The 144,179-nt window shown below is 32.0% G+C and overlaps 8 protein-coding genes and 1 long non-coding RNA gene across 10 annotated transcripts; 5 read left to right on the top strand and 4 right to left on the bottom strand.

Moving 5' to 3' along the window:
* Positions 1-26,546: 26,546 nt before the first annotated feature.
* LOC139500274 (uncharacterized) lies at positions 26,547-28,217 on the bottom strand. The gene has a single exon (XM_071289016.1). The coding sequence runs from the start codon at positions 28,215-28,217 to the stop codon at positions 26,547-26,549; it is 1,671 nt and encodes a 556-aa protein (XP_071145117.1).
* Positions 28,218-45,063: 16,846 nt separating this feature from the next.
* On the bottom strand, positions 45,064-51,915 carry LOC139500678 (uncharacterized). Of its 2 annotated transcripts, XM_071289476.1 has the most exons (3): positions 51,853-51,915; positions 48,144-49,819; positions 45,064-45,508 (listed from the first exon to the last, which is right to left on the bottom strand). In XM_071289476.1, exons 2-3 carry the CDS (start codon positions 49,808-49,810, stop codon positions 45,424-45,426), a joined length of 1,752 nt encoding a protein of 583 aa, XP_071145577.1. In that variant the 5' UTR covers positions 49,811-49,819; positions 51,853-51,915; the 3' UTR covers positions 45,064-45,423. The 2 variants fall into 2 exon arrangements, with proteins under 2 accessions (XP_071145577.1, XP_071145576.1); XM_071289475.1 differs by lacking the exon at positions 51,853-51,915 and having other exon boundaries at positions 48,144-49,830.
* A 7,046-nt stretch (positions 51,916-58,961) lies between these two features.
* On the top strand, positions 58,962-87,973 carry LOC139500273 (uncharacterized). Its single transcript, XM_071289015.1, has 4 exons — positions 58,962-59,096; positions 73,262-73,589; positions 83,123-86,010; positions 87,595-87,973. The coding sequence occupies exons 1-3, from the start codon at positions 58,962-58,964 to the stop codon at positions 85,348-85,350; spliced, it is 2,691 nt and encodes an 896-aa protein (XP_071145116.1). The 3' UTR covers positions 85,351-86,010; positions 87,595-87,973.
* Positions 85,366-86,043, top strand: LOC139500272 (ankyrin repeat domain-containing protein 29-like; the record flags this gene model as incomplete). Its single annotated transcript, XM_071289014.1, has 1 exon — positions 85,366-86,043. A coding segment is annotated over one exon (678 nt), but the record flags the coding sequence as incomplete, so codon positions are not given.
* On the top strand, positions 86,983-87,594 carry LOC139500271 (ankyrin repeat domain-containing protein 29-like). The gene has a single exon (XM_071289012.1). The coding sequence runs from the start codon at positions 86,983-86,985 to the stop codon at positions 87,592-87,594; it is 612 nt and encodes a 203-aa protein (XP_071145113.1).
* Positions 87,974-99,315: 11,342 nt separating the features above from the next.
* LOC139500270 (centrosomal protein of 162 kDa-like) lies at positions 99,316-103,869 on the bottom strand. The gene is made up of 5 exons (XM_071289011.1): positions 103,673-103,869; positions 102,982-103,105; positions 101,690-101,806; positions 101,310-101,459; positions 99,316-99,821 (listed from the first exon to the last, which is right to left on the bottom strand). The coding sequence occupies exons 1-5, from the start codon at positions 103,867-103,869 to the stop codon at positions 99,663-99,665; spliced, it is 747 nt and encodes a 248-aa protein (XP_071145112.1). The 3' UTR covers positions 99,316-99,662.
* Positions 103,870-109,020: 5,151 nt separating this feature from the next.
* Positions 109,021-117,470, top strand: LOC139501761 (uncharacterized). Its single transcript, XM_071290905.1, has 4 exons — positions 109,021-109,311; positions 111,229-111,458; positions 112,305-112,632; positions 115,158-117,470. The coding sequence occupies exons 2-4, from the start codon at positions 111,264-111,266 to the stop codon at positions 117,359-117,361; spliced, it is 2,727 nt and encodes a 908-aa protein (XP_071147006.1). The 5' UTR covers positions 109,021-109,311; positions 111,229-111,263; the 3' UTR covers positions 117,362-117,470.
* Positions 117,471-119,450: 1,980 nt separating this feature from the next.
* LOC139500269 (centrosomal protein of 162 kDa-like) lies at positions 119,451-124,050 on the bottom strand. The gene is made up of 3 exons (XM_071289010.1): positions 124,036-124,050; positions 123,310-123,459; positions 119,451-121,289 (listed from the first exon to the last, which is right to left on the bottom strand). The coding sequence occupies exons 1-3, from the start codon at positions 124,048-124,050 to the stop codon at positions 121,017-121,019; spliced, it is 438 nt and encodes a 145-aa protein (XP_071145111.1). The 3' UTR covers positions 119,451-121,016.
* Positions 124,051-126,681: 2,631 nt separating this feature from the next.
* On the top strand, positions 126,682-137,112 carry LOC139500681 (uncharacterized). The gene is made up of 3 exons (XR_011658331.1): positions 126,682-126,801; positions 134,859-134,954; positions 136,689-137,112. It is a non-coding gene; the product is annotated as an uncharacterized lncRNA (long non-coding RNA).
* Positions 137,113-144,179: the final 7,067 nt, after the last annotated feature.

Below are 144,179 nucleotides of genomic sequence, written 5' to 3'. Positions count from 1 at the left end.
CTCTTTTAAAAACTTACAAGAGTTTCAATTCTTTCAAATCCTCGAACAAACCGGATATATCATTCAAGCTATTGAAGTCCATCGTTCTGCATATCAGAATATAAAAAAAATGTTTCATTAATGTTTTATAACGCCTCTTTTAATTTGTCTCTGACATGTCTGAAATAGTGAGTTTTGAATTTTGCCAAAAATTGAGGCAAAACGCAATAAAACAGATGTCTTAAGGGTATATCCGAAGTAACTTTGTGATATGAAAAACCCATCTCAAATTCGGACAAACTGGGCGTAAAGTGACTAAACTATAGTTTTATAGACTAACGTCTCAATTTTGTATATTCTGTTTTGATTCCTAATAACTTGCTCGTTTTTCTCTGAATATCTCTCTGACGGTTTTCTATTTGAAACTCAAGAGTTTTAATTCCATCAATGTGATTATGATTTTCTCAGAACTTTACCTGTAAAATTGAGATACATGTAACATAAAAAAAGGTTTCTGTTAGAATTGGACCGATAGGAAATCGAGATATGTATAAAAGATGGGAAAGTTATCAAAGAAACACTTATATAAGTAGCCATGTACTGCGAGAGGAATACTGGAATGCGATACACGAATGATTCTAATATTGAAAATAATAAGCTTGGCACTGTGCAAATATTGTCACTGTATGAGGCACTTATCTTACGGATTTTACTAACAAATATATCAGTGTTGGAATTGAAAATTTTTGTACTAAACTTTAAAGTTTGGCACCTGATAGCTTTGGAAGTGTAATTTGATAAACATGTAATAAAGATCAAAACGGTGAAAAAGAGGCAGACAAAATGTACGATGATGAACATAATCAGGATATTTATCAAGGCCCAACGAACAGAAACTGTTATACAAGTTAATGGAAAATATAACTACACACAGAACTTTGTATGTATCCTTCACATAGGATTATGATATACAATTAGTTAAATTCGAAAAGTACTCACAATTCTTCCAATTCATAAAGTCCTTGAAACACACCCTTTTCTGCCAGGTTAATTTGATTTCGTGGTAGTTGTCTGCAAGGAAAATAATACAAAATGATTAAAACATGTAAAAGGTGAAAATGAAAATGTATACAACAAAACAAAAGGTTTATCAAAAAGTGTTGTTTCAATGGTAAATTTCATGATGCAATGTTTTCAAATCGTGATAATAAGCGTGTCTTATAGCTGTTACTGTTTTGTGTCATTTTGTCTCGCGGAGAATTTTCGTCTAATTGGCCATCATACTTCTATTCATTTATATTTTGAGTAATTATGAGAACCAACCAATCCATGAAATATAATAAATCTATTATGCATAGACTCATAGTCCACAAAAGGTACCGTTTGATAAATGTGGAACATAAAAGAGGCGGAAAATACCAAAATGATATTCAAACTCATCAATTGAAATAGAAACAGTGAAGCCAGACAAAAACTTAAAAACAAGCGACGGACAAAAGAACGATATAAAAACACCAAGACTGAACAACACGGCTCAGGTGTGATCTTCGTTGTCTCGAATGGTTATCTAAGCCTGCTCCGCAATTTTACGACTATTGTAGTAAACCCAAAAAATTTAATACCGTCAAACAAAGAATTTGGGCTTTAAATATAGTATATAATGGATAACTCAACAATTACCATAGAAACCCGTATGAGAAAATATCCGCTCTTCTATCAAACTCCTAAATGGAATAGACAATCATAAGTGTTCAACCATCTCGTGATGTTGTCCACAAAAATTTCTTACCAGGACTACATTATAACCTCTAGACTTGGTTAAATGTCATCTTAATGAGAGGAAGCCTCTATCAATTGTGATAAGAAACAAATATCATATTGGACTCCATAGGCATTCGTAGGATACCGATTTTCAAATTCCACGAATCCGTGTTTAAGATATAAATTAAGTGCATATGCAATCTGAATTGAGGGAGATGGTTACCTGTAGAGGTGTACATTCTTGTGTAGTGACCTAAGAACGGAAGTCGGCACATTGACAATCACATCTCCTTTAACAAATAAACAAATAAAATAAGGATTTGAAAATTCACTTTTCGTCAATGTGAAAGGAATTTGATTTCTAGTATTTTATTTGTTCATACAAAAAAAAAACAAAAAAAAAACTGACGTTTAATTTTATTATTATATTTGGTTTCGGTCTCGTAAGTGCCTTTCAAATGATACCAAGTAAAGCTACTTACATGATCTTTATATGCAACATTCCTCCAAAAGTTCCATTTCTCAAAATATGAATCCGATTCAATTTCAGTCGTCTACAATTTTGCAACAAAATAAAAATATTCAATAATGAGTTCGAAATGTGATCCGAACATTATTTTGTTTCAATATTAAAATCTATACGAATCGAATCCAGATGATTGTTTTAAATAGACTTGGAGAAAAAAGGAAACTTTATTTGTTATTTGAAATACATGTATATGAACCGTTAGACGTTTATTTTCACAGGGTTAACATTGGTTTTAAACATTTTGCTGATTTAATCTGATGTACAAGAGTATATCTGTTTACAAGGAAATGGAAAAATGAAAATGTGGGAAATCTAAACTTTTTCAGGGAAAACAATTAATGTTCCTGTCTAAATATAACATAAAGTATACTTACATATCAATCATATCAAACTGATTGTTGAATACTCCTTCACCCAAATCTGTTATATCATTGTTTTGTAAGTTGCTAAAAGTAAATAAGTATTTGGATGATGTTCGTTTATAAAACAGTTAAAAAGAAACAACAGTAGATAAACGTACTGCATTGCTGATCCAGTCCACTACATCAGCTGTCGCTAGAGAATGTTTTTGTATGAGCAACACCACAGGTGCCACTTGTGAAGCATAATATGTTACCCTTCCAGAGCTCCGGAGAACATCCCTATTTTGTGGTGGCGTTCGTGTTGCTTAGTCCTAATTTTCTTGTGTACTATTATTTTTCTGTTTGTATTTTCTTTTTGAGACATGGCATTGTTAGTTAGTTTTTGATCTATGAGTTTGAATGTCCCTCTGGTATCTTTCGCTTCTCTTTTATTCTAACTCGTGTCTTGATTAATGCGGTAAAGTTCAATACTCATACATGCAATACTTGTTATATGTTTAGGTTTTCATAGTCCAAACAGCCTTTTGTTCTATTTAATGCTTAGTATACTCAGTTGTGTTGAATACTTAACAAGTTAAATTTTAAAATAGAATATTTATTCGATTGTGTACTATGTACAATGATGTACGTTCTCTTTTTTCGGTCGATTGCCGCTATTTAAAAAAACAACAGACAATGTGAATGTAGGGAAATGTGCATTATGAAGAATAAAGTATACTCTTTTTGGTAAATGTAAGTAGCAAATAACTGTACATAAGTACTGTTACATTTGGACAATGGTACTTCGTTTTTGTGTTATAAAAAATTACATACTATATACCTTACAAGAAGGGTGCAAACCACGTTTTTTCTGATTATTCATTTCATATTTTAAATGTTCATTTTTTACTTTCCTGTGTGAATGTTTCATCAAAATAGTCATTATACGGTACGAAAAGTATTTTTTCTATCACTTCTGACTGAAGCAAAAATCGTGACATTGAAAAAGAGTGACAAAATATAATAGAATAGGGTTCAATTACTTTTAATTAATTGATAATTAATCAAAAGTAACTGGATTTATATTTAAGTAGCAGACCTACAAACTATTCTTTGAAATTTAGAATCAATATATGGGATGTGTCAAAGAAACAACACCATGATCAAAGAGCAGAAAACAGAACAAGCCTGATAAAATAATATGTTTAAATAGTAATGTAACTTTAAAGAAAATATCATTCATATTATATTAAATGTTTCAACGGAAGATCCTATCAAACTGACTAAAACAGAAAAAAAAATTTGTGAAGCCACCTCCAGAAAAGCATTATTCCCCTTCTTTACATTTGCTCTCAGCCGAAACAAAAATAGCGATGCATATAAAACTGTAAATATAAACTACAAATTGTCATAACACCGATAACGAGGAAAACTGAATGTTTACTATACTAATGCATAACAAAAACGAAATGTACAATGACGGTTAAATAAACTTACAGTTTTTCCAGGTTTGCCAAATCTTCAAATGTCCCGTTTTGTATATACTGCAATTGGTTTTTCTGACAATCTCTATACATCAATAAGGAAAATAAATGAATAATATTTGTAGTCAATAAGGGTTATTTCTCTGTATGTTTAATGATTCTGACTAGCAGCTCAGTAAAATATAGTTTGCCCTTAGTTTTTTTTATAGAAAAGTGATGCATATAGTTCATGATACCTGTAGATTCACATAATGTTGCGATAGCCAATTTAAAAGTCAATATCCGGACAAACAGCAACCTACTGGCAAATACGTGGTTAATAAGTGTTTCACGTTTTTCGTTTTTTTATATAGAATTGTTTCCTGCTTAAATTATTTTACACTAGTCATTTTGGGGCCTTGTATGTATAGCTGTTCATTGATGTACGATGTGGGCCATTTTTTTGTTGTTAGGGGTCTTTCGTTGTTGTTTATTCGTTTGATGTGTTTTGTCATTTGATTAGGGACTTTACGATTAAATTTCTCGGATTTTTTGTGATTTTGTTTTTCTTTGACCTATAATAGGTTAATTTTTTTTTTACATATTTTGACTTGTATCGAGAGTTTTTGTCTCATTGGCACCCAAACCTCATTTTATTAATATATGTGTTTTCAAGTACATTTTGTAGTTTCAGTTGCGCACGCTTTGTAATTTTTTTTAATGGACTGACTTGCTATCGATACGTTCCCCCTCCCATCAAGGAGATGTGATATACTGATGTGATGTTACATTGTGATAGATATAAGAAGATGGGGGTATAAGTGCCAATGAGACAACTCTCCATCCAAGTCATAATTTGTAAAAGTCAACCATTATAGGTCAAAGTGCGGTCTTCAACACAGAGTCTTGGCTACAATCGACCAACAAGCTTTATAGGGTTCAAAAATTAATAGTGTAAAACCATTAAAACGGGACAACTAACGGTCTAATCTTTGAAAATAACGAAAAACGAGACCAATGTATGAACCACACGAACAAACGACAAACGAGTATGAATATCAACTGCATAATCTATTTTATTAAGTTTATTTACGTTATAGATTGTAGTTGTAGTTGTAGATGAAGATAAATGTGTTTATAAACTTTATAATAACATTTACAAAATTTGGACATTCAAGGAATGCCGGTCAAAACAAAACAAAACAATGAAAAAAATATTACTCTCAACAATTTTTCTACAACTTGTGTTATCTAATATTAAGATATGATACAACATCGACGGAAACGAAAGCAAATATACTAACAGTAATAAACTCAATCACACAGATTGTATAATCTGTGAATTTGTTGTATTTGGAGATAAAGACTACAAGACGATAGATTTTTTTTTAATAAGAAGTTTGAATTGGTAGAGTCTTTCCTACTTGTGAAATCTATGAGTGCCTGGTTTTATTATTTAAAGATCTTCCATGATTATTTAACTTGTATTCTTTTGCAGATGATGTTATCTGTTTTTTCAAGGACATATTCGTTTAATCGTTTTTCCTGCAGAGTATATAATCCCAATGTTGGTGTTCAATCAGATTAATAACGTGGTCTCCCAATTTATATTCCATTTTTGGGTTGTTTTTTTTATATATATTAAACGTATTTTATTAACAATCACGTGTTACATCAACCCTTAGTTGCCCAGGGGAGCAACTAAGGGGCCCCATTTTTTACAGTCTCGTTTGTCGGGGGAAAAGCAAATGAGAAAAAATAACTCCCACTATGAATTATTAACATCAACCTTTATAAATATGTTCTATCCTTGTACAAATGTACATGTACCTGCAATCATTATCGATCTATATATCTTTACCTCTCACCGTATATAATTTTTTGAATATCTTTATTTATTTCTCACAAAGGCTACCTGTATTAAGCAGTTTCAATTTTATCGTACATCAAGTCTTTGTTATGTTAATTTCTGGACGAGTGATAATTTACCACGTGCGATTTGTTAAAGGGATGTGTAGTTCATTCATAAAAAAAAATGGATTAATGATTTTGATTTCCAAATAGGATTTATTTCAAAGATTTTCGTATTTGGTTTAAGGAATTTGAGCAAAAATTGCATTTCATGTTTTATCATATTTAAAATTAGCGATTTACTTATCCCTTTCTTTTGATATTTTGCGAGATTTCTAGTTTTCCAGATATCCCATTTCGTGATTAGAAGCACCGTATCTTAAAATTTGGGTATAAGATGCATCTGCATAATGACCCGAAAAATTATACTTGTTACCGATTTTTGTAATTTTTCGATATTCCATTTTGAACAAAATTCCCATATTTTCTCAAAAATTTCCCGCCAAACGTCTTCTACCAGTTTACAATAAATAAAAAGATGAAAAAGTGATTCGTTTTCATTGCAAAAGTGACACTTCCCGTTTGAGCAATTCATTTTTTGTAATTTATCTTCAGTGTAAATTATATTATGTAGAAACTTCCATTAAAGTTTTTTAGTTTTCCTGTTAGCTAAATTTTATATCTATATATTCCATTTAATGTTTTACAATATGCACAAAGCGCAAGTTATCTCATCGCAGTATACGGAACATTATATTAATCAAGTGTAACTACTTACAACAATTGCAGGTTATGCAATCCACGGAAGGTTTCATTATGAATAATTTCGATGTCATTGCCACCCAAGTATCTAATAGCACAGAAAGAAGAAGGTTAATACACAACAATCTTAAAAAGATGATCGACTTTTGTTAATTGCAAATTTTTATGAACAACTGTGGTCTCTTTACCACTGGTTTTGTTAATATACATTATATATGTATTTCAATTTTTTTATGTGTAGTTTGAGATGTCTTAGAAAAGGGGCCCTTGTCTGGTCTTAGTAGTCAAGCTTTTGAATAACTAGCCAGTCCACACTAAGGTTGTGAATTCAAATTCCACATCGGACAAGCGACTTCGACTTCAATCTTTATTGACTAGGATCGTCAGTTTTCATAACGAATGTCTCTGGCTTCTTCACAAAACAAAATACAGCATAGCAATAGCATAATAGTGTTGAAAGTGGCGTTGAAAACAATCAATAAGACAAAAAATGACATTTTGTTATCTGACTGTTTATATGGTACAGTTATAATGTATATATATATATATATATATATATATATATAAAACACAACGTATGTTGAATGACTTTCACATTTGCTATTTCTATCCTATATATCACCAATTAGAGAAATACATATTTACAGGGAATAATATCATGAATAGCACCAATCTGCAAGTTATAGATGTAGACAAACAGTGTTACATGTAGATATAAAGTTTATGCAAATTCAAACTTGAATAAATTTTGTCATTTTTAAGTAATTCACTTAAATAATAAATCAAAACAGTTGCAACTGGTTTTACTACAGCTTTTTTAATCTATTTTGTCGCTTCATTTAATAGATTGAGTTAATAACTATTTCATTGACAAAACTTTATCGACTATAGACTGATTATAAAAGAAAATACACTTACAGATTGTTAAGATTATGCAAACCAAAAAACACTTCCTCTTTAATAGCTTTAATGAAGTTTCCTGCTAAACGTCTTCAAAAAAGGAAAATGGTTTTCATTTTTATACGAAGGCGTCAGTATATAGTAAGCTTTGTTTTCGATAAACATGTAATCACTTAATCTACGCTAACTAGAGGCATTACAGTTTTTCAACAGACTAGGTACATCACAATTTACAGATGCATCAACCTGTACAACATGTACAATATTTTAGCATAGCAATCATTGTTTGACGATGTAGTGGCATCTACTGCAAGTATTTTATATCATAAAGGTTTTGTAGCTAAATTTGTATAACAATCAGATTCAAACAGCAAAACCATGTTTAGTAAAAAGTATAGTTTTGGCATAAATATTGTACGATAACATAATTTTTATATTCTGGCAGGAAAGCATGTATTCTTGTAGATTTTTAGAACATATTGATGGTAAAATATAGATTCTGCCATGGCAACAAATGTGTTACGATATTTCTCCACTCGATACTGTTAAGTTTTAATATTTAAAGCTCGAGGCTTGCCGAGCTTTTTACTGAGTTTAAATGTAACTATTGAGACTGGAGAATTATCATAATACACGGGGTATAGTGGTGCAATCGATTCCATTAATGATTTTTATCCATCATTTTCAAAGAATTGCAGAAAGTTAGAGAAGTTAGAAAAAAACATTTTCAACTCGTTTTACATTTTATCCCATTTCTACAGCATTACTTACAGTACTCTTAGGTTTGTTAGAGATCTAAAGGCGTGTGCTGGCAATTCTCTTATTTTATTCGAGTCCAAATATCTATAAAGATATATTGAATCTTATATACCATCATATGTAACAGTATTAGTCAAGTATTTTTTTTAAAAGAAGAAGAATAATTGATAACAAAAAATGTATGCCATTCCCGGATTTCTATTATTTTGAAGCCTGATCAAATTGTAATTTTTCTTCATTTCTATATTTTCAAATACGTAGTACAAAACCATCAATTCGAAGAGGCAAGACTTAAAGTCATCGTAAATAATAATGTTTGTATAAAAACAAACATTTATACTTAATTGAAAAGAACAAATGATATTGGGATTCAGGGTACCAGTAACATACCAACTACAAAGATACTTACAAGATTAAAAGTGTACCCAAATCATTAAATGTATCATTCCTAATTGTTTCAATTTCATTGTTGTTTAAGATCCTAAAAATATATATTGTCTCTATGTCAAATAAATGAAAGAGATAACATTACCGAATTAGAATATTTACCGGATTTGCAATAACATGAGCAACACGAGCTGTGAAGCAGGATCTACTTATCCTCCAGAGCACTAGAGATCAACCCAAGTTTGGGGTGCGGTAAGTGTTGCTCAGTCTTTGGTTTTAAATGTAGTGTCTTATGTACTATTATTAGTCTATTTATCATTTTGATTTTTAACCATGGCATTGTCAGTTTATTTTCGATTAATGAGTTTGAATGTTCCTCTGGTATCATTCGTCCCCCTTTTTATATTATTTATGTACATTTACCTTTGATATAGTACGTGGATTCTGGTGACTGGCTTTTCTACATATGTGTGTTCACCTTTTTTTACGTAATTATAACTATGTATTGCTCAATTACAAAATGTCAAACAGTATAATACAAATAATTCTCTTTCAATTTTGACATTGGAATAAATAGTGTTCCTAAATATAATAGTTGAATCAACTTAGGATTTGAAGTTTTATGTTTTTTCTGCACAATTTGACCGAATATATAAATCTATTCAATTTCTACAGAAGATCAAATGGTAATGAAATGCATGTATGTAAAAAAAAAAAAAAAAAGAACTCGGAGGAAATTCAAAACGGAAAGTCCGTCATCATATTAACAAAAAGGAAAAACGAGGATAACAAAAAATCCCCAAAGCAGAATATTGGGATATATCTGCACAGAGACACGTCATATGTAACAAAGAAACACAACAATAAAATATGATTGATTCCTAACTTTTTTACTCTTTATTATTAAAAAAAATCATATATTAAATGATTACACTAATTGAAGATTATGATATGGGTTATGTTTTTATTCTTGAATGCATACGTTGATTCTTATGTGTAGACATCGTTTCCCTTCGGTCTTATGTAGAAATCGATATTTTAGATCCTCTTTGGCAATCATATTTTTCTTATACAACATATACCTGAAATTCGGACATTGAGCAAAAAACCGTTCAAGACTATGGAAGAAATATTCTGAATAAATAGTTTTGCTCATATTAGAGAAACGGAAGAAATTGGGTCTGTTCAGTTGTCTATGATATCGGCATCATATATTTAATAAACTCATCATAGATACCAGGAGTGAAATGTTATACTTACACCAGACGCGCGTTGCGTCTACAAAAGACTAATCAGTGACGCCCGATTTAAAACATGTTAAAAAAGACCACAAAGTACGAAGCTAAAAAGCAGTGACGACCAAACATTTCTAAATGTTTTGCCAAATATAGCTAAGGTAATGTATTCTTGAAGTAGAACAGTCTTAGTATTAGCACTGTTTCGGGGCTATTGAACTGTACATTCTTCAATCAATCTTTTGTTACTCAACTCAGAAGTTGTTGTCGACTACTATATTCGAGACAATCAATTTAACATTATATCAAACTAAATTTATTTGAAACAATAATTTTGACAGATTGACATGACTTTTTGTATAATTCATGATTCAATAAGTCGAAAAAGATCTTACAGTAACAAAAACAAACGTGTAACTTTTCAAACAATTTCTGTTTTATAGTATCTTGAAATTTAGAAAGCATTAATTGCTTTCTGTATGTTCACTTTCTCCAAAAATACTGTTTACATACTTACAATTGTTCTAATGTTTGTAATGTAGAAAAGACACCTTGTGGTATATCTTTGATACTATTTGATTCTAAGATCCTATAAGTATAAATTACACACTTACTCATTGTAAGTTTCTGTTTTTCTTGAAAATATTTTGTTCTGATATTAGTACTGTACAAAGAGAACTTTTTCAGAGACTTTGTTTTGTGATTTTTTTTTCGGTTAGACTTCATGCAATAAATGGTAACAACTATACTGTTATATATAGTTTAGGATTGATATCAAAATGTTGTGTGTTGTTTTATTAGGATTGATATCAACTTCTTAATTTTTCTAGGAGTTCAGTATATTTGTGATTTTACTTTTTATTTGAATAAGATTTATATATATATAAGATTTATAAAAAAATTAAATTCGCAAACTACATTTCACATCAAATAATAACAGTTCGTTATATATAATTGTTTCTGGTTGCAATTTGTCTACCATTGGCATTACCATTCTGTCAATGGCGTCACTGTTTCAACACAAAAAACCTAGAAAAAGAACGCCTAGTCAGCGGATCAACAGAAGAAGTACTTTAAACTAGTTTCCAGTAATTGCCTATTTCCTGTGATACTATCTTATTTTTTGTAAATATTCCGAATACTAAGGCTATTGAACCATATAATTTTTGATAAATTGATTTGTGTTGTACTTTCTTTTATGTCGTTTGTGTATTCCACGGTTCTCGTTTGAAATGATAGCATACTTTGGTACACAAAGAAAAACATGTTCCGTTGGCAATTAATGCATGTTGAATTATTTAAAATAAACGAAAATCACATCTGCCACATGACAATATAGTATCGAATAATGAAAACGAACACAAAAAGGAGCATGACTAATTTTTGAATGTTCAATATTGAAAACGAATATTACATAATATGGAAAACGAATTTTGAATATTGATTGTTGAATGATGTAAAACAAATGACAGTTAAATGTGAAATATTGAAAAATCAACTTGACATCTGCCTTAAAATGACATTTTAAGATAAAAAAGATACTTACAATCGTTCGGTTTGTTCGAAAATATCACTAGGAATTGACGACAAATTTCTACTGATACACGATGTTTCTTTAGTTGAACAGAAACACAGATTCGGACACGACTCTTCGCATTCACACTGCCGAATGAATATAACAACTTGGATCACAAAATAGATGAACAACATTATCAAAATTTGTCACTTCAATTATCTGCCTTTATATATTGCTGTTAAGAAATAAAAATAAATTTTAGTACCCTAGGAAAACGAGTACAAACCAAGACGAATATTTCAATTATCGAGCATATTTATTATTGAACTATATAAAAGATGAGAATGGAAATGGAAAATGTGTCAAATATTGCTTGAATGTTTTAGAAAAGATAAATACTTTATGCATGTGAAAAAACTCTAAAACATTATTACTTTCAAAACGGTACTAATATGAGCCAGAAAATACTTTTATTGAATAAACTTTACTGAAGACACTACATTTTCATCATTTAGAAATTGTTGTAAATTATAAAATAGATGTAAATTGCAGAAAACATCAGTCGACTGTTTGGTTTTTTTTTTGTTTCTTTTTTGTCACCGCATCAAGGTGATATTTATTGATATTTTAAGACATAGAGAGTACCGCATCAGATAGAAATGAATCGATCTGTATTGATAATAAAACAGGAAAAAACTTCAAAAAAATCAAACATATATCTTACCTCATTTCTTGCTATCATCTTTTTGCAATTCAGTGGAGGGAAAAATAAGCAGAATTTTATTCTGTATCATCGAAAGAATAACTTCTGTTCTTAAGATTGTCCCTTTTGTCACCGTTTTATAGTCTCATTTATAATAATAAGCATGTAGGCGCGAAAATGAAGCATGTGGCTTATCTCAACTCGTGCAATTATCTTTTCCAAAATGAATAATTAGATAAAATCAGTAGCTATGTATTTTGTATATTGAAAAAAAAATCCTATTATTCTTCCCAGTTCGTTCTAAAACATCAGAGATTGATTCTGATTTCATATTCATGAAATAGTTGCCAAACCCGAGTGATTTGTTTTCTTTTCAAGTATGAAACAAAACTCCTTAATTGGTTTCTGCATCATTCTATTTTGCTATTATGAAAGGTAGATTTCATCATAAACTATCAGTGATCACTTAAGTGGACTAATCTGTGCTGCTGAGAAGATAGACGATGCGACAAAAAAAAAAATACAGCCACAACAAAGAAAAACAATACCCTATTTATTTTGTAAGGACCCTTTTACTTTCAATTATACGAAAACTAATCATTTTTCTTCATCGCTATGAATAGCATTGAGTAGAGGTATAAGAGATTATTTCTTATGCAGCAAAAATACTGCAATCTGATTGGTTGACTACCCCGGTGTAAATAGCACCCCACCCTTGTTCACCCGGGGATAAATAAAATTTTGCCAAAATTTTTAAAAAAATTAAATTTTGCCAAAAAAAAATAAAAAATTTAATTTTCAAAAAATATAGAAAAAAAATAATAAGAAGAAAATGCTAAAAAAAAAAAAAAAATTTTTTTTAAATATTTTTTTTATTTTTTTTTTGTAAACTCAAAAGAACACAAAAATTTTCAGAATTTTTCCAAACATAAAGTAAAAAGTATTTGACAATGTGCAGCAACATGGACATTGAAATAATATTACGCTGGAAGTTTTTCATTACCATTTTTACAATTTTACGTCCTGGTTTCAAAATGACTAAAGGAATTGTTCATAAGAAATACATTCGTTATCTTGGTGTAATGAGGGGTGTACGGAATTTTACACCGTTGTTGAATTTTCAACAACGGTGTAAAATTCTGTACACCCCTGATTACACCAAGATAACTAAATAATGTTTGAGATCTCAACATATGTATAACCCCTTCGCATTATTGTGCTTGTCACAAGTCAGGAACCTCTAGTCTTTGTTAGTCTTGTATGTTGGGTTTTTTATTATTATTTTGGTTTATATATCATTTTGGAGTTGGGTGTCACGTCTATTTTCCTTGAACTTTTTTGTTTAGGGAAAAGCTGGAGACAGCCTTCGGAAGCGAGATTGGCTAGCTTAGTTGAAGACCCATTGGTGGCCTTCTGCTGTTTTCTGCTCTTTAGTTTTGCTGATGCAATTATCTCTTTAACACGTTTGTCGGAATTCTATGTTTATTCTGTATACTGTATATTCCGGGCTAAAAGTTGCTTTCTTAAATATTTGTATCGCAAAGGCTTTGATGTTTTTGCTAAAGTTTCTTTTTAAAATTCGACATTTTGCATTGAATTTTTCTAAAACTGATGTTAAAGACCGTTTTGAACTCGCAGTGAGTTTGTTGTGTTTTCCATTTTTCTCCATGAGGAGCAGCAGTTACAGCACTGTTCCATTGTTTGGTATTCGTTTTTGTTTAGTACAAACATTTAAAAAGTTCTACATCGAACACGTTTAAATACCATATGTTAAGGTATTAACAGTCAAGCTGTACATTAATCAACAAGGTAATATTTCATTTTCAACAATCTCGTGAAGAAAAGTCAATTACGATATAGAAAAAAAAACTGAAAAAAACTAAAAAAATCAGCAACTGGCACGGTTGTTGCCATAAATACATGAATACCAGTCTTTTATGAATTTTGAATATCGATAATTTTCAGGCCGGTTGAATTGACACTTTTTAAAAACTGATACAAAAGTTCATGGATCTCGTTAAACATTTTGTAATACTGCAATCAATATTACAACATTTAAAAAAATTAAAAGTTCAAATTAAATTCAAGGTCATGTTTTTCTGGTACTGTTTTTAAGACGTCTCTATGCTTCATCCACTGAATATGTTCTGATTGATACCCTAGTCTAGTATTTTTGTATGTTTGTTAGTAAAGGTGACTTGTTTCTCGTTTGGTTTTATTTATAAAGACAAATAAAGACAACAGTAGTATACCGCTGTTCAAAACTCATAAATCTATGGACAAAAAACAAAATCGGGGAAACAAACTAAAACTGAGGGAAACGCATTAAATATTAGAGGAGAACAACGACACAACATTAAAATGTAACACACACAAGACAGTTGATTTTCCTGTTTGGGTTGTTTTTCGCAAGTCATTTTGAGCCCTTTATAGCCATCTGTTCCGATTGATGCAGGCTCTGTGTTGAAGGCTGTACTTGTAATTTTAATTGTGTGTTTTTTGCATACATTGTGACTTTTTGCACTCATACCACTTCTCTTCTTATTTGTTTGTTCTATTTCAGGTGTAATACGCCAATTGTTTACCCCCATACGTCTATGCAGAATCTATCTTTGTGTGAAAATTTAAAAAAAAATGAATGGAATGAGTAAAGTTTTATCCTGTCTTATACTGCAATCAAAATTTCACATCACAATTCATAACATATAAGATAATAACAATCACTGGAAATCAACCAATCAAATGTTCACCTCTTTTTTCTGTGTACAAGCTTGAGAAACCATGTAACCGTAAGTTTCCAAAATGCTTGATAGAAACACCCAACAAGAAATAATGGTGCTTTGAACACCCACGATATATATTAATGACTGAGACATTTTATACTGCAATTAAATGTAGGATTAATTAACTAAAACTGTAATATTCAAAGGACCCTTATTCGTAAGCATCTGGACATGACGTACTTTGATTTAGTGGTCTGAGGTAAAATCACAAAAATACCGGACTGAAAGGATTATTCAAACGGTTAGTCCCTAAAAAAAATAGCAAAATTAAAAGCTCAAGCACATTAAACATCAAACGAATGGATAACCACTGTCACATTCCTGACTTGTTACAGTCTTTTTTTGTAGAAAAGGGTGGATTAAACATGATTAATAGCTAGCTGTTATGCATTCAAATTATTTTGAGTCGGGATCTGTTTAGCTGAGTGTACAGTTTTGGTTCTGGGCGTTGTACTTCATGTTTTATTAATTAAATTAACGTTATTTTGACTGTGTTGTATAGTTATTTCATCGGCAACCACTTTTTCTTACGAAAACGTCAGAACAGAAACTTCAATCATTTTCATGTGCATTTATGTTTCAATTCACGTACATCGTGTTATTGAGTTATTGAAGAGTATGCGTCAATATCTTGTGGGCACAAAGGAAATATGAGTTTGGCCTGAAGCAAAATAATAAATATAATAAGCGGTAGTGTTTGTGATTACTGATATTCTTTTTATTTACAACTTATTTAACAAAATATATATTATCAAATCAATAGTTATATATACAGAAAATAATAAAATATAGAACAATTAATTAGTTTGTAAGTTTTCCTTGTATAAAAATGCCTTAGAATTTTTACCATTGCACATTAAAAGATGATGTGTAGCAAAATATACACTTGTCGGATCACTAATACCGTTGTGTTTGTCACAAATTACTTTGACAGTCTTTCCGTTTATGCTAGCGGATACAATATTATTTGATTTGTACCCTGCTATAAAAATGAAATTTTGGTTTGAAGAAATTGACCTTGGGGATCTTAAATTCGAATCCTTGAATGTCCACATAGAACTCCCTTCCATATCATAACACTGTACTGTGTTTTCATCAGAACAATAAAGTCTGTCATTTTTCACGTGGATATTTAATAAACCTTTACCTTCAATCGGCAAAGAAAACATTAACTCCCCACACAAGTCCATTACGAAGATCCCTTTACTCTTGACAATAACAAACAGATTACCATTATTGTATTAGATACCATAACATTTCTTTTTGAAAAGGATTTCATGCACCGATTGATAATTAGTTGTACTGATTATTTCGATTCTTTTGCGAGTACTCAAAGGAAAACTCATGGCAATTTTTTCATTGCCAATCACTGCGATATCAAATGGACTATTGGTCATGTTTATATTGCGATTGTGAGTACCGTCCTCATTAACAATTATCAACTTTTTATTATTTGTATCGACAAAAATCATCTGTTTATTTGGAAGTATAGCACATTTATCCATACGGCATTTCTGTGGTATTTTGATTTCCAAAGCTTTACTAAATTTAGACATGATTTTAGGTTCAATGCCTATGGGGTATTGTCCTTTGATCTTCTGGAAAATACAATAACCGGTATCTAATGCAGTAACTTGAATATCCCCGAATGACTTTATTTTCCCGCATGTAACAAATATGTCTTCATTTTTCTTAATATCAATGTTAACGCTTTTGATTTTCTTTAAAAATGATGTTACCATTACTTGTTCGGAGTTCTCTTGCGCCTATAAACGTTTGTGAATCTGATGCATATTCTTTTAAAGTTCCCATTTTTTTTTTGTATTTCTTTAATCCCATTCAAATGATCGGTTAGGAGCTTAACATTCTTATCGATATCCAAGTTATATTTTTCAAATTGTGCTGTTCAATCCTCAGTAATTTTATTTTCTACCTGGTCAAGCTGAGCATTAATGCATTTTCTAATATCTTTAACAGTATCCAGGATTTCAGTCCTTTGTTTTTCGAGTTGTAGTTTATTGTTTTCTCGATCTTATATAATATCGTGTAATTCTTCCATGACGACAATTACATCGTTTTCTAACACTGACACGAATGATGAACTCTTAGCATTCTTTAGACTTCACGCAAACGGACAGCTGTCTCACAAGTCTGTAAGCATGTCAGACATATAATCTCTTTGTGTGAGGAACAATACAAATCCTTTTCTTTTTCATGATCCTCACAGTATTCAGTAAGAGGTATATGAAGTGATTTTAGCATGTGTTTGCCAACTACTGGTATCACATGATGTTCTTTAAAAGATATGTTTGCGTTGAGATTCTCTTGGCAGGTAGTACAAAGAGTCTCATCATATTCAGTACACCATTTTGTAGCTTCTTTTTGCTTTCCTTTAAATTTACATGGACTGCAAAGATCATTTTCGTCATTAACATCCATATTTCACCTCTATAATAAAGAGCATAAAATAGCTAAAGCTACCGTCATTTTTTAAATGACTTATTGAATTCTTATTTACATTTTTGCCAGACGTAGAAATAAAATATACATGAACACTACAAAACCAGGTGATTCTTCTTCTCCAAAACCTCCAGACGAAAAAAACAATTCATTGTCTATAAGTCATTAAACAATTTCAATTTCGCATCAAATTATCACTCCAATTTTAGTTGAAAAGAAAACGAAAGACGAAAGATACAAACGGACAATCAAACTCATTAAACCCTAAAGCGAACTGACAGTGTCATTGTAAAATACGATAAACGACCCGCAGACAAACAACATTATAAAAACACAAACCCCTTTATTTACCGGTAGTAATATCAGATGCTCTGCATGAGTAAGCAGATCACATGTGGAATCCGTCCTTTTGCCTGATGAAATTTCAAATTAGGCAGGCATAAAGCGTAAAACATTGTGAAAAATGTCAAGGCGGGGCGAATCAAAACAGAATAAAACTGTGTTATTAAAAACATTTTCGATTGGGTGTATAGTGTAGCTAATTTCTTATAGGAAAGAGTACGTATACAGAAATCTAAGTAATCGTTTTGGTTTTTCAAAAACCTGATTCTAGTATGACGTTATTTCAATTCTTTAGTACAATTTTGTTTTGATAAATGTTTTGAAATTTTTCAATTTTGGCGAATCTATCATCAATTGGGTTAAAGTTTTTTACAAAAATATCAACTCTGTTGTCATCCAGGGGGGGGGGGGGACCTTTCAGATTTTTTTACTATTGGAAGAGGTTGTAGACAAGGTGACCCTGTCTCCATATCTTTTTATTTTATGTGTTGAGATTCTGGCATTGAAAATAAGGGGAAATAGTGACATTAGTGGTGTAGAGGACACACGGGTTGAGCATAAATTGTCACAATTTGCTGATGACACCTCTTTGATCTTGGATGGGAGTGAAAAATCTTAACAAGAATCATTATTAGAATTAGACTGGTTTGCAAAAATATCTGGACTGAATATTAACTTCACAAAAACAAAAGTTATTTGGTTTGGGAGCAAAAGATATAGTACAGATACTTTATGCCCTAACAGAAATCTGTCCTGGGGTGAAACTTCTTTTAAATTACTCGGAATCAATTTTGATGTAGATCTTGAAAAAATTGTTAAGATAAATTATTCTGAAAGAATTGTACAGATTCAAAATACTTTAAATCAATGGTCAATAAGGAATCTAACTGTTATAGGTAGAATAACTGTGATTAAAACTCTAGTCTTGCCTATTGTAAACCATCTCATTATCTCTCTGCCAAATCCTTCAGATGGTATTATTAAGAGAATAAATGAACTTATTTATTTATACATATGGAACTCACCTATACATAGAGTAAAGAAGGATATTCTAATCAAAGATTATTTGGAGGGAGGTTTGAAAATACTTGGTTTGAATATGTTCATTACAGCACTTAAATGAACATGGATTAGGAGGATTTTGCAGAGTGATAGTAAATGGCAAAATATTTTCATGTCAAATATAGATAAAAGAAAGTTGTTTAGTCATGTTAGTTGTGGTGTTGATTATATTATACAACTGTATATGACAGTTAACAACCATTTTTGGAAAGATGTACTAATATCCTGGGAAATGATTATTCAAAAAGAAAGAAATTTTACTTATGATTCATTTTTATCAAATCCACTATGGCTGAATAATAATATTAAGATTGGTCATAAATCAGTAATTTATCAAGAATGGTTCAAAAGTGGTATTAGATTTGTAAATGATATAGTTCACCAAAATGAATCGTCTATTTCATTTGACCAATTTAAGCAAAAATATAACATTAACCCAGATTTTCTTGAATTTTACAGTGTTATTTCGGCAGTGAAAGAGGCATTAAAATTTTTCCCTAAAGGATCTTACAAATTAGTTTGTCCTTTTATACCATCATGTTTACAAATATTTATAAAACATTGTAAAGGATCAAAAGATATGTATTCTGTACTGACAAGAACTAATTTTATTCCTACTGGACAGCTTAAGTGGGTTAAAATTTTAGGTGACCAGAATCTGAATTGGAAAAAGATTTTCAGACTGCCTTTTGCTGTTACTAAAAATAGTAAATTACAGTGGTTGCAATATAGGATTAACCATTGCATTATTGCCAAAAATCAGTATTTAGTGAAAATAAAATTGACTGATGATCCTTTATGTACATTTTGTAAATCAGATAATGAGTCTATAGAACAACTATTTAGGAATTGCAATACTGTACAAGATTTTCTACAGGATGTTGATAACTGGTTCCTTTCCGGTGGAATAAAAGAGGAACGAAAGATACCAAAGGGACAGTCAAACTCATAAATCTAAAACAAACTGACAACGCCATGGCAAAAAAGAAAAAGGCAAACAAACAACAGCACACACGACACAACATAGAAAACTAAAGAATAAACAACACGAACCCCACCAAAAAACTAGGGGTGATCTCAGGTGCTCCGGAAGGGTAAGCAGATCCTGCTCCACATGCGGCACCCGTCGTGTTGCTTATGTGATAACAAATCCGGGAAATAGTCTAATTTGGTAGGTCACATTCATGAAAGTTAAGGGGATTGTAGTTACGACGTAAGGAACATATCCGATATCATTTGTGAAACGGTTATTCCATATCGGTCAACCAACTCGTGATGGCGTCCGTAAAATTTACGAAGGGATGATTTCAACTTCACCATTTGGAACTCTTGGTTCAATAGCTTCCTTGTGAGCAGCAACCCTCTATCAAGAAATTCATGATAGGAAATGCAAGCACGGGAATATCGTATCAATTGGGAGACATATACCCCGTAAGCAGGTGCTGCTGGAATGTTGCCACTTAGAAATCATGGAAATGGAAAGTTCACAATTGGAAAGCTGAAATCATATCTTTTGTCGTAAAGTTTTGTTTTCAACCGACCCTCATTGTCGATTTCTAGATGTAAGTCAAGATATGAGGCCGACTTAACTGTATCTGTAGTATCCTTTATCTCTAGCTCAATTGGATAGATGCGTTCCACATAGTCACCAAATTTTGAATTATTTAGTGAAAGAACATCATCTATATAGCGAAAAGTAGAGTTAAAGGATATTGCTAACTTCTTATCTTTCTTCCTAAGAAGTTCCTACATGAAGTCAGCCTCATAATAATAAAGAAACAAGTCGGCAAGTAGAGGGGCACAGTTTGTTCCCATTGGAATGCCGACAGTCTGTTGAAAAACACGTCCTCCGAACGTAACAAATATGTTGTCAATCAAGAAATCAAGCATCTTGATAATATCAGTTTCAGAGGATTTTTTGTTCGAATCAGAGTGATCCTTTACAAAGTAGGATTTATCCCTCCCTAAGACAAGATACCTGTATCTACGTTGGCCATTCTTTTTTACGAAGCAAAGCAATACCAACTCTTTCAATTTGTCTTTTAGTTTGGAATGTGGAATACTAGTGTACAGAGTAGAAAAGTCAAATGTTTTAATACTGTTACAAGATGAAAGAGAGTTAGATTGTATGTACTCTAAAAGATCTTTGGAATTTTTAAGTATCCACATCTGATTCACGCCCCCTTTAGAATAGGCAGTTTCACAATAACTTGGAAGCCCGTCTTTGATTGCTGATAAAATAGATGTTAATAATTTAGAAAGAGGTTTCGTGGAGCACTTGGAAGACCCAGCAATATACCGTTGTTTGTAAGGACACTTATGTAGTTTAGGTATCCAATACAGTGATGGCAGTTCCAGTTCTTCATCTTTGGTTGAAATTCCAAAGGAACACAGAACAGACCTATGATTATCCAGGATTTCCTCTTTGGTAAGTGTCGTGAGGGTATATGTTGAGTTTCCAAGTGAATTGTCAATACCTAATTCGTTTATCAAGCAGTTAATGTAATGAGTTTTACATACAAAAACGATGTTGTTTGGGGCTTTATCTGCGGGGACAACAACATATTTGCCATGGAGGTAGGATAGGTGTTTTGCAACATTTGGGTCTTTAAAGATTGACATAGCATGGACATTGATAGACCCATTCAGTTTCTCAATTCTAATTTGTATCAACGACCTCACTGCCTTAATCCATTCGGAAAGAGTGTCTACGTCTTCCTTCTCGCGCTTAGCCCATTGTCTGGCATAATCCTCAACTGAATCCATCAAAATTTTAAAGTTGTATTTCCAATTGATGGATTTAGGCTCACGATATTTCGGACCTTTCCATAACACATTTCGTAGAGAAGTGTTATTAAAAAACTGTTATTGAATACCAGCTAATTTTTGTTGTTGTTGTTGTTGTTACAATTACTTTAGATTACTAAATAATAATCTTTTTTAAAGAAAATATTATTGTCATGTTATGTACTTGATCGATGTTGATGGCTATTACGAAAGAAATATGTACGTAAATTTTCATTTTTTTTTCAACATTATTATGTGATATTTAAAATATAGATAGGGATGTAACTGGATAATCCTTTTTGTGTTTTGTTTATGTTTTTTTGTTTTTTTGTTGTTTTTTTTATTTCTTTATCTTTTCAATAGAAAATGTAAAATATTTCCAATAAAGATTTATTTATTAAAATGACATTGTATTTATCTTATATGTATCATATTGTATGTATGTCATGTATATGTTGTGATTGTTGGCAATAATAAAATCAAAAGTTTAAAAAAAAAAAAAATAAAAAAAAAAAAAAAATATTTGAATAAGTTTAAAAAAAAAAAACATGTCAAAATCAGACACTGCAGGTTGAACAAATTTGAAATTGATGTTAATAACTAATATTCAACCGCACAATATTTAATGCTGAAATGTCACCTGACTAAAATATCCGTTAGTGAGAATAAGTTGAACGCATCAAGGTGATATTTATTGATATTTTAAGACATAAAGAGTGCTGCATCAGATAGAAACGAATCGATGTGAACTGATAATAAAACAGGAAAAAACTTCTAAATACAAACATATATCTTACCTCATCTCTTGCTATCATCTTCTTGCAGTGGAGAGGAAAATAAGCAGCATTTTATTCTGTATCATCGAATGAATAACTCTTTTTTTCATTTTCGTAAACCTTTTATAGATATCAAAGATTGTCCCTTCAGTATTTAGTTCAAATATAATCTTAAATCAATCCTAATTCTATCTTATTCATTCCAATGTGACGTCTTTTTCATTTTTTGATGATCTGTTTTACAAATTCAAATGAGACGTCATTTTGTTTTTGTTGTCATTTTTTACAATTTCTAATATGACGTCACTTGGCGATGAGGTTTAAACTTATTTGGATGTGCTGCATTTTGTCGGGTTATGTAATGTATTTCGGTTGCTTCCTGTAATTAGCTAATACTTCAGTTTTATCATGTACATCTTTTGTATAGTCATTTTATAAAATTTACTGTTTGCTAAAGTATAAATTATTCTAAATAATAGGGATGTTCTGGTACCTAAAAGAAAACCCTGGCCGTTTTTGGCACAACTTTTTTGAACTTTTAGTCCTTGATGCTGTTCAACTTTGTACTTGTTTCGGCTGTCAAACTTTTGTATCTTGGCGTCACTAGTAAGTCTTGTGTGGACAAAATGCCCTTCTGGCGTATTAAAATTTTTAAACTTGATGCCTTTTGTTGGCTATTATTCGTGTGTTTCTTTGTCAATTGTGTTCTCCTATTTACTTATATTGTAGTCTTGTAATGTTGTGTTGTCATTTTAATGTTATATTTCACATGGCCATAAAAGAGTTAGGTTTGGCATGCCACAAAAACAGGTTTAACCCACCATTTTTTCCTTAAAAATGTCCTGTACCAAGTCAGGAATATGGCCATTGTTATATTATAGTTCGTTTCTGTGTGTGTTACATTTTAATGTTGTGTTTCCGTTGTGTCGTTTGTTTTCTCTTATTTTTGAGTGTGAATTCACATTACTACAAGAGGTGTCATGGTACTTATCTCTCAAAAATTCATGTATTTGGTTTTGATGTTATAGTTGTTATTCTCATAGGATTTTGTCTAATGCTTAGTCCGTTTCTGTGTGTGTTACATTTTAATGTTGTGTCGTCTTTCTCCTCTTATATTAATGCGTTTTCCTCAGTTTTAGTTTGTTACCCCGATTTTGTTTTTTGTCCATGAATTTATGAATTTTGAACAGCGGTATACTACTGTTGCCTTTATTTGTCACCGTTATATAGTCTCATTTATAACATGCATAATGAAAAGCGTGTAGGCGCGTAAATGAGGTACGTGGCTTATCTCATCTCGTGCAATTATCTTTTTGAAAATGAATAATGAGATAACATCAGCAGCTTTGTATTCTGCATCTTGAAACAAGTGATTCATTTTACTCTTCTTAAATCGTTTTAAAATATAAAAGATTGAAGTTAATTTCATCTTAATGAGATAATTGAAAAAAAGAGTAAAACAATGTCTTTTCACGATGATATTCAACCCCTTGAATAGGTTTATGCATCTGATTGTGTAACTATTGTTGCAAATAGATGATATTGTAAAATAATAATGAGCACTTAATTGGACTGTTAGACTTTTGAAAAGAGTAAAGATGAATGAACCACCCTCTTTTTGAGAGAATCTTATTACTTTAAAATATAATTTGTTATAAATGCTAGATAAATACATACAATTTTGACATGATTGTTTCTTCAAAGCAAGTTCTGGATCATCCAGGATGGGAATTAGATCTGATATATTTTTCAACCCATCAGATTCTATTTGAACAGGTTCCTTTTCATAAGGCTGTTATTTCGTGGCTGTCGTTGTTTTCTATCTGTTGAATGAGGAGGATAGGAAAGGTCCTGATCCCGAAATCCCGGGCTCAAAAACATGAAATCACAAAGTCCCGAATTTAAATAAGTATAATCCCGACATCCCGAAATCCAAAAAAAAAAAAAAGAATTCCCGGATCCCGAAAGGGTCAATTTCGAAATCCCGAGCTTAAAAACACCCGATCCCGGAGTCCCGATAAAGGTCCTATCCCCCTCTTGAATTTCCGGTTTTCTTATTCATGTTATTGTTTTGTCATATATCAGACCGTTAGGGATCTGTTGTTTGAAAGGTTTCATAGTTTGCTTTTAATTGTTTACGATTCGTTATTGGCTTTGCGATATGGGCTTTGCTCATTGTTGAAAGCCGTACGGAGACCTATAGTTGTTAAAATGTCTGTGTCAATTTGGTCTCTTGTGGACAGTTGTCTCATTGGCAATCATACCACATCTTCTTTTTTATATTCATAGCAGTCATCATTGTGTTATAAATTTAATCACTTTAAAAACAACAACATATGTTACAAAGAAGCACAAAAAGGCATACAGACAACGCATATTTGCAAAAATTAAAAATACAGAAATGATATTCATATGATGAAGACATAATCTTTTAATCAGTGTAAGATCTGGAGCTGGCATGTCAGTAACTGATAGTAGACCTTTGATAATTTATGTATCATTGTCATTTTGATTTGTTTCTATTCTTGGTGGCCTTCGGCTGATTTCTGCTCTTTGGTCGGGTTGTTGTCTCTTTGACATATTCCCCATTTCCATTCTCAATTTTATAATGACAAGATGTATAAAATCAGAGCTGCGTCATATGTCTCAAAGAAACACAAAAAGGCATATACAGACAAAGAATATTGGCAAAAATGAAAATCAAGAATACAAAAATTATCATAAAACAATTTAGCAATGGCGGCATGTATAAGTACTCAGCACCGTTATGTGTATCAAACAGTACTAAACAGTGACCTGTAACACGTTATAAAGATGATAAACAACATTATTACCCAGATTCTATACTTCAAGGTTGCATTTCTCTAAATATTGACAATGCAATTTCCCATAGGAACTCCTTTTACGGCTAAAACTGTACCACTTTTACTATGAAGTTTTGAAAAAAATCTTATCCTAGAATTGAAAGTTCATATGCACTACAATTTTTTTCAAAGGTCAAAATATAGGGCTGTGCGGCATATTTCAACGTTTATATGCCCTGAACTTTTCAGAGTTTAAACTAACACTAATTTTCTTAACTACCCCTACCTCGAATGAAGGGTTAACACAGATTTAAATGCAAACAATATGCACATGTATATTTACTGGTAACATTCCCATGTTACTGGGAACCAGTATGTAAACAAAATTATTTTTTTATGAATATTCTAAATCTCCCCAAAAGAGGCGTGGTTTGAGAAACAGCTATATTTACAAAGTGCAACCTCAAGACGCCATTTTGTGCCATTTGTGGAGTTGATAAAGGGAGTATATTGTGGGGTTCGTGTTGCTTATGCTTTGTCATATGTACTATTGTTTGTCTGTTTGTCTTTTTCATTTTTAGCCATGGCGTTGTCAGTTTATTTTCGATTTATTAGTTTGACTGTCCATCTGGTATCTTTCGCCCCTCTTTTATCAAGTAGGTCGTGGTATCTTGAGATAGATGTGTTTAGAAAAAGGACGAGACGTTCCTTGACAAACCCCTTGTTAGAAAAATTCTCTTTTTAACTTTACACAGCCCACAAAATTATCATAAACATGTTTTATACTTAAAAATAGTCCCCCAATGATACCACATTTTGCAAGCGTAACTTTTGAATATTTCTATTAAATGTGAAAGAAAACCTTTTAAGGCCTCGAAAATAAGAACACATTTTTTTTTCTGTAAACCCGAATATTTAGTTATTGATTGTAAAGCAAAAAAAAGCATCAGTTGTACCATGACCGGGCGTAAATGTGAACCAAAGTCGATGAGACAATGTAAGTCAATTTAAAGCCGAGATGAGGTGTAAACGAGGAATAGACAGCTATTAGTTAACCTAATAAATGTGAACTTAAGGTAATTCAATGAACATGAAATATAGGTGTAAACAAAGGTGTGACAGCAATTAGTTGTATAAAAAACGTCTTAACAATACTGTGCGTTCTCCAGCAACGTAACGCTATCTAATTCAAAATTGATCTATAATCAAATCAAGGTATGGTCAATAATATAAGTTACATGCATTTTCATTTTTGCCAAACATATTTTATTAAACATTATTAAACATTAGCATAAGATGAAAAAATGAACTGAAAAAGACTCAAATAATGATGATGAATAAATCTCCTAATTTACTTTGTACAAAAATGCCTGTGCATTTGAAGAATTGCATACTAAAAGATTTTGTGAATCAAAATATATACTTGTTGGATTATTTATCCCGTCGTCCGAGTCACAAATAACTCTGGCCAAACTTCCATCCAAATAAACTGACACAACATTATTTGTCTTGCATCCTGCTATTAAAATAAATTTATCGTCTGCTGAAATTGATCTTGGTGATTCTAAATTGGAATCTTTAAATGTCCAAATAGAACACCCTTCCATATCATAACACTGTACTGTGTCATTGCATTCGTCAGAACAATAAATTCTGTCATTTTTTACGTGAACATAGAATATTTCCTGTCCTTCAATCGGTAAACATGCGCTTACCTGTCCACACAAGTCCATTATCAAAATCCCTTCAGTCTTGACGACGACAAACAATCTCTCTTTATCGTATGAAATACCATAACATTTGTTTTTTAACAAAATGTCGGGATCCAATTTTGAATTGCTCATATTTATTATTCCTATTCTTTTGCGAGCACTCCATGGAAAACTCAGGGCAATTTTGTTATCATCAATCACAGCGATATCAAATGGTTTACTGGTCAAGTTGATATTGCGATCATGACTTCCATCCTCATTAAAAGCTATCAATCGTTTATTACGAGCATGTGAGTCTACACAAATCATCTGTTTGTTCGGAAGTATGACGCAACTTAGTATGATACTTCTAAAAAAAGATTCCTGGGGTATCTTGATTTCTAATGCTTTGGATAGTTTTAATTGACGGTTAATAGGGTATTGTCCTCTGTTTTTCAGGAAATTAAAATAACCGGTATCTAATGTTTGCACTCGAATATCACCGAATGACCTGATATCCGCGCACGCAACAAATATATCTTTATTCACCTCAAACTCAATGTTGAGGTTTTGGATTAACTCTAAAAATGATGTAAGCCTAACCTCTTTGTAATGAAATACTTTTTCGAGAGCTCTTACACCTATAAAAGTTTGCGTATCTGACGCATTATCCTTTAATATATCAATCTTTTTTCGTATTTCATCAAACTCATTTAGGTGATCGTTAAGAAAATGAACATTGTTGTCGATTTGCAGGTTAAGTTTTTCCAAGTTTGCATTTAAATCTTCAAGTATAACATTTTCTACCTGGTCTAGCTTATCGTTTATACATTTTCTAAAATGTTTAACTGTTTCGAATATTTGAGTTTTTTGTTTTTCAATTTTTGCTTTGTTAGTTTCTCTTTCTCTTATGATTACACTTAATTTATCGACAACCTCAACTAAACTCGTTTCTAACATTGAGACGAACGTCGACGTTTTGGCGCTCTTACTGACTTCACTCAAACGGACAGCTGGTACACATTTCCCGTGAGTAGTCTGTGTGCATGTCAGACATATAATCTCGTTATGGAAGGAACAGTACAAGTCTTTTTCTTGATCATGTGCTTCACAATACTCATTTAGAGGTATCTTTAAGGACTGTAGCATTTTGTTGCTTTCTATTGATATTACATGATGGTTCCTTGAATATCTGTGTGCATTGTGGTTCCCGTAGCAGCTAACACAAAGAGGCTCTTTACAGTCGATGCACCATTGTGTAGCTAGTGTTGTCTTGCTTTGGTATTCACATGGACTGCAAAGATCTTGTTTGTCATTAATATCCATATTTCAACTCTATGATAAAAAAAGAAAAGGATTTATTTACTGTCATAATTAGATCCATTGAATCTAATTGTATGTACATTTTGACAGATATAGAAATAAACACTTCTATTTAAGACCAGTTGTGTTTGGCTGCGTTGATGCAGAGCACAAATAATTTAACTGGTATACAATGCTACTGGTACATAAGATGTAAGCAATATACACAGTTGTCTGTATACGAGCCTTCAAAATGATTACGATCTGGGTTTTAATACACATAGTGGCAACACATTATAGCAACTGAATGTATTGAAATGTAGTGGTTTATAACTTATAATTACACCTTAAAAAAAGGAATGATTTTGATTGGTTGGTAGCAAGTTTTTTTTTTTTGCATATTCTAAAAAACATTTCCTAATTTTAACGAATTTGCCTGCTTTTCACCACTGCCAGTGAATATGCCTAAAAACCATGATATTTGCCATTTAGGATATTCCTATACTCTTGCAAGCATATTCCCGCTATTTTCGAATATGACGTTAGATTAAGAAAGCCATGTGGAGCTTGCGCGTTTAAGTGTATGTATAATTACTGTGGTTTTATGATAATATCCACCTATTTATCCTCAAAATTATGCATAAACATAATACATGTACAGAGATTTTCAATCTATATCAATTGGTGTAATTAAACAGATACATCATGTAATTGAAGGGTATTTGCGAAAAATTCCAGTTTTGGGACAGTATTTCCCTCGCCTAGCGGCCCGGGAAATTTCACAGTCTCTTGAATGGTATTTTTTGCAAATATTCCTGAATTAAATGATACAATTTTGCAATAGACCTAGCTAACTTATTTGCCCACATTAATACAGTGTTATTAATAAAATGAAATTAAAACAGATGGAAAAGACCAAATAAAGTAACTAATAATGTATGCTTCTAATGCTTTTTTAACTACCGAAAATTTGAATACATTGTTTGCCTGGTTTTAATAACATTTGTTCTGTATTGTATATGTTCAGATAAAAACCTAATATAAAAGAGGGACGAAAGATACCAAAGGGCAGTCAAACTCATAAATAAACTAATATAAACTTCAAATCAAAAGAATCTTTTGTTGTATTATTTGAAAGCCTCTGGCGTTTATTAGTCTTGTTTGATTTTTAATTTTAGTTTTCTTGTGTATAATTCGGAGTTTAGTATGACGTCCATTATCACTGTACTAGTATACATATTTTTAAGGGGACAGCTGAAGGCCACCCACGGGTGCGGGAGTTTCTCGCTACATTGAAGACCCATTGGTGGCCTTCGGCTGTAGTCGGCTCTATGGTAGGGTTGTTGTCGCTTTGACACATTCCCCATTTTTTGGTATGATTGCCAATGAGACAACTGTCCACAAGAGACCAAAATGTTACAGACATTAACAACTATAGGTCACCGTACGGCCTTCAACAATGAGCAAAGCCCATACCGCATAGTCAGCTATAAAAGGTCCCGATAAGACAATGTAAAATAATTCAAACAAGAAAATATCGGCCTTATTTATATAAAAAAAATGAACGACAAAACAAATATGTAACACTTAAACAAACGACAACCACTGAATTACAGGCTAGTCATCGTCAGCTATATTTTTTTCACATCCTCCTTCATTGGTTAGGCGCAAAAAGGGTGCAAATATCCAACAATAAAGCCCAAACGCCTCGTTCAAAATGCTATACATACCATATGAAAATGTGAAAGGGGTTAGGTGCAACCTTATGTCTCCTGTGATTGTTGCTGTCATCGTAAAATTTTAATGTTGACTTAAAAAGATATTTTTTGGGTACATTACAGAATAAAACAATTATTTTGAAACTATTTCATGGTATTGACGATTAGCTTCTGTTCAAGTTTCATAACATTCATTGGATGTTTACAAATGTATCATGTGAAAACTGTGTAATCCAAGATTGTCTGTAAAAATCTATATCCCGCAATCAGAAAAAAAGACTGAAAATGAGAACATGTATTTTCAAAAGTTTACTTCAGACATTATCTCTTAATCTCAATAGCTTCTGCAAAAACTTCATAAGTTCTAGGAAAGTTTGATAAAGTGTTTGTATCATATTTATTAAAGTTGAATATATATATATATATCGATTCAAGTTTGTTGTGTTTTACGGTACACGTGTTTATCCAAGGCCGTGTTAACACCAAACGCTATGTACAGTAAACATGTATACAATTAGTTTAATGTAATGTACACTGGTTTCATATTGAATTTGTTCACATCTAAACACCTGGTTCAGTTACCTGTGCATAAGTTTTGTTCACACTTATAAACTATATGTCATTTAAATGTTCATTACATACAATCGAATTAGAATTTCTTGGACAACTTTTCTAGCAGTGATGAAAGCCATGTTGAGGATTTGCACCTATTTTAAAGATACTAAAGATGTTTCCATTACCAAAGACGGATAAAGGCATTTTTAGAATGCATGGCGTTCCAAACATTGATCGTCCAGAAAAGGGGGTTTCAACTCCCAGAACCCGCCCCCATCTGAATCCGCAACAATTACACAATACATAACGTAAGCTGTAGCAGTGTGTTCACAAACGAAGAAAAAGGTTTGTGATGTTTGGGTTGTTTAAGTAAATATTTCTGAGTACGTCCAGTCAATTCGGGAAGACATTTTCTGATGAAATTTGTGTTTGGCAATGATGATGCTTTGAGTCTGGATTAGGAGTTAAGGGAATGACCATTCAACTTAAAAAAAAGAGGGGGGTCCATAAAAAATATTCTGTTCAATGAAGGGAAAATATCTGAATCCAGATTTTCCCTTTATCTTATAGTGTTAAATTTTGAACAAAAATATTTGATTGAAAGCTTTGAAAAAATAAATAAAATTGTTCGTGTTATGCGCGAAACAAAAAAATTCTGTGTCGAACATAAAAACCATGACCCCCTTACCGGAAGTGGTTAAATGGTTGCTCCCTTATAAGGGTACTTAAAGTTTTTTTTATATAACAAACCAATTAATATATCAAGTTTACACAAATAATTCGGTAAACCAAATACATGTACATAAATAATTGTTATAAATATCAATTTTATCAAAAAAAGTTTCTTCTTTAAATATACATGGTAAAATGCATGTTTTAAATACCTTGTTTTGTGTACACTTAATCTACACAAGGACTACATTGACTATCGACTGCATGTAGACAAACCATGATTTAAAGTACATGTAAACATTGAGTTTTATCAATGGGAACGTAATTTTGTTTAGTTTACGTGTGAATTACACTTACACAACACCGAGTTTAGGTCAATGAGAACACGGCCCTATTTATAGATAGGTCTGATTGTATATATAAATAATTAAAGATTAATTTTAGAAATTAATATACATATTTGGAAAAACAAAGTAAAATTTGAAGATTGGAGGGTAGCGTTTTGAGAAAATTATCTTAACTTTAATTAAATTTTAAGTCTGGTTATCATCATTTTGATATCACAAACCTACCTAAGTTTTTCATGGGAAGAAAAATTTTGCATGTTTACAATATTACCATTCGACTTGTCTTCTAGTTTATATGTGTTCACAAAATGTCTACTGCCGTAAGTTAAGTTTAAGTTGAAAATAGTCTCCGTATGATTTTATATTTAGATGATGGTATAGGTTCTAATTTTGATTTCGATTTTTTCTATTTCGATTTTGTTTTCGTGGCACAGACGATAATTGATGCTGGTTTTTTAGTTAATATAGAAAAATCTATAAAGAATTTTATTAATATAAATATTTAATGGATATATAGATAAAGAGGAAAACATTAAAGCAAATGCCATAAGTAAGATTTTCGATTTTGACGATTAAGGTGTCAGTGTTGAGGTTTTTTTTCAATTTAAAGATTATACATGTATATGTATAAACCTTATTCAGTTGATAGATTTGTCGACAGTAAAAAAAAAAAGAAAATTTCATTATTCAATTTTAGATTGTATACACCAGGTTCCTCAGGCGTAGATGGAAGGGTGACAACAATTGGCTGGACCTCCTATACATTCAGTATGCAGAGTTTACTTTTAATACATGTCAGATAATCAGATAGAGAGTTTAAAAAACATGGCAGGGTGGTATGTAAAGAAAAACATTATAACTCAAAATTTGGGAATTTTTAATTAGAAAATGATCAAATACTTGCCCGATCGTTGTTTTTTTCCCCTAAAATGTACTTTACTTTTGCTAGTGGCTACTCCCATGGGATAATTTTGTTTTATATTGATAAATGTTTAATGTACTGTTGAGGTTACGCATAACTATATTTAAAAAAAAATGTATATATATATCGATTCAAGTTTGTTGTGTTTCAAGGAAAACGGGGTTATGCTTTTTGTAGATAGGGTTGTTTGATTGGATAAATAAAGATATACGGGTAGAATTTTATGCACGGATATTTGATAGTAGTTTAAATCATTCGATTCCTTGCAGTCAAGTGTGCTACAGGCTTTTTTTCGGAATAAATAATTATGAAAAAGGTTTATTTACATGTTGGTTGATCAAGATTTGTCACAAATACTGATGTTCTATTTAGAGACAAACAATGCTCAGTGATGTAAAATGAAATTACGTGCACTTATTATCTGAATAAAACTGCGCTTGACGTCTGAAAGTGGCTAGTACCATGTGAGAGTTTTGTATTATATCAAAAAATGTTTTATGTTCAATTGAAGTTACGATTAGAACACAAGACTTAGTGTATTACACTTTTACACCAGACTGTGTTTATTTGTTAAATGTAAAAATATGTTCTTATTTGAATACTAACGGCAAAACAAAAAAGCCCTTTTTCAGTAAAATATATTTATGTATTTTGCTTATAACCTAGCTTCTGTTCAAATTTATTTAAATTCCATGAAGGTTTGACACAGAAATTGATGTCTAAAAACTATCTAACCACTGACTGAACCTTAATGTTGACGCATCCAGCGACGGCGGAATCTAGGATTATTTACAAATTGAATACAATGGAATTTTAATTTTGAACCGAAGCATGTTTATGAGCAAAATACAGTTTCCAGATCAAAATTAAAAAAAAATGTGTTTTCATTTTTTTGCATTTTACTGATAAATTGTATGCAATGACAAATAAAAAAAAAGATAACCGAACGTGGCTTCGTTTAAATGCATTCCATTAATGCCAAGTAATAAGGACTCACGACAGGACTTATTGTAGTGTTAAACTGCAACATTGATCACTTTTATAATCCAGGGTCACATCTTGTGATTCTGAGCTCCAAATACACACGGTAATTTTATTTTTTTTACAAAAAATAAATTTTAATATAGAACTATTACATAACATGTATGTGTCTTTATAATACGTTATTCTTATTGGCTACACTGCAATCTCGCGTTATTCCTTAATCAACTACATTACACAATAAAATTTACCATTCATGATGACAGGAGGTCCAAAAATAAAGTGCACAGGTAAATTAAATAAAACTTGATAAAAATCGTGTTCTCATTATCCTAGCTAAAAAAATGTAATTATTAATATTGAATGCTTCCTTTTAAACTTCATAGGGTTGTAAAAGTGTTGACCGTGCGCACATTTGTAGAATGAAGCGCTGCCGCGGTACTTTGTACTTTGGGCAACACTGTTACATCCCAATGAAGTTACAAAAAGAAGCATTCAAGTCTGAAATAAATACACGTATGAAAGATATAAAGATTTATATGTTTTCCTCAGAGTAAGGATAACATAAACAAAAGTGCCTTCTTATCCTCCTCCCCTCAAAACAAATATAATAAAGAGATTTCTGAAAACATATGTTCTGACTAAAATTTTGAAGTTTTGTTTCGGAATAAAAATCAATAAATGAAAAAAATATTGCATTTGTACTAGATAATACGTGTATGTTCTAATCTATGGACACATTATGCATTATGGAGTCTATAAAATAATTCAACGTAAAACGGATTTATATACCATTACTTTTCGGTGCGCGTTGTTATTCAAGAATTACCAAAAAATGTTTGGTATCAAAGCTTCATTTTGCTACAATACATATCTAACAAAAAGTTTTTATGTGTGTGCGTATACATACCTTCCTATCAAATACTTGATGACAGGAAATATTTTCTTTCACGATATCATAAATCTTTACAGGTAGGCCGTTATCAGTTGTTTTATCGAGTATCTTAAACTTGAAATATTTTATGTGTTAACATTCAATCGTGTGTCCTTGTTCTTTATTCAAAATTAATTTACCTGGATTGAACATAAGTCCGAACTAATATCATATGTAGCAATCGAAAACCATGATATAAATTAAGAGATATTTATACAACCGTCAATTTTGGTAACACAAATAAATAATTAAAAATGTGTTGCATTCACAAACAGACAAATGATCTTATGTGTTTTAGTTAACGCATCAATGTAAATATAACGGAATTTGATGAGACTGTCATCAAAGTGAGAGGGTTAGCGCTATAAAACCAGGTTTAATCCACCATTTTCTACATTTGAAAATGCCTGTACCAAGTCAGGAATATGACAGTTATTGTCCATTCGTTTTTGATGTGTTTTGTTATTTGATTTTGCCATGTGATTATGGAATTTCCGAATTTGATTTTCCTCTAAGTTCAGTATTTTTGTGATTTTACTTTTCCCTAATTTAGTTTCTCTTAATACTTGACAAAATGACTCTCATGAAATAAGAGTTAACATCATATTTATTTAGAATAGTATTAAACATATAAAATATGTTGCGTTCCTGTCTTATATCGTCATTCCTTGAGTTCTTTTTTAAAGAATCAAAAAGTATCCATATAAAACCATACTTTACACATTTTTTCCACTATTGTTAATGTTGTTCCTGTTATTGTACATTTTACTCGTATTATTTACAAAAATCATCAGTTTGTCATATTTGTTCTCATATGAAATTTTTTTTTTATTATTATTCATAAAAATGAAACTAGACAAAATATCAGAATTACATTTAGAATGTTCATTCGAGAGTTACGAAATGGAGTTCATCTTGCATTTCTGTGTTACATAACGGGTAAAATCTATTTTATAAGCTGCCGTATACCACACTGTACCATCTATTGAGTTTAATAAATATCGTGCTGTTACCTTTCTTTTTTTTTGGCATAATTTAATACCATTTTCATCTAAATTAAGTAGAAAGTATTATTTACTATACATTTTCTAAACTTATACTCTAATTCGCCGATATTATTTCCGTATGTAGTAACCTTAGTTTCAAGACCTCTTGTTAAAAACGATTCATCGAAGCTTCAAAGTGCTCATCACGACCTGTCAATGTGTTATTTTGAATGGTTTCGTGTTAGTTACGAGTATTTACAAGTCTTACGTTTTCCCCACGCTTGTACCATTTACTAAATCGCAAACAGTCCATAAGAATGTGTAAAGTATACGCATCTTTTTGTAAATTGTTCGTAATTACACGTTATGAATTCATTTATTTTTTCAATCCGTCAAGTCATCCTAACATCACCAGAATGAAATCGTGAACAATATGCAAGCATTTGTGACAATCAATTAATTATCTGTACGAAAAAGGAAACTGACAGAACTACAAATCAAGAAAACAATTGGCATGAATTGGTGATTCCCTCGAGTAGTTTTCGGATGGTAAATTATTGTTGCTTTCGGTTTATGAGCGGTTTTCGATACTAACTTGGAGAAATATTGTTTTTAACATGTCAAAAACTTGCATTCCTATCCAATGATCTTTGAGACTGTCTGCAAGTCGAAAGATATATACGAATGTTTGAGATTTACATCGTATTTTGATCTTTAAGTTCTTGCTAGAAAAAGAACTGTGTATTTGAACTGAGCATTAATAATTGTAAATATTTAGAAAACTACTCTTTACAATTATATACACCATTTAAGCGTTTAACATGTATAAATAATTACCTAATTGTCATTATATTGTACTTCGTGTCTAGGAACATCTATCCATGTAACATATTTGAATATAATAACTCCATAAAAAGCTTTATCATACATTCCTTTACACTTCAGATTATATACGATTTGAAAATCGGTGAAGAGCAGATAAATTATCTTCTTGAAGATGATTACATCCCTGTAAGATTTGGATAGCAATGTAGTTTTGAAGATAAAACTGTTCCGCTAACTTAGATAAGACTATACTGTAAGCGTAACCTATGTGTTTTAAATTCTATCATTAAATTTGGCTGTTTTTTCGTGTGTTCAACAGTTGATGACCGCGTCGATGTTGTAGCTTTAAAAATGATATATGCTAGCATTTAAAAGTTTATCCTCATCATTCAATTGATAAATTATAATATTTACACATTGCAACAAAACTAAATGTTAAAATAGAAAAAAATAAAATCACAAAAATACTGAACTCCGAGGAAAATTCAAGCGGAACGACCATAATCAAATGGCAAAGTCAAATAAGAAAAGGAGAACAACTTTCATATTCCTGACTTGGTACAAGCATTTTCAAATGTAGAAAATTTTCGTTTTATAAGAAAATACAATTTCATTGATTAGTTTAAATTCTTATCATCTATAGTAACAGTGATAAGAACCTTTTTGAACTTTGATATGCTGTCGCTAAAGGCAAGCTAAATGGATGAAGATAAAGATGTAAAAAACCTATATTGAGAACAGATGGACAAATGGCAAATTAAGAGGATATGCGTAACACATAATACTGCCATTTTAAATTGATAAATTAAATAGATTAATGCATTGACTATTATTCAAAGTGAATCGTCATTTCACATTTCATCAATCTTAAAAAAACAGCTATACGTAGAGAAATCTGTAGCACATAAAACAAGAAGTTGCACTCGTTCGCATGCTAAAACAATAGAAGTCTGTTTAACATATTAGACCATTTAAAGTATAAGCAAACAGAATTATCCCTAGAGTAGAAAAATTCGATTTACTGTAAAGTTTTGATCAAATGTGAAGCCATTCAAATCAGCAAAAGTTAACACAAATTTAATAAATAGGCGACAGAACAGACGGACATGAAAAGTGATAAACGATGGAAGTCACACAAAAGTCTTTCAATGCATACTTTAAACAGCAGCAAAAAATAAACAAAACGATTGCCAATTCGAAGACTTTTGTTAACATTTCCACCGAGTCAATTCAGTAGTTTTCGTTTGTTGCTGTATATCATATATATTTATCTTTCAATATTTTGTACACAAATCCAGACGCTAATTTTCTCTTTTGAACTGGTCAACATTTCTCGATGACTTTAATTGGTTTTGCTCACTGTTGTAGATTATACAGTGACCTATAGTTGTTAACTTCTTTTTCAGTTGGTTTTTGGTGGAGAATTATCATTGACAATTATTCTAAATTTTTACCTTTATATACAATACGCTTTGACGCACGATGAAATTTATGGTTTGACAGAACAGAATAAACATAAATAAATTAAACTTATTAGAAGCTCAAGAGGGAGTAATACGGATAACGAATATTTGTGAATATGATACCTCGTAGGATATATACTGAGCTCGCAACCTAGAGTAGTATAAATGTCTCTTCCTCGGTACATTTATATTTATCAATAAACATGCAATAACCCTCTATTCCTATCAATAGTATTACACTTTGAGCTGATGAATATGCAGTGTCTTAACTACCCCTGCAAAGAACTTTTGGAATCAAAAGTTTATTATATTAAGTACGGTGACTGATCCATTATTATTGTACACAGCAACCCTCCATCAAGGTAATCATCTATTACTTTTTATCATATGTTTAGTAGTAAATACAGTAGTTTTGCATATGTGATAAATAGCCTGCTGTTTAATCCATATCGCGCAACTTTGATGCGCACCCTTTATCGCATACCCTTTATCACACCCCTACTTTTTTTTTTTTTTTTTTTTTTTTTTACATAAAGTCAGTTTTGGTTTTTTTTTTGCTTAAGAAAATTTTTCCTCAAAATAGGTAAACTTTTGAATGACGTCATTGTTTGGTATGTGACGTCACGAACGTCGAGTTTTCATATTGTATGTGACGTCACGAACGTCAAGTTTTCATATTTTTTGGCACACTAAATGCAACTATGAAAAACACACAAATTAATACAATAATAAACAAAATATTTTTAAAACAACAGCACGCAAATTGTGGGGGTAACCCAGGTGCGTCGGATATGTAATTGAGCAGTTCTTTTAAGGCCTTTGAAACAAGACAAAAGTAGAATTGAAGGTAACCCAGTGCTATGGATCAGAAAACAGTTCATATAATATAATACTCTTCTGTTGAAATATATGATAAAGTGTATAATACATGGCAAAATCCGTATCACATGCCGTATCACTCTCGACCAATATCATCCCTCGGGCCTAAAGGCCCTTGGGCTGATATTGAAGTCTCGGGGAGATACGACATATGATACGGAGTTTGCCATGTATTATTCTCTGTTAAATATATCACATATCACAATCGAAAATAATAATATGTGTATTTATGTTATTCCCTTTCATACAAATAACACGTAATTAAATTAATTTTAAATTATTTATGTCTGTAAATAGCTATTAACCAGGAGTTCCAAAGTGAGAAGGTGAAGTCACCTTTGGAAAGTTTTACGGACCCCATCAAGAATTGGTGACGACGGTTATGTTCCAACTGTAGTAACCACAATATTTACTCAAATGTTACTTACATAATTAGACTTGATACCACATTCGCAAGAACATTAACAGCACATTGCGTGTAACATACTGAGCAGGACCTGCTTACCCTTCTCGAGCATGTATGTTTTTGGTGGGGTTCGTGTGGCCCAGTCTTAATTAATTTATATAGTGTTTAGTAGACGTTTTTCGTCTGTTTCCGGGTTTTTTTGTCATGGTGTTGTCAATTTGTTGTCGATTTGTGAGGGCGAATATCTCATTCCTGTGAAGTCAATTTCATAAAAAAAAAAAAAACTGCTTGTGGTATTTATAAACTGGTGTTATTTTAGATGTCTAAAAAAGACATGAACTTTATTTTGCATCAATATGTTCATTTGCTATAATAGTGAAAATTAATTTTTGAAGAAGTGTCTTTTGTTGTTTAATCCAATTGCATCTGAATGGGATATAGTTTTTATAGATCATTAAGTAGATTTTTAATTCAAATTGATGAACACTAACAAAAACCAAGAATATGCTTGACATTTTACAACCATCATTTTGTACACTTTCAATAAAATTATGCAAGTGAACTTGAGTTGCTCTAAATCTTGACATTTAACCTTTGCTCGTGTAGTGCGTGTTTAACATGTTTAAAGAGTGCAACAAAAATGTTACCTGTGTCGATGTTTGCTTTTGTATCATTCGGACATGTTCAAAACCTGCATACTTAGTGTTAAAAAATGATACATGCAGACATTCAATAATTGTACATCAGCATTTAATCAATGAACGGTAGCATTCACACTTGGTCACACAATTAAAAGTTCAATAAGGTTTTTTAAAACACATATGGTAACAGTATTTACAATATGCTTGAACTTTTCAATGCTGTTACTAAACTCAAGCTGAATGGGGAAAAGTTTGCAAATAACGAAAGGTAAAACAAACCAATTGTGAGGGGAAAAAAGACGTCGGACAAAGTTTGAAGTGGTCCGCAACACATACCACAACCCTTTCTCAAAGTTATGAATTACATAATACATGTAGTTAATGGATTGGTTATTATGCAAGAAGAATCCCCGTTTAATTTATCCTTGATTTAAAACTGTTAAGAACACAATTGCCAAACGAAACAAGACTGTTCACTCGGTCTAGTGTACCATACAAACCATACTTTTAAGAAATAGGCAGAAAGGGTCTGACAGATCCGAAAAGCAACTGTCGAAGCTGCTGACGAAATATTAAGTCAAATCATGCTTCGGTAGTACTAGAGAAATGTGTCAGAAATAAATGTTGATTCCAAAAACTGACGATTCAACATATTAGCAAAGAGGAATAATTTGTCGAACAGATCCGAAAAGCGAAAAATCGCTTAAACTTCGTCATACCATCCCTGCCAACTGCTGAACTATATATCAAGTCATTTTGATCATTATAGGTAAAAACTGAGAAAACGTGACGGTGATATGTCATTGACGAAAGATCAGACGGAAAAATAGGTGATAAACGATCGCGATGATATGGCACATAACAATCGAACAAATTAATATTTCCGACAACAACAAATGATTTCTTATTTATGGGTGTTGTCTTCTCTTTTTTCAAGACTCACTTTGAAAAGGAGATAACTTATATCTAAAGAATTGTGATGACTGCAATCAAAAGTATTATATTTTCAGGAAGAATCAGTTCGAAACCATTCACTTTGGTAACATTACCAGTCATGACTGAGAACGTTAAAAAAGAGGGAATAAAGATACCAGAGGGATACTCAAACTAATAAATCGAAAATAAACTGACAACGACATGGTGAAAAAAGAAAAAGACAAACAGATATACAATATTACACAAAACACAACATAGAAAACCAAAGACTAATCAACACGAAACCCACCGAAATCAGGGGTTGATCTGAGGTGCTCTGGAAGGGTAACCAAATCCTGCTCCACACGTGGCACCCGTCGTGTTAAGGATATGCTAGGTCTAACTTTCAAAACGAAACCCGAATTTCAGAAATCGTCATTTTTAAAGGAAGTGATATCATTTTGGAAATCAACTTAATAAACTTTTTGAATTATTTAATGTTATTTTTTTTTAGAAAGATAAATACCCCATTGAACATGTGTAAAAAAGCAAGAAAATATACAATAGTCCAAGACACTAAAATTTCGCACATCACTATACATTTAACAAAAAAAACGCAGATAAATAAAGGCAACAGTAGTATACCGCTGTTCGAAATTCATAAATCGATTGAGACAAAAACAAATCCGGGTTACAAACTAAAACTGCGGGAAACACATCAAATATAAGAGGAGAACTACGACACAACAGAAACACAACATTAGAATGTAACAAACACAGACACAAACTATGATATAACAATGGCCATTTTTCTGACTTGGTACAGGACATTTTAAGGAAAAAATGGTGGTCTGAACCTGTTTTTGTGGCATGCCAAACCACCCGCTTTTATGGCAATGTTAAATATAACATTAAAATGACAACATTGCATAACAGGACTACAATACAAATAAATGGGAGAAGATATAGGACAGAGAAACACACGAATAATAGCTAACAAAAGGTACAAGGTTTAAAATTTAATACGCCAGACGCGCGCTTCGTCCACACAAGACTAACCAGTGATGCTCAGATGAAAAAAGTTCGAAAGCCAAAATAAGTACAAGTTGAAGAGCACTGAGGACCAAAAGTTCCGAAAAAGTTGTGCCCAATACGGCCAGGATCCTCTGCCCGGGACAAGAACATCCTTATTATTTAGAACAACTCACGCTTTTGCAAACAGTAAATTTTATAAAATGACTAGATAATAGATATACATGATAAAACCGAAGTGGCGACTAACTACAGAATAAAAACGGACACATCACATAAAACAACCCAAACCAGCACACAAAAATACACAGCCGAGTTAGCCAAAGCCATCAACGCACAAATCGACGTCACATTCGAATTTCTAAAAAAAACTTCCCAAAAAGCAAGATAGAAATAGGACAGAATTCAAGATTAGATTTGCAACACCGATATAACATTTATCAACAACAACAAAAACCACAATACTAATCAATATCAAACTGTGGTAGTAATCAGACAATCAACTGCATCTTCTAGCCATGTTGGTGCTTCTTCCGAATCAAACTGTAAACCAAACCCATCGTATAAATTTCGTTGACCCAAACTAAAATCTAACAAATGAACCGGGTGATTAATTATCTTTACCATAACACACGAATATAACAGAAAATAATAAGATTTACAACTACAAACGTTAAGACATTTGACAAAATCCGATGAGAATAACAAAAATAACATAAAAAAAAAAATACATGAATTTGGGATAGAAAAGTACCGTGACACGTCTTATAGCAATGCGAATTCACACTCAGCAAAACAGTCACAATCGGGAATAAGTCACTTTCGGGAATCAAAAGATCAGACGACGTAATGACAAACCACAATCTAACACGTGGTAAAAATGTCCTTAGTTAGTTTGGACAAAGACACATCGTATGGATCAACCAATTCGTGATGTTGTCCGTAAAATTTACGAGTGTCATTTTTAATCTGTCCTCCTCATAACTGTTTAGAGCAGTTTTTGCGTTAGGAGCACACTCTTGTATATGAAGTACGTATAGTGGGACTATGCACGAGAATAACGTATCAATTTAGATATGTAAACACCATACAAAGGGGCAGAGGGTATGCTACTGCTGAGAAAGGGAAATTGATAATTGGGAAGTTGAAATCGTCCCGTTTATCATAGATTTTCGTGGGAAGTCGTCCATCTGTGTCAATATTGAGGAAACGATCAAGGTATGAAACAGTCCTTCTAGTATCAGTAGTATCCTTAATTTCAAGTTCACTGGAATATATGAGATGTAAGTATTGGCTGAAATATGGGTTATTCAATGATAGGACATCATCAATATATCGGAAAGTAAAATAAATGAATTTCGCAAGGTGCTTTTTCTTTTTGTCTTTTGGAAGGTTCTGAATGAATTCTGTTTCATACGAGTACAAAAACAAATCGGCCAGTAGGAGTGCACAATTAGTACCCATTGGAATACCGACTGTCTGTTGAAATATAAATCCTCCAAACTAAAAAAATATATTGTCGATCAAAAAGTTCGGCATTTTGATAATATCATCTACAGTATATTTTCTGGAAGATTCCGTGTGGTTCTTCACAAAATATGAATTATGTTAACCCAAAACAAGAAATTTGTATCTACGATTCCCATTTTAATAGAATAAGCTCTGTTTAATGAGATGGTGAAGTCGATCTTTCAACTGAGCATGGGGAATAGTAGTGTAAAGCGTAGAAAATCAAAAGTCTTTATGTTGCTGCAAAATTGCAAAGATTGTGATCGAAGATTAAGCAGTAGATCTTTCGAATTTTTGATAATCCACATCTGGTTAACACCACTGGTAGAATATATCTCATCACAATATTTTTGTAGCCCATCTTTAACTGTAGAAAGAATAGTAGTCAGTACTTTAGAAAAATGTTTAGTCTAACATTTTGATGACCCAGCTATGTATCGTTTTCTTTGATATTGATACCAAAAGAAAGAAGGAAAAAAAATGTGATTTTGTAAAATTTCGTCCTTGGTAAATGATGTTAAAGAATATGTAGGATTACCAGTAATTATCTTTATTCCAAGCTCTGTTGTGAGACATTGCAAATAACATGAATAATGGTTTTTACATATGAAGACAATATTATTGGAGGCTTTATCTGCTGGAACAACGACATATTTGTCATGCAAAACGGATAAAGCATCCACAACATCCGGAGTATTGAAAGGGTTAGTAACTCTTGTGCTCATAGTACATCGTAGTTTTTTAATGCGCTTCTGAATGCATGATCGAATAGCTTTGATCCATTCAGACAAAGTGTGCAGTTCTGGTTTGTCTGGTTCGCGCTTTACCCATTTTCTTGCATAGTCCTCAACTGCATCCATCAGTAACTTACAGTTCTTTTTCCAGTTGATGGGCTGGGGAATTCTATATTTTAGTCTTTGGCTAACAACTCTCTTAGCTGTTCATTGATAACGATGCCAAGGTCACCAGTAATAACATGACCAGCTGGACTATAATTGTATTGTGACGATGCACATGAGCAATCCGGAGGTTTGGATTTCACGATCCTTGAGGTTAAAGGCCTCTAAAAACATCTTGTGGTTGAAAATCTTGGATGCAATAGACTTGTTGTAATATAAGAAATAACAGGTGTAGCTTTATTTTTGAAGTTATCGGGTATAGATTTTTGTACAGATTTCTGATGGAAAATATTGCTAATATTTACAGCATCTAAACCTTTATTGGCGAATTGACTAAACGTGCATGTTCGAAATAGATATACAATCAATGTATTTCCTGACGCGCGTAAGAGAAGCTCATGGTCGATGGAACAACACTTACATTAAAAGTAAAATATCGTATCAGAAAACTCATAAAACAAAATCAAAATCAGATGAAACCTCAATCATGTCAAAATATATTCCATAGAAAAATAGACTGTTCCTTAGTTATTAGTGGATCCATAGTGGTGATTATATGAGTAAACCCCAGGTGAATATTCGTATTCAAGTAAAAACCAGGAACAGAGGATGGTATCGTGGCTACAATAGATGGAAAATATCAATCTGAGAAAACAGCTTACTTGTAAATTATCATTTAAAACAACTTAGTGAAAGCTGCTACAAGTAATCTCTTTTCAATAGCTAACTTCTAAGCAGCAACCCTTTATTAGAACAGTTAACTTGTAGAAATAAAAACCCTTATCAAATTAGTTTGCATGTAAGCAACCCTTCAGTTTGCTTCTAAGCAGCAATCTTCTAAATGAGTAAGCTATAGAATTAAGGATTTATTTTGGGGAAACAAAACTATGCTTTATTGTAGGAGATATAATATTACATATGAAACTTCAACCGTTAATGATTAGATATGTCTCGTAAGTGTTTATATAGATATTACAAACGAATCATTTGTGACGCCTTCCATTTATGCATGTTGCTCAAATAAAACAACTATTATCGTCACTTGTCTTTCCTTTATCTGAAGAAGATCTAAAAGGCGGGAAAAGGGACATTCAAAAACTCAGATGCCAACTTGAAAAGAGTGTCGATGAGACAACAATAAAACTATTTAAACATGAAATATGATGTGGACCAAAAGAAATATATATGAAACAACAATAAGTTTATTTAAACATGCGATTTTGTGTTTAATAGTTCATTTCTAACCAGAAGCAATACAGTTGATATGTATATCATTAACATTTACATGTATGTCACAACAAAACATTTAAAATGCAATCGGAGGCAAGACTACAAAGTATAAATCATTCAAGACTACAAAGTATAAATCATTCAAAGGAATGTAATGAAAATTTTATATCTGTGGCGTATATTAAATATTTAACTAAATTAGACAAGTCCTTTACATTCTTTGTTGACAATACCTAAACTAATTTACAAACAGATGTATTTGTATATTAATACCTTTTTTATAAACCAATTTTCTTATATTGTTATATTTTTGACATTATAAAATAATATGAAATTCATCCTCAATATCACTATGGTTACATAAAATACCTGATCTTTCATTTCTTGCTCTTTTTGTGAATCTACAATATTCAATTTTAGCTTGTATGAACAAAGTCTATACTTAATTTAAAATCTAATACAGTGTAGATATACGGGTTTGTTTTTTTTTTTTGTCAAGTAAACTGTAATTTAAAATTATCAACCAGAATCAACAATTGCAGTAGCAGTTCATATCTAAATTTCTAAGCAGTCAAAATATGTTTACAGAATTCTATATGAAGATTTTTTTTTAAATTAGATGCATTATATAACCCCTATATTATATAACAGGTGAAATATAAACTTTCCATTATAATGCAACATAACTCCAAGATATACATAGCTTCAATAATTTGAAAGTTCTTTAACCTCCACTGGCAGACATAAGCTATCAATAAACTCATTTTCAAATCATTTAAAACATTGTAAGTAGTATGAGTGATAATGGTTTGCCTTGTAATACTCCCTTTTCTACAAAGAAAATGTCAAACAATTCTCCTTTTAACTTTACACAGCTCACAGTATTATCATGATTATCATAAACAGATTTTATACTTGAAAATAGTTCACCACTCATACCACATTTTGTAAGTTTAAATATAAAATATTTCTATTCAAGTTGTCAACATGCACTTTTATAATCTATAAAACAACAATACAGTTTTTTTCTTTAAACCAAAATATTTAAAAATAACTGATTGTAATGGGAAAATAGCATCATTTGCACCATGACCTGGATGTAAACATGATTCTCGGTTTTTTTATATAGATTAGACCGTTGGTTTTCCCGTTTGAATGGTTTTACACTAGTAATTATGGGGCCCTTTATAGCTTGCTGTTCGGTGTGAGCCAAGACTCCGTGTTGAAGGCCATACATTGACCTATAATGGTTTACCTTTTTTAATTAATTGTTTTTTGGATGGAGAGTTGCCTCATTGGAACTCACACCACATCTTCCTATATCTATGAGATATAGTGTAAACGTGGACCACACAGTGTCGATGAGACAACAATAAGTGAATGTAAACATGAGATATAGTGTAAACGTGGACCAAACACAGTGTCGATGAGACAACAATAAGTGAATGTAAACATGAGATATAGTGTAAACGTGCACCAAACACAGTGTCGATGAGACAACAATACGTTAATGTAAACATAAGATATAGTGTAAACGTGGACCAAACACAGTGTCGATGAGACAACAATAAGTGAATGTAAACATGAGATATAGTGTAAACGTGGACCAAACACAGTGTCGATGAGACAACAATAAGTGAATGTAAAGATGAGATATAGTGTAAACGTGGACCAAACACAGTGTCGATGAAACAACAATAATTGAATGTAAACATGAGATATAGTGTAAACGTGGACCAAACACAGTGTCGATGAGACAACAATAAGTGAATGTAAACATGAGATATAGTGTAAACGTGGACCAAACACAGTGTCGATGAGACAACAATAAGTTAATGTAAACATAAGATATAGTGTAAACGTGGACCAAACACAGTGTCGATGGGAAGACAACAATAAGTGAATGTAAAGATGAGATATAGTGTAAACGTGGACCAAACACAGTGTCGATGAGACAACAATAAGTTAATGTAAACATGAGATATAGTGTAAACGTGGACCAAACACAGTGTCGATGAAACAACAATACGTTAGTGTAAACACAAGATATAGTGTAAACGTAGACCAAACACAGTGTCGATGAGACAACAATAAGTTAATGTAAACATAAGATATAGTGTAAACGTGGACCAAACACAGTGTCGATGAGACAACAATAAGTGAATGTAAACATGAGATATAGTGTAAACGTGGACCAAACACAGTATCGATGAGACAACAATAAGTGAATGTAAAGATGAGATATAGTGTAAACGTGGACCAAACACAGTGTCGATGAAACAACAATAATTGAATGTAAACATGAGATATAGTGTAAACGTGGACCAAACACAGTGTCGATGAGACAACAATAAGTGAATGTAAACATGAGATATAGTGTAAACGTGGACCAAACACAGTGTCGATGAGACAACAATAAGTGAATGTAAACATAAGATATAGTGTAAACGTGGACCAAACACAGTGTCGATGAGAAGACAACAATAAGTGAATGTAAACATGAGATATAGTGTAAACATGGACCAAACACAGTGTCGATGAGACAACAATAAGTTAATGTAAACATGAGATATAGTGTAAACGTGGACCAAACACAGTGTCGATGAGACAACAATACGTTAATGTAAACATAAGATATAGTGTAAACGTAGACCAAACACAGTGTCGATGAGACAACAATAAGTTAATGTAAACATGAGATATAGTGTTAATGTGGACTAGACAGCGATTAGTTAAACACAATAAATTTGGACATAAGTTAACCAAAATAAACATGAAGTATGGGTGTAAACATAGATGTGAGCGCAATATGTTAACTTATATAAAACGTCTTTACAAGATTTAACACTCTCCAGCGATGTAAAGCTTTTTAATCTGATTTTGTTCAAATAGACTGGCAAAAGGGAGAGAGGGTCGGATATGTGCGTCTTTAAACCTGATTTATGGCGATTAAAGTATCTTATTTTATCCGAAAAATGTTGTAAACAAACGTCGGAGATTATAATAATAAAACAGAATAAATAATAAGAATCTTACCTTTTCTTACATAAAATTGCCATTGCATTTGAACTATTGCATACTAAAAGATTGCCTGAGTCAAAATATATACTTGTTGGATTAATTATACCGTCATCTGTGTCACAAATTACGCTTGCAAAACTTCCATTAAAATAAATGGACACAACATTATTTGTTTTGCATCCTGCTATTAAAATAAAGTTTTCTTCTGATGAAATTGACCTGGGTGATACTAAATTTGAATCTTTATATGTCCAAATAGAATACCCTTCCATATCATAACACTGTACTGTGTCATTGCATTCGTCAGAACAGTAAAGTCTTTCATTTTTAACATGGACATAAAATATTCCCACACCTTCAATCGGTAAGCATGCGCTTACCTTTCCAATTAAGTCCATTATCAAAATTCCTTCAGTCTTGACGACGACAAACAATCTATCTTTATCGTATGAAATACCATAACATTTGTTTTTAAAAACAATGTCGGGCTCCGATTTGTTATTTGTCAAATCGATTATTCCGATTCTATTGCGAGTACACCATGGGAAACTAATTGCAATTTTGTTACTGCAAATCACGGCGATATCAAATGGCCTACCGGTCAATTTAATATTGCGATTAGGAGTTCCATCCTCATTTAGAACTATTAATCGTTTATTACGAGCATGTGAGTCTACAAAAATCATCTGTTTGTTCGGAAGTATGACGCAACTTAATATGATACTTCTAAAAAAAAATTCCTGTGGTATCTTGATTTCTAACGCTTTGGATAGTTTTAATTGGTGGTCAATGGGGCATTGTCCTCTGTTTTTCTGCAAATTACAATAACCGGTATCTAGTGTGTTTACTCGAATATCCCCGAATGACTTTATATCTGCGCAAGTAACGAATATATCTTGATTCACCTCCAAAGTTATGTTAATGTTTTGGATTAACTCTAAAACCGATGTAAGCATAGACTCATTGTAATGCAATGTTTTTCCGAGAGCTTTTGCCCCGATAAAAGTTTGTGTATCTGACGCATATTCCTTCAAAGTATCCATCTGTTTTCGTATTTCATCAAACTTTTTCAGGTGATCGTTAAGAAACATAACAATGTTGTCGATTTTCAGGTTAAATGTTTGGCATTTTCCATTTAAATCTTCAATAATTATACTTTCTACCTGGTCTAGCTTATCGTTAATACATTTTCTATAGCTTCTAACTTCTTCAAGGATTTCATTTTTTTGTTTTTCAATTTCTACCTTATTGTTTTCTCTATCTTTTATAATGTCTCTTAATTGATCTACGACGTCGGCTATATTTGATTCTAACATTGTGACAAATGTTGAAGTTTTAGCGTTCTTACTGACATCACTCAAACGTGCAGCTGGCACACATTTTCCATGAGTATTCTGCGTACATGTCAAACATATAATCTCTCCATGTGAAGAACAGTACAAGTCCTTTTTCTTATCGTGAACTTCACAGTATTCGTTGAGAGGTATCTGTAGTGATGCTAGCAACTGGTTACCTTCTACTGATATCACATGATGGTTCCTGAAATATCTGTTTGCATTGTGGTTCTCAGAACAGGTAATACAAAGGGGCTCTTCACATTCAGTACACCATTTTCTAGCTGTTTCTGTCTTGCTTTTGAATTCGCATGGACTGCAAAGATCTTTTTTATCATTTACGTCCATATTTTAACGCTTCAAAGAGCAGAAAAGAAATAGGATTTACTGTCATTGTATGATATGTCGTAACTAATTAATTGTGCACGTATAAAAGATATGGAAATACACTGTTTCTATCAGTCGAATTAACTAGAAATAGAGTTGGCATTCCAATAATCCCTCCTAAATCACCATGTTTTACTTAAGTATTGATTTGAAACATCATATATTTGGGTTTCGATCACTTCTTGCGAGAAATGTTAAGATGAAAAAAGTGAAAATATACCAGCTGTGGTAGGGGTTTAATCTTTTATATTTTGTTGGTGAGAAATAAGTTCTGACTTGTATTCATTATTGTAATATGATTCAAAGTAAGAGGGCTATGCATCATAGGTGTCATGACTGGTTTCAAGTTTGTGATGTCTTAGTTAAGGTAGCACGGTTGTATTTGCATTCCGGAACATAGGTTGCTCTTTTTTTTGTGTACCCTAATTAAGTCAGTGTATGTGAACAGTGTGATTGGACGAAAAATACAGTACTAACTGAACATACTTTCCGGGATGAACGAAGTGTAGAATCATATGAAATAGTTTTACATACAGGTGAAAGTGATTTATTGAGATTTGTTTATTTTTTGTATTCACTGCATGATAAAAAAAAACATAAAAGCACTAGTCTAAGATTTTGAGAAATAGCAAAAAAAGTAAAAGGCCATGAAACGTATTAAAACTCATTTCTGATTAGTACTAGTATAATGAAAGTACTTCAGTTAACTGTGTGAGTAAATGTTTGCCAGTGTTAGAAAGTGGTGAAAATTCCTTAAATGGCTATCATTATCCCTTATGGGCCAGGAAATACTACCTACCCGCCTATAGTTAACACATAATTAAGGATGTACTTAGGTGAGGTTAGGTAACAATTACGAAATTAAGAAATTAAAATTGATACTATGAGCTGGTAGAGCATCAATTAAGGATAAAGATAAGCTGAAAATATTGACAGGTCATGGACCTCCTTTTCGAGATATTTGAGATTTAAAATATGGCGGAAAAAGGCTGACTCGGACTTTTACCTTATATTTGCATTGGTATTATTTGGATCTCAAAACAAAAGAAAGAAAATTAAGAATCTTCTCAAATTTTGGTAAATGGCCTTTCATGAGCTATTAAGTCTAATATGAAAAACATAAATGGGTTTTATGGGGCAAAATATTTTACATTGTCTTGTATGGAAAAACATCAAGGAGTCTGAAAATTTGACACAAATTCAAAAACCTCACCTAAGTACATCCTTAAACAAAACTGGTGTACATGATTATCTAGGTGAATAGATAATTTAAAAAAGCGCCTTCCGTTTGGCCCCTTCTGTATGAAAAATCAAATAATTACGTCAGTTAGATTTCTTTAAACACATGTAATTAGTTTTGATTCCTTCGGAAATATAATTCCTTAATAACAATCTATGTTTTTTCTTTGTTGTGATGTTATGCTGTTGTTTCAGAAAAAGGGAGAAGGTTTGGATCCATTAAAACGTTTAATCCTGCTGCAAATGTTTGCACCTGTCCTAAGTCAGGAATCTGATGTACAGTAGTTGTCGTTTGTTTATGTAATATATACGTGTTTCTCGTTTCTCGTTTTGTTTATATAGATTAGACCGTTGGTTTTCCCGTTTGAATGGTTTTACACTAGTAATTTTGGGGCCCTTTATAGCTTGTTGTTCGGTGTGAGCCAAGGCTCCGTGTTGAAGGCCGTACTTTAACCTATAATGGTTTACTTTTTAAATTGTTATTTGTATGGAGAGTTGTCTCATTGGCACTCACACCACATCTTCCTATATCTATATACCGAAAGAAATTATTACATATGCATTATGTAGTATGTTTATTTTTTTGTCGACACTTTTTAAAACAATGGCGATCGATAGAATAACTATAGATATGACCGCGGATACTAGAACATTTCGATGAACATTGTTATAAGGATATTAAAAATAAATTTTGCTACAATGCACATACAAACATATGATTCTCTATCTATCTGCTTATATTTACCAATATATGAAATACTTACAATCAAATAGAAGAGACATAAATATTTTGCCTTAACGATACTATAAATCCATTGCTGGTCGACAGTTATCAGTTGTTTGATCTTCTATATGTTATGCGTAAATATTGATTTCCGTGTCCTTTATCTTTGTGTGTTAAATTAAAAGTATTTCATTTCATTTAAAATCAATTTAAATGGACTAGACAACATGTCAAATCTAGTATTTCGTTATTTGATATTCGATATTCGATTTTCAATATCCAACCAGATGCTTACGTCCGGTTTTACATGTATATTCAAATTTAGTTGAAAATCATAAAAAATATAATAATTGATAACTATTTACACCACTGGGTCGATGCCACTGCTGGTGGACGTTTCGTCCCCGAGGGTATCACCAGCCCAGTAGTCAGCACTTCGGTGTTGACATGAATATCAATTATATGGTCATTTTTATAAATTTTCTGTTTACCAAACTTTGAATTTTTCGAAAAACTAAGGATTTTCTTACCCCAGGAGTAGATTGCCTTAGCCGTATTTGGCACAACTTTTTGGAATTTTGGATCCTCAATGCTCTTCAACTTTGTATTTATTTGGCTTTTTAACTATTTTGATCTGAGCGTCACTGATGAGTCTTATGTAGACGAAACGCGCGTCTGGCGTATAAAATTATAATCCTGGTACTTTTGATAACTATTTACACCACTGGGTCGATGCCACTGCTGGTGGACGTTTCGTCCCCGAGGGTATCACCAGCCCAGTAGTCAGCACTTCGGTGTTGACATGAATATCAATTATATGGTCATTTTTATAAATTTTCTGTTTACCAAACTTTGAATTTTTCGAAAAACTAAGGATTTTCTTACCCCAGGAGTAGATTGCCTTAGCCGTATTTGGCACAACTTTTTGGAATTTTGGATCCTCAATGCTCTTCAACTTTGTATTTATTTGGCTTTTTAACTATTTTGATCTGAGCGTCACTGATGAGTCTTATGTAGACGAAACGCGCGTCTGGCGTATAAAATTATAATCCTGGTACTTTTGATAACTATAATCAAAGCATGATTTTCATTGTTGAAAGATACGTGGGAAACCGTTTTATGACCCCTTTAATTGTCTTAAACTTTCGTTGTCCTGAATGTAAACCCTTATCAATGCTTATGTAAGTCGCATATTTGTCTTTATATAAATAGATGTTTATCAATAAAACGTCATCAAACTATGATTTTATATCTTTTATTTCTGAAAACAAAAACAAAATCCGATCACTCTTGAAACATTTAGAAATATAAATAGAAATATATATGGAAGCCCAAAAAAAGAAATGGATAGTGAAAACCTACCTGAGACCGCAAAAATAATTGGAGAACCCCCTGTTCTTTCAATGTCCATAAACTTCGACGAAGTCATAGACTCTATATATATATACAGATTGTATCAAAAGGATTTCCCAGAATAATGTCATCTTCGATATCTACGGACGGCTTAGATTGTATCAATTACATGTCAACTAACTCAATATAAATTATATACGATAAAATGTTTCAGATTTCATAATAGATTGTCTTTAAAAATCTAGCTTTCCACAAGTATGTTTCAGAATATGACATGTTTGATGTTAAATTGAAACTTATGATAGATCACAATCATATGATAGATCACAATCACCTTCTATGAAATGTAGAAATCTTAATCAATTTGATTATTGCATGATTTGAAATGGCAAAACAAGATTCAAATGATTATACCAATCAATTATCTATCAATTTATTTTAAAAAAAAAACCAACAGAATTATGATATATTTATACTTAGTTTGAAGTTACCATTAGTTATAAAAATCTTTTTTAAATGCATGATACTTGTTTTAATAGCATGAATAAATTCGAATTTTAAATGTTACTTATTATTCATTTTGATCTGAGATTCAAATAAATAATAAGAATGTCCTCTGAAAGAATTCATTTCCCAACGAGCCACCAAACTCCTTTTTAACGCTGAAGTAGAATTGTCAATACGATTATTGGTTTTTTTTCTTTGACAAAACAAAGCTATGCATTGTGAAATCTAGGACAAAACCGGGTGGTACACATTGAAAAAACCGGTTTATTCCACTTTGACATGACCAATTTCTTGCATTCCATAAACACAGAATTACAAGTATTGAGGTGATCAAAGTGATTAGTTTTGCAAAAACCATGTCAATATCTTTCTTTCTGTACTTTTTTTCTGTAAAATGGGAATAATATAACAAGAAATTAAACAAATTCGAGGCAAGGTTCGCTCAATTCGTTATTTTGACATGCATTTTTACTGATATCTCCGTAAATCTAGAACGCTTGTAGAAAATATAACATCTCACAATAGAAAATATTTGTATATGCATATACATTCTTCGATATTAAAAAATAAAATAAAGAAATAAGCAGAAACCTACCATTTCTCTGTCTAATGATGTTCCGTCATCCTGCCGGATGTTAGATACCATCGAGTCTAAACATATTTTGTCGGCGTAGTTTAGACATATTGTACATGTTGTAGTTGAGTTCGTTTGTGCATTTTCACCAGATGTAGATGTATATCTGAACACTTCAAAAATTGATAATTCTTCTTCTCCAAAACTTCCATGCGAATAAAACAAAACAACTCATTGTCTATAAGTGATATAACAATTTCAAGTACCATTCCAATTTCAGTTGTGAAGTAAACGAAAGGCGAATAATACAAACGACATTCAAAGTAAAACTCATTATTTGAAACAGAACTGAAAGTGGTAAAATACGATTATGGACCAAAAGATAAACAATAGCATAAAAAGACATGAAAAGCGTTACCAACACGAACCCCTCCATTTACGGGAAGTCGTCTCAGATGCTAAGTAAGAGTAAGCAGATCATGTTCAACATGTAAAATCCGTCGTATTGCCCGAATCAATTTCGAATTTTAGGGAAAATTCGAGTAAAACTTTATGAAAGATTTTGAAACCGAGGCGAATCAAAATTCTCCAAGTAAAGACATTATTTCATTTAAACGTAACGAACAATAAAAACAATTAAGAGTTCATTAGTTAACGGAAAAATTAAAATAGGCATATGTTAGTTTGGTCTTTAACTACTTTATACTGCAATGAGTCAGAGCAAAATCAAGCTAATCTTTTTTCAATGCTATAAGCAGGTTATACGTAAATATTTATATGAAAAAAAATGAATTCCCTGCTACTTAATCAATGATTATGTGTCTATCTAATTTCTACATTTGAAAATACCTGTACCAAGTCAGGAATATGACAGTTGTTGTCTAATCGTTTTATGTGTTTAAACATTTGATTTCCCATTTGATTAGGGATTTTCCGTTTTAGATTTTCATTGGAGTTCAATATTTTTGTAATTTTATTTTTCACACACTTTTGTAGTAATAATTTTCATTTTTGGCTTTCGCATGGCATTTTTGTACAATTGTGTCATATCAGAAAAAGAGAACGATACAATAGTGTCAACAGTCCATACGAAGGAAGATCTTTTGAATATAGCTAACGTGGTTACGTCGCACTTTAACAGAATTAAACTAAGATATTAGAAACATATACGATCATGGTGAATATAGTATAAATAAGTAAAACCTGATTCTAATATGACTTTATTCCTATTTCATGTAAGATGATAGGCAAAGTCAAAATCTGTTTGAGCAGTTCCAATCCTTCTCTCATGTCTTATGACTTTGCTGAAAGATTTACCTCATGTTAGATCGTGTAAAGGACATCAATAAATAATAAGTTATTAGAATATAAGGATTTTAATGGTAAATGCACGAATGGAAAACTGAAAGTCGTCAAAACATGAAAACATTTACAAACGATGTTAAGAATTTGAATTGTATAAAATAAGAATTATGTTATACAGTATGAAAAGTCTATTGAATAGTTAAGATTTAAAACTGTCTTTGAAATACAAGTTTTCAAACAATGTTTTGGGGCTATTTAAATTTAGAGCATAATTCAATAAACACCTTCTGAAAATCCGTGGGAGTTACAGAAGGTTTAAATTGGGAGGAGAGTATTTAAAAACCATTTAAAGTATAACAAAAGACAATCATTGACAAGGTCCCTAGTTTGAACGGGGTCATAAAACTTTGACAGGATTTACAATGATGTGATGCAACATATACATTTGTATGTACAAAAACAAATCGTTGTTTTCGCATATCATTGATTTTTGTACCATAATTATTTTTCTTTAATTCTATTTAAAGTACTCATTTATTTAACTGTTGCGTTAGTGCTTAGCAATTTGACTCAATAGCTCATATTTGATTTATATTATTTCAAATTATAGTCTGCAATAAACAATTAACAAGACTCGATATTACATATTCGCATTGGTAAGTATTTTAGTCTTTACAGCATCTTAGTAGCCATTATGATGATCTTCGAAGACTATTGATGGTCACATTACACGATATAAACATAGACATATCAATTAATAGATAGCGACCTCCTGCAATTGAACCTTTTTAGTTCTGTTTGATTTCATGCTATAGATGGAAAAAGACGTTGAATTTCTTGTTTACTTGTAGAATTATTATTATTGTGTGAATCGAATCAGGCAACAAACTGGTTCACATTTGTTTCACTTCTAAAGTTGACATTTTTTTTAAATTGCTGAACATGATGGATAATACATGCATTACTAGTACCAATCTCTGGTAAATGGGTTAAATTGAAAGCCACATGCATACGATGGTGATGTGTCTTTACCATACTGTTAAACGCGATCTATCATTTCACTATTGCACTTTTACTAATATTCAAACAAAAAACATTCATATTCTACTCAATTATGACCTTAAAGTATGTCATGTTAGACATTTCATAGATCATTAATGAACAAATATGTTCCAAGTTAAAGACACTCATCAGTTTAAAGCAAGGGATAATTCGTATGACAAGTTTGCATAAGTTGCATGCTATAAAATATGAAACTCTAATACTATAAAATTCTTTTATATTTATAATACAAATTGTGAGTAATTTTTCTTTTCTTTTACATTAAACAAGCTGATAACAGTATGAATTCAATGAAAAGTATTTAAAAGGGATTTTATATGTATATAACAAATATCCTTTATATGAAAGTTTTGTAATGAGGGACAAATAGAATTTTACAAAAAGAACAAAACCAAAAGGTAGAGTTCAGAAACAACACGCATTCTCAAAATATAAAAAACAAAACAATATATAATATGCTTGGTTGCCAATTTCATTGCAAAAGCCATTTTTAGACTTATTTCCCTTTTTCATCATGTTTGATGACTTAATATAGTGTTCTCTATACGTGGAACGTATAACATATTCATGAGAATTACATAGTCATATAAAACTTAAAATGTAAGCAGTTAGTTTTGTTATTGTGATAATTTACAAAAAGCATAAAAAACAAGCTTTTAGAAATAACGTGAATGAAAAGTCATCAGCACCATTTAACAGCTGGTAATAATCAACTCGTCTATCAACCATGATTGTACAATTCTATAATCTACCATTTATTTACTCTTTTTTCCTGTGTGTATTTGTGTAAAACTGACAGTCGAAATTCTGTTTCAAAATATGTTTTATGTTTTTCCCGTCATGTATATATGCATGTAATATTTGCCACTGAACTACACCAACAACCGATCAACCATGTAAGCATCCAATCCAATTACCCAATAACTTTATATCCGAGAATGACACGAGTTTCCCACATAATAATCTGTGTATCTAAATATAGTTCAATAGTCGAAGTGAAATCATGTAAAATTTAATATTATTAAACATGTTAAAGGTTGTATCCAACTGTGATGCTGGTTTCAATGTCGATTAAACCATAAGTCTCATGTTAAGCAGTTTGCAATACATGTGTAATAGCACAATATGATTTGTGAGAAATTTGACATTGTAGACTCTGTAATAATCATTTGATTCCCATTATCAATCAATCAGTTACATGTAGTATGAGAATCTTCGCAGGACATCAAACTGTGAAAAATTGTGTGTCGATATGCTCATTAGCTTCACTGTTTTAAACTTTAACATCTGTTAAAAATCTGAGGTCAAATGTGTTAAAAGATTCTGTCTGGTGAATTTTATCTTAGTGTAGTGTCAGTATACTGTAGATTCAATAATAACTTTGTCACGGAACCATTGCTACTAAACGAAACGGTTTTAATGTAATATATTTATTATGAAAATTACACTAAATAAAATGAAAACATATTTCCTGTACTAAACATATAAAACATATCAAATTGTTTGGCCTTGGGAAATCATAAATTATCTTACGAATAATTTTGCTCCAGGACCTTGTCGGGAAGCGATTCTTTCGTGGAAAGTAAACCAGCTGACAAGCCACTACGCTCAACTTTAACAACACAACTGACAAAAGAATGACAAAGCGAAGCTTCATTTGACGGCCCATGCGTGGCAGTGAACCATCCCCCGCTTGACGGTGGGCTAAATGTTTTAAGGTGTTGAGTTGAGGTTGGAGATGTTAAATAAAAAATGCTTGGAAAATGAATGAAAAATATGAATGATAAGTGAAATATTTGAAAAGGTGCCAAGAAACTCTTACGAAATAGTGATAACTTTTGCTACAATGCAGATGCAACCATATAATTCTCTTTCTATTTGCTTATCTTTACCAATATATGAAATACTTACAATTAAATAAAAGTGACATAACTATTTGTCCTTAACGATATATAAATCCATACTGGTCGATCGTTATCAGTTGTTTCATCAGGTATTGCAAAAATATCAATCTTAAATATGTTATGCGTAAATTTTAATTTAAATTTCAAATTATCTTTGTGTGTTAAATCTAAATAGTGTTTCATTCAAAATAGATTTAGTTTGACTATACAACAGGCCAAACCTAGTATGTAAGCCCAAAACAATCCATACTTGTTTATAATAAACTTCGGTCCATGCAAACCAACTTTTCTCTATGCAGAACTTGAACAAGAATCGGAATAATTAATACGATCAATTATCTATCAGAGCACGATTTGTTTTCAAAAACAACTGTTATAAAGGTATTTCATACGATAAAAGTAGATTATTTGTCGTTGTCTAGTCTGAAGGAATTTTGATAAGAAATGGACTTGTTCGGACAGTTATGGACTTCATTACCAATTGAAGTTTTTGGAATATTTTGTGTCCACGTTAAAAATGACAGACTTTTCTTTTCTGATGAATGCAGTGATATGGTACGATGCACGTCAAATACTCAAGTTAGTTGTTGTTTGTTTGATTAGTTTCAGTTAAAACAGTTATCTGCCGATCCTGTTTATAACATTGTAATATGACAATTGGGATAGCATTTATTTATATTCTTTTTTGTAAGTCGTGTACCCTGATTTGATAGTATCAATGCCATCAAATATAATGCATAAAACGAGTGATTGGAAAAGTTGAAAATGTAACGTACACTCAGTAACACCGATCAAATCAACCACCAAGTCCATACTAAAGCAGACATATAAACAGATAACAACAATCAATATATATCCCTTAAAATAACCAAATAAAGGTGGTACCCTACACTTTGACTAATATTAGCTTGGCTCGTATAATTTTCATAAAATTTTGACAGAATATTTACTTTGAACCTTTGAAAAAAATGTATTTTTTGACAAAACTTGAACCAATCACTTTCTCGGAAAAAAATGGTTGGATATATAGCAGTTTGACAAACAATAATTTTGATCATTGAGAAGCTTTATATTTCCTTAACAATACAACGTGATTGAAATGTGTATCTGATTTTAAAGAGTTCTCTCCCTGTAGTGTAAGTTACGCCTTTAAACGTGAATGAGACAACGATTATAGTATGTGATCACATTTTGTGGGGGAGTTATATGTTTGCTATACAACGGTTCATTTGTACCCATTTTATGAAAATACCACAGTATCATTCAGAATGATTTTATTTGCAATGTTTTAAGAAATGATTTTACGTTGTATACATATATTTTTTGAGACACATTAAATGTGTTGAAAGTGCGAATTTTCCTGTTTAAAGTGAATTATTATGTAGACTTTTGAAGCCTAAACTTTCTATTACATTAAATACGGAAATGAAAGATCCGAAAACTATACAAATACAAAACGACAATTTTTGAACTAATAGCAAATTTTCGAAATTATAGCAAACCGTTTGTTTGATGAAATATTATTTGTTATTGCACAACAATGAACTAAAAATAACTCGTTTTCCCTACCCAGTATACCCCTATCACTGTTTATGGTGTGGACCGGTCTTATTGTGTTTTACGCAATTTGATTGAATTCATTTGTTATTAGTTTACCTGAAAACTGTTAATTTATTTAATACATTTTCACTTATTAAATCAGAACGTACACGAATGTGTACAGTTATTCAAATGACATAAAACCGAACACTGGACGTGTTCATATTATTTTGTATCAATGAAACAAAAGATATGAAAGGTAAAAATTGCAACTTCTAATATTTTAATAAAATTTTCTAAATAAAGAGTAGATCAAATATTTATAATAGCCTATTGTGATAATAGTGAAGGTTTGCAAATCAGACGTTTAATTCCACAAATTAAGTCATATTTCGAGGGAAAATGCCAAAATACATTTCACTGCAAAATGAATTATATTTTTACAATGATTTACATGTCTTTTGTATTCATTGGTCAAGCTTCAGCTGTGAAGTTAAATCTGATTTCGCTATTGCGACATTACAAAAATGGAAAACAGTTTCGTAAATATCAGATAGCAAGACCAATTTCTTTATACAGATCAAACACAAAAAGAAACAAAAAGTTTGCTTTTACACAAATATATTATCTGAACATGTGAAATCATTAGTGAAACAAGACTTCATCACGATATCCTGTGCATTAACTCTAGGCATTTAAAATATAATATTTATAATGTTCGATGAGTCACGCATTTAAAATTTGAAAAATTAACTGTCATGCAAGGAGACATAATACGTAAGATATTTATTTATACACGACCTGTATGGCATTGTACCCTGTTTTCAATGTCAATTTGCCTATGTTGGATATTTGTCTCATTGGCATTCATACCACCTCTCCTTTTTTTTAATGACCCTTTTGGCTGAAATTGAACTCAAAGCTTGAAACAGCACATGATACTTATTTTATCATGTTTTCAGCTACATGTTAGCTTCAGCTAACACATTTAACCTTACCACAAAAAATGATAACTACTATGTCATGTGGTCTCTGCTAGAGAGTTGTCTTATTGGCAATTATACCACATCTTCTTATTTTTATATGAAAACAAATTCATATAGTTATATCTGTCAGTGTGCTATAAATAAATGGTATGCATGTACATGTTATAATACATGTACTACAGACAATGCGTACATTTGCTAATTGCAATGCACTGTACCAAAACTTAACAAAATATCCAGACAAAAAAAACCTACTGCAGGAGAACCATTTTTTTTATCCATAACATTTGTAGAAGTAACAGTGAAGGTTATTCAGGGCTAAATACATTACTTTTTGACACTATGCCAAATCAAACTTAATATTTGAAAGTTGCGGAATATTCATATCTTAATATATAATGTTTCATGTACCAAGGGTAGTTGTAGTTGTACTGTGTCAGCAAAGAATACATTTGTTTATTATTTTTGCATATTTGATTTTTTGTTAAAACTTGTTTAACTCTACTACCTGGTAAGTGTCTGATTCATGCTTGACAGCACTGCTTCTTATTTACAAAATGTAAATTCATAGGGGCTTCAATTTTCATTAAAAAAGATATTCTATGTAACAAAATTTGTTTCTTCTGTTTTTATGGTATACTCCGTGACAGAATTTCAAAGAAACATTTGCACTTAAAAATGTTTGCATGAATTACACAGCTATTTAAATCTTACATTTATTGATTTAAACTGTACATCCTTAGTTTCTTCTATTCAAACTCTTTTCTGAAGTAGATTTTATCGTTGTAATAGACTGATAGTCTTTTATAGACGAAACGCGCGTCTTCCGTATTAAATTTGATAACTATTATGTCTGCAGATGAAATTACCTATCAACTGTATTATTTGTTTTTCATTCTCAGGTTAATTTCATGCTAGTAATTGATAAACATTGAATAAACAAAAAGAAATGACTCAATCCAGGTGTTTTTAGAAACAGCTTAAGAAAGATGTATACAATACATTGTATATGTAATTCTTATCAGAGAACTCTTGATATCGCACATTTGTAATGGTATATATACATTCATTAGAAAACGAATTCAAGCAAATTATTTCTATCAGTTGTATAAGAAGAAAGAAAGACCAGCCACTCTGATTTCTCTTATAGAAAATTCATAACCTTTAAAACTTACCTACAATAAAGGAAAGCAATATTTTGCTGATGTAATTTCAGCCTTTTTGATTGATTGGTTTAAAACATCCAGTGTCAATCATAGATTTATTATGAAAATTCAACAAGGGAAATAATCATCAATTCAACCGGTAGGTTCTGCGAGCAAGATGTAGGGCAGGAATAATTGCTGTAAAGACTTTTGATTAAGTGAGTTGTCTCCCATTACACAAGTAAGTATAAAAGTTAAGGAGTCACTCCACTAAATGAACATCCTGTTACAAATTGGTCAATTTTGAACAAGAGGTGGCAGAATGACAGTAAACAGGATTTTTAAACATTTATTTGTGTTCTGACATTCATCAATATAACAAGGACCAAAACTCCTATATGGTAAAACTGAAAATCGTGAATATCAAACTTGACCTCAATAGTTTCATCAGTCACAATATATTAAAATTTGATAAGCATTGGTTGAACGATTCATGAGTAAATGCACAGACACTACTGGAAATACCAATTTCTCAATGTTTCGTGAGTTAAGTCTACAAATAATCACCAGTGACGCTTGAATGAAAAAAAGTTACAAAAGTCAAATAAAGTACTAAGTTAAGTAATCTATTCCTAAAGTAGAAAATCCTTAGCCTTTCCAAAATGTCAAAGTTTATAAAAGGATAGTGGATCAATAAAAAAACAAATAAGAAACAGCTAGAGGTCAGAATACCGTAAATATGATGCTGGTGCTTGAAAGTCAAATGCCAAGCACTTACTACTGTGTCCTGAAATTAGATGAGAAAAGCTAAAATGTGCATTCACGAGTAGAATTTATATTATTGCATGCACGCAGGAAAGTCAAACATTCGACAACTCGTATATACAAAAATTAAGCAAAGACTTATCAATCCATACTAAAGCAGCATAAAATAATTAATACTATGATAATATTTAAATTTTGTTATGATCTTGTTTTAAAGGGGCACTAGCTACGAGATACATAAAAAGTATACAACAGGAATGTTCTTTCATACATTAAGGAAAATGAGAAAGTGAAATAATAATTCGCTTGTATGGTTCAAATTTTTCAAAATAAGCAAAGAAACATTCATGATTAACTTTTCACTTGCAAGTGAATAATTCGACCTCATTGAATCCTATGCATGTGACCTTCAATTTAACGCCTTAGCTAGAGATTTATAACGCATGAATTGTGTGGTTGTTTGATTTTTTAAAGGAAAAGAATGTCAACATTGATTTTTTTTTCTAAAATAATAACTTTATTGCACTTATCTTTTCTGTTCTGACAACTTATTCGACATTGAAAGTTAAACAAAGGTAAATCATTGATTGACTGATTCGATCCCCAAAAAAAAATCATTCTTATACAGGTAAAAATTATGATCATAAGGAATTGAAAAATATGGCCTCAAAATTTACTATGAGTACAGACAAACTGCTATATCTAGTTTTATTGCATGGCAGGAACTAGATAAAAATATTATATAAAAGTTATATGTAGTCTACGTTTCAGAAAAACTATTAATTGTCCCTTTAAATTATTATAACGTGTTTCTTTTTGTGAGATGCAAGGATTTAAAATCCACGTGAATTGAAAACGCGCAAGTATAAACAGTTAACGTTTAACCCTGAAAATGGGACGCGAACCTACAACCCTGGACTAGGCTACCCTCTAATGTGGATACTAGAAAGTGGACGCGAATTCGAATTTTCGAAACGCTAACCCTCGAAACCCGACCACTGGATAATAAGTCTGTGACAATTCTGAAAAGGAATAATTCCCACATCAACAGTGTCTTCGTCCCAGAACAAGCCTTGCATTGAACCAGAGTAGACTACAACGAAAGTTCTACCACTTTAATAAGTTGTTACTAAGATATGCTTATAACAACTGTAAGAATTCTCCAAGATACACTATTTATATTTAATCAATTAATCAGAAAATATGTTACTCAATCTAGTAGGCGGTACTATGAATAGATGCACCTGTAAAGGTGCGGTCCTAACCTTGACAAAAGTTAACTTAGAGCTAACTTGTTGACTGCTTTTTAAGTTAACTTGAGAATTTTTAAGCAGACCAGCAAGTTAACTTCGTCTATGGTGGACCAGACCTACGGTCCGCTTTTTTATGACTGCTGCAGACCTATCGACGGGTCTGTTCCAGACCAGACCTGTGGACAAGTCTGCTTTTGACCAGTCCTGAGGACAGGTCTGCCCCAGACCAGACCTGTGGACAAGTCTGCTCCTGACCAGACCTATGGACAGGTCTGCTTCTGACCAGACCTGTGGACAAGTCTGCTATTGACCAGACCTGGGGACGTGTCTGCTTATGAAATGTTATCGTTTTTGCGACTTTTCATATCAGACTTGAGCTTTATTAAAATATGTATAAACAACATTCGCATTGTTCTTCCCAAGAAGTGGGTCTCATTTGGATCTAAGCGTGACGCGGGATTGCCGATTTTTTCTTAGCGTGACACGTGAAAGTCTAATTATTGTGTCGGGAAAACGGGAAATGAGGCCTAGCAGGACCCGGGAAATGACAAAAAAATGAGAATTGTTTACGTACATAGTGTAAGCGGGATACGGGAATCGGACAAAACAGTAAGCGGGATCCGGGATCGGAACCCCCCCCCCCCCATGAGACCCCCCAAGAAGGCCTCTGATAGCAAATTACTTTACTCGCTATACTCTACTAGACATTATTAATAACAACACAATTCTTTCCTTTTTTATTTTTATATATTCTTCTAAACATTAGTCAATTACATAGAGCTATCATATTTTGTTAATTGGAATAGAAATTAGGGTTATCCAACGCATCGGAAAAACATTCGTATATCATGGGATATCAACATCTTTGTCGACGTTACTTCGTTCCCCGTGTTTTACCTGTCCCTTCATAATTTTTACTTTACGCATTTATACATGCATGGATATTTCATTGTTATTCTACTTATTTGGATTGGATTTCCTGTTCTTTTTCCGCAGAATATTCTAACTAAAATTGTACAGTTGTACAGTGTCCGGATATGTACGATGTGGTAAAACTACCAACAATCCAGATTTGTCGGGAGATTTGTGCACATGAATGAAATAGTTGTCACTTGACGTTTAACTACAAACATAATCAATCAACCGACATAATAGATAAACAGTATTACCAGAAGAGAACCTCAAATACTTTTTTTTTTTATTAAAAATCACAAATGAACTCAGACATGTCAGTGTTGGTCCATGTACTTGGATGATGAGGCCTAATAGTTTCGTTTTCACACCCTAGTGACTGTTCAATATTATGAATACAGAGATGAAACGCTGACATTCTCAATGTATGCGGAAAAAAAAATTGCATTAATTGTTTTCCTTATTGCTTACATTTGCCGTCCTACTAACATGTTCACAGGAGTCATGGAGTGCCAGGAGAAGACATAGTTAGGCGCCATCCAAACAGCGGTCATTTATTTTATACATTGAATCCAGACATAAAAAATATGGCTGATTTACTATGCAGATATATATAGATTTTTAAATTAAAGTGCACATATGCAGGTCAGTTTTTGGTCGATGCAGTCAAATAATTTTGTTGTATAAGTCAGCATGAGGTATCAAATCTACTGAAATTTTGTTACGTATCAATATTTTGAATAAAAGGAGGACATGTTGACATCCAAAATTAATGCGAACAAAAATTTGTTGTTATTATATTGCAATATTACTGTCCATTGTATTATACATTGAATCCTGGCATAAAAAATATAGCTTATTTACTATGCGGGTATACATGGTATATAGATTTACAAATTAAAGTGCACATAAGGTCAGTTTTGGTCAATGCGGTCAAATCATTTTGTTGTACAAGTCAGCATGAGGTATCAAAACTACTGAAATTTTGTTACGTATCAATATTTTGAATAAAAGGAGGACATGCATGACATGCTGGCACCCTAAATTTATGCGAACAAAAATTTGTTGTTCATGTTGTTATTGTATTGCAATATAGCTGTCCGTTGTATTATACATTGAATCGTGACATAAAAAAATATGGCTGATTTACTATGCTGGCATATAGATTTACAAATTAGAGTATACATATGGTCAGTTTTGGTCTTGGTCAATGCGGTCAAATTATTTCATTGTACAAGTCAGCATGAGGTATTAAAACTATTGAAATTTTGTTACGTATCAATATTTTGAATATAAGGAGGACATGCTGGCACCCTAAATTTATGCGAAACAAAAATTTGTTGTTATCAGCTGGTTATTGTATTGCAATATTGCAATCCATTGTATTATACATTGAATCCTGACATAAAAACAAATATGGCTGAATTACTATGCCGGTATATAGATTTACAAATTTAAGTGCACATATGGTCAGTTTTGGTGGAAGCGCTCAAAATATTTTGTTGTTCAAGTCAGCATGAGGTATCAAAACACTGTAATTTTGATACGTATCAATATTTTGAATAAAAGGAGGACATTCTAGCACCCTAAATGTATACGAACACAAATTTGTTGTTATTGTATTGCAATATTGCTGTCCATTGTATTGTACATTGAATCCTAACACAAAAAATATGGCTGATTTACTATACAGGTATATAACTTTACAAATTAAAGTGTACATATGGTCAGGTTTAGTTGATGCGGTCAAATAATTTTGTTGTACAAGTCAGCATGGTCAGCATGAGGTATCAAAACTACTGAAATTTTGTTACGTATCAATATTTTGAATTAAAGGAGGACATGCTGGCACCCTAATGCGAACACAAATTTGTTGTTATTGTATTGCAATATTGCTGTCCATTGTATTATACATTGAATCCTGACATAAAAAATATGGCTGATTTACTATCACTACAAAAGTCAAAAAGTCTGAAAAGACCAGTTTTTGTCTGAATTTGCATGAATTTTTACTCGACATTCTTAATTTGTCTGAATAATTTTTCAAATTTCTTGACATAGTATTTATTTGTCTAATAAGGTTCTTGATTTTTCTTGACAAGTGTCTTGACAGTATGAACATTGTCTTAAAATTTCTCGACACATCCTGTATCATCTGATAAGAGTCTGGATTAGTCTCGACAAATTCTTGATTGTTTTAAATTTGTCTCGATCTGTCTTGACATATTCTTGACATTCTTAATAATGTCTCGATCTGTCTTGACATATTCGTGACATTCTTAATAATGTCTGAATGTGTCTTGACATATTCTTGACATTCTAAATAATGTCTGAATATGTCTCGACACATTCTTGACAGTCTTAAATATATCTTGACACTATCTCAACAGTATAAATTTCGCCTTAGAATGTGAACAGACTTATTCTGCACTAATTATGACATTCTATTGCTGTTATATACTTATTATGGCTAAACTAAACTTTGAAGAATCAAGGATTAATTTGATATAGTAAAATACCCTTTTGGTGCAACTAAATTGGAATACCCTGAATAGTCCCCCATGTAGTTTAATTTTGATTTGTTTTTATTAAAAGTTGAATTAATTGTTTTTACTTGGAATATATGTTGAAGTTACTGACAAACAACATTTACATTTTTACCGTTCGCAAAACTGCCAGTCAAATTTGCTTTCTTTACTAAAACATGTAACATAGGTGTTGTGTAGGCAGTTTTAAAATGTGACCATGTGTCTCTTTTGGACCCTTCTGTGTGTGTGTTGCTAAAAAAAAAAGAGGGGGGGGGGGCTTTTGTGAAAGTCAAAGAATTTGTTCCCATCATCATCAAATACCTTATTCATTTTTTAGGACAACCAAAACACATTCTTTATTCTAATTTGAGTGCTACACTTTATAATTTTTTAACCGAAACTTAAATATTTGTGATTACTCCTTCCGTAAAAGAAAATATGTTTAGATTTATATTTTGCATGTCTTTTTGAGGCCAATGATTTTTATTGAAAATGGACCAATTATAAATACATTTTTTTAAATTATGCCTGGAGAAGATAATACTATTCTTTGGGAAATATTCATTGTTTTTTTATGTTAAAATAATTAACTTCATAAGTTTGATGAAGAACATCAATTTTAATTCAATTTTTTTTCATCAAAATGATGATTTTCATGTTCATATATGAACAAACTTTTACAATTGTAGTGGCATGGTCGGTCAACTGATAAGTTGTATGGCTAAGTACAGGTAAATCAGTAATTTCTATTTGACAGTTGCGTGTACTCTGGGGTGTGGAATACCTTACTTTTATGGGGAAAATCCTGTCCATGTGCTTAATATATATTCCAACGGATGACATTACAAAAAATTTTCTTCTGTTAAATGAATTATTTGTATATCATCAAAACTTGCTATTCATATAAGCCACATTTTGGTACAATAATTATTTACCATATAAACATTGAATACTATGAATGTAGATTGAAATATGTCTACAGTATGATTGGTTTTAATCATTTTATTTATAAGATTTAGGAATCAAAATTTGTAATTATTTAAAAACTCAATTTTAAATTGTTTTATATCAACACACCCACATTTAAATTATTTTATACATTAGATTTCATAGCCATATATGCATTTGTAAAGATATTTATATACCCAAATTTTCAATTATTTTACATGCCCAACTTTTATTTGTGAAGTGTAACTTGAAACAACTGTATATTATATAAAGAAAAATTAAGATTAAAGTTATATCATGAATATTGGTCATGATTTGTAAAACTCAGAATTGTCGAGTAAATTTAAGACACAATTCAAAATGTTCAGAATATGTCAAGCCATACTGAGAAAAAATAAGAATGTCGAGAACATGTCTAGAAATTTCAAGACAGTATTCAAATGTCAAGAATATGTCAAGAAATTTTAAGACCATATTCAGAATGTCGAGAATATGTCAAGTAAATTTCATACAAATTTGATATAAATGAGAATTTGTCAAGAAAAATTAAGACACAAGTCATACTTTTGGAGAATGTCAAGTAAAAGTTCATGCAAATTAAGACAAAAACTGGTCTTTTCAGACTTTTAGACTTTTGTAGTGTATGCGGGTATATAGATTTACAAATTAAAGTGCACATATGGTCAGTTTAAGTAGATGCAGTCAAATAATTTTGCCGGACAAGTCAGCATGAGGTATCAAAACTACTGTAATTTTGTTACGTATTAATATTTTGAATAAAAGGATGACATGCTGTCACCCTTAATTTATGCGAACAAACATTTGTTGTTATTGTATAACAATATTGCTGTCCATTGTATTATACATTGAATCCTGACATAAAAAATATGGCTGAATAACTATGCTGGTATATAGATTTAGAAATTAAAGTGCACAAATTGTTAGTTTTAGTTGATGCAGTCAAATAATTTTGTCGTACAAGTCAGCATGAGGTATCAAACTACTGAAATTTTGTTACGTATCAAAATTTTGAATAAAAGGAGGTCATGAAGGCACCCTAAATTTATGCAAACAAAAATTTGAAAAAATTTGCTGATTTAGTATGCTGGTATATAGATTTACAAATTAAAGTGCTCACATGGTCAGTTTTGGTCAACACAGTCAAATAATTTTGTTGCACAAGTCAGCAAGAGGTATCAAAACTACTGAAATTTTGTTACGTATCAATATTTTGAATAAAAGGAGGACATATGCTGGCACCCTAAATTTATGCAAACAAAAAATTGTTGTTATTATATAGCAACATTGCTGTCCATTGTAATATACATTGAATCCTGACATAACAAATATGGCTGATTTACTATGCTGGTATATAGATTTACAAATTAAAGTGCACATATGGTCAGTTTAAGGTGATGCAGTCAAATAATTTTGTTGTACAAGTCAGTATGAGGTATCAAAACTACTGAAATTTTGTTACGTATCAAAATTTTTAATAAAAGGAGGACATGCTGGCACCCTAAATTTATGCGAACAAAAATTTGAAAAAATATGGCTGATTTACTATGCGGGTATATAGATTTATAAAAAAAAGTGCACACATGGTCAGTTTTGGTTAACACGGTCAAATAATTTTGTTGCACAAGTCAGCAAGAGGTATCAAAACTACTGAAATTTTGTTACGTACCAATATTTTGAATAAAAGGAGGACATATGCTGGCACCCTAAATTTATGCAAACAAAAAATTGTTGTTATTGTATAGCAACATTGCTGTCCATTGTAATATACATTGAATCCTGACATAACAAATATGGCTGATTTACTATGCTGGTATATATATTTACAAATTAAAGTGCACATATGGTCAGTTTTAGTTGATGCAGTCAAATAATTTTGTTGTACAAGTCAGTATGAGGTATCAAAACTACTGAAATTTTGTTACGTATCAAAATTTTGAATAAAAGGAGGACATGCTGGTACCCTAAATTTATGCGAACAAAAATTTGAAAAAATATGGCTAATTTACTATGCGGGTATATAGATTTATAAAAAAAAGTGCACACATGGTCAGTTTTGGTCAACGCAGTCAAATAATTTTGTTGCACAAGTCAGCAAGAGGTATCAAAACTACTGAAATTTTGTTACGTATCAAAATTTTGAATAAAAGGAGGACATGCTGGTACCCTAAATTTATGCGAACAAAAATTTGAAAAAATATGGCTAATTTACTATGCGGGTATATAGATTTATAACAAAAAGTGCACACATGGTCAGTTTTGGTCAACGCAGTCAAATAATTTTGTTGCACAAGTCAGCAAGAGGTATCAAAACTACTGAAATTTTGTTACGTATCAAAATTTTGAATAAAAGGAGGACATATGCTGGCACCCTAAATTTATGCAAACAAACATTTGTAGTCATGTGTTAAAATAATGCTTTCCTCTAAAATATGTCCTTTCATAGATATACATATAAATAAAGTGCAAATATGGTTGAATTTGATAGGCATTGGACTATATATTCAGTGCCCGTTATCATTGTAACCAAGATCGTTTTTTAATTTATAGATTGGCAGATCACAGATAAATTTGTGTTTCAAGCAACGTTTTATGCGAACTTTATTTTCAAATATTTGTATTAAATCCTGTTTATATAACGGAAGTATTAGTTTTACTTTATTTTCGATGTTTATACTACGAAACAAAGATATTAAAAAATATTTAAAAAAAATCGATGTAGAGCGGTCCTGGTTGCAAGTTAAAAAAAGAGGGACGAAAGACACCAAAGGGACAGTCAAACTCGTAAATCTAAAACAAACTGACAACGCCATGGCTAAAAATGAAAAAGACAAACAGAAAAACAATAGTACACATGACACAACATAGAAAACTAAAGAATAAACAACACGAACCCCACCAAAAACTAGGGGTGATCTCAGGTGCTCCGGAAGGGTAAGCAGATCCTGCTCCACATGCGGCACCCGTCGTGTTGCTTATGTGATTACAAAATTCAATCCGGTAAATAGTCTAATTCGGTAGGTCAAATTCATGAAAGGGAAGGGGATTGTAGTTACGACGTAAGGAACATATCCGATATCATTTGTGAAACGGTTATTCCATAACGGTCAACCAACTCGTGATGGCGTCCGTAAAATTTACGAAGGGATGATTTCAACTTCACCATTTGGAACTCTTGGTTTAATAGCTTCCTTGTGAGCAGTTACCCTCTATCAAGAAAATCATGATAGGAAATGCAAGCACGGGAATATCGTATCAATTGGGAGATATATACCCCGTATGCAGGTGCTGCTGGAATGTTGCTACTTAGAAATGGAAAGTTCACAATTGGAAAGCTGAAATCATCTCTTTTGTCGTAAAGTTTTGTGTTCAACCGACCCTCATTGTCAATTTCTAGATGTAAGTCAAGATATGAAGCCGACTTAACTGTATCTGTAGTATCCTTTATCTCCAATTCGATGGGATAGATGCGATCCACATAGTCACCAAATTTTGAATTGTTTAGTGAAAGAACGTCATCTATATAGCGGAAAGTAGAGTTAAAGGATATTGCTAACTTCTTATCTTTCTTCCTAAGAAGTTCCTGCATGAAGTCAGCCTCATAATAATAAAGAAACAAGTTAGCAAGTAGAGGGGCACAGTTTGTTCCCATTGGGATGCCGACAGTCTGTTGAAAAACACGTCCTCCGAACGTAACAAATATGTTGTCAATCAAGAAATCAAGCATCTTGATAATATCGGTTTCAGAGAATTTTTTGTTTGAATCAGAATGGTTCTTTACAAAGTATGATTTATCCCTCCCTAACTTAGTGTTGAGCAGACCAGTCAAAAGTTAACTTGGGAACAGGTCTGGTTTCGATAGGATTTGTCAAAGCAAAAGTTAACTTTGTGGCAGGAATTGTCTAGAAGTTATCTTATGTTAACTTTATGGCAGGACTGGTTTCGAAGTTAACTTATGTTAACTTTACGGCAGGACTGGTTCGAAGTTAACTTATATCAATAGCGGACCTGTTTCGAAGTTAACTTTTTGGCAGACATAAAAACAGTCCTAGGACCAAGTCCGCTTTGCAAGTTAACTAGATTTTGGTCCTAGGACTGGTCAGAGCAGTCCTAAATTTGGTCACAGGTTAACTTTGACCAGTCCAAATGACTGGTTATCAAGTTAACTTGCTGTACAGGTTAGGACTGCACCCATTTGTAATGTATGTAACTGAATAACATAACATCAAACTTAAAATAAAAATTTAAAATAAGTTGCAAAGGGCTTGCCTCATCAGACAGTCACAACAAAAATCTGGTAAGAGTAAAGAAAAAAAGCACCTATCGAAAAGTACATACAGTTACTGACAAAATTATACTAATAAACTAATACATGAAATATATCGTGCTTCCCAGAATAAGATATCAATCAGTACAAATCATCCAGTAGATTTAGTGCAAAGACATCATCTTATTATAAATTGGTCACAATTGCAATTAATTGACTCAAATGCTGGCATATTTTTTTTATTTCTCATCCTGGGACATATATTTCCTGAGGTTTTTTTCATCATGATATATTTAAAATCTATACCTGACCCAAAATAATTACTACTTATTTATAAGATTGCAGCTCTGTTTATTGTAACTCTTTGAAATATTTATTTACAGGCTGTAAGTCGATTGGGTGATGTGCCAATGAATCAAGAGTGTCAAGAGCTAAAGGTGAAAATTTTAGATCAGTCTAACCAGGAAATTATGCTGGAAATCAAACAATCACAGGAAGAAATGAAGGAACTGAGACGAACAATGGACATTGAAAACTCAACCATCAGGGAAAATCTTAGAGATTTGCAAGATTCCCACAGTACATTGCAAACAGAACACTCAAGCACTACCAAAAGTCTGATAGATCTGAAGGATTCCCATAGAACTTTACAAATGGAACACTCAAAAGTCACAGAGATTTTAAAAGACCCAATACCATGGAACATAAGAGGTATATATTTTAATAGTATTACAAGAAGATATAAGGTAGTACAATAATGGATATTCAGGGGTCCTTATACAAACAGTCGCACATTTTCTCTAAATTTTGAAACTGATATTACTTGAAAAACAAACAGTATTATTTATTTACTCACATGAAACAAACCGGGATGCGGTATTCAGTACGTAGGTGAAACTGGGCGATATTTATCTAAACGCACGCAAGAACACCTGTATCGTTTTAAAAGACCCAATAAATTCAAAAGTATCATTTATCAACATCTTAAGAAGCACAGTCATCCTATTAAATATTTAACAGTTCAACCTTTAGAAGTAGTAAATAAGCAGCCTGGTGAATCTCATTCCAAGTTTGTACGATCACGAAAAATAAATGAATTAAATTGGATTAAAAAATTACAGACAGTCTACCCTCTCGGTCTTAATGATAATATCATGGGAATTGGCAATATATCAAGAACCGATTCTGTTAACATTTTGGATATAGTTTCTAAAACTGTTCGTAAAAATCGTTCTCATGGACGCAGAAAAAATCGCAATCAAAGAAAATTTCGGACCAACCATACAAATATTTCGGACCTAATTTCCATTTCAAAAAACAACGGCAGACATTATCTGTTAACCAAGCTTTGTTCTTTACCTATAAATAAATTAAATAAAATTTTAGAGGATTGCAACACAATTTCATATTACAGTCCTAAGTATGAAATTGTCCAAATTATAATGGCATATTGTTATTCTAAACTGTTTCCAAAAATTGATCGACCTGAAGATCATAAAAAACATTTTATTAAAATAAAGTATGTCAATAAAGGTTTTGATTTTGTAAATATTGCCGGTATTTTTAACGACCATTCTGTTAAAGACCAAATTCCTGGATATTTTGATAATACTGAACTCCCTCTCATTTGTTATATTTACAAGAAATCTACCCGAAAATATGTGTTTAATTATAGCCAATTGTGTAAAGATGTAAATATCACTGAAAATACACCTATGTCGTGTAATTGCAGTAATTCAGAATACACCTATGGACCAATTTCCCATGTTATAACAGGAGACCTTAACATCGTTCGCGACCGAGAGTTAAAATCATTCCTCAGTAAAGGACCTAAATATCGTCCCCCGTCAACTATTAACTGGAATGAGTGTCGTAATATCATCAACGACTCACTCCGCGCCTACTGTTTGAAATGGGTAAAACGGGAAAAAGCTGACAAAAAATCTTTGGACTCTTTTATTAATTCAGTAATGAAGATAGTTGATATTCGAATACAACATTTTAAAGAACATTTTACCCTCAACAAAAACTATAAAAACCCTATTTCGCGTATCAAAAATAAACTAACAGAACTAGCCAAGGAATTTGTTTTTGTCCCGGCTGATAAAGCTGCTAATAATATCATTATTGTTTGACGTAAATTTTATATAGAGGTTCTGCAAAAGGAAATCACGAATTCACCAACATTCCAACTGACTTCATTTTCAGAAAACGACATCTGTAACAAACATAAACTTTTAGCTACTTCTTTACAAGCAGAACCAAACACAATGAAAGTCCCAACTATGTACTGGCTTCCGAAGCTGCACAAAAAACCTTACAAATATAGATTTATTTCATCTTCCAGCCATTGTTCAACTACTAAATTGTCTGTTTTACTTACTAGTACACTTGGTACAATAAAAAACCTGATAATAAATTGTTCAAATAAGGCCTTTGAAAATAGTGGAATTAATTACTTTTGGAGTGTCAAAAACTCGTTGGAAGTACTTGATAAATTGCATGCATATATTGGTGATTTTGAATCTGTTCAAAGTTTTGATTTTTCTACCCTATATACCACTTTGCCTCATATTCTTATTAAGAAAAAATTCACATCCCTAATTAACTGGGCATTTAAAAAGTCGGAATGCGAGTACATATGTTCAAACTCTTTTAGATCATTTTTTAGTAGCAATAAACAAAAGAACTATGTCAATTGGACATGCTTTGATACTATTTATGCACTTGAATTTTTACTTGATAACATTTTTGTTCGCTTTGGAGATTCCGTATATCGTCAAGTTATTGGAATTCCAATGGGGACTAACTGTGCACCACTTATTGCGGACCTGTTTTTGTATTGTTATGAGTTACAATTTATGACTAAAATTAGCAAAGACCCATCAAAACAACATTTGATACAAAAATTTAACAATACTTTTAGATATTTGGATGATATATTGGCTCTAAATAATGACGACTTCAGTATGTATACTAAAGAAATTTATCCTGTAGAACTTACTTTAAATAAAGCTAATGATAACAATGACCACTGCCCTTTCCTCGATCTTGATATCTATATCATAAACGGGAAGCTTAATACAAAAATTTATGATAAAAGAGATGATTTTTCATTTCCTATTGTTAATTATCCATTTTTAGATGGTGACGTTCCCTTGTCACCATCTTATGGTGTTTATATATCTCAACTTGTACGATTCGCTCGTGTATGTAACAATGTATTAGATTTTAGCGAGAGAAATTTATGTATTACTGAAAAATTATTACACCAGGGTTTTCGATATCACAAACTGGTCAAAACATTTACTAAATTTTATCACCGGTATAAGGAAATAATTCGTAAATATAACTCAACATGCAGACATCTTATACGTTCAGGTATTTCACATCCAAAATTTTATGGAAATATTCTTTATAAAGCACAAAAATGTCAGTATTCTCCTCAGAAACTAACAAAACCTTTAAATAGACTTATTAAAAGGGGATATAGTTACGATACTGTTGTCAGGTCATTAAAGATTGCATATTTTGGCTTTAACATTGATTCACTGATAGGGTCTTTGCATCGGAACTAAACACATTTACTTCTAAAAAAACAGTTGTTGGCATGACACGGTTTATGTTCTTCTCATATATTTTATGATAGTATGATACTAAACCCCTAACGGGAGGGATTGTACCTGATATTCATATGATGAAGACATAATCTTTCAATCAGTTTAATTGAGGTCTGGAGCTGGCATGTCAGTTAACTGCTAGTAGTCTGTTGTTATTTATGTATTATTGTCATTTTATTTATTTTCTTTTGTTACATCTTTTGACATCAGACTCGGACTTCTTTTGAACTGAATTTTAATGTGCGTATTGTTATTCTTTTACTTTTCTACATTGGCTAGAGGTATAGGGGGAGGGTTGAGATCTCATAAACATGTTTAACCCCGCCGCAATTTTGCGCCTGTCCCAAGTCAGGAGCCTCTGGCCTTTGTTAGTCTTGTATGATTTTAAATTTTAGTTTCTTGTGTATAATTCGGAGTTTAGTATGACGTCCATTATCACTGTACTATTATGCATATTTTAGGGGCCAGCTGAAGGACACCTACGGGTGCGGGAATTCTCGCTACATTGAAGACCCATTGGTTGCCTTCGGCTGTTGTTTGCTCTATGGTCGGGTGGTTGTCGCTTTGACATATTCACCATTTCCTTTCTCAATTTTATTTTTTACAGAGTTTGTCTTTAGTGCCGTGTGGAGACAGTAGAGTGCCTCCCCGTGCTTAAGGTTTATGCTCTTATATTATACTAGATTATGGAGTGTGTGTCCGAGCGAGAACTTCTCTATGTTCATTACTTTAGGAATATCTATCAAAAAGTAGTATTTTAATATTCAGCCCCATTCATCTATTTAGTCAGACGTCAGTCGCTACCTTGATATACCCTTTCTTTTTTTAAATTTGTCGGGTAACTTATGACAATAAGCATTTGACGTCTTGAGCCGAACAGTTTTATCATTTTTACACAATTTAATCTACTGTGTGATGGTTCATATTCTGGACGCCAGTCTTTGCTCCTTTGTAATAAATCTACATACCAAAAAAACAAATATGAAGCTTAGAAATGGAAAAATATTAAATACTAAACTCGTTCAAAGGGTATCTACACGTCTCAATCTTCAGAATCGCTTATCTAAAAATACTACGATAGCTAACGTTTTTAACAATAAAAATCGTGGTTACCCTTCTATCGATAAGTGTCATGCCAAAAAATGACTTACGTGTCCCCGTCTTTCCACCAACAATACAGTAAGGTCCACATTTAATGGTCGCACATTTTCTCTAAATTTTGAAACTGATATTACTTGAAAAACAAACAGTATTATTTATTTACTCACATGAAACAAACCGGGATGCGGTATTCAGTACGTAGGTGAAACTGGGCGATATTTATCTAAACGCACGCAAGAACACCTGTATCGTTTTAAAAGACCCAATAAATTCAAAAGTATCATTTATCAACATCTTAAGAAGCACAGTCATCCTATTAAATATTTAACAGTTCAACCTTTAGAAGTAGTAAATAAGCAGCCTGGTGAATCTCATTCCAAGTTTGTACGATCACGAAAAATAAATGAATTAAATTGGATTAAAAAATTACAGACAGTCTACCCTCTCGGTCTTAATGATAATATCATGGGAATTGGCAATATATCAAGAACCGATTCTGTTAACATTTTGGATATAGTTTCTAAAACTGTTCGTAAAAATCGTTCTCATGGACGCAGAAAAAATCGCAATCAAAGAAAATTTCGGACCAACCATACAAATATTTCGGACCTAATTTCCATTTCAAAAAACAACGGCAGACATTATCTGTTAACCAAGCTTTGTTCTTTACCTATAAATAAATTAAATAAAATTTTAGAGGATTGCAACACAATTTCATATTACAGTCCTAAGTATGAAATTGTCCAAATTATAATGGCATATTGTTATTCTAAACTGTTTCCAAAAATTGATCGACCTGAAGATCATAAAAAACATTTTATTAAAATAAAGTATGTCAATAAAGGTTTTGATTTTGTAAATATTGCCGGTATTTTTAACGACCATTCTGTTAAAGACCAAATTCCTGGATATTTTGATAATACTGAACTCCCTCTCATTTGTTATATTTACAAGAAATCTACCCGAAAATATGTGTTTAATTATAGCCAATTGTGTAAAGATGTAAATATCACTGAAAATACACCTATGTCGTGTAATTGCAGTAATTCAGAATACACCTATGGACCAATTTCCCATGTTATAACAGGAGACCTTAACATCGTTCGCGACCGAGAGTTAAAATCATTCCTCAGTAAAGGACCTAAATATCGTCCCCCGTCAACTATTAACTGGAATGAGTGTCGTAATATCATCAACGACTCACTCCGCGCCTACTGTTTGAAATGGGTAAAACGGGAAAAAGCTGACAAAAAATCTTTGGACTCTTTTATTAATTCAGTAATGAAGATAGTTGATATTCGAATACAACATTTTAAAGAACATTTTACCCTCAACAAAAACTATAAAAACCCTATTTCGCGTATCAAAAATAAACTAACAGAACTAGCCAAGGAATTTGTTTTTGTCCCGGCTGATAAAGCTGCTAATAATATCATTATTGTTTGACGTAAATTTTATATAGAGGTTCTGCAAAAGGAAATCACGAATTCACCAACATTCCAACTGACTTCATTTTCAGAAAACGACATCTGTAACAAACATAAACTTTTAGCTACTTCTTTACAAGCAGAACCAAACACAATGAAAGTCCCAACTATGTACTGGCTTCCGAAGCTGCACAAAAAACCTTACAAATATAGATTTATTTCATCTTCCAGCCATTGTTCAACTACTAAATTGTCTGTTTTACTTACTAGTACACTTGGTACAATAAAAAACCTGATAATAAATTGTTCAAATAAGGCCTTTGAAAATAGTGGAATTAATTACTTTTGGAGTGTCAAAAACTCGTTGGAAGTACTTGATAAATTGCATGCATATATTGGTGATTTTGAATCTGTTCAAAGTTTTGATTTTTCTACCCTATATACCACTTTGCCTCATATTCTTATTAAGAAAAAATTCACATCCCTAATTAACTGGGCATTTAAAAAGTCGGAATGCGAGTACATATGTTCAAACTCTTTTAGATCATTTTTTAGTAGCAATAAACAAAAGAACTATGTCAATTGGACATGCTTTGATACTATTTATGCACTTGAATTTTTACTTGATAACATTTTTGTTCGCTTTGGAGATTCCGTATATCGTCAAGTTATTGGAATTCCAATGGGGACTAACTGTGCACCACTTATTGCGGACCTGTTTTTGTATTGTTATGAGTTACAATTTATGACTAAAATTAGCAAAGACCCATCAAAACAACATTTGATACAAAAATTTAACAATACTTTTAGATATTTGGATGATATATTGGCTCTAAATAATGACGACTTCAGTATGTATACTAAAGAAATTTATCCTGTAGAACTTACTTTAAATAAAGCTAATGATAACAATGACCACTGCCCTTTCCTCGATCTTGATATCTATATCATAAACGGGAAGCTTAATACAAAAATTTATGATAAAAGAGATGATTTTTCATTTCCTATTGTTAATTATCCATTTTTAGATGGTGACGTTCCCTTGTCACCATCTTATGGTGTTTATATATCTCAACTTGTACGATTCGCTCGTGTATGTAACAATGTATTAGATTTTAGCGAGAGAAATTTATGTATTACTGAAAAATTATTACACCAGGGTTTTCGATATCACAAACTGGTCAAAACATTTACTAAATTTTATCACCGGTATAAGGAAATAATTCGTAAATATAACTCAACATGCAGACATCTTATACGTTCAGGTATTTCACATCCAAAATTTTATGGAAATATTCTTTATAAAGCACAAAAATGTCAGTATTCTCCTCAGAAACTAACAAAACCTTTAAATAGACTTATTAAAAGGGGATATAGTTACGATACTGTTGTCAGGTCATTAAAGATTGCATATTTTGGCTTTAACATTGATTCACTGATAGGGTCTTTGCATCGGAACTAAACACATTTACTTCTAAAAAAACAGTTGTTGGCATGACACGGTTTATGTTCTTCTCATATATTTTATGATAGTATGATACTAAACCCCTAACGGGAGGGATTGTACCTGATATTCATATGATGAAGACATAATCTTTCAATCAGTTTAATTGAGGTCTGGAGCTGGCATGTCAGTTAACTGCTAGTAGTCTGTTGTTATTTATGTATTATTGTCATTTTATTTATTTTCTTTTGTTACATCTTTTGACATCAGACTCGGACTTCTTTTGAACTGAATTTTAATGTGCGTATTGTTATTCTTTTACTTTTCTACATTGGCTAGAGGTATAGGGGGAGGGTTGAGATCTCATAAACATGTTTAACCCCGCCGCAATTTTGCGCCTGTCCCAAGTCAGGAGCCTCTGGCCTTTGTTAGTCTTGTATGATTTTAAATTTTAGTTTCTTGTGTATAATTCGGAGTTTAGTATGACGTCCATTATCACTGTACTATTATGCATATTTTAGGGGCCAGCTGAAGGACACCTACGGGTGCGGGAATTCTCGCTACATTGAAGACCCATTGGTTGCCTTCGGCTGTTGTTTGCTCTATGGTCGGGTGGTTGTCGCTTTGACATATTCACCATTTCCTTTCTCAATTTTATCTTGAAGTTTTTCTATATTTTCCATGTTATCTATTTTTCAATCCAGTAAAATTTTGAAAATTTTACCTGATTAGGTCATTGTATGTTGGATATATCATAAATATTAGGGGGTGAAAATAATACTATGAAATAATATTAGCAATTGAATTTTGTTTTTGCAAGAATAATTCTAGCGTATATACATGTAGTAAAGATAGTTTAGCTGAACATGTTCCAGACATAAATCATAACAGGAAAGACATTTATATATTTAGCAATGCAAACAAGAAAGATAGACTCAACTTAGCTTTTACAAGGATATTAACATGATTAAAGAGCTGAATTATTTTGTTTCTGTAGTAAAGATGCCTTATGCTCTGAAGTTGATGATTCTATGACTGCAAACAAAAACCCTTGATGTTTTTTTTATATTACAAATTAGATCAGCTAAGTGGAGTAATAATGTTAATCGGGTAATTCCATAGTCCTTACCATGTGTCAATTAAAAAGATCATACCATATCATGATATGTTAAATCAATTGTCCATACCTTATGTGAAGTCAATTGTCAATACCATATGTCATGTCAATTGTCATTCCATCTTCCCACGTATCAAATCATTTGTCTTAAACAATATATTATGCCATATACCAAGTCAATTATCTATGACTCATATCAATGCACTTGGCTATACCATTTATCACGCCTCTTTACCATATGTTATGCCATGTACCAAGTCAATTATCTATCACTCATATCAAAGCACTTGGCTATACCATATGTCAAGTCAATTGTCTTACCATCTTACCATACATCAAATCATCTGTCTTTACCATATGTTATGCCATATACCAAGTCAATTATCTATACCTAATATCAATACACTTGGCTATACCATAGGTCACGCCTCTTTACCATATGTTATGCCATATACCAAGTCAATTATCTATACCTAATACCAATACACTTGGCTATACAATAGGTCACGCCTCTTTACCATATGTTATGCCATATACCAAGTCAATTATCTATACCTAATATCAATGCACTTGGCTATACCATATATCACGCCTCTTTACCATATGTTATGCCATATACCAAGTCAATTATCTATACCTCATATCAATGCACTTGGCTATACCATATGTCAAGTCAATTGTCTTACCATCTTACCATACACCAAATCATCTGTCTTTTCCATATGTTATGCCATATACGAAGTCAATTATCTATACCTCATATCAATGTACCTTGCTCTACCATATGTCACGCCTCTTTACCATATGTTATGTCATATACCAAGTCAAGTATCTATACCTCATATCAATGCACTCGGGTATACCATATGTCACGACTCTTAACCATATGTTATGCCATATAGCAGTCAATTATCTATACCTCATATCAATGCACTTGGCTATACTATATGTCACGCCTCTTTACCATATGTTATGTCATATACCAAGTCAATTATCTATACCTCATATCAATGTACTTGGCTATACCATATGTCCCACCTCTTTACCATTTGTTATGTCATATACCAAGTCAATTATCTATACCTCATATCAATGCACTAGCTATACCATATGTCACGCCTCTTTTTCATATGTTATGCCATATACCAAGTCAATTATCTATACATCATATCAATGCACTTGGCTATACCATATGTCACGCCTCTTTACCATATGTTATGCCATATACCAAGTCAAGTATCTATACCTCATACCAAAATTCTTCTTGTCGCTAATTAGTGAGACCGCCTTAATACATATCATTCATAGGTCAAGCCTTTTGTCCATACCATATGTCTAGCCTTTTGTCTATACCATTTGACAAGCAAATTTGCCATACCATATGTCAAGCTGTTTTCCTATACATAGCATGGATAGATCAAGCCTTTTGTTTATACCATATGTCAAGCAATTTTGTTTACCATATATGTCAAACATTCCTTAACTTTTATCTTAAAAAATAAGTATTCAAAGAATTGTCAATTCTTCTTTTTCAGAACAAATTAATGAGGAATTAGAAAATTGGAAAAAAGATGACAAAACATTTATAGAAACAAACGGAGCAAAATGTGTATTAAAGTGCATTAAAGAAAATGGTTGTGTTGTTGTCACAGCAAGTTCTGGTAGCGGAAAATCATCATTGGTGCGTCACGTGGCTTTACAGATGCAAAATGAAGGCTATGAGATTTTACCAGTATCAAATTCTAAGGAAATCATCGAGTGGTACAATCCAATTAAGAAGATACTGTTTGTAGTGGATGATTTTTGTGGAACATATAGTCTAAATCCAATGAAGTTTGAAAACTGGAAAAATCTAATGGAAAAAATTAAAGCATTAGTAGAAAAGAAACAAGTGAAGTTAATTATGTCTTGTAGACTACAGGTTTATAAAGATAGGCAAATGGAATCGTTGTCATTCTTTCAAGCATGTGAATGCAATCTTCAGTCTGCCAATTTGTGTTTATCTAAAACAGAAAAACAATCCATTGCTGAATTTTACCTGAAAACAAACGCTTCTGATATCAGTGATTTGTCTGACATGTTTGGCGGTTTTCCTCTTTTGTGTCAATTGTACAGCAAAAATCCAAAAGTGAACATTGTAAATTTCTTTACAAATCCATTTACAGTTTACAAAAAAGAGATAGATAAATTACAGACAGAGGGAGCACATGTCAAGTACTGTTCTCTTGCTCTATGTGTAATGTTTAACAATCAGTTGAAAGAAGAATGGCTTACTGAACATGTGGATGAAAACATCAAAACAATTATAAAGAACACATATGAAGCTTGTAAAGTGTTGGAAGGAACTTCACGATTGGTTCTACGAGATGAGCTGGATTCACTTACACATACATATATAAGAAAGGATGGTGAAGTGTACAGAACTATTCATGATAAACTGTTTGATTTTCTTGCTTTTTACTTTGGCAGTGTGATGATTTATTGTTTAATTCAAAATGCTAACAGTCGTTTTATTCGTGAAAGGTTTTCATTTGAAAGAAAAAGCAAAAATGATGAATTTACAATTATTGTACCAACGAGATATCAGCAAGGGTATATAAACAGAATGGTAGATGAATGGTCAAGAGGAGAGGTTGTGGATGTTTTCTGTAACATCAATATGGTCAATCATATCTTCAGACAAAGATTCCTTCTACATATAAAAGGCTTAGCAATATCACAACAAAAACAATTGGCCAGTTCATATGACATTGATAACAAAAGTACTCCATTGATACAGTGTTGTTTTAAAGGAGATATTGATTTAGTTAAATGGTGTATACATCATTGTGTCAGTAATGCAAACCACTGTCGTAATACTGATAAAGTATCACCTCTATATATATCATCTGAATATGGATATACTGAAGTAGTTCAGATGTTGATACACAATAAGGCAGACATTAATTGTAACTGTAAAGATACTGGAGCATCACCTCTGTACATTGCTTGTCAGGATGGACATACTGAAATAGTTCAGATGTTAATAAACAATAAGGCAGACATTAATAAGTGTAAAGATACTGGATCATCACCTCTGTACATTGCTTGTTATAATGGACATACTGAAATAGTTCAAATGTTAATAAACAATAAGGCAGATATTAATAAGTGTAGAGATACTGGAGAATCACCTCTGTACATTGCTTGTTATAATGGACATACTGAAGTAGTTACGATGTTAATAAACAATAAGGCAGACATTAATAAGTGTAAAGATACTGGATCATCACCTCTGTACATTGCTTGTTATAATGGACATACTGAAATAGTTCAAATGTTAATAAACAATAAGGCAGATATGAATAAGTGTAGATATACTGGAGAATCACCTCTGTACATTGCTTGTTATAATGGACATACTGAAGTAGTTAAGATGTTAATAAACAATAAGGCAGATATTGATAAGTGTAAAGATACTGGAGCATCACCTCTGTACATTGCTTGTTATGATGGACATACTAAAGTAGTTAAGATGTTAATAAACAATAAGGCAGACATTAATAAGTGTAGTGATACTGGAGTATCACCTCTGCACATTGCTTGTTATAATAGACATACTGAAGTAGTTAAGATGTTAATAAACAATAAGGCAGACATTAATAAGTGTAAAGATACTGGATCATCACCTCTGTACATTGCTTGTTATAATGGACATACTGAAATAGTTCAAATGTTAATAAACAATAAGGCAGATATTAATAAGTGTAGAGATACTGGATAATCACCTCTGTACATTGCTTGTTATAATGGACATACTGAAGTAGTTAAGATGTTAATAAACAATAAGGCAGACATTAATAAGTGTAAAGATTCTGGATCATCACCTCTGTACATTGCTTGTTATAATGGACATACTGAAATAGTTCAAATGTTAATAAACAATAAGGCAGATATTAATAAGTGTAGATATACTGGAGAATCACCTCTGTGCGTTGCTTGTTATAATGGACATACTGAAGTAGTTAAGATGTTAATAAACAATAAGGCAGATATTGATAAGTGTATTGATACTGGAGCATCACCTCTGTACATTGCTTGTTATAATGGACATACTGAAGTAGTTAAGATGTTAATAAACAATAAGGCAGACATTAATAAGTGTAAAGATACTGGATCATCACCTCTGTACATTGCTTGTTATAATGGACATACTGAAATAGTTCAAATGTTAATAAACAATAAGGCAGATATTAATAAGTGTAGAGATACTGGAGAATCACCTCTGTACATTGCTTGTTATAATGGACATACTGAAGTAGTTAAGATGTTAATAAACAATAAGGCAGACATTAATAAGTGTAAAGATACTGGAGAATCACCTCTGTACATTGCTTGTTATAATGGACATACTGAAATAGTTCAAATGTTAATAAACAAGAAGGCAGATATTAATAAGTGTAGAGATACTGGATAATCACCTCTGTACATTGCTTGTTATAATGGACATACTGAAGTAGTTAAGATGTTAATAAACAATAAGGCAGAAATTAATAAGTGTAAAGATACTGGATCATCACCTCTGTACATTGCTTGTTATAATGGACATACTGAAATAGTTCAAATGTTAATAAACAATAAGGCAGATATTAATAAGTGTAGATATACTGGAGAATCACCTCTGTGCATTGCTTGTTATAATGGACATACTGAAGTAGTTAAGATGTTAATAAACAATAAGGCAGATATTGATAAGTGTATTGATACTGGAGCATCACCTCTGTACATTGCTTGTTATAATGGACATACTGAAGTAGTTAAGATGTTAATAAACAATAAGGCAGACATTAATAAGTGTAAAGATACTGGATCATCACCTCTGTACATTGCTTGTTATAATGGACATACTGAAATAGTTCAAATGTTAATAAACAATAAGGCAGATATTAATAAGTGTAGAGATACTGGAGAATCACCTCTGTACATTGCTTGTTTTAATGGACATACTGAAGTAGTTAAGATGTTAATAAACAATAAGGCAGACATTAATAAGTGTAAAGATACTGGAGAATCACCTCCGTACATTGCTTGTTATAATGGACATACTGAAATAGTTCAAATGTTAATAAACAAGAAGGCAGATATTAATAAGTGTAGAGATACTGGAGAATCACCTCTGTACATTGCTTGTTGTAATGGGCATACTGAAGTAGTTAAGATGTTAATAAACAATAAGGCAGACATTAATAAGTGTAAAGATACTGGATCATCACCTCTGTACATTGCTTGTTATAATGGACATACTGAAATAGTTCAAATGTTAATAAACAATAAGGCAGATATTAATAAGTGTAGAGATACTGGAGAATCACCTCTGTACATTGCTTGTTATAATGGACATACTGAAGTAGTTAAGATGTTAATAAACAATAAGGCAGACATTAATAAGTGTAAAGATACTGGGGAATCACCTCCGTACATTGCTTGTTATAATGGACATACTGAAATAGTTCAAATGTTAATAAACAAGAAGGCAGATATTAATAAGTGTAGAGATACTGGAGAATCACCTCTGTACATTGCTTGTTGTAATGGGCATACTGAAGTAGTTAAGATGTTAATAAACAATAAGGCAGACATTAATAAGTGTAAAGATACTGGATCATCACCTTTGTACATTGCTTGTTATAATGGACATACTGAAATAGTTCAAATGTTAATAAACAATAAGGCAGATATTAATAAGTGTAGATATACTGGAGAATTACCTCTGTGTATTGCTTGTTGTAATGGACATACTGAAGTAGTTAAGATGTTAATAAACAATAAAGCAGATATTGATAAGTGTATTGATACTGGAGCATCACCTCTGTACATTGCTTGTTATAATGGACATACTGAAATAGTTCAAATGTTAATAAACAATAAGGCAGATATTAATAAGTGTAGATATACTGGAGAATCACCTCTGTACATTGCTTGTTATAATGGACATACTGAAGTAGTTCAAATGTTAAAAAACAATTAGGCAGATATTAATAAGTGTAGAGATACTGGAGCATCACCTCTGTGCGTTGCTTGTTATAAAGGACATACTGAAGTAGTTAAGATGTTAATAAACAATAAGGCAGATATTAATAAGTGTAGAGATTCTGGAGAATCCCCCATATTTAAAGCATGTTATAAAGGCCATGCAGAGATTGTTGAATTTTTATTGAAACATAAAGCAGACTGTAACCTTAAAGGGGAAGGACTTACACCATTAGGTATTGCTAGAAAAGAAAACCATACAAATATTGTATATTTATTGGAGAGATTGAACAAAAAATCAATATAATTATTATGCTTAGCAGTGGTTTAAAGAGTCATCATTTGTAATCAGAACACTATAAATTGTAAAATACTTGTTTCAAGTTTTTATTTCGCAATATTAAAATAATGCAATGTTAATTAACTTCTTCTCATGTTGATTTATGTCAGCATTGATTTTACAGTTTTGTAAAAGAAAAGTCCTGCCAATTACAACTTGTCACAAGATTAAAGAAGATGTTAGTTATTGCACACGATCAACCAAACGACATAGATTGTCTCTGGTATATTCAGTCTTTTTTCGGGCATCAACATCCTGCATGTTATCTTAAAATTGTATCGTTTTCTTCTTAAACTAGAGGCTCCACAATGCGAGGAATCTGTGTCGCTCACCTGATATTTTTGTTTACAATTGATGCATGAAATAATGCAACCCTTATACTTTGGCTTTAGTTTCAGAGATATAAGCCAAAAACTGCATTTTACACTTATGTTCTATTTTTAGCCATGTCAGCCATGTTGGTTGGCAGGCGGGGTCATCGGACACATTTTTAGCTCACCCTACATGGCTAAAAATAGAACATAGGGGTAAATGTAGTTTTTTGGCTTATATCTCTGAAACTAAAGCATTTAGAGCAAATCTGATAAAAATGTTCATCAGGTTAAGATCTATCTGCCCTGCAATTTGCAAATGAATCGGACAACCCGTTGTTGGGTAGCTGTCGCTGAATTGGTAATTCTAAGAAAATTTTGCAGTTTTTGGTTATCTTGAATGTTATTATAGATAAAGATAAACTGTAAACAGCAATAATGTTCAGCAAAGTAAGATCTACAAATAAGTTAGCATTACAAATATTGTCAGTTGACCCCTTAAGGAGTTACTGCCTATTATAGTCAATTTTTAACAATTTTTCGTAAATTTTTGTAATCTTACAAAAATCTTCTCCTCTGAAACAACTAGGCCAAATTTGACCAAACTTGGCCACAATCATTACTAACTTAAGGTATCTAGTTTTAAAAATGTGTCCGATGACCCTGCCTGCCAACCAACATGACCGACATGGCTAAAAATAGAACATAGGGGTGAAATGCATTTTTTGGCTTATATCTCTGAAACTAAAACATTTAGAGCAAATCTGACATGGGGTAAACATGTTCATCAGGTTAAGATTCCAAAATTGTTTTCCGTTCCCTAATTTGAGTTTGCCTCAACCAAATGTTATGAAACTTATACACAATGTTTATTACCAGATAACACAGATCAAGTTTGAATTTTGGTAGCGTCACTGTAACAGTTCTAGAGTAATACCCCTTTATAAATGGAAAATTACAAAATTTTTAGTTTCCATTCTCTTACAAGTTTGCCTCAGCCAAATGTTTTGAAACTTATACACAATGCTTATTACCACAAAAGACAGATCACGTTCGAATGTAAGTGGTGTCACTTTAACCGTTCTAGAGTTATACCCCTTAATAAATGGAAAAATTGCAAAAAAAAAAGTTTCCGTTCTTTAACTTAAGTTTGTCTCAACCAAATATTATGAAACTTATATACAATGCTTATTACCATAAAATACAGATCAAGTTTGAATTTTGGTAGCGTCATTTTAACCGTTCTAGAGTTATGCTCCTTTATAAATGGAAAAATTACAAAATTTTTAGTTTCCTTTTTCTAACAAGATTGCCTCAGCCAAATGTTATGAAACTTATACACAATGCTTATTAACACAAAACACAGATCAAGTTTGAATTTTAGTGGCGTCACTTTAACCGTTCTAGAATTATGCCCCTTTATAAATGGAAAAATTGCAAAATTTTAGTTTCTGTTCTCTAACTTATGTTGCCTCAACCAAATGATAGAAACTTATACACAATGTTTTTAACCACAAAACACAGATCAAGTTGAGTTTTGGTGGCATCACTTTAATCATTATCGAGTTATGCCCCTTTATTAATCGAAAAATTTCAAAATATTTAGTTTCCGTTCTGTAACTTAAGTTTGCCCCAACCAATCATTATGAAACCTATACACAATACTTATTACCACTCAGATTAAGTACAAATTTGTGTAGCGTCACTTTTATTGTTCTTGAGTTTTGTCCCTTTATAATGTTGTATGCAAGTGGGGGAATCATCTGTGTCCATAGGGACACATTCTCCATCTAAACTGGATACCCTATTATTGATTGTGGCCAAGTTTAGTTAAATTTGGCGTAGTAATTTCAGAGGAGAAGATTTTTGTAAAAGCTAACGGACGATGATGACGGACGCCAAGTGATGAGAAAGCTCACATCTGCATTCTTTTTTGAACATATGAAATCATTTTTAATATCTTTAAAACAACAGGAGTGATTTACCTTGTAGACTTGCTTCTTTATTATTTTGTTCGGCGAGAAAGGTATTGTTGTCAGTATTGCTATGATGTCCTATATCCCCAATATGTCATTCAACTTGTAAAGAGGAAAACAGTACACACTGCTTTACTTATCATAATGTAGAAAGTCATTCAGATAAAGGGTTTACTACCAATGGCAAATAAACTTCATTTTATCTATCATCCATGTTTTTGAAGACAAGGTCAAGATGAACCCTGCCAGAGTGACATGTGTAGCCTATAATAATTCCATACACCAGACACAGCTAACCGATAATTTATTGTATCTGAAAAAAACAGACCAAAGCACAAAACATTGATCAATGAACCATGAAAATAAGTTCAAGGTAAAATGAAACCTGACATTCTGAAATGTACACCTTACAATCATTCCATACATCAAATATAGTTGACCTAGTGCTGATAGTATCTGAGAAACAGACTTTATCATGTAACTTTTGACTTTGATAATTGATCCTTGATCAATAAAATGAGGTCGATGTCATAAGAATCCTGTCTGCCAGACATGAAGACCCTGCAAGGATCCCATATACCAAATTAAAGCATTCTATTACTCATAAGTGATAAATTCAAATGACAAAAACCATTAAATGTTGGTTTTTTTAAACCAGTGACTGAACCTTGAAAATGAGGTCAAGGACAAAGGACATATGACAAATGGAAACTTCATAAATAAAGGCAACAGTAGTATACCGCTGTTCAAAACTCATAAATCCATGGGCAAAAAACAAAATCGGGGTAACAAACTAAAACCGAGGGAAACGCATTAAATATAAGAGGAGAACAACGAAATAACACTAAAATGTAACACACATAGACAAAATCCCACGAGAATAACAAATATAACATATATATATAACATCAAAACCAAATACATGAATTTGGGATAGACAAGTACCGTGACACGTCTTATCGCAATGTCAATTTACACTCAAAAATAAGAGAAAACAAACGACACAACGTTAGAATGTAATACACACAGAAACGAACTATAATATAACAATGGCCATATTCCTGACTTGGTACAGGGCATTTTTAAAGGGAAAAAATGGTGGGTTGAACCTGGTTTTGTGGCATGTCAAACCTCGCACTTTTATGGCCATGTGAAATATAACATCAAAATGACAACACAGGACTACAATATAAATAAATTGGAGAACACAATTGACAAAGAATCACACGAACAACAGCCAACAAAAGGCAACGAGTTCAAAATTTTAATACGCCAGAAGTGGATTTTGTCCACACAAGACCTACGTGTGACGCCCAGATACAAAAGTTTGAAAGCCGAAACGAGTACAAAGTTGAACAGCATCGAGGACCAAAAGATCAAAAAGGTTGTGCCAAAATCGGCAAGGTTTTCTATTAGTTTCCAGAAAATCCCTATCATTTAGAATAATTTATACTTTTGCAAACAGTAAAAATGTTATAAAATGAATACTCAAAAGATGTACATGATAAAACTGAAGTATTAACTAATTACAGGAAACAACTGAAATACATTTACATAACCAGACATTTGAAACACAAAAGTAGACACATCCGAATAAGTGTAAACCTCTACGCCAAGTGACGTCCTATTTGAAACTGAAAAATGACGAAAAAATGACGTCATTTGAATTTGTAAAACAGATCATCAAAAAATGAAAAATGACGTCACATAAGAATGAATAAGATAGAATTAGGATTGATTTAAGATTATATATTTGAACTAAATACTGATATTGCATTTAATAACAAAGCACATTATAATACTTATTAATATCAAACTAAGGTAGCAATTAACTATATTATAAAACTATGTCCGGTTTGTTTTGAATCTAACTTCAAACGTAAAATATCGTACTGATTACGTTGAACGAAATCAAATCTGATAAATAAAGGCGGTGATTAATTTTCTTTACCATAACACATAAATATAATAGAAAAGACGTCAACACATTTGACAAAATCCGATGAGAATTACAAATATAACATTAAACATATAAACTAAATACATGAATTTGGGATAGACAAGTACCGTACCACGTCTGATAGTAATGCGAGTTCACACTCGGCAAAACAGTCACAATCGGGAATAAGTCACGTTTGGTAATTAAAAGATTAGACGACATTATGACAAAACACAATCTACCATGTGGTAAAAATGTCCTTAGCTAGTTTGGTCAACGACACATCGTATGGATCCACCAAATCGTGATGGTGTCCATAAAATTTACGGAGTGTCAATTTTAATCTGTCCTCCTCATAACTTTGTTGGAGCAGTTTCTGCGTAAGGAGCACACTCCTGTTTATGAAGTCCGTATAGTGTGAACAAGCACGAGGATAAGGTATCAATTGTGATATGTAAACACCATACGAAGGGGCAGAGGGTATGTTACTGCTGAGAAATGGGAAATTGATAATTGGGAAGTTGAAATCGTCCCGTTTATCATAGATTTTCGTGTGAAGTCGTCCATCTACGTCAATATTGAGGAAAAGATCAAGGTATGAAGCAGTCCTTCTAGTATCAGTGGTATCCTTAATTTCAAGTTTACTTGGATATATGAGATGTAAGTATTGACTGAAATATGGGTTATTCAATGATAGAACATCATCAATATATCGGAAAGTAAAATTAAAGAATTTCGCAAGGTGCTTTTTCTTTTTGTCTTTTAGAAGGTTCTGAATGAATTCTGCTTCATACGAGTACAAAAACAAATCAGCCAGCAGGGGTGCACAATTAGTACCCATTGGAATACTGACTGTCTGTTGAAATATAAATCCTCCAAACTCAACAAATATATTGTCGATCAAAAAGTCCAGCATTTTGATAATATCATCTTCAGTATATTTTCTGGGAGATTCAGTGTGATTTTTCACAAAATATGAATTATTGTAACCCAAAACAAGAAATTTGTATCTACGATTTCCATTTTTATAGAAAAAGCTCTGTTTTATGAGATGGTATAGTCGATCTTTCAACTGAGCATGGGGAATAGTAGTATATAGCCTAGAAAAATCAAAAGTTTTTATGTTGCTCCAAAATTGCAAAGATTGTGATTGAAGGTTTAGCAGTAGATCTTTCGAATTTTTGAGAATCCACATCTGGTTAACACCACTGGTAGAATATATCTCCTCACAATATTTTTGAAGCCCATCTTTAACTGTTGAAAGAATAGTAGTCAGTAGTTTAGAAAGATGTTTGGTCAACATTTTGCAGACCCAGCTATGTATCGTTCTTTATATGAAGTTTTGTGTAATTTAGGTATCCAGTATAATGAAGGCAAGTTTTCTTCGTTTTCTTTGATGTTGATACCAAAAGAAAGAAGGACAAAATTTCGTCCTTGGTAAATGATGTTAAAGAATATGTAGGATTACCAGTAGTTTTATCAATTCCAAGCTCTGTAGTGAGACATTGCAAATAATGTTTTTTACATATGAAGACAATATTATTGGAGGCTTTATCTGCTGGAACAACGACATATTTGTCATGCAAAGAGGATAAAGCATCCACAACCTCCGGATTCTTGAAAGGGTTAGAAACTTTAGTTCTCATATTACATCGTAGTTTTTGTATGCGCCTCTGAATGCATGATCGAATCATAACATAGGGCATCTGTATTGGTAAGAACTGTACAAATTAGAGAGCCCATAAGGCAATTGTCCATATGACTAATATTTCCAACTCTTCCAAAAATTATTGATCGGCATTGGTTTACAAATTCGCCAAGACATTGTTGATATAAACCTATGATAAAAGTTTCATAAAAATCTGGCAAGAATTGTACATGTGAGAGCGCTAACAAGACCGGACCGACAGACGGACGCCCAGTATTTCCATGTCCCCTGCAACGCTTAACGCAAGTGACAAAAAGGGATCTATCTGTCACCATGAATGTTCCGTTTGATAAGATAAATTTCATTTGTATACTTAGAAAATTCTTAATCATTTGCTGAGAACATAACTAAATATATGCTTGTATTGGAAATGTATCTATAACATGTTTTTTTAATTTCTATATGAAGCTTTGCTATAATTGTCCAAACTGGTCGTACTATGATAAATTATTTCAATGAGATATGTGACCTAAAACCTTTTTCAGGGAAATGAAAAAATCAAAGAGCAGATTGCTCTGAGGGATACGATTGCCGTTGTTTCATTGACACATATATACATGTAGCTGGCTAATATTATTTTCAAAACTAATTCAACTGCACATGTAAAATAGTTACAAAATAGCCAATCCCGGATAAAAGTGTATGAACAATGTAATTTGGCCTATTCTGTTTTATTTTTGTACTATCAATTCCAAGTTTACTTTCCACAGCAGTCACTGAGACTCAGAGTGAGAGAAGGTATCTTCACTTCGTATCTTATCACCTATTTATCTGCGTTAATTCTAGGAGGAAACCCATTCCTAACTCTTTAAATATTTAATTTCCTTTGGGTCAGTGATCATGACTCCTTTCCGTACACATTTATCGGTTTAAATTGCGATCGTTTTTAATATAATACGGCGTTTATTGACAGGAGCTAATACTCGACGTGTTTTTTTCAGAATTCACGGAAGTTACTTCCTAAGGGAGACAACTCGAAACGATAATATGGAAGCCTCCATTTCGCCTGAAGGGGTGTTCTACGATAAGGACATTTATTTTAATTTAAATGATACATATAATTTAAAATTATGCAACAACAATAACCCTCAATAGCAGACATACATAGAAAAGATCCCATTAGTTATAAATCAATTAATTGAGTGGGGAATCCAGAGCAACCATTCAATCTAAAACCCCTTGAAGTGAAGAAAACTATACGCATGCGCATAAATTCCAAAACAAACCCTGGAGCAAGAACGTATATTAATGTTTATTAAACGACCTAGATGGTTCTCTATTTCTTTATGGAATTACAATCTCAAATACCAGTTTCATAACGGTGACATATAATAAAAACTCCACTTCAGTTCTTATATGACAGAAATAGATTGATCGGAATTCAGAGAACTCTTGCATTTTATCAAAACTGGGAATTCCCTCAGACGTGTTTCTAAATTTATAAATACACTAAACATAAATACTGCTTAATTCTGATTTTCCGTGTTGTTAAAAACACGCATATAAGTCAAGGGAATTATCAAACATGAAGATTATGAAAAGAACATTATAGGAAAGTTGTTTAAGTTCAATCCCTTTGTTTGTTTTTACCTTTTAAAGCAAGACAATCATAAGAATCTGAGATGTTCCTTAATGTTTAGAATAAGACGATTGACGTGAGGGCAATGTTCTGAGCCATCGGTATAAGTCTACAGATTGCTTGAAAGCAATCGTATCCCAAAAAACAGTTGTGGTAAATTTAGTAATGACACAGAATCCTTAGACATTTGAAGTAAATAAGATAAAGGTCAAAAGGTCAAAGTAAAGTTCTACTGAAATTATAAAATATACAAATATATAATTGTAAATTTATCATAAATGTTTTCATTTCATGTATACAATTTTGAACAATATGTAAAATAATGATAATGAAGAATAAAATAAAATATATAATAAAACTAAAACAAAACTAAGTATTTGACACAACTTTTGTATGTCTTACAACATCATACAAAACCTCTCTAAGTAGTGGTCATTATAGTCATTTCAAGAAGATGTTTAATAAATAATTCTAGTACTGATAAGGAGACAATGTTTAAGAAATTATCTCCCTTTAATCAGGTTGATTTAACATTTGACATGTTTTATATAGTACAATATCATACAAAAGTTCATATAATATATTTTTTCAAAAAAGTATTAAAAAAACCAAGGAACTTCCAAATGGTATACAGAGTAAACAACTCTTAAATGAGGCAACGTTCTAGGGAAAATAAAGGGGAAACAACTGATCACATAATAAGAATTACCTATGGTTTTCTCAGAAATTTAAAGGGCCTTAAGGGTAACATACAAATTGGTGATGGATTTTTATTCACATAGAATCAACCAAAAAAGCACATATACCCTTGGATAAAATGTTTGCAACATTCATAAGATTTTGCAAATAAAAAATGATAGTTTGAAAAAGGACCCATATTCAACATACATTGTTAAGCAAAACAAAAAGTGTCAAGAAATCTCCCAGTATTATATGTTCTTGCAAATACAAATCCAACTCAGTTTGTTACACTGATTAGCAAATAAATTTCTATATTTAAGTAAATAGTAGCTGTTCACAAGAATGTGTCCGTAGAACATGGATACCCCTCAACTATCATTTTCTATGCTTAGTGGACCATGCAATTGGGGTCACAATTCTAATTTGGCATTCGAATTAGAAAGATCAAATCAAAGGGAATATGAGTACTATATTAAAGTTTCAAGTTGATTGGACTTCAACTTCATGAAAAACTACCTAGATCAAACACTTTAACCTGCGGACCAGCTGTGGGCTGGACCAACGGACAGATGAACAATGAATGGACACAAAGATCAGAAATTATAATGCACCTTCTACTATTGTAGGTGGGGCATAAAAAATAAAACAGATTAGGGAAAAATTATAAAGATTTCAGTGAAAAGTCGCATGTAACAAGCAAGATATATTGAGGAATTTCAAAGGTTTGTTTAACACAATTCCATTAAATGAGGTACCGGTATATGAACAGTTATAAAACGTGTTGTTTTGTGAAACATAAACAAAAATACACATGTGACAAATAGAATGCACCACATCATTAAATTGTGTAGAAATTTTATTATTGATACAACCACAACATCTGCATAATTCTTAACCAGGTGCTCCGCAGGGCGCAGCTTTATACGACCGCAGAGGTCGAACCCTGAACAGTTGGGGCAAGTATGGACAAAACATTCAAGCGTGATATAGCTCTGAATTTGGATTGTGATCAAATTTTTGACATTACATGTTTTTCTTTACACAAAACAAATGTCAAGATTTTACAAATCAATTAAAGATTTCTTCTTCAAACTTTTTAAATCTAAAATTAAATAGTTGACACAGTATAGGTTTCTGACACAGAATGAATGTGGTCTAATGAACTTAAAAGTTTTTTTTTTGCCTTTGAGCAATTCAGTATGCTGTTGAATATTAATCCTCTAAAAAAATGTTTGAAGAAATTTTCTTTTTATTTATGAAATCTGAAATGAGAAAAATTTAACCCCCCTCCCCCCCCCCCCCCCATTTTTTTCACATCCCCGTTTCCCTTTTTCCAAAACTGATATCAATTCAAATTTCTAATGGAGTTTGCAACAATAACTACTCTTTTAAATACATCATAAAATATTAAAATGTAAAATAAAGTGCTTGTTATCACTGAATGGTAAAGATTGGTTGGTAGTAAAAGTGAATATACATTGTTTATTGTATAAAACAATAAAAAAAACTTCATCAGCAACATTTTATATTGGCAAATTTCCAATGAAGTTATTTACATAAAGTTATTGGCAAATAAAAATAGAAAATGACATCATAGTCATGTCTGGCAAATGTCCAACATTCATTATCTAAAAACATTTTAGATAAGATAAGGAAAAAAAGCTTCATCAGCAACATTTTATATTGGCAAATTTCCAATGAAGTTATTTACATAAAGTTATTGGCAAATAAAAATAGAAAATGACATCATAGTCATGTCTGGCAAATTTCCAACATATGTTATCAACTACTATTCTATACAAAGAAAGATAACTCCAATTGAAAATTAATTGCCATTGCACAATATTGTGCAATTAGATATTTCTTGCTATTGTGCAATACTGTGCAATTGAAAATTTCTTGCTATTGCACAATACTTGATATGGAATCCTGATTTGGACCAACTTGAAAACTGGGCCCATAATCAAAAATCAAAGTACATATTTAGATAAAGCATATCAAATAAGCCAAAGAATTTAATTTTTGTTAAAATCAAACTTAGTTTAATTTTGGACCCTTTGGACCTTAATATAGACCAATTTGAAAACTGGACAAAAAATTAAGAATCTACATACACAGTTAGATTTGGCATATCAAAGAACCCATTTATTAAATTTTTGATGAAATCAAACAAAGTTTAATTTTGGACCCCCATTTGGACCAACTTGAAAACTAGGCCAATAATTAAAAATCTAAGTACATTTTTAAATTCAGCATATCAAAGAACCCCAAGGATTCAATTTTTGTTAAAATCAAACTAAGTTTAATTTTGGACCCTTTGGACCTTAATGTAGACCAATTTGAAAACGGGACCAAAAATTAAGAATCTACATACATAGTTAGATTCGGCATATCAAAGAACCCCAATTATTCAATTTTTGATGAAATCACACAAAGTTCAATTTTGGACCCTTTGGGCCCCTTATTCCTAAACTGTTAGGACCAAAACTCCCAAAATCAAACCCAACCTTCCTTTTATGGTCATAAACCTTGTGTTTCAATTTCATAGATTTCTATTTACTTATACTAAAGTTATGGTGCAAAAACCAAACATAATGCTTATTTGGGCCCCTTTTTGGCCCTTAATTCATAAACTGTTGTGACCTCAACTCTAAAAATAAACTCAACCTTTCTTTTGTGGTCATAAACCTTGTGTTAAAATTTCATTGATTTCTATTTACTTATACTAGAGTTATTGTGCGAAAACCAAGAAAATGCTTATTTGGGCTCTTTTGTGGCCCTTAATTCCTAAACTGTTGGAACCAAAACTCCCAAAATCAATCCCAACCTCTCTTTTGTGGTCATAAACCTTGTGTCAAAATTTCATAGATTTCTATTCCCTTAAACTAAAGTTATAGTGCGAAAACCAAGAAAATGCTTATTTTGGCCCTTTTTGGCCCCTAATTCCTAAAATGTTGGGACCAAAACTCCCAAAATCAATCCCAACCTTCCTTTTGTGGTCATAAACCTTGTGTTAAAATTTCATTGATTTCTATTCACTTTTACTAAAGTTAGAGTGCGAAAACTAAAAGTATTCGGACGACGACGACGACGACGACGACGACGCAGACGACGACGACGACGACGACGCCAACGTGATAGCAATATACGACCAAAAAATTAAAATTTTTGCGGTCGTATAAAAAGAAGTTCAAGACATTGGTCAAATAATTGACACAAATATTTTTTAAATTGATACCAAATATAAGTTTTCCTCTTTTCCTTATTATAATTTGGTTGTCTTTTCTTAAAACAGATCATAGACTACAGTTATATAATAAAGAATACCATAATATAAAGTTTTCAATCTCTTGAAAATATATAGGACGGAATATTAATACAAATTTTAAATTAATAAAACTACTAAAGAGCTACTGCTATGACACTGCTGCACTGACAGGTATTACAACTCCTTGTTTTTGGAGTAATTTTAAAACGTCTAATATGGAATCTAATTCTGTTCTAAATCTTTGGATTTCACTATTTTTAGAATCTACGATTCCTTTCCATTTATTTGCTTCCTGGTCCATTTCCACTGAAGCTGTGTGTTTGGCATTTTTTTTATAATTTGATGCAGTTCAAGTTCACGTGTTTCACGTTTTTTCTCCATTTGAATTATCTTCTGCTGAATTGATTGAAAATGTTTCATTTCCTAAAACAAACAAAAATATGTAAAACATTATAAAGGCAAAATATTTAGGCAAGGCACTCTTAGTCAACATTTATGGAGGGCACTTCTATTCAACATATAAGCAAGGCACACCAAGTCAATATATTGGCAAGGCACACCTAGGCAACATTAATAGGCTAGGCACTCCTAGTCAACACTCCTTTCAACAGTAAGGGCATACTACACAGAAACAATCCTACAATATTATTTCCTATAAATATTCACATCAAATAAATAAAAATATTATTCAATAATTCTTATATGATATGCATATTAGGGTATACGTTGATATGATTGTTTGAGAGGACTCCTGGTACTTGTTCTTGACATTGTTTATTTTTCGATAGACGACGTTGACCGAACTTCTTTTTGTAACCAATGTAAACAAGATAGCAGACTTAATGAAACAATCTGGATCAATGTTTACAAAATATGTTTACACTTCGCTTTTATTGTTCTTTAAATTAGATACTAACACGAAACATCCGTTTGAATGATAATAAGAGTTTTTGCACTTTATTATTTATCAGATTGCAAATTTCATTGATCACACATTTTTACATTAACCTACACATGTTTCATGCGCCAGGTCTATTCAATGACACAAATATACAATTTACGTGTGATAAAGGTTACGAGTGTATCTCCAATTTTAAAGAATCATGAGGAATAAACAGCTTTTAAAAGGAATTTATTGGTGTATAAACTATACAAAGTCACTCACAAACACATCATAAAATAACTTTTATTTGTTTGTGAGTGAATTGGTCGAGTTTTATACACCAATTTACCTTTATTAGAAACCCCCAAACCAAAGCATTTGAAAGACAGGGATGTTTAAATAAGTAGAAATTTAAGGAGCGTTATGACTTTCCCCTGGAGAAAATCCCATTTTGAAAAAAAAAGTGGCTTAAAATTATTCCCACAAACTTTTTTCCCCAACAGTGCAGTATCAGTAGTAATTGTGCATGAATACGAACTGAAAAAACTCATTTAAACCATTTTCATGCCTAAAATGACTATATGTGCAGATTTGAGGGTCTATTTATGTATCATCACTGACAATAAGGGGTCTTATTTCAAATGAGGGTTTATCTTTTGAAAGAGGGTCTTCAAATTGAAGATCCAGTCAAATTCATGGTTTTATTATAAATTTCCCAATTTGATAAAAAGGACGCACATTTTCCCAATAAAAAAGGGTAGAGGTAGTTTTGAAAAAAGCGAACAATATCACTGAGGACAGCAAAAACAAAAATATTTCAAAGGCATGCCAGAGATGTTTAAATAATGAGAAGTGAAGTAAACATATACTTTTCTAAATTCCTATCAGTATTCAAGTTTGATATACATGTTTAAAGTAAAAAACAAGCAAATAACTAATGTCTCAATTGACCCCTTTTATTTTGTGCAATTCAAGACAGATTTCCTGATGAAGGGGTTAAGATATATCACCAGAGTAACAGTACTTACTGGAGTGTGGAATTTCTTTGCCTCACGTAATTCCTCTTTTAGTCTTTCAATTTGGTTTTCTAAACTGGCATTCTGTATTCGAAGTATAGAGAGTTGTTCGGAATCTAAATGTGATTTATTTAACTGGTCTTTTAAATGTTTAATCATCACCTGAAAAAAAGAATTTTATGATCATCAATTTAAATAATTTACTGTTTTATTCATCAAATGTGTAAGTCATTACCACAGAAAGGTGAATATTTCTTTATAAAATTATAAAACAGAAAAGAAGGTTAAGATTACTTTGACCTATAGTTGATTACTTTTAAATCATTGTGACTTAGATTGAGAGCTGTCTCATTGGCATTCATACCACATCTTCTTATCTAATGAATTCTTACCTGTTGAGCATCTGTTTTTGATTGTAACTCTGCCATTTTAGAGGCAGAATGTTGTAAAGCGTTGTCAGCCAAAAATTTCTGAAGCTCCCTCTGGTGTGAAGATCTTAGTACACCAATCTGTGAAAAGATAAATTTCAAGACATTTTAACTATATAAAACAAATAGTTCAATTTTGATTGGTGATTGAATGGCAGTTTAATGTCAAATGACAAAAAACATGCATTTACTGCATTTTTGTTATTTGATTTTGCCATGTGATTATGGACTTTCCCAATTGATCTTCCTCTAAGTTCAGTATTTTTGTGATTTTACTTTTTACAGGACAAGAACATGTTAGGGTGATATTTCTATCAAGTTATCTTACTGTTGATTTTTATTTGTAAATAATCAATTTGCTTATAGTCTAGAATTTTAGTTTATTGAAGGACCTTGTGTCTAATTTTTAAAATATGCTTTGTCCTTTCTTTGGTTGTGTTGTTGTCTCTTTGACACATTCCCTGTTTCCATTCTCAATTTTATTTAAACAAAAAATATTTGAATAACCTCTCGCCACGATATAGCCTTTTTGTGCTTATGAGGCGTAAAGCACCCAACAATCAATCAATCATGTAACTGTGATATGAGTATACAGGACAGACAAACTGAGCCTGAGTTTTATCCTGCTATTTCCCAACGGTCTGCAGGAAAACATGTCATCCTACCCTTACAAATTATTCTGACTCGCGGCAAGCAGTCTTTGCTCTTCCTCCTTATATATATATATATGATTTACAGTCTTTATATTGACCAAGGCGAAACTCAAACTCAAAAATGCTACTATATTTGTTTTATCACAAAAATATATAATCGACCCACAAGGTTATATTTAGAGGAACAAACTAAATAGAAAGGCAGCTTTTATTTACCTTCATGGTTACTTTATTTCCATGAGATGTTGATGTAACCTTTTTCTATGGAAGTGATCTTAACATGCAATTTATCTTTTTCACAAAAAATTACGATAACAAATCCCTTAAGGAACTCCAATTTAGTCTCCCATTCCAAACCTCATTATACATTGTTTCAAAGTCAATCATTCAAAAATGTATCATGCTTTTATCACACCATTTTACAATTAAATCATTAAGGTGCTTAACTTTCATCCAAGTATCAATCACAATATGGATCAAATACTTAAAGATACAAAATCATTGTAATTAACAAACGCTCTGCAATTTACCAACCAAAGTCCTTTTTTTTTTATAGATTATAATAACTCATACTAATAAATCTACATATGTATGTACTGGTACCTGTTCTTCATATTTTTCTCTTGTTTTACGATTCTTATCTTCAAAATGAGCTTGATATTTCTGTAGTTCTATCCTATGTGTATCTACCTCTAGCTGCAGTTCAGTAACTCTGTACACTCTGATTCTATCAAAAATTCGTATATTTTAATGAATCAGCTTTTTTAATGATCATTTTAAGTATTACTTATTAAGAGTCATTCTATCAGATACCAACTGATAAAAGACGTCAAGACTTATATTGGTGATTATTAGGAACTTTAGTTGATTGCATGATTGATAAATTGAGGACTGCTATTTATCCAATGGCAAATATTAGGTAAAAAAATATATATATATCTGTTTACGGTAACATACTTAAAACTAGGGTAGGTAGGTAAGTGTTTCCATTTTATTTTATTTTTTTCATTTTAATTTTTGTAACATGAATTTGAGTCATACAGTTTCGTCTTGTCGTGGTTCGAGTTGATCATGGGCCAAGTCTACCTGTAATTTTAATGAATGGATTATTTCCTTTTCAATTGCTATTAGTTTGGGGGGAAAATGGCGGCAAACTGTTTATTTCTTCAGACGAGTCGCAAATTTCCTAAACACAGTTATCATATTAACGATTGTGAACATTGGGATGTATCAGGCAACACTACCTTTACTTTTGACAGGAGTTCAATATATTTTTCACTTTACAACATCATACATGTAGGCTCCATGTGTAAACCATACCTTTGATTTTAACACTTCATTTTCTTTATTCACATCAGATATATGAGTTCTATCAGCAAATGTTTCAGGTTCATATTGTTTGTCATTCACTCTGTCTGTAAATCCGTTCATTTCAAATAAAACTTCTGTTTCATCTTCATCCATCTTTCTTGTCTTTCCTTTACCTTTCATCTTCTTATTTTTATCTAACAATATAAAGAATTGTTGAATACTATGTTGAACACTAGATGTATTCTGGGTTTTTCAGTTGTTGAGTTGCTAACAGAGGTAAGGCCCAGAGGCGGATCCAGCCATTTTAAAAAGGTTCCAACCCCCTGGAACACCCCCCTCCCCCCGACCTGGATCCTCCAATGAGGCCTATGCTTTGTATCACATATCATTTATATTGAAGAAATATATAATTTTTAAAAGATGTAGAATGAAACAATTAAAAAACATTAATCTCTATTTTTTAAATTGATTTATTCATCTCAAGACAAACTGTAAAAGAACAAAAAGGCATACACAACCTCAACCTCCTGCCCCCCCTCCCCCTTTGCCAAAAAAAAAAACAAAACAAGAATGTGTCCCCAGTCCACGGATGCCCCACTTGCACTATCATTTTCTATGTTCAGTGAACCGTGAAATTGGGATAAAAACTCATATCATTGGGAACATGTGTTCTAAGTTTGAATTTGATTGGACTTTCAAAAACTACCTTGACCAAAAACTTTTAACCTGAAGCGGGACAGACAGACGAACGAAGGGACACACAGACCAGAAATCATAATGCCCCTCTACTATCGTAGGTGGGGCATGAAAATAAAAATAAAATAACCACATACTATTTCAACTGGAAGTCTGGCTAACACTTTAAAGCTTACAAATATAGAGCAAACCAAACAGTAGTTTTGCTGACAAAATACTTAAGATTGAACAAAAGAAGCCCATGTGAATACCATAATAAGGTCGACCAGACATTGAAAAAACTCAATAGAAAGAAAATAAAGTTTTTTAAAACAGTTACCCTTTAAAAACATTTGATTGGGTAAAATAAACTTAGCTTTCCAATAATTGTAAATATTTTTTTTTGTCACTGTAAAGGGCATTATTCATCTAAATCTGGTGCACTCAATGAGTATGATTAAAACTATACATTTCATATTTACCTGTATCTTTGGTAAAAGCATTAACAAGGTACAAATGTTTTTTCTTTCCTTAGCCTCTCTATGGATTTCTGTAAGATTTGAAGGTCATGGTTTTTACTCTCAACCTCTGCACGAAAGACTTCAACTTGGTTCTTTAATTAGATCTGCTTCTTGATCCTTCGACATCTTCAGTTCATTTTTCAGTGATAATAAAATCAGATATGATTTTAAATATATTCTATATATTTTAACTAACCATGTAACATTGCTGTTTATATGCCTAATCAAACAAAGCAGGGAATCAGATGTTCATAGTTTAACTTGTAATCTTAACAATATTTATAATGAAATTATGTCAATTAGATACAAATATAAACCATGCTGTGTTACATCAGCATTTCAAGTTTTTGTTCTAGCTCCAACGGTAATAGTTCCCATGAAAACAAGCCATCCTGATCGGAAATATAATAAGTTGATTCTCACCGATTGCCGCTGTCATAATCAGAGCGTGAAAAAAGCTTGGATGTCGCCGACAGATAATCTACTTCAACTCGTTCACCTATTCTCAGGTAGGAGGTTATTCATGTGTAAATAAAATATAAGGATGTTAACTGAGCGATACCCTGAAACACATCTATAAAATGGAAACACAAAATTATACTAGACAATTGTTCCAGGAATTTATACCATATTTAATAGCTCATTTATTACATGTACTAATGTATTTATGTTAACTGGCAATAAATCAATCGCATCAATTAATTAATAAAACTCTACAGCAAAAAGTAAAATCACAAAAATACTGAATTCCGAGAAAAATTCAAAACGGAAAGTCCCTTATCAAATGGCAAAATCCAAAGCTTTAACTCATTAAACGAATGGAGAACAACTGTCATACTCCTGTCTTAGTGCAGGCATTCTTTTTATGTAAAATACAGTGGGTTAAACCTGGTTTTATAGCTAGCAAAAACTCTCACTTGTATGACAGTCGTATAAAGTTTCATCATATTGACATCGATGTGTGAACAAAACAAACTTATATACTAGGTAAAAAAGTCAAAAGTAGGGGTACAGCAGTCAACGTTGTGTTATCTTAATCTCTATAAAACAAAAAGATATATTATAAACAAACATTTACCAGGACACAATAACACTATGACGGGATGTATAAGTGCAGAGCCATGTCAAATGCAAGAAAGAAACTTGAAATGGTACATAAACAAAGCAAACCTGCATAAACGAAAGATACAGAAATTATAACAAAACAACAACACCATGACGGGATGTAAATACAGAGCCACGTCATATGTAAATAAAGGCAACAGTAATATACCGCTGTTCAAAACTCATAAATCAATGGACAAAAATCAAAATCGGAGTAACAAACTAAAACTGAGGGAAACGCATTAAATATAAGAGGAGAACAACGACACAACATTAAACTGTAACACACACATACACACAGAAACGGACTAAGCATTAGACAAAATTCTATGAGAATAGAAAATATACATCAAAAACAAATACATTAAATTGGGATAGATAGGTACCGTGACACGTCTTATAGTAATGTGAATTCACATTTAAAAATAAGAGAAAACAAACAACACAACGGAAACACAAAGTTAAAATGTAACACACACAGAAACGAACTATAATATAACAATGGCCATATTCCTGACTTGGTACAGGACATTTTTAAAGGAAAAAATGTTGGATTGAACCTGGTTTTGTGGCATGCCAAACCTCCCTCTTTTACGGCAATGTGAAATATAACATTAAAATGACAACACAACATTACATTACTACAATATGAATAAATAGGAGGACACAATTGACAAAGAAACACACGAATAAAAGCTAACAAAAGGTAACAAGTTTAAAAAAATTTAATACGCCAGAAGTGCATTTTGTCCACACAAGACTTACTAGTGACGCCCAGTAACCATGAAACACAAAAAGGCACACAAAAAAGCATATTAGTAAGGATGAAAGACGAAAATATAAAAATGATCATAGAACAATTACACAATGAAGGGATGTAGATGTACAAATCCACGTCAAACGCATACCACCAAACGATCAGACTTAACATTAAAAGTAATATGCATAAAGACAAATAAAAGAATAAGTTATTACACGTTATTAAAACGGTAAACAACGTCAGAACCAAAAATATATACTTCAAGACGATCGTGTATCATTTGTGAAGTTGATTTAGAATGTTAATCAAAATTACCTTTAATCATTTTTGCGGGTCGACACAGGGTGCAACAAATGTGTTCTTAACTTTTTCAGGAACGAGCAGATTTCTCAATTTTTTGTTACGCAACTTCCTGAAAACATTTGCTCTGACTGTACAGAAATGATGGAATGACTAAGACACGATTAGCTAAACTTGCAATTCTGGAATGGTGCTGTTGCTAATAGTCTAATTCTGCTCTGAAGAATATTTAAAGACAATTAAACGCGAACATTAGAAACGTTATTTTCATTAATATTTAATTTCCTGAGAGTCGCTCTTGATAAAACAAAACTTTGTTAAAGACAGCAACAACTTTTTAACAGGAAACCGATTAGTCGCTTTTCATTGGTGTTCGATACTTGGTACTACCGAGTGATACTCGAGTACTATGAATAGGCATGTTAATTGTAGGACATTAAGATATGCATTTACTAGAAGACAAGAAGAAACAATATTTGACAAGTTTTATGTTCTTTAGGAAGCTAGTATGCAGTATGAGTCTTAGTTTGTTGTGAAGAGACCTAAGCTACTCTTCAACATTCATCCATTTAACTTTATCTAAATCTTTTTTATCAGTATATGAACAGGAATTCGACGTGACATTTATTATTTGGTCTATGTCATATTTTTCAAACTTTGAGAGATAAAAGTTAATTTTAATTTTAGTTATCACCTATGAGTTATCTGCATTCAGTAAACACTGTGCCAGCCTACAGTTATGTGCGATAATTGTATGATGATAAAACATGACCTTACAAGATCTCGTACATATGACGTTACTATATTATCTAAATCTAGATTTGTCACATAAATCGTATAGATTGACAAAGCAAATCATTTCAATTCCTATTGACCACGTTCCGTTTACAGGATGAAAATGTCGAGATACGTAAGTAAATTCATTGCTATTCAGTATTGGTGTTTCTCATTACTGAAGGCTATTCGGTAACGTATAATTGTTAACGTCTATATATGTTTGTCTTTAATGGAAAGTTGTCTCATTTTGGCAATCACCCTACACCATGATTTTATTATGTTACTTTTTCAATGAAAAGACAGTATATTTTAAAAACTATTGTTTTCTGTGTCACGGTTAACATGATTGATAAATTTGTTTTTAATTGATAGAAATAAGTGCTTGTGATTTGGTCCTGATCGATGCTGGCTATAATTGAAATAAAAATAGAAGACGAAAAAGATTAATTGTTTTGATTTTTCTTTCAGAGTAAAAAAATTTTAAGATCATGTATCAATCATGTCAATTAAGTTCAAAGTTAATCAACTAACACTTTTCTGCTTAAAAATGAATACACATTTTTGTGCATCCAAGCAAAATCGTTAAAAACATACATTTGTATACTAAACTGGTACTTGAGTATGTATGCTTTCTTTTTCTTTTGTTTCATATATTGTGACATCGGACTCGGACTTCTCTTAAACTGAGTTTTACTGTGCGTATTGTTGTGCGTTTGTTTTTCTACATTGGCTAGAGGTATAAAGGGAGGGTTGAGATATCAAAAAACATGTTTAACCCCGCTGCAATTGTGCGCCTGTCCCAAGTCAGGAACCTCTGGCCTTTGTTAGTCTGGTTTGATTTTAATTTTAGTTTCTTGTGTATAATTCGGAGTTTAGAATGACGTCCATTATCACTGAACTAGTATGCATATTTGTTTAAAGCCAGTAGAAGGACGCCTTCGGGTGCGGGAGTTTCTCGCTACATTGAAGACCCATTGGTGGCCTGCGGCTGTTGTCTGCTCTATGGTCGGGTTGTTGTCGCTTTGACACATTCCCCATTTCCATTCTCAATTTAATGGTAAAGCCGTGAAAGTTAAACTAAGATTGTTTTTGAATTATACATGTTATAAGATGTATAATAATTTAGCACATATGCCATTTTGAAGATATAACATTTATGTTAATTCTTTACTTATTGTTATGTAATAGGCTTGTATCTTTTACAGTATAACATGGAACATGAAGTAAAAATGATTTAGTTATGTATTGACAATCAGAAGAATTTCTTGAAAGATGGCACCTCTTTTGGAAGAAGAAGATAATTATATCCGATTAGCTTTGTTATTGAAAGGAGTGTCACCAAGAGCAGTCCGAAATTTTCTGACAAAGAATTTCCACCTACCTATCTACCATCAACATTAAATAAAAACTACAACACTCTGAATGGCTTGTTTAAAAATAGAATCTTGAACCAGGCTCAGTGGAATCTTTTGTTTCCCAAAAATGGTACGTATTTCGTATGTCTATAGAATATTGTAGTTCTGCTTTCAGGTAGGTTTGTTAATTGGCAATCTGATTAAGAGACAGATGTTGTGGCCATAAGTATCCAACAACATAAGTGGAAGACAAACTGACAATACTATGGCAAAAAACAAATTAAAGCTAAGAAATAAACAACTTTGAACAACAGTATGCAAAACACAGGGGGAAAAAACCAGGTTTTTTTTTACAGGGGGTGATAGAACGTTCTTGGGAAAGGTAAGTGTATCCTGCTCCACTTGTGGCCCCGTCATGTTAGGGTTGTGTTGGCAATGGATTTATTAGGGCCCTGCCACTATATCTTGAGAACCGTTATGATTTCAAAGTTTATACTTGACATGTATATTAACCAACACTAAAGGGTGTGTCATACTGTATGTACAACTTCCTAGGCCAAACGTAACACTTTAACAAAAAAACATAGAATAAAATACACTCTCAGCACATAACGAGACTATGTAATAACTTAATAAAGTGCTTCATATAAGCTTATCTATACAAATATTTTACCACAAGAAAACTGATGCTGATTATTGTCATTGTAGTCCTTAACATTGTTGCAGAATTCATCTTTATGTCGTTTTCCACCAATCCATTCCACTGGCTTAGTTCTGTTCCCTTGTATGTAATTACATGTGAAGATATTACTTCACCAGGACATGTTGTGTTATCACTCTTTAAAATAAAATAAACAAGGATAGGGAGATTAGTAACACAACAATAATAAACCAATCAGATAATTCAATCTGTTGTTTTTTTGTCGAGCCTAGGACTACTAACGTATAGATTTCCACATGATAAAAATATTTACTGTACTTTAAAAATGAACTGTTTTATAGGTAAACACAATAACTATGTAATATAGTGAATACAGATACAGTACAAAGTTGCGACAATATAAAGGCCATAATTCAAGTAATGCAAATTAACCTGTGTCTATTTCAAGAATTTTTTTTTCTCTTATAGTATATTTCTAAAATTAAGGGTAAAGTGCATCCGGTGTACTGTTTGAGGCACATGTAACCAGAGATTCAACCACTAACATAGGTTATAGTCAAATAGTAACCTGTTATTTACAATGCCCACAGAGATGGATCCCATCTCCATGAAGTCTACTTTGACAAGTCTTTTTTTTAAATTATGTTTCTACCATGGTAAACTTTCACTTAACAAAATAAAACAAGAGGCTGTCAGGGTGACAGCAAACCAGTTGTTCCTTTCAGAGGTCGAACCCCGAACAGTTGAGCAAGTATTGGCATAACATTTAAGCTTAAAACAGCTCTTAATTTGGATTGTGATTGAAGATTTGACACAGACTGAATGTGGTCTAAGAACTGGAAAATTTGAAATTGGACATTTACCTATTATGGTCCAATATCCAAAATCTAAGTACATTGTTAGAATCAGCATATCAAAGAACCCCAAGAATTCAAATTTTTATGAAATACTTATTAATTACATTTCTGTTCAAAGGGAAATAACTCAAAATAAACAAGAGACCAAATGACATAGAAATTAATTATTAACTTCTGTTCAAAAGGAATTCGAAAGAACTCAAATTCATATAATAAAAATCTATTTTGCTGCTGAAAGGTCTACAACACAACAACGAGACCAGTTAAAATCGCTAAAATTGAACTTGGCTATCGTTTAGTCACAGGAAATAACATATCTAAATTTGATTCGTCAAAGCTTTTTCATGTTAATGAATGGACACTGTTTGGCAGAAAGTTACTCATTTATAGATTTAGTAGATGGTGATTTTTATTTTTGTATTACATACATGGTGCTATAGGAATTTATATATCAGTTACATTTACTTGGGCGATTTTGTATTTAGGGATATGAATAACTGTTGACGTTCAATGTCTTTTGTTGATACAGGTGTACTTGATTCCAAAACTTTTGGTGTAACGTTAATGATCTGTTTGATAAGAAACCTGACATCTGTCACTCCTCCAATCAATGGATTTGATAAACTACCACTACCAGGGGAGACAACTCAAGGACCTGATCTTGCCAGGATTAAATGGTACAGAAATATACTAGCTCATCATGATAGTAACACTATGTCAACAGGTGATTTCAATACAGCATGGACAAATGTAGTAGATGTAAGTACATTCTTAATAAAACAATAATGTTGTATAATGTGGTACCTAGCAACTATAGGTCTGTACAATTTCAGCAATGAGCAAAACCCATCCCATAAAGTAAACTATAAAAAGACAAGGCATGATTAACACAATGTTAAAAAGAAATTAAACAACCCAATTTATCAAAAAAACAACAAACGAAAAAAAAGTTTTAGACAGCAATCACAGAAAACCACTAAATTGATGGCTCCTGATTTGGGATAGACATGTACATTGTGGTATTGTTAAACTTGTTTGTTAGCACTCAACCGTCTCTAACCTGTGACAGTAATGTAAAAGAAAGGCAAACGATACCAAAGGGACATTTAAGTCGAAAATGAACCAACAAAGCCATGGCAAAAAACGAACAACCATGTAATGTATGTAACAGAATAACATAACATCAAACTTTAAATAAAAATTTAAAATATGTTGAAAAGGGCTTGACTCATCAGATAGACACAACAAAAATCTGGTAAGAGTAAAGAAAAAATGCACATCAAAAAGTACATAGAGTTACTGACAACTTATACTAATAAACTAATACATGAAATGTATCGTGCTTCCCAGACTAAGATATCAATCAGTACAAATCATCCAGTAGATTTAGTGCAAAGACATCATCTTATTATAAATTAGTCACAATTGCAATTAATTGACTCAAATGTTGGCATATTTTTTTATTTCTCATCCTGGGACATATATTTCCTGAGGTTATTTTCATCATGATATATTTAAAATCTATACCTGACCAAAAATAACTACTATTTATGTATAAAGATTGCAGCTCTGTTTATTGTAACTCTTTGAAATATTTATTTACAGGCTGTAAGTCGATTGGGTGGTGTGCCAATGAATCAAGAGTGTCAAGAGCTAAAGGTGAAAATTTTAGATCAGTCTAACCAGGAAATTATGCTGGAAATCAAACAATCACAGGAAGAAATGAAGGAACTGAGACGAACAATGGACATTGAAAACTCAACCATCAGGGAAAATCTTAGAGATTTGCAAGATTCTCACAGTACATTGCAAACAGAACACTCAAGCACTACCAAAAATCTGATAGATCTGAAAGATTCCCATAGAACTTTACAAATTGAACACTCAAAAGTCACAGAGATTTTAAAAGACCCAATACCATGGAACATAAGAGGTATATATTATAATAGTATTACAAGAAGATATAAGGTAGTACTATAATGGTTATTCATGGGTCCTTATACAAACAGCTTCTTGAAGTTCTTCTATATTTTCCATGTTATCTATTTTTCAATCCAGTAAAATTTTGAAAATATTACCTGATTAAGGATATTGTATGTTGGATTTATCATAAATATTAAGAGGTGAAAATAATACTCTGAAATAATATTAGCAATTGAATTTTGTTTTGCAAGAATCATTCTTAGCATATTTACATGTAGTTTAGATAGTTTAGCTGAACATGTTCCAGGCATAAATCAAAACAGGAAAGACATTTACATGCTTAACAATGCAAACAAGGTAGATAGAGTCAACTTAATTTAGACAAGGATATTAACATGATTTTATAGCTAAATTATTTTGTATTCATTAAGATGCCTTATGCTTTGAAGTTTCAGGATTCTATGCCTGCAAACAAAAAAACCCTAGATGTTTTTTTTATATTACAAATTAGATCAGCTATGTGGAGTAATAATGTTAATCGGGTAAACCATATGTCAAGTCAATTGTCCATACCTTATGTCAAGTCAATTGTCTATACCATATGTCAAGTCAACTGTTTATACCATATGTCAAGTCAATTGTCAATACCATATGTCAAGTCAATTATCCATACCATATGTCAAGTCAATTGTCTATACCATATGTCAAGTCAATTGTCAATACCTTATGTCAAGTCAATTGTCAATACTTTTTGTCAAGTCAAATGTCTATACCATATGTCAAGTCAATTGTCAATACCACATGTCAAGTCAATTGTCAAATACCATATGTCAAGTCAATTGTCCATACATTATGTCAAGTGAAATGTCAAAACCTAATGTCAAGTCCATTGTCCATACATTATGTCAAGTGAAATGTCAAAACCTAATGTCAAGTCAATTGTCCATACCATATGCCAAGTCAATTGTCCATACTATATCTCAAGTCAACTGTCCATACCATATGTCAAGTCAAATGTCCATACCATATGTCAAGTCAATTGTCAATACCTTTTGTCAAGTCAATTGTCCATACCATACATTTCCATATGTCAAGTCAAATATCAATACCATATGTCAAGTCAAATGTCCATACGATATGTCAAGTCAATTGTCCATACCATATGTCAAGTCAATTGTCTATACCATATGTCAAGTCAATTGTCAATTCCATATGTCAAATCAATTGTCAATACCTTATGTCAAGTCAATTGTCAATACTTTTTGTCAAGTCAAATGTCTATACCATATGTCAAGTCAATTGTTAATACCATATGTCAAGTCAATTGTCAAATACCATATGTCAAGTCAATTGTCCATACCATATGCCAAGTCATTTGTCCATACTATATCTCAAGTCAATTGTCCATACCATATGTCAAGTCAAATGTCCATACCATATCATGCATATGTCAAGTCAATTGTCCATACCATATGCCAAGTCAATTGTCTATACCATATGTCATGTCAAGTGTCCATACCATATGTCAAGTCAATTGTCAATACGATATGTCAAGTCAATTGTGCATACCAAATGTCAAGTCAATTGTCCATACCATATGTAAAATCAATTGTCCATACCCTATGTCAAGTCAAATGTCCATACCATATGTCAGTCAATTGTCCATATCATATGCCAAGTCAATGGTCCATACCATATGTCAAGTCAAATGTCTAGACAATATGTCAAGTCAAGTGTCAATACCATAAGTCAATTGTCCATACCTTATGTCAAGTCAATTATCAATACCATATTCAAAGTCAATTGTCCATACCATATGTCAAGTCAATTCTCCATACCATATGTCAAGTCAATTGTCCATACCATATGCCAAGTCAATGGTCCATACCATATGTCAAGTCAAATGTTAATACCATATGTCAAGTCAATTGTCCATACCATATGTCAAGTCAATTGTCAATACCATATGCCAAGTCAATTGTCCATACCATATGTCAGGTCAATTGTCCATACCTTATGTCAAGTCAGTTGTCAATACCATATGCCAAGTCAATTGTCCATACCATATGTCAAATCAAATGTCCATACCATATGTCAAGTCAAATGTCCATACCATCTGTCAAGTCAATTGTCTATACCATATGTCAAGTCAATTGTCCATACCATATCTCAAGTCAATTGTCCATACCATATGTCAAGTCAATTGTCAACACCATGAGTCATGTCAGTTGTTTATACCATATATATCAATTTAATTGTCTATACCAGACATCAAATTTCTGAGTTTGACTGTCCCTTTGGTATCTTTGGTCAAGCCTTTTGTCCATACCATATGTCTAGCCTTTTGTCTATACCATTTGACAAGCAAATTGTTCATACCGTATGTCAAGCCCTTTAACTATACCAAGCATGAATAGATCAAGCCTTTTGTTTAAACCATATGTCAAGCATTTTTTTTTACCATATATGACAAACATCCTTAACTTTTATCTTAAGAAATAAGTATTCAAAGAATTTTCAATTCTTCTTTTTCAGAACAAATTAATGAGGAATTAGAAAATTGGAAAAAAGATGACAAAACATTTATAGAAACAAACGGAGCAAAATGTGTATTAAAGTGCATTAAAGAAAATGGTTGTGTTGTTGTCACAGCAAGTTCTGGTAGTGGAAAATCATCATTGGTGCGTCACGTGGCTTTACAGATGCAAAATGAAGGCTATGAGATTTTACCAGTATCAAATCCTAAGGAAATCATCAAGTGGTACAATCCAATAAAGAAGATACTGTTTGTAGTGGATGATTTTTGTGGAACATATAGTTTAAATCCAATGAAGTTTGAAAACTGGAAAAATATGACGGAAAAAATTAAAGCTTTAGTAGAAAAGAAACCAGTGAAGTTAATTATGTCTTGTAGACTACAGGTTTATCAGGATAGACAAATGAAAGCGTTATCATTCTTTCAAGGTTGTGAATGTAATCTCCTGTCTACAGATTTGTGTTTATCTAAAACAGAAAAACAATCCATTGCTGAATTTTACCTGAAAACAAACGCTTCGGATATCAGTGATTTGTATGACATGTTTGATTGTTTTCCTCTTTTGTGTCAATTGTACAGCACAAATCCAAAACTAAACATTGTAAATTTCTTTACAAATCCATTTACAGTTTACAAAGAAGAGATAGATAAATTACAGACAGAGGGAGCACATGTCAAATACTGTGCACTTGCTCTATGTGTAATGTTTAACAATCAGTTGAAGGAAGAATGGCTTACTGAAGATGTGGATGAAAACATCAAAACAATTATAAAGAACACATATGAAGCTTGTAAAGTGATTGAAGGGACGTCACGATTGGTTTTACGTGATGAGCTGGATTCACTTACACATACATATATCAGAAAGGATGGTGAAGTCTACAGAACTATACATGATAAACTGTTTGACTTTCTTGCTTTTTACTTTGGTAGTGTGATGATTTATTGTTTAATTAAAAATGCTACAAGTCAATTTATAAGTGAAAGATTTTCATTTGAAAGAAAAAGCAAAAATGATGAATTTACAATTATTGTACCAACGAGATATCAGCAAATGTATATACACAGAATAGTAGATGATTGGTCAAGAGGAAAGGTACAAGATGTCTTCTGTAACATCAATATGGTCAATCATATCTTCAGACAAAGATTTCTTCTACATATACAAAGCTTACCAATATCACAACAAAAACAATTGGCCAGTTCATATACCACTGGTGACAAAAGTACTCCATTGATAGCGTGTTGTTTTATAGGAGATATTGATTTAGTTAAATGGTGTATACATCATTGTGTCAGTATTGTAAACCATTGTCGTAATACTGATAAAGTATCACCTCTATACATGGCATCTGCATATGGATATACTGAAGTAGTTCAGATGTTAATAAACAATAAGGCAGACATTAATAAGTGTAGAGATACTGGAGAATCACCTCTGTTTAGTGCTTGTTATAATGGACATACTGAAGTAGTTCAGATGTTAATAAACAATAAAGCAGACATTAATATGTGTAGAGATACTGGAGAATCACCTCTGTTTATTTCTTGTTATAATGGACATACTGAAGTAGTTCAGATGTTAATAAACAATAAGGCAGTCATTAATAAGTGTAATGATGAAGACGTATCACCTCTGTACGTTGCTTGTCAGAAAGGACATACTGAAGTTGTTCAGATGTTGATAAACAATAAGGCAGACATTAATAAGTGTAAGAATCGAGAAAGATCACCTCTGTACACTGCTTGTCGGAAAGGACATACTGAAGTAGTTAAGATGTTAATAAACAATAAGGCAGATATTAATAAGTGTAAAGATACTGGAGCCTCACCTCTGTTCATTGCTTGTCAGCAAGGACATACTGAAGTAGTTCAGATGTTAATAAACAATAAGGCAGACATTAATAAGTGTAGAGATGTTGGAGCATCACCTCTGTACATTGCTCGTGAAGGAGGACATACTGAAGTAGTTAAGATGTTAATAAACAATAAGGCAGACATTAATAAGTGTAGAGATACTGGAGCATCCCCCATATTTATAGCGTGTTATGAAGGCCATGCAGAGATAGTTGAATTTTTATTGAAACATAAAGCCGACTGTGACCATAAATGGAAAGGATTTACACCATTAGGTATTGCTAGAAGAGAAAACCATACAAATATTGTACATTTATTAGAGAAATTGAACAAACAATCAATGTAATTATTATGAATAGCAGTGGTTTAAGGACAGTAATCAGAACACTATCAATTGTAAAACACTTGCTTCAAGTTTTTATTTCGCAATATTAAAATAATGCAATGTTAATTAACTTCTTCTTAAGTGGATTGATGTCAGCATTGATTGTACAAATTTGTTTAGAGAAAAGTCCTGCCAATCACAAGATTAAAGGAGATGTTGGGTATTGGTTATTGCACACGATCAACCAAACGACATTGATTATATCTGGTATATTCAGTCTTTTTTCAGGCATCAACATCTTGCATGTTATCTTCAAATTGTATCGTTTTCTTCTTAAAAAAGTGATTGATAAAAGCAGTGATTGAACTGTTACTATTCAATCTTTCATTACCAATGGTTACCTGGTCATATCCTCAAAACTATCCATACAATGATAAAAAAAATAAGAACAGTTAGTAGTTAGTATACGACAGTAAAATCTACCTCTCTACAATTTCCCATCATTAAAAGAAAACCGAAGTTTAGTTTATTTCATAATGTGATCTTAGCTGGTATATTGAAACATATCATATTCATGGGCCTATGGTAGACATGTTAAGTCAAATATTTAGTTTATTAACAACTTAATGAACACACTGATCATAATATCATATCATTTTTTTGTTAAGTCTAACCTTTTAACTAAATATCCAGATTAACTTACAATAGGACATATTATGACACATCATATATAAATATCATGGGTGAAGTCTTCAACAGAAACCATTAAAAAAATCACTTCGTAAACATCTGCATTCTTTTGTGAACATTTGAAATAATTTTTAATATCTTTAAAACAACAGGACTAATTTATCTTGTAGACTTGCTTCTTTATTATTTTGAATTATATTACTATTATAGATCTTATGTAGAAAGTCATTCAGAAGCAGGTTTCACAACTGATGGCAAATAAACTTCATTTTATCTATCATCCATGTTTATGAAGACAAGGTCAAGATGAACTATGCCAGAGTGACATGTATAGCCTATAATAATTCCATACACCAGACACTGCTTACCGATAATTTATTGTATCTGAAAAAAAACAGACCAAAACACAAAACATTGAACCATGAAAAGAAATTCAAGGTAAAATGAAACCTGCCATTCTGAAATGTACACCTTACAATCATTCCATACATGTACATCAAATATAGTTGACCTAGTGCTTATAGTATCTGAAAAACAGACTTGATCATGTAACTTTTGACTTTGATAATTGATCCTTGATCAATGAAATGAGGTGGATGTCATATGAATCATGTCTGCCGGACATGAAGACCCTGCATCCCATATACCAAATTAAATCATTCTATTACTCATAAGTGATAAATTCAAATGACAAAAACCATTAAATGGTTTTTTTTCAAACCAGTGACTGAACCTTGAACATGAGTTCAAGGACAAAGGACATATGACAAATGGAACATAGGGCATCTGTATTGGTAAGAACTGTACACATTAGAGAGCCTATAAGGCAATTGTCCATATAAATAATAATTCCAAGGGGCATAACTCTTCTAAAAATTATTGATCGGCATTGGTTTACAAATTCGAAAAGACATTCATGACATTGTTGATATAAACCTATGATAAAAGTTTCAAAAAAATCTGGCAAGAATTGTACATGTGAGAGCGCTAACAAGACCGGACCGCAGACGGACGCCCGGTATTTCCATGTCCCCTGCAACGGGTAACACAGGTGACAAAAAGGGATATATCTGTCACTATGAATGTTCCGTTTGATGAGATAAATTTCATTTGTATACTCAGATAATTCTTAATCATTTGCTGAGAACATAACTAAATACATGCTTGTATTGTAAAATGTATCTATAACATGGTTTTTTTTTTATGTCTATATGACGCTTTGCTATAATTGTCCAAAATGGTCGTACTATGATAAATCATTTCGTTGAGATATGTGACCTAAAACCTTTTTCAGGGAAATGAAAAAAAAATGTTTTGGTAAATTTAGTAATGACACAGAATCCTTAGACATTTGAAGTAAATAAGATAAAGGTCAAAAGGTCAAAGTAAAGTTCTACTGAATTTATAAAATATTCAAATATATAATTGTAAATTTAATATAAATATTTTCATTTCATGTATACAATTTTGAAAAATATGTAAAATAATGATAATGATAAATAAAATAAAATATATAATAAAACTAAAACAAAACTAAGTATTTGACACAACTTGTGTATGTCTTACAACATCATACAAAACCTATCTAAGTAGTGGTCATTATATTCATTTCAAGAAGATATTTAATAAATAATTCTAGTACTGATAAGGAGACAATTCTTAAGAAATTATCTCCCTTTAATCAGGTTGATTTAACATTTGACATGTTTTATAAAGTACAACATCATACAAAAGTACATATTATATAATTGTTTAAAACAGTATTAAAAAAAACCAGGAACTTCCAAATGGTATACAGAGTAAACAACTCTTAAATGAGGCAACTCTAAACGTTCTAGGGAAAATAAAGGGGAAACAACTGATCACATAATAAGAATTACCTATGGTTTTCTCAGAAATTTAAAGGGCCTTAAGGGTAACATACAAATTGGTGATGGATTTTTATTCACATAGAATCAACCAAAAAAACACATAAGTTTCGTGTTCCAATACTTTTGGATAAAATTTTTGCAACATTCATAAGATTTTGCAAATAAAAAATGATAGTTTGAAAAAGGACCCATATTCAACATACATTGTTAAACAAAACAAAAAGTGTCAAGAAATCTCCCAGTATTATGTTCTTGCAAATACAAATCCAACTGTTACACTGATTAGCAAATAAATTTCTATATTTAAGTGAATAGTAGCTGTTTACAAGAATGTGTCCGTAGAACATGGATGCCCACTCAACTATTATTTTTTATGCTCAGTGGACCATGAAATTGGGGTCACAATTCTAATTTGGCATTCGAATTAGAAAGATCAAATCAAAGGGAATATGAGTACTATATTAAAGTTTCAAGTTGATTGGACTTCAACTTCATAAAAAACTACCTAGATCAAACACTTTAACCTGTGGACCAGAGGGACGGACCAATGGACAGACGAACAATGAATGGAAAATAGATCAGAAAACATAATGCACCTTCTACTATTGTAGGTGGGGCATAAAGAAATAAAACAGATGAGGGAAAAATTATAAAGATTTCAGTGAAAAGTTGCATGTAACAAGCAAGATATATTGAGCAATTTCAAAGGTTTGTTTAACACAATTCCATGAAATGAGGTACCGGTATATGAACAGTTATAAAACGTGTTGTTTTGTGAAACATAAACAAAAATACACATGTGACAAATAGAATGCACCACATCATTAAATTGTGTAGAAATTTTATTATTGATACAACCACAACATCTGCATAATTCTTAAAAAGAAGTTCAAGACATTGGTCAAATAATTGACAAAAATATTTTTTAAATTGATACCAAATATAAGTTTTCCTCTTTTCCTTAATATTATTTGGTTGTCTTTCCTTAAAACAGATCATAGATTACAGTTATATAATAAAGAATACCATAATATAAAGTGTTCAATCTCTTGAAAATATATAGGACGGAATATTAATACAAATTTTAAATTAATAAAACTACTAAAGAGCTACTGCTATAACACTGCTGCACTGACAGGTATAACAACTCCTTGTTTTTGGAGTAATTTTAAAACATCTAATATGGAATCTAATTCTGTTCTAAATCTTTGGATTTCACTATTTTTAGAATCAACAATTCCTTTCCATTTATTTGCTTCCTGTTCCATTTCCACTGAAGCTGTGTGTTTGGTACTTTTTATAATTTGTTGCAGTTCAAGCTCTCGTGTTTCACGTTTTTTCTCCATTAGAATTATCTTCTGCTGAGTTGATTCAAAATGTTTCATTTCCTAAAACAAACAAAATTAAAGAACCTTGGTGAGCACGCTCACATACCCCTCGTCCCCACATTGTCATTGGAGAAATTAAATAAGTATAAGAAAAAATACTGAATAATAATTTCCTGTCAATATACACATCTACATAGTATGTCCTTATTATCTACAAAATTTCATGAAATTCTGTTGTGTGTTTTCAGAGGAGTTGAGATGACAAACTTTTGCAGAAGTACCTTAAAGCAAATAAGTTCAAAGGGGCGTAACTCCTAGAAAAAAGATTGAATCGTAATTTCCTGTTGATATGCACATCTACGTAGTATGTCCTTATTATCTACAAAGTTTCATGAAATTTTGTTGTGTTGTTTCAGAGGAGTTGAGATGACAAACTGTTGCAGAAGTACCTTAAAGCAAATAAGTTCAAAGAGGCGTAACTCCTAGAAAAAATTGAATCGTAATTTCCTGTTGATATGCACATCTACGTAGTATGTCCTTATTATCTACAAAGTTTCATGAAATTTTGTTGTGTGGTTTCAGAGGAGTTGAGATGACAAACTGTTGCAGAAGTACCTTAAAGCAAATAAGTTCAAAGGAGAGTAACTCCTAGAAAAAAAATTGAATCGTAATTTCCTGTTGATATGCACATCTACGTAGTATGTCCTTATTATCTACAAAGTTTCATGAAATTTTGGGGGCGTAACTCCTAGAACTAAAATTGAATCATAATTTCCTGTCGATAAGCACAACTGAATAATATGTTTTTTTTCATTCGTGAAATTCTGTTTTGTGGTTTGAGAGGAGTTGCGATGACAAACTGTTGCAGTAGTACATTAAAGTAAATAAGTTCAAAGGGGCGTAACTCCTATAAAAAAAAATTGAATCGAAATTTCCCGTCGATATGCACAACTACATAGTATGTCCTTATTATCTGAAAAGGTTTCGTGAAATTTTGTTGTGTGGTTTGAGAGGAGTTGCGATGACAAACTGTTGCAGTAGTACATTAAAGTAAATAAGTTCAAAGGCGCGTAACTCCTAGAAAAAAAATTGAATCGCAATTTCCCGTCGATATGCACAACTACATAGTATGTCCTTATTATCTGAAAAGGTTTCGTGTAATTCTGTTGTGTGGTTTGAGAGGAGTTGCGATGACAAGAAACAGGACTGACGGACGGACTGGCGGACAGACGGACGGTACGACGGACGGACTGACGGATGGACGGGTCAAAAACATTATACACTCCGCAACTTCGTTGCATGGGGTATAAATATGTATAACATTATAAAGGCAAAACATTTAGGCAAGACACTCTTAGTCAACATTTATGAATGGCACTTCTAGTCAACAATCTTTTTAATAGTAAAGGGCATACAATACAGAAGCAATCATACTTTAATTTGTTCTTGAAATATCTTATCACATAAATAAAAACATCATACTTTAATTTGTTCTAGAAATATTTATATCACATAAATGAAAACATCATTGAATAAATTTTGTGCATCCAAAGTGTTTACCTTCAATAGAAACACTCAAATCAAAGCATTTCAAAGCCAGGGATGTCTAAATACGTAAACATTCAAGGAGCTTTAAATAACATGAAAAGAATAGCCAACTTCAGTGCCTCAGGGAGTAGAAACCTTAGTTTCTTAATAATTCATTATTCTATCAAGTGTCAAAGTACCAGAAAATTAACTACCGTACTGTTTTACAGTCTTTCAGTAGTGATATCAACCCAATGTAAGTTAATGAAAATAACACAATGAATTTCGTACATTCATAGATGCTTTTAGTGATTTACCTTCAATAGGACTACAAGAACCCAAACATTTGAAAGGCATGCCAGAGATATTTAATAGAGTAGAAAAGTTTATATTGAATTCCTTTAAGTAAAACTATACCTTCCTAAATTCTTATCAGTATTCAAGTTATTTCAGTTTAATGTAGGCATGTTTGAAGTAGAAACAAATGTCCCTTTTATTTTGTGCAACTAAAGAGAAATTTCCTGATGAAGACGTTTTATTATTAATTACTTACTGGAGTGTGGAATTTCTTTGCCTCACGTAATTCCTCTTTCAGTTTGTCAATTTGGTTTTCTAAACTGGCATTCTGTATTCGAATTATAGAGAGCTGTTCGGAATCTAAATGTGATTTGTTTAACTGGTCTTTCAAGTGTTTTATCATCACCTGAAAAAAAAGATATTTATTTATTATCTATTTTAATAATTTACAGTTTTATTCATCAAATGTGCAAGCCATTACCATAGAAAGATGAATAATGTTTTCATAAAATTAGAAAACAGAAAATCTATAGTTGATTATTTTTAACTCATTGTATTACTAGATTTATTTCACTTTATTGGGCGGGATTTAAAAGTTGGTAAGTTAAGTCCAGTCCATCTATAGACAGGATTTTTGGGATAAACTCATCAATGAAGTGTACAGCAGTTATTCGTCCCATACCATACACTCTTTTGTATATGCGTTTGGTGACAATGGTAGGTGATTAGATTTCAATAATTATCATAACGGCAATCATCCTTATCACACAAATCTTCAAATGCAAATTAGAACATAAGCTCCGCCTGATCAGTTGAAATAACATTGGTAATAACTTGGATGGAGAGCTGTCTTACTGGCATTCATACCACATCTCATTTCTATTGAATACTTACCTGTTGAGCATCTATTTTTGATTGTTACTCTGTTGAAGTCTTACCTGTTGAGCATCTGTTTTTGATTGTAACTCTGTTGTAGTCTTACCTGTTGAGCATCCATTTTTGATTGTAACTCTGTTGTAGTCTTACCTGTTGAGCATCTGTTTTTGATTGTAACTCTGTTGAAGCCTTACCTGTTGAGCATCCATTTTTGATTGTAACTCTGTTGTAGTCTTACCTGTTGAGCATCTGTTTTTGTTTGTAACTCTGTTGAAGTCTTACCTGTTGAGCATCTGTTTTTGATTGTAACTCTGTGGTAGTCTTACCTGTTGATCATCTGTTTTTGATTGTAACTCTGTTGTAGTCTTACCTGTTGAGCATCTGTTTTTGTTTGTAACTCTGTTAAAGTCTTACCTGTTGAGCATCAGTTTTTGATTGTAACTCTGTTGTAGTCTTACCTGTTGAGCATCCGTTTTTGATTGTAACTCTGTTGTAGTCTTACCTGTTGAGCATCCGTTTTTGATTGTAACTCTGTTGTAGTCTTACCTGTTGAGCATCTGTTTTTGATTGTAACTCTATTGAAGCCTTACCTGTTGAGCATCTATTTTTGGCTGTAACTCTGTTGAAGTCTTACCTGCTTATCATCAACTCTATTGAAGTCTTACCTGTTGAGCATCTGTTATTGATTGTAACTCTGTTGTAGTCTTACCTGTTGAGCATCTGTTTTGATTGTAACTCTGTTGAAGCCTTACCTGTTGAGCATCTGTTTTAATTGTAACTCTGTTGAAGCCTTACCTGTTGAGCATCTGTTTTTGATTGTAACTCTGTTGTAGTCTTACCTGTTGAGCATCCATTTTTGATTGTAACTCTGTTGTAGTCTTACCTGTTGAGCATCTGTTTTTGATTGTAACTCTGTTGTAGTCTTACCTGTTGAGCATCCATTTTTGATTGTAACTCTGTTGTAGTCTTACCTGTTGAGCATCTGTTTTTGATTGTAACTCTGTTGTAGTCTTACCTGTTGAGCATCTGTTTTTGATTGTAACTCTGTTGTAGTCTTACCTGTTGAGCATCCATTTTTGATTGTAACTCTGTTGTAGTCTTACCTGTTGAGCGTCCATTTTTGATTGTAACTCTGTTGTAGTCTTACCTGTTGAGCATCTGTTTTTGATTGTAACTCTGTTGTAGTCTTACCTGTTGAGCATCTGTTTTTGATTGTAACTCTGTTGAAGCCTTACCTGTTGAGCATCTGTTTTTGATTGTAACTCTGTTGAAGCCTTACCTGTTGAGCATCTGTTTTTGATTGTAACTCTATTGAAGCCTTACCTGTTGAGCATCTATTTTTTGCTGTAATTCTGTTGAAGTCTTACCTGCTTATCATCAACTCTATTGAAGTCTTACCTGTTGAGCATCTGTTTTTGAATGTAACTCTGTTGTAGTCTTACCTGTTGAGCATCTGTTTTTGATTGTAACGTTGTTGAAGCCTTACCTGTTGAGCATCTGTTTTTGATTGTAACTCTATTGAAGCCTTACCTGTTGAGCATCTATTTTTTGCTGTAATTCTGTTGAAGTCTTACCTGCTTATCATCAACTATATTAAAGTCTTACCTGTTGAGCATCTGTTTTTGATTGTTACTCTATTGAAGTCTTATCTGTTGAGCATCTGTTTTGGATTGTAACTCTGTTATAGTCTTACCTGTTGAGCATCTGTTTTTGATTGTAACTCTGTTGAAGTCTTACCTGTTGAGCATCTGTTTTTGATTGTTACTCTGTTGTAGTCTTACCTGTTGAGCATTTGTTTTTGATTGTAACTCTGTAGAAGTCTTACCTGTTGTGCATCTGTTTTTGATTGTAACTCTATTGAAGTCTTACCTGTTGAGCATCTGTTTTTGATTGTTACTCTGTTATAGTCTTACCTGTTGAACATCTGTTTTTGATTGTAACTCTATTGAAGTTTTACCTGTTGAGCATCTGTTTTTGATTGTAACTCTGTTGAAGTCTTAACTGTTGAGCATCTGTTTTTGATTATAACTCTATTAAGTTCTTACCTGTTGAGCATCTTTTTTTGATTGTAACTCTGTTTAAGTCTTACAGATGGGTGCGGTCCTAACCTTGACAAAAGTTAACTTTGAGTTAACTTGTTGACTGCTTGAGAATTTTTAAGCAGACCAGCAAGTTAACTTCGTCTACGATGGACCAGACCTACGGTCCGCTTTTTTATGACTGCTGCAGACCTATCGACGGGTCTGTTCCAGACCAGACCTGTGGACAAGTCTGCTTTTGACCAGTCTTGAGGACAGGTCTGCTCCTGACCAGACCTGTGGACAGGTCTGCTTCTGACCAGACCTGTGGACAAGTCTGCTATTGACCAGACCTGGGGACATGTCTGCTTATGAAATGTTATTGTTTTTGCGACTTTCCATATCAGACTTGAGCTTTATTAAAATATGTATATAAACAACATTCGCATTGTTCTTCCCAAGAAGGCCTCTGATAGCAAATTTCTTTACTCGCTATACTCTACTAGACATTATTCATAACAACACAATTCTTTCTTTTTTTTATTCTATATAATCTTATTAACATTAGTCAATTACATAGAGCTATCATATTTTTTTAATTAGAAGGCGGATAGAAATTAGGGTTGTCCAACGCATCGGAACAACATTCGTATATCATGGGATATTAACATCCTTGTCGACGTTACTTCGTTCCCCGTTTTTTACCTGTCCCTTCATAATTTTTACTTTACGCATTTATCAGTAGGGGGAAACAACTCTATTACTAAAATGGAAGCGCCATCTTGATGCTAGGAAAGGTCTTTTTCTGTTTACGAAAAGGTTGATTTAGCGGATCGTACATATCAGAATGACAAGTAAGTCAGCCACAAAATATTTTGAGAACATGAGCTTGCGATCTATCTATATGACAATAATAATCGCACCGAAATAACTATCTAAATCAGACGATCAAAAAGTTGTGCTATAGAAAATTATTGAAAGGAAATCGCAAGATACTTGCGATTCAACTTTTTTCAAGAAAATGAAAAATACAGTTTAACTATTCATTTTTTTTACATAATATCCTGTATACATGGTGTTTAAAGTTCTACTTCTCGATATTGGAAGACAAAAATTCAATCAAACAACAAAATAACGAGTTTGCAGTTGCATGTTGACATTGTTGTTGTTCTATTGATATGCTAATCAAACACCACGTCAGAAAATATTTACCACACAGTCATGACGAATCTAAGATATAGTTCCTACTTTAAGAGCCAGTCTGTGATAAAACCATGCAAAATGGTCCAAATCCAAAATATTCCAATCAGGCTGATATTTTGTATTTTAGATACCTTATATGTAATAACTATTTGTGCAAAATATTTTGAAAAAATATTCAGCCATTATTTGTGTATGCCGAACATTCAAAAATTGTCCATTTCTGTACTGACAAATGGCCATTTTAAGCCTATTTTAGGGTATTTTGACCTGATTTTTTTTTTGTTTTATAGAAAAAATTTAGCTTAATGATAACATATATCTTAACAAACAACTTGAAATGAAAGGAAATTATGATAATTCAAAAAGTTGTGAGATTTCTCAATACCCCTACTGACAGGTTGAAATTGCATGGTTTTGAAAAAGTGCCGATTCAGCAAAATTTGTATATTTTTAAAGGCTTGAATCTTGTAAGATCATGTTTTATTTTCAATAAAATGTAATATTTCATGAAGCTTATATATTCATCAACAAAATGCTAGAAAATGGTGCTCGGCAAATGATACCTTATTACGATAAAATAATAATTAAAGATAGGCGTGATGGCCATTTGCCGATTTTTTGATTTTTTTATCTGTTTCAATAGAAACTTTTCAAAAGTATGTGATAGTCAAAATATAAGAAAAATAATGACTGAACTAATGTTAACTGGTTATATTAATTGAATAAACCAAGTTCAACTAAGTTTAAATTAGAAAATATACTAATTGAGTAAACCTGGGGAGACCGCTTTTTTGCATTTTTTGCCCCTAAACTGAGCATTTTTACAATATGTTTAAAATATTAACCTATTCAAAAGAAAATAACTTTAGTAACTTAAAAATGGGCTGTTTTATTTACAATACTATGCACACTCATCAGGTAATATCAACATGAGTTCTTCACAAATTTAGCATTTTATAATAGTCTAGTTTTTAGACGCTTTTCGTATAAATTCAAAGTGGCCACAATTGAGTTCAGTCTTAGATTTTTAAAACATGTTGTATTTGATAATGAATCATAAATGTGAAAGCCTTGTACATTCATGTAATTTATTTCCAGAAAAGAGGAAGATTTAATAGTTTTGTGAATTTCATAGAATTGTGCCTCTTACCTAGAAAAGTGCTATATTTTCTATATTATGATACAGCTTTATGCCAAATATAAAGAGACTACTCATAGAAGTTCCTGATAAAACTACAACTGAAATTTTGTGACGCTGAAATGAACCAGTTAGTTATCCCTATGTCAATTTTGGGAGAACAGTGGACATAACAGTAATGTTAAGTTTCCTCCTAGAATGTAATCTCTAGCAATTTGAGGCTTGGGAATAAGACATGTAAAATATAGTTGGCCTATTACTACCAGCTGAAACAAACACAAATATTTCAAATTGCAATAAAATTTATTTTATAACCACATGTAATAACCATATACTCCGCAGGGCGCAGCTATATACGACCGCAGAGATTGAACACTGAACATTTGGGGCAAGTATGGACAGAACATTTAAGCTTGATATAGCTCTGAATTTGGTTTGGGATTAAATAGTTGACACAACACAATGAGTGTGGTCTAAGAACTTAAACTTAAAAACTTTAAAAAAATTAATTTAACATTTACCTATTATGGTCCAATATCCAAAATCTAAATGCATGGTTATATTCAGCATATCATTGAACCCCAAGAGTTCAATTTTTTGATGAAATCAAATAATTTTCAATTTTAGACCCTTAAGACCTCAATTTGGACCAATTTGATGACCGGTCCCAAATATTAAAAAACTAAATACATGGTTAGATTCAGCATATTGAAGAACCCCATATATTCAATTTTGTTGAAATCAAACAAAATTTAATTTTGCACCCCGATTTGGACCAACTTGAAAACTGGGCCCATAATAAAAAATCTTAGTACAATGTACATTTTTAGATTCAGCATATCAAAGAACCCCAAGAATTAAATTTTTGTTAAAATCAAACTAAGTTTAATTTTGGACCCTTTGGACCTTGATGTAAACCAATTTGAAAACAGGACCAAAAATTAAGAATCTAAATTCACTGTTAGATTTGGCATATCAAAGAACCCCAATGATTCTTTTTTTTTTATGAAAGCAAACAGTTTAATTTTGGACCCTTTTTGGCCCCTAATTCCTAAACTGTTGGGACCAAAACTCCCAAAATCAATCCCAACCTTTCTTTTATGGTCATAAACCTTGTATTTAAATTTCATAGATTTCTATTTACTTATACTAAAGTTATAGTGCGAAAACCAAATGTCTTTGGATGACGACGACGATGACAACGACAACGTCATACCAATATAGGACCAATTTTTTTCAATTCTTGCGGTTGTATAAAAACAATATACACAGATAAATGGTTAAACTGTTGAGCAGACATACTATTTACCCTACCAACCACGTCCACTTGTATTTTTGTCCATCGGATGAGTTAAGCCATTTTCCACTGATTTTTATAGTTCGTTCTTATGATTTACTGTTATACCACTGTCCCTGGTTAGGGGGAGGGTTTGGATCCCGCTTACATGTTTAACCCCGCCACATTATTTATGTATGTGCCTGTCCCAAGTCAAGAGCCTGTAATTCAGTGGAAGTCGTTTGTTTATGTGTAACATATTTGTTTTTCGTTCATTTTTTATATACTTAAGGCCGTTAGTTTTCTCATTTGAATTGTTTTACATTGTCTTATCGGGGCCTTTTGTACCTGACTATGCGGTGTGGTTGTTCCTCATTGTTGAAGGCCGTACAGTAACCTATAGTTGTTAATGTCTGTGTCATTTTGGTCTCTTAATTGTAGACAGTTGTCTCATTGGCAATCATACCACATCACCTTTTTTTAGATTTTACTGTTCATATACATGTAATATTATTGTGGTCTACCGTAAAGAAAAACGTGCAAAATGGTCTAAATACAAGTTTTTAGTCATGAATGAACATGATGAAGGTATTAGCAAAAAAGAGTAAAAGTATGATAGATCTAAATAAGTTTCACATAATAAAGTCATCAATATCTATTTTAACTAAATATTAAACAATTTTGCAGCATCAGAGTTGAACATTTTTTGATAAAAACAAGCATTCTGCGAGTAATACATGGCAATACATAGTCCCCAACCCGTTACAAATTCATTGTACAGTAATGGAACAAAAATTTGATCTATAGTTTGTCATAATGTAAACTACATAAAAATATCGATACAAAATCTTCCAGAAAAACGTAAAAACTTGTTGAATTCTGACTATCTCAGTGAATTTTCTATGTCCAAAGACAACTCTGCACACAGTTATCAGACTGGAACAAAATTGAATCACTAAATACCAAAGAACAGAAAAAAAACATTCAAAATGTCATTTTGTCTTTAAAAAAATTAGTTATTGCCGTTTGAACAGAAGTCTTCTAATGAATAAGTATTTCATCAAAAATTTAATTCTAGAGAAAGCCGGGCTTCAACTGAACAAAGAGAAAAGCTTAAAGCGTGAATAATGAATTTGACCTGTAACTTGTCATGATAAATCAAATCAAAATCTACAAGCACAAAAAAGTCTGATTTGCCGAACTGACAGATAGACAGACTGACAGACACGCAGTGCAAACCTAAGTCCACTTAGACGTTAGCTGTTAGGGGACTAAATATCAAAATCTCAAAGTATCAACAAACACGAAAGAGATGCTCTTTGGAGAGGGAACATTCAAGATAATTTTGGAAAAGCTTTCGATTTTTGAAGAAGTAGGGTTACCTCAAATGTCTTTCTTTTATCTTGATTTAATCTGAGATATAGATCAAAAACTTTTATATAGCACATTATATATGCAAACATAATTCTTTTTTCGTAGATAAAAAAAATGGCCACATTTTTTTACATACGCTCTAATAGACACAACTTTCTAATCAAGACACTCAATGAGTGATTGTCCCTATAATTGGTTGCATTCCAATCAAAAGTTTCAAAGAGGAAGATTTTTTGAAGTACAAGTATGTTCACAACTCTGTTTCATGTAACAAGCTTTTTAAAAGACTGTCATCAATTAAAAGTATGTGAAAACCAGGTGCTCCGCAGGGCGCAGCTTTATACAACTGCAGTGGTTGGACTCTGAACAGTTGGGGCAAATTAAATATGGTCACAATGTTCAAGCTTGATGCTGTCTGAATTTGGATTGTGATTGAATTTTTGACATAAAAAGGTTTTTGTTACAAAATAAATGTGGCCAAAGATCAACAAATATATTGCAAAATACTGTGAAATTGAAGATTTCTTCTTGAAAATTTTCAAAATTTGAAAGATTAAAAAAAAAAAAAAAAATCCCTTAATTTTTTTTAACAAATCCACCCCCCCCCCCCCACTTATTGAAACCCCCCCTTTCAGCAATAACCCTTAAAAACAATCCCATCCTTTCCTTTTTAGTATAGAACCTTGTAGTACAATTACAGAGAGATCCATATACATGTACTTAAACCCAAGTTATTGTTTGGAAACTAGAAATGTGCTTCTTTTCGGCACTTTTTTGGCCCCTTATTCCTACATATTTTTGGCAATTAATCCAAAACTGAATCATAGCCTCCCCTTTGTTATATGGAGTATTGTGGTACAGTTTGAAAGAGATCCATACAATTACACACAAGTTATCGTCTTGAAATAAGAAAAATGCTTGTTTTCTGCCCCTTTTTGGCCCTTTATTCCTAACTTTGATTCCATGACCCATTTAAAGGAATCCAAACCTTCTACTTGTGGTTTTAAACATTATGTTACAATATCAGAGCAATTGAAATACTTATACACAAGTTACTATCCTTAAACTATAAAATGCTCGTTTTGGGCCCCTTTTGGGCCCTTAATTCCTAAACGGTAGGGACCATCATCCCCAAAATCGTTCCAAAGCTTCCTTTTGTGGTATTGAACCTTCTGAAAAAAAATCATAAAGATCTATACACTTAAACTAAAGTTATTGTCCGAAATATAAGTCTACAGTGTTACTTAAAATGTTAAGGGCCAAAAACTATTACAATAGTGCATTTTATAGATATTTGGGGCATTTTTTACTAACTTCCCATTATTTGCCAGGCTAAATTTTTTTACTTGTCTTAGAACTGATATGCACCTTTAAACAAATCCTAAAAGTTTAAAAAAATAAATATGATCTTGAGAGAAAACACCTACTGAGTACATGTACTACATGCAAGTTATCTAATACATCTGTTGCACGAATCTCTCTGGCAACCTGCCAAAAGGTAAAAAGTATGTCAAAATGCATTTTTTCTTTTTTTTTTTGATAATGTTCTTTGCAAAATATAACAAGATAATGCTATTTTTAAGAGATATATCAATTATTCAGACCTTTAAAAAGTACCTAAATTTTGGTGATTTTTTTGCATTATTTTTTTATAATTCACAAATATGCAAATAAGGCTGTTAAATGGAAAATAGTGTGAATTAATCAAATATATTTTTTTTTATCTTAACTCCTAAATACCCAAAGATTTTGGAAATATATATAATGTTGCAAAGTTATTACTACCCATTTGGACGAAAATTAAGATTTTGCATGGTTTTATGGCAGACTGGCTCTTAAGTGTTGGCAGAATGTAAGTGAATAACATCCTAAATTTAATATAATTTGCATTTCTTGATATATATATACATAATATAAACAAGTATTTTTTTTTTAAATGTACCATGTTTGTACTCTCAATCATTGTTTAATTGTCAGGTCAGTTTTTAAATTGTTGTATTGCACATGGTCATGATGGTAAGCATATTTGCTCATTTTATAAAGGAAACCATAGATGTGGTAGGATTGCCAATGAGACACCTCTCCACAATGACGCATAAATTATAACATTTCTATATATATGTCAATATAAAGTATTGTACAGCCTACAACATAGCTGCGGAACCGTAGCTCTTAGGTCCTTATGTTATTTTTTGACTATTTGCAGACCATGGTCCACAAATAGTCAAAAAATAACATGAGGACTTCAGAGCTACGGTTCCGCAGCTACCTACAACAATGACCAAAGCCCATACAGCAGTCAGCTATAAAAGGCAGATAAATGACAAATGTATAACAATTCAAGTGAGAAAACTAAATAACTTATATAACATAAAAAGCAAAACAACAAATATGTAACACATCAACAAACGACAATCAATGAATTGCAGACTCCTGACTTGGGAAAGACACATATACATGTACATACAGAATGTGGCGGGTTCAAACATGTTAGCTAGATACCAACCCTCCCCTAACCTGGGACAGTGGTGTTACAATACAGCATAAGAAGGAACTATAAAAAACTTGTTGAAAAAGGCCTAAATAAGTTGATAAGTATTCTTTATTTGAAGTCAGGTTGCATTCAGTGATATTGTTGGCTTTTTTCAAAACTACCTCTACCCTTTTTTATTGGGAAAATATGTGAAATTTACATCAAATTGGGAAATTTAGAATAAACCATGAATTTGACTGAAACTTCAAATTACAGACCCCTTTTCAGGATCAGTCAAATCCTGCTTTGAAATAAGACCCCTTTTGTCAGTTATCATAAATGATACATAAATATGCCCTCATATCTGCACATATGGTCATATTAGGGATGAAAAATGTATTAACAAGTGTCTTTCAGTTTGTATCCATGCACACTTACTACTATGACTGCACTGCTTGAGAAAAAAGTTGTCTTTTTGGGAATAATTTTAAGCCATTTTTTTCAAATTGGGAATCTTCTCCAGGGCAAAAAGCCTTTCTTCTCCACTAATTTAAGGCAAACAATATCACTGGGCATTATGCTTATATATACATGTATATAAATATTTAATAATAACAAGGACCATAAGCTGTTAATTAAAGCTCTTTAAAAGATTATGTACCCTTTTGCTAAACATTGAAATTTCCAAGCCTATGTACTCTAATATTTGACCATTATATGCTATATAGATAATGCAATGATTTCTTTTATAGTACAAGTTTATAAATCAAAATACTGGTTACAACAAATGTAAATATGAACCAATTCAAGTATATCTTCTACTGTGCCCTCTACTTGAGTGACTCACCAGGTTTTTTGAAATGTAAAGGTTATTCAGTATATATAAAAAAAGAAGATGTGGTACATGTATGATTGCCAATAAGACAACTCTCCTCAAAAGACCAAAATGACACAGAAATTAACAACTATAGGTCACTGTACAGCCTTCAACAATGAGCAAAGCCCATATGGCATAGTCAGCTATAAAAGGCCTTGAAATGACAATGTAAAAAACTCAATCGAAAAAAACTAATGGCCTTATTTATTATAAAAAATGAACGAAAAACAAATACATGTATGTAACACATAAACACACGACAACCACTTAATTACAGGCTCCTGACTTGAGACAGGCACATCCATACATATAGTGGCTATGTCAAACATGTTAGCAGGATCCCAACCTTTTGGTAAATAACAAATCATTGCATCCCATTATCCCATTTTGTATTTTATGCAATAAAACATTAAATAATATAGCTGCTTTAAAAGGAGTCCCTTGGGTTACATGATCTTACATGTATGTGTGCAAAATGACACATCTCTTATATTGATTATCTTTTCTGTTTTGACATGTTTGATATTATTGCACTAAGAAAATTCCCCCTTTTTTTCTTCAAACCTTTAGATTTTGAGTGTTGCAGATGCTGTTCAGTTTGCAGAGGTATTTGAAATGGAAAAAAAGAGATATATGAACATACATTGACTGCTTTGAACTTAAGGTGTAAGTACATTGTATATATATATGATATAATCATTAGAAATGATCAGCTTATTAGTGAATGTAAAAACATTTATTAGAGTTCAATATTTCAGTTAAAGTCACATTATTTTAATTTGTGTATAAAGCAAGGCAAATGTAAAAGATAGTTTGTTGATAGTCATGATAGTACATTACTCATCTTACAATATCATACTTCTAGAAAATCACAATTTTATTGGACTGTTTTCCCCTGTTGAATATGCAATTGATATTAAAATCAATCATCAGTAACACAAGAAAATTGTATCTTTAGAGGCATATTTAGGGGGCAGTGGGCTGAACCTCACCCCTTTTTTGTGCGAAAAATTTGGTTGATTATATAGGGAATCACTGAAGCATAACTAGAGTGGGCCCCCTCTGATGACTATTTATGTATATGTGTGAGCCAAAATTTGTTCCTGTGAAAAAAGTTCCAGTGGAATCAATATCACAGGAAATATGTTCTGGGAAAACCTTTTTCATAGATGATTTCAATATAATTTGTTCCATCCCTAAAAAATAAGTTCCACACTTTATCTGGTGAAATAAGTACCGGGGCGGTGAAATTTGTTCCTAACCTAGTGAAATCGGTTCCAGGTTTATGAGATTTGTTCCTTACCTGGTGAAATAAGTTCTGGGTTTATGAGATTTGTTCCTAACCTGATAAAATAAGTTCCTTGTCTGTGAAATATGTTCCTCTGGTTAAACAGGTTAATATCTTATATACTGAACATTTGTCATCAGTTATTTAAAGTTATCATTTAAGTGCATTATAAAAATAAGTATATTACATTGATAAGATAATGAATAAAAAATGTAAATCAACCAATTAGGATCGTGTGAACTATAGCAAATGTTTAATTAAATACAGTGTGTACGTAAAAAATATCAAAATGACAGTCCCACTTTTGAGCCAGAAAAGAGTAGGACAAGAAAAATCTTTAAGAAAAAATTAAAGTATAGTTCAAGATGAACATATGAACTAATTTGAAAAGGACAAAATGACTGATCAATAATTCCAAATTCAAACACATGAAGAAATAAATAAACACACTCTTTTGAAACTATTCCATGACAAGTACATGTGTGACTAGAACACAGGGCCATGACAGTTAACAGGAACCAAGGAGGAATATCACATAAAACCTAGATACAAATTATGATACATTACCATCGCTTAATCCTGTAGAACTTTACAGTCATGCCTACAATTGCACATGTATCCCATGCCAGCACACTCAGTACAGCATTTAGCTTGCATTTTAATTCAAGTGTAACAAGAAAATGTTTCGCTGTGTAATATGTTGCAGAAGGTACTCATTTCAGTGAAAAAAGGTTTAAGAAGAACTTATTCATTGATTTCTTTGAAATATGTACATCTTGGTCTAAAACTAATATCACAGGAACTTATTTAAAACTTTTAATATTAACTGGAACAAAGTTCATGGAGCTATGATATTTGTTCCGGAACTTATTTCATATTTGGTCAAAAATTAGTTCCGGAACAAATTTTACAGTGCTGGAACATATTTTCTGTGATATAAGTTCCGGCGGAACATATTTCCTATGAAAGTACCTGCGGAACAAAATGTCACGCCGGGACAAATTTTTTGTTACATATGCTTATGATCTTTATATAATAACATACTGTTACACATTTTGTTTTATTCTTGATTTATATTATCCGATTATCTATATGATTCTTCTCTTTTGTAGGTAAAAATGAGTTACATGTGCCTAAAAATATGTTGAAAATTTGAAAACTGTTAACAAGAGCATCAACAAATAGAAAAAAGAACAATACCAGGTCTAGACTTTTGTGGCTGCATGCAATTATTTCTAAAATACCAGGAAAAAAGATGTAGCTGCACAGCAGACACCCCAGATCATAAAATTGCATGTAAAAAAGGAAAGCATTCCTTTTCATAGAATCAAAGAACTCTTTTAACCAAGTCAAGATGTTATTAGACATGTTATTATATATATACTATATATTAATATTTACAAATATAAGAAGTATGTGTGACTATGTCATGTTACATGTATGCTGAGAATATTTTAATGTCACAAAGTTATGAAATGGATAAATGAAATATTGTCAACCATTTAAATAAAACAGACAAGCTCACATAAAAATCAACAGCCTATGTGAAAGTTCAAGTATAATAAAATTGTTTAGATTTAACATACCATATATCCAAATTTAAAGTACAGAATTGCCTTTCTCAGAAATTTTGTATGTTTAATAGAATGATAGTTTGTAGCTTTTATTTTCTTGGAACTGTTTCAATATAAAATAGGGAGATGTGGTATGATTGCCAATGAGAAAAATTTCCACCAGAGACCAAAGTAAATGTTAGAAAATACAGGTCACAGTTATGTTTGACATTGTGTAGCAATATATGAAAGACACTAAGATTACAGAATGTAAAATAATTCAAACAAGATAACCAACTATCAATGATTCCTCTTAAACCAGCCAACTCACTGAAACTAAACATAAAAGCCAATTATAGTCATATTCACAATAGGTACTATATTGAGTCAACAGGGAATTCAAAATACCATCAAAGGCAATGAAAGTCAACATGAAAACTCAATAGCTATAGTATATTGACTTTAGTTTAATTTTCATCTACACTGCTACTTTTGCATGGGTACAAATCAAGTACTGTAAAATACAGATACATGTACCTAAATATTACAATGATTTAAAGTAACACAATAGTACTGAAAATTAAAAGTAGTACTACAGATTTTTTGTACAAGAATAGTACCTATGCAAAAGTAGCTGTGTAGGTTTAATACACATGGTTTCAGTTTTCAAGAATATATGAAATGGAATCAAATCTTATAGGAATCTTCAGGCTGTCCAACACTTGAAAATTTGTTTTCTGCTTTGCAACATTGCAAAGATTTAACCTGATGATAAAAATTTGGAAATTGAGCTACAAAATGCATATCATACATAAAGTATTATTTGTGACTTCATATTTGAAATAGTTCATCAAAATGATAGCAATAATGGAACCAAATTACTGCTACCTTATTGAATTTGTTATCCTTGATTTTGTGTATTTGTATACAATATGCCATGCCCCAGCAGAGACATCTATTCCATTAAAAAGTAGTTAGCTGGTTTGTATTCTGTTATTATTGGAACACAAAAATATAAAAGAATGACAGGAAATAAAGCAAAGTGGGGAATACAGTTTAACAAACTATGTTGATAGTGCTCCTAACATGCATCTGCCTGCTGAGATAACACAATTGAATTCCATGCCAAGAAAACCAACAAATAATTCGACTGCCTATTTCCTCAAATAAAAAAAATAGACACAATGAACCCAGTGAAATCATTAGCAGATCCAGGGAGTTTTCCTGGGCTCGGAATTCCTTTTCAAAATGACTGGATCCTCGCCTGGAATATATCACAGGTTGTGGTCAAAGGGTAATGCTATCTTGTTAGATGTATTTCTATTTGTATCCATCTGATGATTTGAGTCTTTTCAAACTGATTTTAATGGTTTGTTCTTATATTGGAATATTCTACCATAGCCAAGGTTAGGGGAAGGTAGGCGCCTGATACCATGTTAAAACCCCCTTATTCTGTATGTGTTTTTCCCCAAGTCAGGAGCCTGTAATTCTGTGGTATTCGTTAGTTTCTGTTTCATACTTGTTTTTCGTTCATTTTTTTGTACATATCAGTGGCGGATTTAGGATTTTTCATAAGTGCGGGCCCGCTCCAGTCACGCTTCAGTGATCATCCCTATATAAGCTACCAGCAAAATGTTTTCCCAAAAAAAGGGGGGCCCTAAATCTATCTCTGCATATTTACAACGTTAGTTTTCTCCTTTTAATAGTTAGATTTGCCCTTTTGGGGCCTTTTATTGTTGAAAATATTGTTATTGCTCTGCTCATTGGTGAAGGCCATCAGACGTCGTTGCATGACCTATATACATTCGTCAATCCTCGGTAGAATCTGCTACTCTCTTAGAGGGTACGGAATCGGCCGAGTTGAGACGAATGGACCTATATATAGTTTTTAATTTCTTTTTCATATTGGTATCTTGTGGAGAGTTGTCTCATTGACAACTGTTCCGCTTGACTTTGTGTTATTCAAGCCTACCTTTTGTATCAAAAGCGAGAAAGCGATCATACATTTCGTCGTCGGCGGTGCTATGTCCACAAATGTTCACTCTTTGGTTAAAGTTTGTGGAATTTTAATAACTTTCTGAAACTGTTTTCGATTTCTACCAAACTTTAAAGGAAGCTTGTTTATGATGTAAAGAAAGTAACCATCCAGAATTAAATTTTGAAAAAAAAGGGTAATCCGTATTTTACTTATAATTAAATGGACTTAGTTTTTCTGACAGTTATCATTTCATTCACTCTGGATTTTTATGCCCTACTATAGTAGAAGGGCATTATGTTTTCTGATCTATGCGTCCGTCCACCCGTGCGTCGTACCGTCCGTGCTTCCGTCCGTCTGTTCCGCTTCAGGTTAAAGTTTTTGGTCAAGGTAGTTTTTTATGAAGTTGAAGTCCTATCAATTTGAAAGTTAGTATACATGTCCCATATAATATGATCTTTCTAATTTTAAAGCCAAATAATAGTTTTTACCCCAAATTTCACAGTCCATTGGACATAGAAAATAATAGTGCGAGTGGGACATCCGTGAACTGGGAACACATTCTTGTTTTTTTATTTTTTTAATAACACTTAACTTACTATCCTGGATTTGTACATAACTAGGATAGAATCTAGATTATGACCAAATGCTAGTATCTAGAAGGATATTTTATGATAATTTATTTCCTGTTTTTCCGTATATTAATTACTTTTAAATGGACTTTTTTTTCACATGACATTCCGTGCGGAATAAAAAAAATTTTTTATTGGATTCATCAAGGATTTGTATAGTAACACAAATTCTTGGATTCATATTCCCATATGAGTTTTGACCACACATAAACAGAATCAATATATATATATACAGTATTTATAAAAGACTGCGATTTTTTTTTTTTTTTATCTTTTTTCCTTATTTTTTGTAGAGCCTACTACATTTGAAAATACCTGTACCAAGTCAGGAATATGACAGTTCTTGTCCATTCGTTTTTGATGTGTTTTGTTATTTGATTTTGCCATATGGACTTTCCGAATTTATTTTCTTATAAGTTCAGTATTTTTGTGATTTAACTTTGCACTACATTTTGTGCTAACACTCTTTTACAACAAAAGTAGGCGAGACACTGGGTTCCGCGTAACCCTTACGATTTTTCTATAAACTCTTTAATAAAAGATCATAATATATTTTAATGATAAGATGAAAATGATTTCACATTTCACATTGACAAATACAGAGTTGTCCAAAAAAGTATAGAAAAATCAGCAAACTAGAATAAAATATACTAGTTGTCTAGGCACTGTCATAAGCACATTACTAACAAGCCGCTTTTGTTATAAATAGCTAAATTTGCATTCATATTTTAGAACAAGAAAAGTCTATAAAAGATAAAATTTTTCTTCCGACTTTGACCTGGAGATCAATCTGCTGATATCTCTTCGGTTTGTCTGTTCCCGCCGAGCAGCCCGGTGGTTTTCCCCGAGTACTTCGGCTTACTCCACCATAATAACAGACTCTGCCCGGTGTCCTAACACTCCCTGGTGTTGGATGGGGATTGTCCTTGTAAATATTGAACATTGTAAATACGTTAGTGACACATCTCCATTAATCCCGATAGGGAGTGTACACGGATTCCACTGTACCTTCGCAGCTCTCGAGGGGTGCTCCGTAAACGGAGGGATCTACGTACATACATACATGCATACATTACCCTGCATATATACATGCATGGATATTTCATTGTTATTCTACTTGTTTGGATTGGATTTACTATTCTTTTTCCGCAGAATATTCTAACGAAAATTGTACAGTTGTACAGTGTCCGGATATGTACGATGTGGTAAAACTACCAACAATCTCGTCAAATTCGTCAGATTTGTCGAGAGATTTGTGCGCATGAATGAAATAGTTGTCACTTGACGTTAATTAACCACAAACAAAATCAATCAACCGACATAATAGATTAACAGTATACTATTACCAGAAGAGAACCTCAAATACATTTTTTATTAAAAAGCACAAATGAATTCAGACATGTCAGTGTTGGTACATTGTACATGTACTTGGATGATGCGACCTAATAGTTTCGTTTTACACACCCTAGTGACTGTTCAATATTATGAATGCAGAGATGAAACGCTGACATTCTCAATGTATGCGGGGAAAAAACTGCATTAATTGTTTCCTTATTGCTTACATTTGCCGTCCTACTAACATGTTCACAGGAGTGCCAGGAGAAGACATAATTTGGCGCCATCCCAACAGGGGTCATTTATTTTATACATTGAATCCAGACATCAAAAATATGGCTGATTTACTATGCGGATATATATAGGTGTCAGACCACCAATTAAAAATCCCTATCTGTTCAACCAAATTTTGCAATTTTCACAGCTTTCTAAATATTTTACCTTAAGTTTAACTTCAAGGTATATCCTGAATTGTACATGTATCACCTTCCTACATGCCAATGTTCAACCAATGTTTAAAGTCTTGTAACAAATTTCTGATTTTGAAAAGACAGGTACTACCAAAATAACTCCCGGTTTTCTGGAAATCTTAAATTAGTGTACTATGTAGCGCATTAATCCTGAATTTTTAATGCAAACTCATAGACAAGTGAATTTTGGCTCAAAATGGTCTAAATATATTTCCCTTTCACCAAAAGTTTCATTTCTGCAAATTTGATGGTTAGTTTAAGTAAACAATGACATCAAAAGCACTATTTTGTGTCAAAGTAGGACTAAATTGGAGGGAGTAATTGGTGGTCTGACGCCTAAAGATTTTTAAATTAAAGTGCACATATATATGCAGGTCAGTTTTTGGTCGATGCAGTCAAATAATTTTGTTGTATAAAGTCTGCATGAGGTATCAAATCTACTGAAATTTTGTTACGTATCAATATTTTGAATAAAAGGAGGACATGCTGACATCCAAAATTAATGCGAACAAAAATTTGTTATTTAACTTTATTGTTATTAAAATTTATCAGAACAAAAATTTGTTGTTTAACTATATTGCATAATTACTGTCCATTGTATTATACATTGAATCCTGACATAAAAAATATGGCTTATTTACTATGCGGGTATACATGGTATATAGATTTACAAATTAAAGTGCACATATGGTCAGTTTTGGTCAATGCGGTCAAATCATTTTGTTGTACAAGTCTGCATGAGGTATCAAAACTACTGAAATTTTGTTACGTATCAATATTTTGAATAAAAGGAGGACATGCTGGCACCCTAAATTTATCCGAACAAAAATTTGTTGTTCATGTTGTTATTGTATTGCAATATAGCTGTCCATTGTATTATACATTGAATCCTGACATTAAAAAATAGGTCTGATTTACTATGCTGGTAAATAGATTCACAAATTAGAGTGCACATATGGTCAGTTTTGGTCTTGGTCAATGCGGTCAAATTATTTTATTGTACAAGTTAGCATGATGTATTAAAACTATTGAAATTTTGTTATGTATCAATATTTTAAATATAAGGAGGACATGCTGGCACCCTAAATTTATGCGAAACAAAAATTTGTTGTTATTGTATTGCAATATTGCAATCCATTGTATTATACATTGAATCCTGACATAAAAAATATGGCTGAATTACTATGCTGGTATATAGATTTACAAATTAGAGTGTCACATACATGACATATGGTCAGTTTTGGTCTTGGTCAATGCGGTCAAATTATTTCATTGTACAAGTCAGCATGAGGTATCAAAACTATTGAAATTTTGTTACGTATCAATATTTTGAATATAAGGAGGACATGCTGGCACCCTAAATTTATGCGTAACAAAAAATTTGTTGTTCTTGTATTGCAATATATTGCAATCCATTGTATTAAACATTGAATCCTGACATAAAAAATATGGCTGAATTACTATGCGGGTATATATGGTATATAGATTTACAAATTTAAGTGCACATATGGTCAGTTTTTGGTGGAAGCGCTCAAAATATTTTGTACAAGTCAGCATGAGGTATCAAAACATTGTAATTTTAATACGTATCAATATTTTGAATAAAAGGAGGACATTCTAGCACCCTAAATGTATGTGAACACAAATTTGTTGTTATTGTATTGCAATATTGCTGTCCATTGTATTGTACATTGAATCCTAACACAAAAAATATGGTTGATTTACTTGTATACAAGTATATAACTTTACAAATTAAAGTTTACATATGGTCAGTTTTAGTTGATGCGGTCAAATAATTTTGTTGTACATGTCAACATGGTCAGCATAAGGTATCAAAACTACTGAAATTTTGTTACGTATCAATATTTTGAATTTAAGGAGGACATGCTGGCACCCTAAATTTATGCGAACAAAAATTTGTTGTTATTGTATTGCAATATTGCTGTCCATTGTATTATACATTGAATCCTGACATAAAAAATATGGCTGATTTACTATGCGGGTATATAGATTTACAAATTAAAGTGCACATACGGTCAGTTTAAGTTGATGCGGTCTAATAATTTTGTTGGACAAGTCAGCATGAGGTATCAAAACTACTGTAATTTTGTTACGTATTAATATTTTGAATAAAAGGATGACATGCTGTCACCCTTAATTTATGCGAACAAAAAATTGTTGTTATTGTATTACAATATTGCTGTCCATTGTATTATACATTGAATTCTGACATAAAAAATCTGGCTGAATAACCATGCTGGTATATAGATTTAGAAATTAAAGTGCACAAATTGTCAGTTTTAGTTGATGCAGTCAAATAATTTTGTTGTACAAGTCAGCATGAGGTATCAAAACTACTGAAATTTTGTTACGTATCAAAATTTTAAATAAAAGGAGGACATGAAGGCACCCTAAATTTATGCAAACAAAAATTTGAAAAAATTTGCTGATTTAGTATGCTGGTATTATATAGATTTATGAATAAAAGTGCTCACATGGTCAGTTTTGGTCAACACGGTCAAATAATTTTGTTGCACAAGTCAGCGAGAGGTATCAAAACTACTGAAATTTTGTCACGTATCAATATTTTGAATAAAAGGAGGACATATGCTGGCACCCTAAATTTATGCAAACAAAA

The sequence above is a fragment of the Mytilus edulis genome, chromosome 13 (genome assembly GCF_963676685.1).
Source record: "Mytilus edulis chromosome 13, xbMytEdul2.2, whole genome shotgun sequence".
In the NCBI taxonomy this organism is placed as follows: Eukaryota; Metazoa; Mollusca; class Bivalvia; order Mytilida; family Mytilidae; genus Mytilus; species Mytilus edulis.
This window is presented reverse-complemented; position numbering and strand designations above follow the sequence as displayed.

Coding starts and splice junctions, on each gene's coding strand:
- LOC139500274 (XM_071289016.1), bottom strand. CDS start 28,217: ATGGATATTAATGACAAACAAGATCTTTGCAGTCCATGTGAATACCAA.
- LOC139500678 (XM_071289476.1), bottom strand. CDS start 49,810: ATGGACGTAAATGATAAAAAAGATCTTTGCAGTCCATGCGAATTCAAA. Junction 45,509..48,143: donor GCAATTTTATGTAAGAAAAG/GTAAGATTCTTA, acceptor TGAATATTGTAG/ATTCACAAAAAGAGCAAGAA.
- LOC139500273 (XM_071289015.1), top strand. CDS start 58,962: ATGGACTTGTTCGGACAGTTATGGACTTCATTACCAATTGAAGTTTTT. Junction 59,097..73,261: donor GATGCACGTCAAATACTCAA/GTTAGTTGTTGT, acceptor ATTTATTTACAG/GCTGTAAGTCGATTGGGTGA. Junction 73,590..83,122: donor AATACCATGGAACATAAGAG/GTATATATTTTA, acceptor CTTCTTTTTCAG/AACAAATTAATGAGGAATTA.
- LOC139500271 (XM_071289012.1), top strand. CDS start 86,983: ATGTTAATAAACAATAAGGCAGACATTAATAAGTGTAAAGATACTGGG.
- LOC139500270 (XM_071289011.1), bottom strand. CDS start 103,869: ATGAAAGGTAAAGGAAAGACAAGAAAGATGGATGAAGATGAAACAGAA. Junction 101,807..102,981: donor GAGAAAAATATGAAGAACAG/GTACCAGTACAT, acceptor ATCTTTTCACAG/ATTGGTGTACTAAGATCTTC. Junction 101,460..101,689: donor CAAAAACAGATGCTCAACAG/GTAAGAATTCAT, acceptor TCTTTTTTTCAG/GTGATGATTAAACATTTAAA.
- LOC139501761 (XM_071290905.1), top strand. CDS start 111,264: ATGATCTGTTTGATAAGAAACCTGACATCTGTCACTCCTCCAATCAAT. Junction 111,459..112,304: donor CATGGACAAATGTAGTAGAT/GTAAGTACATTC, acceptor ATTTATTTACAG/GCTGTAAGTCGATTGGGTGG. Junction 112,633..115,157: donor AATACCATGGAACATAAGAG/GTATATATTATA, acceptor CTTCTTTTTCAG/AACAAATTAATGAGGAATTA.
- LOC139500269 (XM_071289010.1), bottom strand. Junction 121,290..123,309: donor CAAAGAAATTCCACACTCCA/GTAAGTAATTAA, acceptor TGTTTGTTTTAG/GAAATGAAACATTTTGAATC.